The sequence below is a fragment of the Buteo buteo genome, chromosome 8, assembly GCF_964188355.1.
Source record: "Buteo buteo chromosome 8, bButBut1.hap1.1, whole genome shotgun sequence".
Taxonomy (NCBI): domain Eukaryota; kingdom Metazoa; phylum Chordata; class Aves; order Accipitriformes; family Accipitridae; genus Buteo; species Buteo buteo.
In genome coordinates, this window is record NC_134178.1 from 13,686,494 (window position 1) to 13,807,459 (window position 120,966).

At 38.6% G+C, this 120,966-nt stretch overlaps 5 protein-coding genes across 8 annotated transcripts; 4 read left to right on the forward strand and 1 right to left on the reverse strand.

Annotated features, from left to right (window-relative positions):
- Positions 1–5,405: 5,405 nt before the first annotated feature.
- On the forward strand, positions 5,406–15,929 carry LCA5L (lebercilin LCA5 like). The gene is given in 7 exon segments (XM_075034799.1): positions 5,406–5,867; positions 7,316–7,453; positions 9,403–9,496; positions 13,090–13,199; positions 13,500–13,632; positions 15,312–15,840; positions 15,842–15,929. Coding segments are annotated over 7 exon segments (1,539 nt in total). The 5' UTR covers positions 5,406–5,420.
- Positions 15,930–18,893: 2,964 nt separating this feature from the next.
- Positions 18,894–25,565, reverse strand: GET1 (guided entry of tail-anchored proteins factor 1). The gene is made up of 5 exons (XM_075033681.1): positions 25,333–25,565; positions 23,011–23,176; positions 21,574–21,641; positions 20,599–20,713; positions 18,894–19,047 (listed from the first exon to the last, which is right to left on the reverse strand). Exons 1-5 carry the CDS (start codon positions 25,420–25,422, stop codon positions 18,974–18,976), a joined length of 513 nt encoding a protein of 170 aa, XP_074889782.1. The 5' UTR covers positions 25,423–25,565; the 3' UTR covers positions 18,894–18,973.
- A 239-nt stretch (positions 25,566–25,804) lies between these two features.
- Positions 25,805–33,465, forward strand: HMGN1 (high mobility group nucleosome binding domain 1). Its single transcript, XM_075033682.1, has 6 exons — positions 25,805–26,054; positions 26,528–26,560; positions 26,702–26,731; positions 26,843–26,893; positions 29,923–30,054; positions 32,579–33,465. The coding sequence occupies exons 1-6, from the start codon at positions 26,040–26,042 to the stop codon at positions 32,624–32,626; spliced, it is 309 nt and encodes a 102-aa protein (XP_074889783.1). The 5' UTR covers positions 25,805–26,039; the 3' UTR covers positions 32,627–33,465.
- Positions 33,466–38,633: 5,168 nt separating this feature from the next.
- Positions 38,634–105,298, forward strand: BRWD1 (bromodomain and WD repeat domain containing 1). Of its 4 annotated transcripts, XM_075033683.1 has the most exons (41): positions 38,766–39,072; positions 39,250–39,308; positions 39,528–39,557; positions 39,743–39,802; positions 42,984–43,134; positions 44,420–44,518; positions 45,080–45,240; positions 45,636–45,857; positions 47,796–47,896; positions 49,436–49,506; positions 50,670–50,770; positions 52,628–52,668; positions 54,226–54,324; positions 55,789–55,939; positions 56,543–56,677; positions 58,072–58,200; positions 59,528–59,753; positions 60,192–60,377; positions 61,123–61,306; positions 62,143–62,233; positions 63,177–63,317; positions 66,364–66,449; positions 67,371–67,566; positions 68,562–68,678; positions 68,795–68,902; positions 69,269–69,393; positions 69,503–69,585; positions 70,040–70,151; positions 78,035–78,096; positions 81,955–82,110; positions 82,399–82,519; positions 84,756–84,881; positions 85,546–85,621; positions 86,847–86,891; positions 87,516–87,662; positions 88,794–88,946; positions 89,223–89,392; positions 91,017–91,252; positions 92,411–92,602; positions 93,091–94,068; positions 101,826–105,298. In XM_075033683.1, exons 1-41 carry the CDS (start codon positions 39,012–39,014, stop codon positions 102,971–102,973), a joined length of 6,936 nt encoding a protein of 2,311 aa, XP_074889784.1. In that variant the 5' UTR covers positions 38,766–39,011; the 3' UTR covers positions 102,974–105,298. The 4 variants fall into 4 exon arrangements, with proteins under 4 accessions (XP_074889788.1, XP_074889784.1, XP_074889785.1 ...); XM_075033684.1 differs by lacking the exons at positions 38,766–39,072; positions 39,250–39,308; positions 39,528–39,557; positions 42,984–43,134 and having other exon boundaries at positions 39,766–39,802; positions 101,826–105,297; XM_075033685.1 differs by lacking the exons at positions 38,766–39,072; positions 39,250–39,308; positions 39,528–39,557; ... (4 more) ...; positions 45,636–45,857; positions 47,796–47,896 and having other exon boundaries at positions 54,150–54,324; positions 101,826–105,296.
- A 343-nt stretch (positions 105,299–105,641) lies between these two features.
- Positions 105,642–115,271, forward strand: PSMG1 (proteasome assembly chaperone 1). The gene is made up of 7 exons (XM_075033688.1): positions 105,642–105,802; positions 105,924–106,033; positions 107,435–107,586; positions 107,976–108,038; positions 111,078–111,276; positions 112,174–112,310; positions 113,375–115,271. The coding sequence occupies exons 1-7, from the start codon at positions 105,672–105,674 to the stop codon at positions 113,447–113,449; spliced, it is 867 nt and encodes a 288-aa protein (XP_074889789.1). The 5' UTR covers positions 105,642–105,671; the 3' UTR covers positions 113,450–115,271.
- The last annotated feature ends 5,695 nt before the right edge of the window (positions 115,272–120,966 follow it).

The following is a 120,966-nucleotide window of genomic DNA, read 5'->3' on the forward strand; positions in this document are numbered from 1 at the left end:
TTGACAGTGCCAAATCAAATTTAAACAGAAAAACAAATATATGTACCAAGCTGGTCTTTGCCTCATCGTCATCTTAAAATAAGAGTTCTCATCTTTTAGGGGTTATTGCACTAGCTCAAATTTAGTAGGTCCCTGGGCATTCCTCAGTCTTCCACAAGGAAGGGTTGTTCATGGAAGGGATTGAAGAGTAATGAAACTGGTTGGATTCAACCTAGAACATTTTGTGCAATCCTAAATTACACTTTTTAATTTTCTTTGGGAGTTATGTAATTCCCCTCTCCCCTTTAAGAAATTTCATTTAATTTAAAATAAAATTCCAACAAAGGGGTTAGAATGTTCTAAAATTATCTTCTCGTGTTTTTAGTGAAGTCTACTTGTTAAAATCCATCTGAACTAAAACATCATTTTAACACCCCTCAAATTTCTTTTACATAATTGCTATGCCCCTTTCAGACCTCCTTCCCCCCCCCCCCCCCCAAATATACAACTTATTCTACTACTGGGTAGAATTCTGTATCTATAAAACTATGGTCTGAGTAGTCTTCATGTGCAATTAAGAAAATGAAACGGATTGAACCATATCCCAAGAAATAATTTTTACCAGAACCCCAGTGTTTAAATAATGCTGCCAGGAGTATGAAGTAATCTGTTCTTCTACTCTCCAGTAGCCTCAGCAGGGAAGAAAGTTGAGGTGTGACAGATATTCAGAAAGACATAGAAAATTAGTCAGCATTCTGTATTTTTATGCTAAATATATGTTTTTTAAAAAGTCAAACAATTAGGAGAGTTCATTTTGTTTAAAAATTGGGCTATTGAGAAAAGACAATTCCAGAGGAAGCAGCAATGTTACTTAGAACCTGATCAAACAAAATGAGATCATCATCTCATCAGAGAACCATATCTCTGACAACAGCAGTGCATTACAGATGATATTTTCTGAGCTATATGGGTGCGTAGACATGGAGATAAGTGTCTTGCAGCATTTTCAGAAGTAAACAAATGTGTCAAGTACAGTTAAGCTGTGAAGAAATTGTTTTCATTAAAAAAACACTGGAATTTTCCCTAATGTTTCTTCTGCAATTGTGCAGAGACATTTCTATTACATTGTGAGGTTTTATTTAGTAAGCTTTGTTGTTTTTACAAACAATTCTAATTTAAAAACAAATAAAATAAAAAACATCCAAGAAGTTTAAGAAAACCTTTATTCCAGTGTCTAAGTCAGATATTCTGTTGTGCAGCTTTAGGTGCTGCTATATCCTCTACCTATAATACTAATATGGCAGCTAAGATATTTTTTTTTCTATTTTTTATGCTTAAGTAAATTTTGTGATCTGCTTTGTGATCTAATTATTGAAAAATATGACTAAGTGATATTTTAATGACATAAATGGAAAGCTAAAAATACTATAAAAACACATAAATTTCCAGTTTCTAGAGATCTGAAAAAGTGTTTTTTTTAATACTGTGAAGCACTTTATAGTTATTAAGCTTAAATACAATTACACTTCTTTTAAATTACATTAATCATGGAGAAAATATATACCTTACAAGAAACAAACTATGGTTTCTATTTACATTTAAATGGTAGTACCTTGTAAATCTTTAGAAAATACATGCCAGTATCATAGTAAATTCTGTGATAAAAACTAGTATATTTCATATTGCAGTTCATTCTGGAAACAAACTTACCCACGTACTACAAACCACAAAATTATTTTAATGGGTTGAAGAGAAATAATTGGGGGTTTTTAAAGGTAACTTAGTATTTCTTGGCATCATTTAGTATAGTTGAAAACTCTTCAGTATTGTTTATGTTAACTGTAAACAACTCATTAGCATTCTGATAGGTTATGGAGGTCAACTTTTAAGCCTTCTACCATAACACAGTGGTGAACTCATATGATTGTTTCCTCCATATTTTAGTGACAGAAGATAATAAGTCAGAACATGGCACAAAAAGCAGGGATACTAGAGATTCACCAAAGCACAGAAGTATCAGAAGCAGCAGCTCTGGCAGAGGTAATGATTGTTGGTGACGCAGTAGAGAATACAGAAGTGAAAATTCTCATGCTAACTGTTCTGAGGGCTTTGCCAGTGACTTGCTCTGAAACAGCTAGAAGCAGCAAATGTTTAGAAATACAAGGAGCTGAAGAGAAGAAAACACAGGAAAAAGAAAAAAAGAAAAAAAGAAAAAGGAAAAGAAGAAAAAAGGACAGCGTATCTTCCCCCAAGATGATAACAAAGGTACTTTGTTTTCTGGTAGTAGTAAAATGAGACTCTCTTGAGAAATATAGCTGTTTCCTTTCTTTTGCATTTTTTCAGTAATTAGGACAGGAGAAACAGTTTTTCAGTGAAGAAAAATAATAAATCATGTTTCAAACACTAGGAAGGTTAGGGAAGAGAGCGAGAGATTCCCTGTTGTGTTATCCCACAATACTCGACGATCCAAGAGGCGGGATAATCACCTGAGATGTGGAAGTACCTTTGCAATCCCTATTCCTCAGTTTTAATCTGAGGACTTGAAAATGGCTCTCCCACATATACTGCAATTTCTGTTTTTGACCGTGTATCACATGATGTGTCTGAAAAAGCCTTTCCTGAGGAAAGTTACTCAAAAATTGTATGTCTGCACAAAAGTGTCAGTTTTGACAAAAAAGCCAAGTTTTGACCAGCTTAGTCATGGTGAATCATGTAAAATTCAGTTTGTCCTTCAATGGAGTGACCATATAGCACAAATATATTCCCTTTACATAAGTGTTAACAGTGAAGAATCTTTTCATGTCTGCATGTTTTCGTATCTAGACCCCTACTTTCTTAAGTCCCACCATGCCACACCAAAAAAATGAGTGTAAAACCAATAACTCTTTTCCTGCTAAGCGTCAAAATTTCATCTAGATCTACCAAGTCTACAAAGTGCAAATCAACCAAAAAAAGAGAGAGGAACCAGTGATTAGCTCTTCTATTATATAAGTTCTATGCTGCTGTCAAGAAGTCATACTGGCATGAAACTAGCAGACCAGAAAGAATGATGACATTTTAAAAATCTATTTAGCAGAAGAATCATTATTAGCTACTAGCTGTGTTGGATATTTTAAGTGGCTATTTTTGCTTGTTCATGGCTACTTGAAATGATCAATTTCCCAGGAACACAATTATACCCTGCATTTTCACCCTGTATAGATGTGTATAGATTTTGCAGTATTTTTGTCAGCTTTTGCAGGAAGGTATCTTCCCATTTCTTTTACATCCTCTCATTCCATTCTGGCAAAACAAAATAGTAATGTAATGGTTGTTCTCACTTTGCAAATATTTGTGTGACAACATTTGTGGTCATATTCCTTCCTGCAGTGGAATCATATTACAGAGAACATGCAGGTGTGATGCTTGTATACCTTCCATTTGCTTTGGGTTTTACCTCTGGTGAGTTTTCTTCACAGCATCTGTTAATTCTGCTTGTTGCAGAAGGTCTTGAACATGTCTGACCTCAACTGACTGCTGTAATTTCTTCTCAGTTTACTTGAACCTCCATGACAGTCCTTCTTAATACGTTTAAAACATAAATAAAAAAAATAACTGCCCTGCCCAAATCACAGTCTCTCCTCCTTTTGATTCCTTATCTCAGATTCTGTCTATCCTTTCCTTTTGTTATCACATCGAATTTGATAGTCTATTCCCGCCACATGGCTCTGGATGAGCGAGGTCCTACCAGCTCAGCCTCGCTCTCTCCTCTATCAGCAGGGCCATCAGAACAAAGGCCATTGCGTTTGTGTCCTGAAACAATTGAGTGAATCAGGTATTTCAGGAATAAGAGCAAAGGATAGACAGAATTGTATAACTGACGCCCTTCATACTTTCCTCTAACTTGCTGCCTCTAGGCCCTGCCGCGGGAAAGGGAGGTGCAGACCTGGGCTGAAGCTGTGGAGAACATGAGGGCTGGTGCGACTGCTGCCAGCAGGGAAGGAGAGAGCGAGCAATAGGTGCTGCTGCTGCAGGGAAGAGCCCTTTCCCTGCTGAAGCCACTACCCCACGCATCTCTGTCTTCCTAGATAACACTCTTTCCATAGCTTTCCACTATTCTGGCTTAGGTCATGGAAGCAGCGAGGTCACAGCATGGTGGTACCTTAGGCAGTGTCCTGATTTACTTTTCCTACCACTGATTTGATGTTTCTTCCCATCTGCAATGGGGTGTTCTGGTTGGGGCCTGCTCCTGTAAAGGGTTTGTGTGCAGAACACCCATTGGATTCAACAGAAGCGCTTGAAAAGATCTGTCCTTTTCCTCTGGTGCTTTTTTAGGTTAGGACCTTGCTTATGTTATCCATAAAATGTTATGTGATCTATGAATTATTCTAATAAACTTCTAGTAAAATACTGCCTGAAATGTCCTGAGAGTAATAGTGACATTGATTATATGCCTGAAAAAGGGGAGCACACTCAGATTTACAGTCTTGACTATTTTCAAATTCTAATTATGTTTCAGGAAAGGAAAATGAGAGTAATTCACTCAGAATGCTGGCCATAAAGGCAGGCAAATGGCAGTAATACACTTAGAAAGCTAGCCCATAAAGATTTTTTCAATTGCTGTATAGAAACAGTGTACACAACTGTATAACTGTTCTATACTAATAAGCAGGTAAGGTTTAAAAATGTAGTTCAATTCAAAGCTGACTTGAAGATTCTAAAAAGCTGGTTAGACAACCTAACTGCAGAGAAATTTAACCATGTGCTATTGTGATCACCTTGTTTTTTGAGTTGTTGCAGACCTGTAGATTACTATGTTGGGTTTTTTCTATCACACCCCTATTCAAGGTGTAGGTCCTTCCTCTTGGGAATCTTTCTAGGTGGGTTGAATTTAGTTCATCAGTCCCCAGATCATGCCTACATTAGTGAACTGCACAATTTACAATTCATTTATTTCCATTGATACTGGAGTAATGTGTTAACATAAACATACTTTACTAAATTATCCCCAGAGTATTATTGCTGTTTGCCTCAGAAGACACCACCTGTGTAGTTACCCTTATTAATGAAAAGTGAGCCTGATGGCTGTTTCTAATGAAAATGGCTTCAGAGAATGAAAGGAGGGAACCCTGACCTCCTATAGACCTAGTTAGCTGTGGCCCAGGTCAGCCACATAAATGCACACACAGAGATATAAATTTTTAATAGATTTATCTGTGAAATACTTGAACATTGGAGTCTTAGTATAGATCTTGGGCATTTTGTCAGATATACTAGTTAAGTACCTTGGATGAGCAGTATATGAGCTTATGTGAGCACTAAAGACATACAGTGATTTTGCTGTCTCAGATGATTGCTATATATCAATGCCAGTTTATTTTGCTCTGAATGCAGGAGGAAAAAAATTGCCAGCTGAGAAAATACCACATCAGAATTCTTCATTTTTGAGCCTGCAGAGTAGTATGATTTCCCAGAAAAAAAATGTAGTGGCTCAGCAAATGTCATCAGCAAGCCTTCACAAAATTAAAGAGCTGAAAAATGAAATATGTTATTTACAACACAAATTAGAAGCATCAAGCTTAGAAAACCACATTTTGAAACAGCTTCAGTGTCGACACTCGAAAGCAATAGGTAGATATGAAAATTCAGGAAGTAACTTGGTGGATCTTTTAGAGAGTCATTATGATGAGGTGAGAGCTTTAAGGAAACTCCTGAGGATGTCTCAGGAGAATGAGAGAAATACATCCAGGAAGCTCAGAAAAGTTGAAGCAGAGCTGCTAAAAGCTAAAAATGCTTTGCAGACCTTGCATATGCTTTCAGAAGACAAAGCTCTTGCAGAGAGAGAGGAACTTGATCACAGATTATCAGCCTTTACAGAAAAAATGGAAGAGAATGATAAGAGAATACAGGTAATATATGCATATCATTGTATTTGATGAACAATAATAGGAGAGGTTTCTGTGCAAGAATAGTGGAAAGTTTTTAGCTGCTTCTTGTCACATTAATTATTCTGTTACAGCCCTGTAACATTGAACATTCTTTTTAATCCAGTGCTGTCCTGAGTGTAAGGTACTAAAAATGGCAGTAGTACCCCCTTCCACTATTTTAAAATCTGGCAGAAATGTGTGAGTAGATTAAGTTCAGCAGTAAAGATCTTTTAGGAATTAAGTTGTATGCCTTAACCCTGTGTACCATATAGCTGGAGAGCACTCTTCAACAGCGTGTCTACTCTGCTCCCTGCCAGCAGCATGGGGTACCCAGGCTTGCTTGGGCCGTCTAGCCACAACAGCAGGATTAGTCATACATGGAGACCACCAAAGCTGGTTTATCTGGAACTAGCACTGTTATTTTCACGTGGTGCTGGTGAGCAGCATGGACATACCTGTGTCTCCTGTTCACTAGTTACTGTCACTCACTGTAGTCAGCTGTAGAGTGGCTGCTGAATTAAGCTGTAGTCAGGTGTCCTAGATTTTAGGGTTGGTTCTACTGTTGGTTTATTATGCAACTGTAGTAAAAACCTGGTGGGAGTTTAAAAGGAGATAATTCAGCTCCTCTTAATATCTCATGCTTCTTTACTTTTATTGAATCTTTCAAAAAAAAGACAGTAATACAGTTTTTAATACAAACCTGGAAGAGTGAAATTTCCATTGTCCTCCAGGAATTAATTTCTATTTTCTATGGGGTATATTATGCATAGAATTAAATAAAGAGCCAGGTAATCTTAGAGGCATTTCACCATCTGAACAGCTGGCTCTGAAGTACATTTATTACATGAAAGAAAATGAAAATATAAACAGCTGAATTCAGACTCTCTTTTGAAAACTTTCTATTTACAGAAGTCCTAGTGAGAAGCTATAAAAAGCATGCAGGGTTGGGTGTCCACCTTACAGTTTTAGTAACTATAATTTCAGTGCATGGCACTGGGTTCTGATGACAAAGTACTCAATAAAGTACTCAATAAATTACTTAACTTTTCATTGACACTAAGCCTCTTTATGCTGCCGCAGTTAACAGATCTCAGTGTGAACAGAAATGTTGTCTTAACATTTCTCAAAGATTATTGTGTTCATTAATCCATCAGAAAAGTAATGTACAGCCCTATGTTTTATGTTAAATGCCAGAAATACCTTTTCTTTGTTTAGTAAAATTAGGTTTTAAACCAGTTTTTGATCTTTTTTAAAGTAATTTTTCAGATACTTCATCATAATTTCATGCATTGTTTACAACAGAATATAATTGTTAGAAGCTTACTTTTCATTATATCAGCATGCTTATTTTTTGAATCTGGTAAGAACTGAAATTTTTCAACAGTCATACTGAGTACATGCATATGGTAAAATATCTGATTTTTTTTAAGAGCCTGGAAAAGCAGCTGAAGTTGAACAATAGCACCTTTAGTCGTCAGCTGGCAAATGAGAACAAAAAAGCTGTGGAAACTGGGATAATTACAAAGAACTTGCAAATGGAAATTAAATCTCTTCACCAAAAAATTAAGGTATTCAAGATTTTAAACAGGTTTCTGTTCCTACAAGAAAACTCAAGTGTTTAATGTTACCTATTCCTTTTTCTTCTTTTATATTATTTAGTAATGGAATTTTTGTTTCCTAGTTGAGTGTATCGTCTACCAAAAAAAAAGCCAAAATATCAAATGACGAAATTATTGTATGGTCTATTTGTCAAAAGGTCAAAGTAGTTCAATAACTAATCGAAACAGAGATTAATGCATTACAATTTGAACAAATAATCCATACCAACTTGTTACCATTTTGGTAGATCTACGTCAATATATTAATCTACTAACTTTAAATGAGCTCCTTTACAGAAACACTTTCAAATGAAAATGAGCCAAGTATTACAATCTGCAAAACTAGACTTTTACAAAAAGACTTACCTAAATGTTTCAATAGTTTGTTTAAATTCCAGCTTGGTTTTTAGACAAATATTTTTGGGACAAATATGCCTAGTTCAACACTTATGTAATGCTTGTAAACCAAACATACAGGAGAACCTAAAAGTGACAATAAATAGAAATAGAAATAAAACTGCCACAAATGGTATGTCATATGAGTTGTAAACAAAAAAACCAGTACATATTCCAGAAAACATGAAAACCCTTGTGGCTTTTTAATAATCTAAACTGTTTGTAACACAGTTAAAATATACTTTTTTTATTTCTATGTAAAGTGACTGATCCATCTGTGATCCCGCTAGGGAGCTTTCTCTTTCTAAATGGAATCAAATGTCTGTGAAATATGTTGTTATAGGGAGTTTTCCCAGACATTGTGAAGGACAAAACAGGCAACTCCTGAGGATTCACGGAGATTTGCATTTCTGTACAGGGGCATTGTTTGTCCCTCTTACCTATGTATCAAGTGCAGAAACTTTCGTCCTCATATTTGGCAGCAGCTAGGCTGCCCAGCTGCAAAACCCCAGTGAGCTGTTGGGAAAGGAAAAAAAGTACACCGCTCTTCCCAGGCCTCGTATCAAAGTCCCCCGAACAGCACTTGCAGGGCTATTTTTCTGCCAGAGTCTGATCTCCTCCTATGTGAGCAGATCTGGGAGGTGGGTATAATTGTAGTCCCAGGAACAAAAATGTGTTATTATTCTGAAGTACAGTTCTCACCTTAATGCTTCTCTAAAATATTTCTGTTTATTTCATGTGTTTTCCGTGTGCGCAGTTCTCTTAATCTTATATTTAGATTTACAAAACCTTCTATTGTTTTACCACAAAGATGACCAGACATGCTTATTAACCTTATTTCTGTGCCATAATAGAGTTTATTCTTACACATTCATAGTTTTGGGCACCTGGCTCATTCAGATCATTCAAGGTATTTAGACACACTTTCAGGACAACCTGTATCTCCAAAGTAAATGCAGCTCCTATTTTTCACACTAAAAACTGATACAGTGAGAGTATTACTGAAATCTCTCTTCTGTGTTTAAGACAGATTTCAGTGAGGAAAGAGGACTCTTGCTAAATAAATTTTAAAAGTGTGCCTCTGAAGATTATGTCTCCCAAGTTTATGTTTATATCTCCCAAGCAATAGGTTCTGAAACAGAACTGAGCTCATTGTAACCAAGGGCACTGAGTAAATAAATTTAAAAAAAGGCAAGTAGAGACAAAAGTTACTTAGTCCGAAAAAAAGCCCCTCAGAACAATGAATGAAAAAAATCATTAGATAAGACTTCATTTTCTAAACACTGTGTTATGAAAAAGTTTATGTAGGTATACAGATGTGTTCTTAGCCTTAAAAAGGGGGAATTTTGATTTGGCTTATGAAAGAAAATAACAGATTCCTGTTTATGTAAATGACAAAGTCACCACATTGCCTGGCACAAAGCAAAATCACTGTGAGTTTTCTCCCAATGTAGGAAAATTAAGTTGGTAAAAAGTAATTCTTAATGCATATTATAAGTTTAATAGTGTTTATTTCTTCTTAGGAAAAAGATCGGCAACTTTACATAAAAAATATCTGTGCAAATTGGATGCCTAAAATCCCCAAAGACAAAAGTGATTCAGTACCTCATGAAAAAAGTATGTGTATATTCATTTTCCTTTTTTGTCTAGTTATGTGCAACTTACATTGTTTTATAATTGGGACATATATGCCAAAATAAAAGCCAATATAGTACTTTGATATGGGCTAAAAATATTCTGTCACATGTAATTTAAAAAGAAGTGCTTGGTTTTTTGCTCATTTGTGTTATGAATACAAATACATGACCCATTTTTAATATTTAACCCAATTTTCATCATGAATAGAGTTTAGCATACATAGTTTTAGTATACTAACAGTGACAGTGAAGTAGTGCTGCTATTTTAAGTGTCCATTTGCATCAAGAGCTGTTTGCCTATTTGTTTTTTAATGTGGTGAAGCTATCAGTCCACAAAGCTTTTGCAGGCTAATTCTTGTTCAGGCTGTTCCCTTTGACTTTACCTGGAGAAGTGGCCACCCTAGACCTAGAATTCCCACAGCGTGACTCACTAACTCAAAGCACCTCACAAACAACCCTCCTGTAGCAAGTTCCTAGTTTTAGTACAGACCTTCAAAGTGCTTTTATACGAGCAAAAATAATGAATTTAATTGGGTGTTTAAAAACTGTTTTCTCATCTTTAATATCCTTAGACCCTGTAGCTTAACAAGTAGCAGAGATGCTTCAATGTCCATTATTGAAGCTCCTACAACTTGGATTTTGTTGGGGTGAAAGGAGAGGAGGAGTTTTCAGATACAAACAAGGTTTAGGAAGTTTAAAGGCCAGTCTGATGATCATACTGTCAGCTTATCTGAGAGAAGAGAATGTTTATCCTTACTAGTCCTTTGTTTTTTAGCGTAAGTAAATTTAAATGGGCAACCAGACATCATAATAATCCAGTTATTTTATATCATCTGAATTAGTTCTATCCACAGAATTGATGCTATTTAGAATAATATAGTAGAATGATAGAAAAGAACAATAGAAAGTTAATTCTATCAAGGAAAAAAGAGCTCTTTGGTGAAGAGTGTTTCTTTCACGTGGATGCTCAGACAGGTATTGGAGAGAAATATCAATTATGTGCAATTTTGTCTATCAAACATTCCAAGAGCAGCTACCTTGTGTGGGATTCAACTGCCTAATTATAGGCATCCAGTGCCATTTGAGATGTCCTAGCACATTCTGCCTGGCCCTGTAGTTGTTGTTCCAGAAGGACACGGGTGTCCCATTGGTCCTGTGTAATATCAGCCAGCCTTATGTGGATACCTTGAATACTCGAAGGCATCTCAAATAGCATGAGGCGCCTGTGTTCAGACAAGTGGATCCCACCCCTTGAACTGAGGGAGCAACATCTAAAAGCAATTACAAATCATACAAGCCAAGAACTGTTCTGTTGCCCATGTGCTCATTATATTCATCAGGGACAAAAATGTTGAAGAAGATAGTTTTCTTAAAGCACTTATAAATTTCTGATTGCCATATGCTTTAGATGTAGCATCTAGAATTTACTAATAAATGTGGTTTATACAGAAACTGATAAACATATTTCAGGTACTTTCCCCACATTGAAAGTAGTATTTTGCCTCCTACTCAGGATCATAAATATTCTGTCAATATCCTAAATGAGAGCTTTCTACATGACAAACTTATATCCTTAATTTTGGACAATGATCTGAACATTGACTTTCCTGTGTCAAGCACCTCTTTAAAATACTGGTCAGATATTCCTGCTCCTAAACTGAAGGAGGAATTGGAACTTTCTTCATATGGGTACAGAAGAGCACTTCAAATTTACATGGTAGCAAATATATCTGCTGGAAATATTGCACATGCCCACAGAATTCTTCAAATTATGGTATCAGTACAAAGTCTTATCATAATCAGTTGCTTATTTCTTTCCTCTTCATTGCCTTTGCAAGTCCATTACTCTGCCTTAACTACAAGTGAACTACAGGGAAAAGGTTGGTAATTCAAGTTGTAAAATTAAGAAACACAAATTCCTATTTCTCATTCCAAGTCAGACACAGTTTTTTATGAAACTCTGAATTCCAGTTTTAGTTATGTCACAGAACCAGCTGTGTTTTCTTTAATTTTACTCACATATGCGCTTGTACAATATAGTTATTTAAATTGCAGCACTTAAATCACTGTTTACTACATAAGTTCTTCTTTTCTTTAGGCAAGATAAGGGAGCTTAGTTGGAGTGAGACCTGATATTTTGTAATGAAAAGGTTCCAAGCAAAACTGTCAGATCTCTTGGTATTTTTGGCCAATAAAAGTTTCATTCTCTGCCAGTTAATGGAAAGAGATGATTTAGAAATCTAGAATTGGAATGACTGACAATTATTTTTCCTTTTCACTATTGACTTGAATTTTCCTATAACAGACCTAGAAAGAGCTACTTCTTCAAGTAGTTATTTTCTATTCTGTGTTTGCAAAAATTTTTACCCAGCAGGAAAGAAAAAAAGAACTGTGGGGCTGCATTTTTTAACACTCCTGATAAATAGCTGAAGGTAGGCTTGCTTAGGTTATCAGAAAGCTCTATGTACATAAATAAAATTGATCTATTGAATGAAGCCATTAAATTCATAAGCTCTTCAGGAGAGCAGTTTGCTCAGTTGTGGGAAGGTCACACCAGCTCATCTAGAGGTACAGCTCCCCCTAGTACTGAATCTGGGGAACGCTCCGCTGGTTTCTGCTGAAAAAAGCTGTTGAAATAACTAATCGCAGGTTGCCTTTCAAAAGGGAAAACTAATTCCCTCCACATCACCACAGCAATTCCTTCAAGAGTAATCCACAAATTGGTTATCAACATCCTTTTTACCACCAACCTGCAAACATTTGAAAATCACCATTTTTATGGAAAGCCTTTTTCCAATTTCAGAGATCAAATCTGGGAAAAAGGTGGAATGCTGATGTAGGTAAGATCACATTTTTGCTGCTGGGCTAGCAACTTTCTCAGCTACTGTACTCATGTCAAAATTATTCTAAAAATAGAATAAAAGAACATATACTGACCTTTCCCATCCCATCTCCATTCAGCTATTTCTTTAAATCTCATTCAATCACTCCCTTGCAATCTCTTGCCAAAGACTGTATTTCAAACAGTGTTAAGCATTTCCTCTGAAGAGCTTGGTTCCATAAAGACTTACATAAGCACTGAACTTTGAGAAAGGTGAGTAATCAAGTCAGAAGGCATAAAAGCAAGCATGTTTATTATACTCTGTAAGATCCAAATTTAGGAACTGGAAAGCTGAGGCCTCATGCCAGACCTCTTAAATTTACATTAGAAATGTTACCACACAAATTAAGCCCATATGGGCTCTAGGGTATAGACATATTTGTCTGACTTCACATGTTCCATCTGAACAGGATGGTATAGATCTAAAACTTAAGTATATTTATGATGTACTGATGTATGGATGAAAATGCTCAAAAGTCCAGGTAGCTATGTTTGTGTTCCAGTTTCAGCATTATATAGATCAGGCAGAACAAAGAATTTCTTTATTAAAGGGCATTAAGACATGCAGCAAAAAAATGTTTAAATCCTAGGCTGCATATCAGTATCATCAGTCATTAAATATATCTTTTGTTTATACCAACAATATGATTCCAGAAACTACTGTGTTACTAACGATTGTCCTTTTTCAATAGGTATTAGTATAAACAGATCAGTACAAGTAGATAAACAGAATTTTAGATCACTGCTGCTGTCACAGTACCAAACTCAGGAAACAGAAAAAAGCCCAGTTTGGCTAACAAAGGTATGAAAGATCTGGATCCAAGCCCTTGTTTAAACTCTCAGCTAAGCTGTATATTATTCCATAAGTTTCAGTAATATGCCTGAATAGCCTGATCCGTCATCTTAACTTTCTAGGATGTGGATTTTGTGTGAATGTAATTATGTTACAGAAAATATGTAGGACAAACGTTATGATACAAAATAAGTATGTAACAGTAATAAAAATTACTAATCTTTTTTAAGTATTGCACTGACTGTGTACTTTTAAAAGTCACTAAACAAGTATTCCCTCATTATTTTTACCTTTAATTGCCAATTATAGGAGAAAATGTCTTCAGAAGGTAAGAATCAAAAAGCTGAAGCAAACGAAGCATACACAGATGCCCAATGTAGAACAGAAAAGCATTCAACCAAGAAAATACCAAGGCCAGAAACTTTTAATAGAACATGTAGAGGTATATTTTAACATTTTTCTCAGAAATTAATTTGATCTTTTCAAAAGTGAATGAACTGATGGTATTGGTAGTTTACATGGGTCTGACAGCCATTAGCTGGCACCTGACTGACAGGAACTAGGTCAACAAAATGAAGTATTAAGAGTCACTGAAATCCAGCTGCTGGTGGTGCTAGACTGACTGCAGAGCCGCTCCACAGTATAAGGCATCTTCATGCTGCTGTACTTCTAAAAGCAGTTCCCGGTCATGTTGGTAAAAAGTCAATGCTTTATCTGTAAAAGTATACTTTTGTTAATAGTTGGCTAATTCCACACTAATCAAATACTGATCTTAAATTGTTGGTTGTGAACCTTCATCATAGCTGATGTCAACATACATTTCTGGCTCAGGATCTATTGCTGAGAAAGGAAAAGGGCTTCTTCAAGGGCTGGGAGTATCTCCATTACAATGATCACTGTAAATAGATTTTATGTAAATCTTAGCCATTGACTGTGTTCTCATTAAAAGTTATATGCAAGGGACTTACTTATCTATAAACACCTTTATTTTGAAGAAATTCTGTAGAACAGAAGAAAGAAGGAGCCAGTGCATCTATTCTTTTATCTGAGTTTTTTTTTTCTAAAAATATTCATGTTATTTTCATTATAGTAAGCCTTGTAGAAAGAACGAAGATCTGAATGCCATCATGCTAAATACTTCACAAATGGTAGGGGATATTATGTGACCTAAAGGTCATGCATTTACAGAGGTGAAACGGGTTGCTGAGGTCACTTACTAGATCAGTAACAGAGCTAGTAATCTGGAATGCGTTAACTCCTGTGTTTTGTACTCTGCCTTTTCAGCCTGCAGCCTTTCCAGACCCCAACAGATAACCAAAGTCACCATTTGTCTTTGAAATCCCCTTTTAAAACTGACAGAAAACACAGGTCTTCTGATTCTGCCTGTGAATCTCTCTCCTCACTGTTTGCCAGACTCTATTACGGCTTTCTCCCACTGTCGAGATTAGATTTACTTATTGAAGTCTTATTTAGCTGTTTTAGTAACTGCAACGTCATACTTCTCCTTTATGCTTGTACTCTGCCTCATTTTGAAGGTACTCTTTGTGTATCTCCAAAGCACAGAACCTCTTACAGTTTGTCCCCTGCAGCAGACAAATGTATTTACTGTAGGCATTCAGTATACACATACCTTTTTCTACTCATTTATAGGTTAGAGAGTTGCAGTGTATTCTGCTCCATGCAACAAGCAACTGTGTTGTCAATTAAGGGAAAGAAAATCATACATATACTTAAGTTCCATTTAAAAGCAAGAAAATTACAACTGGAGTTCAGATCTCATGTGGTTTCTCCATTGCATTGTACAGGACTTTTCTGGCCCTATATATTTATCCGTTACTGATTATATTTGCATGCTAGTTCATGTAATAAATTAAACATAATGAAAAAGGTAAAAATAAAGATATTTACCTGGATTCAATGGCACAATGATCTTGTTTAAATCTTGCCCCATCCTGTTATATTTATTAGTAAATAGCATTATTATAACCCTCAAGACTGAAATACCATCAACAGTAACAACTTAAGCAATGAAGTGAAACTTGCTGTCATTAATGCTTCATGACTCTTTATGTTCCTAGGCAATTTAAGAACATTCCTAAAACCCACAGTATTTCATTTTAGAGTATTTAAGGGAGGGCAGACTACTGATGGAAGAATACACTTGTCTGGAATTTATGGAAGAGTCAGATTTGCTTAAATGGGAGCTGAAAAAAATGATGAAAACTGAACAAACACCTGTAAGTGACAATGTAAAAGAGAAGAGTCAAGAGGAAGATGCAGTGGAAGAATATGAAAAAGAAGAAAAAAAGCCAGATGAACAGCTGAATAACAGCGAGAAGGCAGGGACTAAATGTGTTACTCCAGGTCCAAGAAACAAAACACCCATTAGGCTGAAAAAACCCCCCATATTCTCAGAAGCCACTGAGAATTTGCATCGTGGGCTTCTTACATCAGGTGCAAAATCAAAAAAAGGTAGTCTTTGCAACCATAGACATGCAGGTCAGGACTGCAGTGAACCAGCTGAATCAAAAATGAAAAATTCCTTTGGGCTATATGAACCATCTTTTGGTAAAGTTACCAAAACAAGGCAGAAGGACAGTTCCACTGAAGCAGAAGGCTGCGCTCACATGACATTCGCTGAAAGGAAAAAGTCTTATGAAAGAACTCTTTGGACCAGGCTGTGTTTGAAGAGACAACCATTCAAGTTCTAACATGAGAGGAATGAAGAAAGGGAAGTGAAAGGATGCAGGATTACACAAGCCAAATTTCAAACCACCACTACTAGTTTATAGTGTAAAGCACGTAACACTAATGAAATCATTACAAATAACCTTACGAGAATACACAAACTGATTATTTTATTTGGTTAGTTAAGTACATCAACTTATCTTTGTTCTAGAAATATGGGTAATTTTGAAACATTTTTTTAAAAAACAATGTTTTTACCTTCATTAAATGCATATTAAAGCTTACAAATACTGACAATTTCTTTCAATGATTTTTCCAAAATGATAGTCAAATCAGTTGTCACAGAACATTTTTCAGTTCTTGGTCTGTCCATGCATGTGCATACATATGCGTCTTACTAAGAGGGCCTTAACAATTACGACATTTTTACCTGCTATCAGGTGTCCAAGTTACATCCTTGTTTTGTAATTTCCTTTTTTTTGCATTCTCTCCACAGTTTGAATTTTGAAGCTGATTATTTGTTAGCTAGCTGAAGTGAGCAAACTGCTTTCATAGGGTTCATTATTGGGTTAGTACCAACAATGCAATAAAAGAAAATAATTTTTATTTTCTTCACTCCTCAAATAGCTTCCAGAATTCACGCATAATAAAAATAATTCGCTATTACATTGTTTTCACTAGCATTATAAAGCTCTAAAGCTTCATTCTTTTCCACCGTTAGAATTTATCAAAGCAGTTTGCCTGGTAACTTCCACAGCTGACATACAAAGATGAATGTGCAAGAGTAAACTATTGTTTTGGAGAAGTCAGGCATATCCAGTTCTCAAAAAGCCTTTAAAAATCCTGTGTTTAAGGTTATGTAAGTGAGGGTAGGAGGATTACATTTTGTTCCTCATAGTAATTAATGAAACACTTGCTAAAATGATGTGAAGTTAGGGAAAATTATGTGTATTCTATTGACTTTAAAAGGCAGTAGCACTTAAAAAAAAACTTAAAAAAAATTATACTGCAAAAACTTTTAAAATAATTAAGACATTTAGATCTGAACCTACTTGCAGTGTATTTCTTTTCAAAATTTCGAAGGTTTTTCTTGAAGTAGTGCTTAAGCTGTACAGTGGACAGATTTCAAAATGACTTTGTGCAGTCAGAAAAGTAGGTGTTTCTCCTCTATGAACTCTTAATACTTCTACAATGCCTTTACTGCTGTCCCAAAGCTAAGAGCAAACAAGCATACATAATCCAACACTCCTGTTTGTACTGACTGGGTGACCAAAAGCCTTTTTGCCCTTACTCACGCAAATGTTTGACTAGAGCAGCCAACAAACTGCGTATCCGATGACCCCATGCTCAGTGTGGATAAACAGCAAATGCCACTGTGAAGATTTTAAATGATGCTGCTTTTCTTGACTTCACTGTGTTAAAGTCTGTAACAAGCTAAGTAGAAATATCAATAGCCACATCTTTAGATTTGGAAATATGTCAAATGCATAGTTAAATAATCAAAAAAAAAAAAAAAAGAGTCCTGTTGATCCAGCAGTATCTCCTTATGCAAGAACATGGGAGGGGGGGAGGGGGGTGTTGGTTTGGGTTTTGGGTTGTTTTTTTTTTCTTGTTAGGAAAACTGGAGTTAACATTGATTGTTAATCAATGCAATGAATAATGGATTAGAAAACCCAAGATGGGTTGAAAAGCTTTATTTTGTTAATAAAAACACAAATATACATAACATTCAATCACAACATTTTTTTTCGTAATGATATTTAATGCATCTATTTTCATGTTGGCTAAATGTAATCCCTAATACAAACCCAATTTTTTTTAAATTAACATTTTAAAAAAACCAAACACATTTCATGCATACATACACACAATATACCATGACCTTTCGAACTGATTTCTAAATGCAGTGCTAATTATGGAGAGGTCCCAGTCCCTTCCTTCCTGCAGGAAGGCAAAGGACCTGAACTAACATAACAGATGCATTCCACTGTACAGAGTGGGAAGCTGAGCCAGAACCACCAAAGCCCAGCAAAAGAGGGAGAGGTGTCCCCTAGAGCTTTGTTCAGGCTCATATAAAAAAAAGTGGAAGATAATGCAACTTTGTCATTGCTCTACAGGCACAGTACTAGGAAGAATCCTGTCCTCCTTTAAATGCAAAATAGTGGCTGCTTCCTGTATCTAAATACAGCAAGAAGGATTTACTCCAAAACAGAAAATTGTTTTCCCTCCTCCTCCTGCTTCCTACCATTCTGTTACTACTTCAGACATTTAAATCACTAATTTGCTTTTTTACATTTACATAGCTGTTTTGGGCTATCCTGGATTGTCATTAATGTATGCTAACCCCCTTAGAAATGTAGTCCTCTGAAGGAACAGCACCGTCTTCTACTTTCTCTTTACTAACACAGAGCTTCAGAATGTTGGCCAGATCTTTCCTCCCAAAACATGCAAAGAAACAGTTTCAGTGATCCTCACTCAGTTTGGGAAGCAGAAAAAATGTCAAGGGAGGAAAGGTCAGTTATCAATAAAAGTAGGAAAAAATTCAAGTGTTCAATGAGTTTTAAAAGTCAGGGAGGAAAAAGTATCCAGCCATCCTGCACTAGGCAACTGAGTGAGTCTCAGGAGATAAAATCTTGATTCCGCGTATATACCAATAACGCATTTTCTAAGACAGCCCAAGAATACACCAATTCTATTGTAAAAAATAGCAAGGAGGAAACTAATTCTGTTCTACCCTAAGCCAACCAAACCACCTACCTCTATCCTCTAGTACCACTTGCACCAAATATAATCCCACCTTTGGGTGAAACTACCATAGTGTACAGCAAAGAAAGAGCAAAGCTCCCCAAGTAATTCCTTATGCCAGTGTATTTCAAACTTAAAACCACAAATCCAACATGTTCCAATTTTGGTGAATATATGCCATGACAAATTCTTACGGTTCTGCCATGAATCAGATGTAAATAAAGTAACAAAGATTATCTCAGACCTAGTCTCATGAAAGACAACTGTTCCTTCTTTTTGTTTTTTTTTATTCATTTAAAACAGCAATAATGAAAATGTAGTTGAGGACTCTGTGGATTACTGGGATTCCTTCAGCTGAAAGGGTGTAGCATGATAGCTACAACTTTATTACAAACCACAAGCCAACATGTAATTCCAACACCACCTGAAAGAGATATAAAACACTATTTAAGTCATTGCATCAACAACCCTGAAGCATACATGCATCTGAAAACAACTTTGGAAGTGTAAAAAATGAAACGTAAGAGTTATGAGGTGAACAGGAACAAAACAGCTTTCTTTTTATATACAAATGTCTCTCTTCAAGGGATGGCAGCTAACTCCATGCTGGTCCCGAGAAAAGCTGAAGATTGTGTGGGGAAAAAGAGTAACAAATAATGTGAATATAAGCCAAAGTAGATTTCCTGGGAAATTTAAATTGGTCTTTCAAAAAGTATGAAATCCATACTTCTCTCCTTTTTCCTTGCTCCCCATACAGCTATATAGAAAAAAGCTACTGAGACCTTCGCTACTGACCCAGATGCCCCACACTGCTGTTTTACAGGGTCCTGTCATTCCAACTAGTGGCACAGAAATTTGTACTGGTATGATGGAATAGAGGGTGTGCCCTGACTGTAATACACAGCACATCCATATTGCAGACTGCATAAAATCATGCTACATAGTATCACGTATTCATGGCACACATGTGAAGAAACTACCTTTTTGGTGATTTTTTAGACATTTTTGTGTTTATCACCTAGAATTCAAAAGCGATCTCTTTACTGTGATTATCAGCCAAGACAAAGCAGGAGATTTGAAGGCAGACACAGATGTGAACTTTTTAAAATCCCTTCAAATGCTATTTAAATAAATGTCCTCCAAGGATTATTCCTCCAGAAGCAGACTCTTCTCTTGTCCAGTAAGCATGCTGGATATCAATCATTCTCTAGAGAGCTATTAAAGATACAATGACATACAATTCCAACAACATATTTTGGAATACCTTCTATCACAGTTAGGACTTAGAAGCCTAACATGAAGATTCACCAGCAGCATTTTAGCTTGAAGGTAAATTTCCACACTACTTCGTCCTGTCATCCTGCCTGTCTACTTATCCCGTTAGCATAGAGCCAGTGCACTTTTCACTCACAAACAGGTGTCTACAACCTGTGATATCGTTCTGATCATTAATTCATTAAACTGCTCAAAAGAAAAGGATTTAAGTAGGTAAAAATGCAACAGAACTGTGATGGGAAAAAGGGTGGGAACAGACAAGACAAAATGCCAAGAGAGAGCATACCTAAACCACTCTGGAGTTACGCTACTATGAAGCCCCAGCAGTTTATGTAAGCAATACAGACCTATGAAGTATCTGTCCATTTTTAAACCCAATTCTACTATTTCAGTGGACTCCTTAATATAAAAATATTTCTGATTTGAAATCTTCTCCAGGGTCTATTCCATACAGATAAAGCTGCTCTGTTTGAGAAGAAATAAAAATGACAAATAGCCCATTTCACTGTCAGTTAAATAAACAAGAATTGAATACATAAGAAACAGCTGACCAAATGTTTGAAACTCCTCCTTGTGTTACGGGAGTTAGAAGAAATGTACAGAAGCAGTGCTTTTAATCTATGTATGCTCTTTGTCACTACATTGTTAGCATCCTCATGGGCTTGGGAAATGCATTTTTTTTCCAATGTGCAGTCCTTACCTGCCACCCCGGTAGGAAAGGCTACCAAGCGCTCCAGCGGAGCAAGCCATTTGCTTGGAAGCACCGTAACCGGCTCAGAATAGTACTTCCAAATCAGAGAGATCATCAAGGCAGCCTAGAATTGAAATTTTTATTAGCTTGGATAACAATACACATCAAAGTACGTTTTCGCTCCTATTCTGAACCAGTAAATAACAAATTCTAATTAAAAGGAATAGTTTCTTTGTTAATTTACATTGTTCTTAAGAAAGTTCAAAATATTTTTACACTCGGTATGACCTTAAATTTATACACAACATTAAGAGGTAGCAGTGAGACGTTGGCAAATACTGCTTTCTTTTGAGACCCTGGTTCCAACCTAGCGTAGACAAATATAGCAATAGTAATAGTTAAATTCTGATGACTGTTTTTAGCCATAATCCCTGCCTGCTAGGAATCCAACTCACTGTAACATTACCCTAAAGACATCTTCAGGTTGACCACTGTCATCCTTATTAGCAGACAATTCTTTGGCATCAAGTCTGAACTACAGGGACAATCTGATGAGGCACCATGGGGAAATGTGTGGCAGCTGTAAGTGGACATCTGCATCCTCAGCAAAAGCATATTTTGTTTTCAAAAACGTAAGTAAAATATATTTGTACGTATTGGAACTTTCCTGGGTCCAGTGCCATATATAAATTTAAAAAAACCCAGTGATTAAAGAGTTAAGACAAACTCCTACTTTGTCATGTCAAAACCAGAAACGCAAAGCTAAAGTGAGACTCAAAACTCCCTCCATCCCCAACAACCAGGCCTTATCAGCAACATCTCTCTCTTCTACTTCAAGAAGCTCTTTCAGTTTGGCATGCACTGTGCCACTGGTATGTCAAACACCTGTGTGACTAATCACCAGCCAATAAACGCAGGAGAGAATTGTAACAGTACTAAGGATTTGGTTTAGTAATTTGTATCCATAATAAAATATTTACTTACTTGTAAGATGTAGAATACAATATTTATAACCCACTTTATTTTGGCTAATTGGGCAGTTCGTGCTTTCACTGTTAAAAGAAAAAAAATTACTCTGCATTATTTATTATAGCGAATTATACTTACATAAAACTAGTAATTTATTAATATTTCACTCTTCCAATCAGGACATTACACTATTTAAAAATCTCTTTTCAAGTGACTCATAGCTATATTGAAAGTACCCTTCTGCAAGAAAGTGCTAGGTCTGTATCACACTGTAGTTTCTTATTAACGTTACTATGAAAATTGCAAAACACTGATATCCTAGACTGAGAAATGCTACATATAATCAAGAACGCTATTCCCAAATGAGAACAGTCACTGTCGTTACTAATTTAAGACCCTGCTTTAGACGAAGCATAAAGTAAATTTTTCCCTTTCCTAAAAGGGGAGAATGATGGCTTTAGCAGATGCACTTTTTGCCTTATTTCATTGAGGAACACAGTTAAGACTGTTCCTTCACTGAATGAATCTTGGTCATGCCTATTTTTCTTCTGTTACAGTACCTCAGACCAATATAAAGCAGCCCAGTGAAGACAGCACAACTTCTAACATAACAGTGGCCTAAAGTTTTCTAAAACATTGTTGATTGCTAAGTAAACTACCCAGATGTCATTTAATTGAAATTATTGGATTAAGAATTATACTACTGAAAGCAATCCAAAACTGCCGGTTGTAAATGTTGTCCTTTCTCCAAGCGAGGAGCCTATAAACATCCAACCATTCTGCGCAGAGGAGGCAGACAAAGCAAGTAGTCTCCTATCCTGTTAGGATCAGTTAGTGAGTTTGGGCAAAGAGAGCAAAAGCTCTGGTGCCAAAGGTTTATGTGTACTTTCTACCACAAGATGAGGGACTATAATACTATAAAATCCTAATCGAGGCAAAGCACTACAGCTTTATCACACAAGCTGCTGCATAAGACCTAACAGGATTTCAAAATGACATGAAAGATCTCATCTGGTTATCTTATGGATCAACAGTTTCTCTCTACTGTTTTGTAGTACACTAACCAAACAGCCCCAACCAAGCAATGCATCCTTTTGCAGTGAAGATACGCAGCAGAGGAGTTCCTCGACTTATTCAAAACATGATTCAGTGATGAGCGTCATGGAAAAAGAGTAAATAATTACACAGTGAAGCCCAGGAAACTCCTTGTAAGAAAAATTTTATATCTAAATCACTCCCTTATCAGTGTATGCAGAACTATGCGCAATTGAAAGACAAAAGCAAGCTCTCCAAAAACTGTAAAGAAAAAAAGAGAGAAAAAATGGAAGGGTACACTGGAAATGGGTAAGAGGGGGAGGAAGAAAGTTGAAGGAGAAATATACTTAAAATTGAAAACACTCTTGATAAAATGTTTTCCAGAAACTAGAAAAGGGAATAAACATTGCACTCTACCATGAGTTTTAAGCTTGTCAGTCATTTTGTTAATCTTTCTTTCCAGACGGGCATATCTAGCAAACTCATCCATCATACTAATGGTTGAGAGTTCTTGCTTCATGTTCTGAATTTCAGCTCTCATTTGGGATTCCTGCTCTGCATCCTTTTGTAACAATCTGGATATCTAAGAAATAAAGAAATAGTATCAGTTATTTATCCAGAATTCCACTGATTTTCTTTAATATGTATAAAGTACGATCTGCTGTTTACATACTCAAAAGCCTCCCATAAAAAAAGGCCCTTTCATGAAGACACAGGAAAACCTCGGCTTAACATCTGCAACATGTTCTAAAAGCCAAAGAATTTTTACTCTCTTGTTCTGACTGAAGCAAACCAGAAAGGGTTTTACTGTCCCCGTGGGGCAGTGATTTTCAACCTTTCTAACTACGATTAACTGCCTCTTCCTTCTATGTTTCTGCCTTCATCTCTTCATCTTCCCACTCTCAATGATGCTGTTGCCTTCCGAGATCTTTCAAACCTCCCAGGCCCTGCCTGCCACTGCATCCCGAGCTGAACTGCTGTCCTCCCTCCTTCCAGTCCTCACCATGCGCTGCTTGGATGACAAGCACCTGGTATGTGCAGGAGAAGAAGGACCCGGGAAGCACTCCTCTTCATGACTACTCCTTCCAGCTCCAGCAATGCCCCTTACTCATTCACCATTCCCATTTCCAGCTCCAGCAGCCTCAGCCAGGGTCTAAACTAATTAGTATGTAAACTTTATTCACTGAAACCCAATTTTAGACCTCACCAATAATGCATGGCTCACCAATTGGGAATCACTCCTCTAGATTACAGATTGCCTAGTCCGGGCTGTTAGAAACACACGGATTGCCATGCTGGCTGAGTTGTGATCCATCTAGTGCAGTACCTTACCACTGCCTCAAAACCAGAAACACAAATTTGCATTAGTTATTTTTCCTACATCTTACCCACATGTTTAAATGGGGTTTTCTTATAACACTTGGTGGTTATAACATTGGTTTCTTAGCTAAAATTATTTCCTACTGACAGAAACGTACAAAGGTAATCACACCTTGCGTAAGCAAACATTTTCTCCCCTTCTTTTACTTTCCTACTTTCTTTTCGTGAGACACCACCTGCTTATTGGTTCATGAACTCCTTTTACCATAGAAACGAAGATACAAAGAACACAAAATCTTTTTCTTGCTGTTCCTTAGCAAATCTTTCTAGCTTTCTCAACACACGTGTAATTTTTTCCCCACAAACGATGTTCCCAGTAGTGCAGTCAATGAGAACATTACACTACCTTCTGTCACGAAACACAGCAGAAAGTTGAGCAGAGATTTTCATTAGTCATCTGTGGTATCACTGTGTTCAACTTCCCAAATCGCTAGAAGTAATCTATGTTTTAACGGATTTTTATCCGTTATTGAATGGTGTGCACTGATCTGCATGACGGTGAAGTTATTCACATGAGAGAGCAAAACGACGGGTATTTTAGCATGCCTGCTCGCACGTAAGTTTATTTGGCAGTCACAGAGTTTACTGGTCCATAATTCTGTTACCCACGCTTCCACAGAAATGCTTAAGATCAGACCGGAGGGCATCCCGATTAGTGACTGCGACATTGGGTTTTGTCCTACCATACCCAACTCCTCAAGCCCTGCGTCCGCTCACCTCCCTTCCAGCGGCAGCGGTGTACAGGAGGCAGAGAGGGCCGCAGAACTCCCCTCCGCATCCCCCGCGACGCCCTAAGGGCCGGAGCCTCAGGGGCATCAGTTAAGACACCGGTAACTCGTTACCCGCAACTCCGCTTCAAAGACCGGCTCCATCGAGGCTGCTGGAGTCAGCCCCGTCGCGGTGCCGGTTCGGTTTCGCGATCCCCAGTTCCTCTCAGTATCAGCCCCCCCGAGCTTCCCCTCCCCCAAGGCGAGGAGCCGGACCAGGCCCCGCTACTCCCAGCCGGGGATGGTCACGGGTACGGCCGGGCACCGGGAGACCTCCCGAACCGGCCCCGCTCCCCCCGCCCCGCTTCACCCCATCGCTCAGCCCTCAGGCGGGGGTGACGACGCCCCCGGCAGGGGCCTGCGCAACGCCCTGCCTGCCCCCCGCCGCTCACCCCCTCCTCGGCCACCCGACGGCCCGGCGCCCGCCCCCCTCCCCGTTTTGCCTCAGCGGCGGAGCCCGGGCGGGCAGGGCGAGTCCCGCGACCCCCCTGCGGGGGGCAGAGGGGAGGAAAGGCGGCGGGAGCTCGGCCGCGGCCCCGGCTGAGGAAGGGCCGCCGCCCCCGGCCGGCGGGGGGGCGGTGACGCCACTTACGATGGAGGAGCAGGAGGGCAGGAGGATCTTGAGAGCGTTGCAGAGGAAGACGGAGCTCAGCACCAGCAGCCAGGCGCCGCTCTCCGCCATGCCGCCCGCCCCCGGCACTAACGAGCGTCCCGGGCGGGCGGCATCGCGGCGGGGGCGGGGCGGCCGCCCCGCGCTACGTGAGGTGGCGGGCGGCTGCCGTGCGTGAGGGGAAACGGGGACAGGTGCGGCCACGTGACGGGGGCCGGCCAATCAGGAGGCCCCGCCCCACTTCCCCCGGCTAGGGGAGGCGGTGGTTCGCCGAGAGATCCCGCCTGGCGCCAGACGGGGGAGGGGGAGAGGGCGGGGCGGGGCCGCTGGCAGCAGCCGGCCCCGCCCCGCTGAGGCGCCTCGGCCAGGGTGGTGGTGAGGGGGGGGGGGGCGGTGCCGGCGGCCGCCGGAGAGCGGGGAGCGTCCCCCCGCCGTCGCCCCCTCCCACCTTCCCCCGCCTCCCCACCCCCCCCCCCCTCCAATCCGGCTGGATCCTGTTGCGGTGCCGCTGGCGCTGCTGGGATGGATCGGGGAGGGGGGGGGGGGGGGGCGGTTTCCCTGCGCAGCGAGGCTGGCTCGCAGGCAGCCGCAGCGGCTCGCCGTGAGGCACCCAGCGCGCGCAGCAGCCGGGCGGGAGCCGCCGCAGCTCCGGGGGTCGCGGCCGGGAGCCGCCGCCGCGCAGCCTCGCCATGCCGAAGAGAAAGGTGAAGCGGGCGTGGAGCGAGCGGGGGCCACCGACGGGGGACCGGGCTGTCCGGAGCGGCCCCCTACCCCCCCGCGCTCCCGCCGCAGGGGCGGGCGCGGTGTGTGGGGGGGGGGGGGGGGGGGCGATCTGACGGCGCGGGGACGGGTGCTGGGCGGGAAGCGGCCGCTCCGCGGGCTGCGGCCGCCAGCGCTGTGGTGAGCGGGAGCCGGCGCTTTCCCCGTGCCGGCCGGCTCGGCGTAGCCCCTGGCGGGGGCCCCGCGGTATCTGGAAGGTTCGGCGGGGGGCTCGCCGGGCGCCTCAAACCCTCCGGGGCTCGAAATCCGAAAGCGGCGGCGGGCGGCGGGAAGGGGCGGGCGGGGGGGCGGGCGAGCGGCGGCGTCACGTGCCCGCCCCGCCGCCGCCGTTGCCGTCGTCGTCGTCGTGTCCGCTGAGGCGCCTGCGCCGCCTGACCCGCGCTGTTTGTGTCGGCAGGTGACGGTGGCGGACGGGGAGGCCCCCGAGGAGGTAGGTGCCCGGGGCGGGGCGGGGGGGGGGCGGCGGGGCGGGGGGGGGGCGGCCGGGCGGGGCCCGCCGCCGGCCCGCCCGCCTGATCGCTCGCTCTCTCACTCACTCACGCCGTTTCTCTCTCTTTTTCCCTGCCTGCAGCCGAAGAGGCGATCGGCGCGGCTGTCCGCTGTGAGTACGGGAGCGAGAAGGGGGGCTGGGGGAAGGGTGCGTGTCTTCCCGGACCGAAAAGGGGATTTTACCGAGGGCTGAATCTCTCCCTTGCTTGTTCTTCCCTCTCAGAAACCTGCTCCTGCCAAAGCGGAGCCGAAACCCAAGAAGTTAGCGGCAAAGGTGAGAGTCCGCGGGAGGAGGAAGGGGGTCGAGTGCGCTGTGCCCGTGCCTGGTGTCCTCCCGTCCCGTGTCGTCGGTGCGCGGTGTGTGAGTGGTCTCGCTCCTCCTCGCGTGTTCCCTGTGGGAACGCTCACCGAGCTGCTGTATCGTGTTCAGGTGCTCCTGCCGGTACCTGCAGGTGCTTTCTGCTGCTGTTTGAGTAGATCGGAGCATTGCCTAGAAAGGTGGGCACCGATTCACAGGTGTTGGATGGCGGTTTGGTACTAAGCAGAACTGCTTGGATGTTGAAGCAACTGTACCTAGGATTGTGTTTCATTGCTGTAACAAAAGGGGGTAAAATACACTCACAATTTAAAGCAGTGCATTAGGACAGGAAAAAAATATTTGGATTTCTTAGGTAGCCACCGAAAATGATCTGCGTTTCCACACATGTAGTCTAGCTTTCAGGTCTTTGTGTGCGTGTGTAAGTAAGCGTGGTTTGGTATGACCCTTCAGTTTTTCAGTGTAGCCTTCACAGTGCTAGTAACTGAGGTGTAAAATTCTTTGTTTCTTGGGAGAAATAAGAGGCTGTGTATCTGTTGGCTTGTTGGTATACGTATTTTCAAGTGTTCCTTTGTGATTATAAGATTTTTCTCTTTAATGTATGGATTGAAAGCATTTCAAATACACTAACATCAAACTCTGCTTTGCAGACTTATTGATGTTTTCATTTTATTAATCCTACTGAACGGTTTCTTATCAGTTATGCACCTTCATTCCAATGGTTTGAATATCAGTGCATTCCTATCCTCAAAGCTGAAGTCCTAAAGAAGTTGGGGAAGCTTTCCAATTTTACTTCAGTTCTCATTCTCTTTTTGACCAGTGTTTTTGTGTGGTGCATCTAATTCTTAGTGCTGCTAGTTGATGCTGACTGATACGCATGATACTGACTTGCTGCCTATAACTACTTCCAGAAAGAAACATTTCCACAGGTCATAGCTGGGAACATATTCATGTAAACCAAGTACATCGCAAACAATTGTCATCTTAGAATATTCAGTAGAACGCCTTGCACAAGGCCCCTGTGGAAAGCTGCTGTAATGTGAATACGTAAACAATCTTTTTTTCTTTTTCTTTTTTTAATTACCATTGGCAATTCAAATAAATCTAAAACTTGTTTTACATTTGATCCTCTTTGTTCTAAAACTCATGCTGTCACTAAAATCTTGTGACATTTGGAAACTTTCTCATTGTTAATGTAAAAATCTCATTTGTTTGCATTTTACTTTTCCAGCTTCAGTGCGTTCTCTCTCATTTTAGCTATTTCTGGACTTTGTTTAAATGGGTTGCAGAAATACTTCACTGTTACATACCAGTCAAATGTTAGATTTTTAAATTTTTTTTTTAATTATTATCTTTTTCTGTATTTGATACATTAAAAGATGCTTCTCTGCATCAACTTTGTAACTCTAAAACTTTCATGACAGTATTTTTTCTGGTTGGGAGAAGTTTGCTTATTATGGAGTTACTTGGTGGGGTTTTTTTAAATAAATATTGATGAAGAAAAACATATTTTGACAGTCAAAACACAGAAGTCTATGTGTTGTGAAATTGTCTGCTACCTGAATTTGTAATACTGAGTTTAGCCTTTATAACCTTTTAAAAAGAGTTTTTTTCCATTAGCGTGTTTCAACTGTTTTCTCCATGCTCTTGAGGATTTAAATTTTTTTTTCTAAAAATAGGAGCAAAGAATTTCTAAAGTCTTCTGACATCGACAATTTAGTTATGTGACATAAGATGCTTCAGCATTAGATTTTTCTACCTTGCATCTCTTGTGTATGTAATGTAACTTATGGCATGTTCGTATCCAGTGGTGTAAAACACTTAGCACTTTTGCTCAATAGTTGCAATTGGCTGACAAAACCATATTTTCATGGAGATAGTATTTTACATGAGCATTCATGTAAAATAGGAAATGTATTCAGGTAGCTATTAAAAAGTTGCATGTGTGACGTAAGGAAGTGGCATGGTTTTGGTAAGGAAGAATGCTTTGAGTGAAGATAGTATGGAATGCTTCTGACCAAATGGTTTCTAACAGTAATCTGAAATACACATTTCTACAGTACTTAAAATATGCAAAAATGATAACTTTATTTCTTGGAGTGAATTTTAGGTCAGAGACAACAAATTAGGACATAATTTGAAGAACATACTTATGAAATGCGTGCAACATTTTTAATGAGATTAGACACATTTTAGGGTGGATCAGTGTAGCGATCTTCTGCTTAGAGGTATAAATGCATTATGTTCTCTTGCCACTTACGTTGTACCTGCCCAGAAAAAGTGTTACAGTTTGTCATTTATTGAAAATTTTTGTTAGTGTTATTACATTTGACAGATGGTGTCAAAACCAGTGCATGTATGTAATTGTGAATTGATAGAAATATTTTCTAAGTAGGGGGATTAGCTGGAGGACAGGCAAGCTTTGTAGCATCTGGTTGCAGTAAGGAGCGTGTGGGAGGTTGTATTACATATTTATATGAAAGTAGCCCTTGAACAAATACCTTTTCCCTACCCATTTAACAACAGTCATGTAGGTACAGAGGATGTGACTGAGGTACTAACAGAGGAGCACTGAAAATGATACTCGGTTACGTTGCTGAAATTCCCACCTGTCAATGTAAGAGGAAAGATAGTGTTTGAAGTGTTTTGTATTTTTTAGAAAGCGGAAGGACTGCATTGCTATTTTTTTAATGCACCGCGAGGTTAAATCATATATTACAAATTGCTCTGTCTAGCCACTGGAGTCTAGTTATCTTCTCATCCTAGTTTGATTCTGTCATTTTACTGACTATCTGAAACTGTGATTGTTTGCCTATATATAGTTTGGAAAACTTTTTGGCAGTTGAACTATGTATTAGCTCATTGGTTGTTGGTAGCAGCTTTTACTGTTTAGCAAGTCCATCTTGGTTTTGTGTGATTTTTATTATTTTCGAGGTTTACCTAGTAGGTCATAGGAACTTACTTACTGGAAATTTATTTCATTGTAGGATAAATCTGAGGACAAGAAAGCTCCATCAAAGGGGAAAAAAGGGCCTAAAGGAAAACAGACAGAAGAGACAAACCAAGAACAGACAAAGGACAACGTGCCTGCAGAAAATGGGGAAGCTAAAAGTGAGGAGGTAAAGTTGTCTGTATTCTTCGGTGCAAAGCACCTGGATAACTTACTGTACTGGTTTATCCAAACATCTAGCAGAAACATATGCAGTTCTTACAATAGAATCTATTTCTGCTAAAAGAAAGACGTAGGATATTGAAATATTAGTACACATACCTGGAAAATTATAGTTGCCCCAAAAAGAGTTGCAGTGATGTGATAACAGTCCCTGAAATTAAGGAAAAAGGTGAGAATTTTACCAAAGTTCCTTCAGAGAGGGGCTGTTTTCCTGTGGGTAGGTCCTGGCAAAATAATACATACCAGGTGTACAGAGGGGATATTGCTCTGTGGGGAGCGGTGGGGTGGGGTGGGCGGGTATCTGTCTTTGGAGGGTTTGGTTTGGGTTTTAGTCTGCCTTTGCTGTTGCTGGAAGAGAGGTTCCTTCTTGCTACAAAAGTTTTTTGACAAATGCAATATTCATTCTCTTGGGACTGGAAACAGTTTTCACTGAAAATCCAAAGTTGAGGTAACATTTATAGGCGTCACAGATGCAGACACTGCTCATAGAAGGGACACAGATACAGACACTGCTGGTGCAGGGATGGAAGAGAAAGTGCAAGAACTACTTGTTGTGGCTGAAGAAATGAACGTGCCAAATCAGCCCTGGCTGTAATATTGTGCTAAAATGGCTGCGTTGCTGAAGTTTTTGGAGTCCCGATCATCTAACTTAAAACATCCTCCACACCGTATTCTTTTTCTGGAATGTGGACATAATTCAGTTTCAAATTTAGGACAAGATCTGTAGGGAGAAGCAGTGCCTCTTACTAGGGCAGCTGTTAACAACTGGACAAAGCACAAGTTTCATGTGGCAACAGGCCTAGAATTAGTGTCAGGTTTCTGCAATATTGAATGCCTCATTTTAATTAGTTCAGTGAAGTTTGCTGATCAGATAGTCAGATGATTTTTTTAATTTAATCTGTGATTCATGCTTACTGTCTGGTTGTTGCATTGAGAAGTAATTTTTTTAAGATAGAAAAAACGTCTCTCTGAATTGTATCACACTGATCTATCAGTGTGCAGATAGATCCTGAAGTAGAGGAAAAGAGTATTTGGTTTTTAGGTAGACGATGAGTTTTGGTGGGTGAGGAAGGTACAGGATGGTACTTGAGTGCACAAGACAACTTTACGGTAGCAATTTTTCATTTGCAAGCTTACAGTGTGATGTTTGTGAAAAAGTTGTGCTATAACTAGGAATTCTTTAGTTACCTTTCTGTGTAGCTCTGGCTCTGTATTACTAGTGCATAATTTGGTCTTTTAATTTGTGTGTGTAGTATTTCAGTAATACCATCAAAAGTTAAATTTGGCAATATTTCTCAACTGGTGTCTGTTTAGTACACTAGTGCAGAGATGATGTAAATTTACAATGGATGATGACTTCTGCGGCACATCTTCATGCTGGTCTCACGTTGGTCACACCAGCTAAAATTGCAGGTTTAATATAATACGTACGTCTGGAAGAGGCAGGGGTATAGTCTGTCCTGTTGGACGTTACTGTTTTCAATCAGAACAATAGTGTCAGCGATGCTATTGTTAATCCATGAAAGGCCAGTGATGACTTCTGGTGACACTCACAGTGAATGTCTGTAACGCCTGTGAATGGAAATGGCTTCTGTACTTCATCCTTCAAAAGCTTCCCCCAGGTGGCAGTAAAGACTGAACTGGTTCCTCTTTGGGTACTAATGTGGGTAAACAATCTATTCTGCTGGTGGTGCTGCAAAGCTTTGGAATAATTAAGTATAATTTTTATGTTAATACGTATGTTACATTCCTTTTTTTAACCTACATTGCAAATGCAGCGAGTTTTCCGATCTAAATGGAGTTGTAATTTTAATCAATTAAGTTTGTATGAACTTGTTCTGAAGTTGAGGTATAGCATATAGAAACTTGACTTGAAAACAGTATAGCTCTGCTGCTACAGTTCAGTTTCACTTTAATGTATTTTTACAAAATTATGTTTAATGCAGTACTGTGTTTCTAAGTCTTAGTTACTTTAAAACATGGTAAGATTTGAAAATATGTTAACAGTGCTGCACTGAAATTTAAATGCATGAAGTGTATCTGTCGTGTCTTTTCTAAACACCCTATATGCAGGGGTTTTAGCTTAGTAGGTTAAAAAGCTTCCTTTTCCTGTCATAAAGGCAGTAATTATTGAAATGGGCTTTGTTTTTTAAAAAAAAAAGAATAGAAATCCTTTGCAGCGTGTATTGAGTAGTAACAATAGCAACGTTCTGAAATTCATACATGATGCATCTGAGGAGATAGAAGCCTTTTCAAGACAGCTTGGTTTTAGTAGGTCATTATCCAAGAGAAATAAGCGGATCATGACACCAGTTTATTAAGACTGTAAAGCACGGTATGTAGAAACAAGTCATGGTTGTTCTGTATGTCAAGTTAGCTAACTTGTGTGTTAAAAATACTACGAACTAAGAGGCTGAGTCACTTAGAAACTTTCTGCATTGAAGTGTTCTGGTTTTCTTTCTTCTTTTCAGACCCCAGCATCTGATGCAGCAGTAGAGAAAGAAGCTAAGTCCGAGTAACATCTGGTACCAAGTCTTTAATTGGTGGTCCTTATACCTTTCTTCTTGTACAATTCAGAGGAATATTTTTATCAACTATTTTGTAAATGCAAGTTTTTTAGTAGTTCTAGAAAACACATTTTTAAAAAGGAGAGAATCCCAACTCAACCCATTTTTTTACATATTTAGATAAGTGTAAATGCTTTTTTTAAGTGGTAAAATCATGTACTGGTTGTCTGTTTTCTATGAAACCAGAAATTAATGGCATGTTACGTTAAGGAGAGGACTTTGAAGCCTTGATTAGGCTTCACGTTCCACAGACTGCGAGGGACAGTTTTTCTATCCTATTAAATGAAGCATAACACAGATCAGACTTTGGAATTCATAATGATATGTTGAGAATGTCTTAACATTTTAGTTATTTATCTTTATCTATGGTTGTACCATCAGTAGAATTGTTTATCTAATAAAACTGCTCCCTAGTGTTGGATTTCGCTGAGTGATGTATATCTGTGACAAAGTTATTTTTGGTAGTTGCAGCTTTATTTTTTCCAACAACTTTGTAGCTGTGATGCAAAAGCTTGGAAACTTTTGTTCTATCTTTAAATACTGACTAAGTAAAAGTTTCTGCTTGGCAGACATAACTTGTTAGGTCAGTATTTGAGATATTGGAACTTCATATCCAGTTTTAAAGGACAGCTTGTCTACAAAGATCAAACGGAAAATATTTGAAATAGTCTTAGAAAAAAAACAGAATTATAGTTTTTAGATTTAAAAAACTATGTGACTAAAACAATTGTAAAATTGTTCATAGTGTCTGTGATCACCAAGCAAAAGCCAAATAAATCTTGATTATGAAAGGATGTTTCTGTAGCTCCTGCATTGACTATGACAACTCACAACCTTAGTGGTGCAGCTTTTGATTCTTAACCATGTTCTTAATATTGTTAAAAATGTACTTTTCAAGAGATAGGTGGTAATGCAGGGAGTGAGTAGCAAGCAGAAAACTGTAGTTGCAGTCTTAATCTGGACTTGCAGTTTGAAAGCTGATAGCCTAGTGCTGCTTCTGTTGCCTTAAAAAAAAAAAAAAGTCAGTAAGCATCAGATGTTTTCATGTTTGGCATCTAAGAATTTGCATATGCACTCCTGTGTGAAGAACCGCTTTAAGGAACGTGCACAAAGCAATCCTCTTGAATGTTAACTGATCAGATGGTGTTGCTGTTGTGTTGGAACCATATTGGAATTTCCCCAAATCCTGCCTTAAAATCAGTAACGCTTCAGATATCTGGGGAAAAATGAACCTGGGCTGTGAACCTCCCCTGGTAGCTGAGTTTATGTAATGGAACCCATAGAGGATGAGCTGTGGAACAGCCTGGGCAGGAGCAGGGAGGGAAGCACTAGAAGATTTCCCATTGGGTGCTGATGAGCTGTTAGGTGAGCTTAACGTGCTGTGAGCAAGTGTACCTGCTACGTAAGGTTGCAGGTTGACAGAGTGTCATTTCAAGTAAAACATACATGTGTGGAGAGCTAATTCATTACATTGGGTTTGTGCGGCAGGATTTTGGTAGCAGAGGGGCTACGGGGGTGGCTTCTGTGAGAAGCTGCTAGAAGCTTCCCCGATGTCCGACAGAGCCAATGCCAGCCGGCTCCAAGACAGACCCACCAAGGCCGAGCCCATCAGCAACAGTGGTAGTGCCTCTGTGATAACATATTTAAGAAGGGAAAAAAAAGTTGCTGTGGAACACAAACTGCAGCTGGAGGAGAGAGGAGTGAGAACATGTGAGAGAAACAGCCCTGCAGACCCCCAGGTCAGTGAAGAAGGAGGGGGAGGAGATGCTCCAGGCGCTGGAGCAGAGGTTTCCCCTGCATCCCTTGGTGAAGACCATGGTGAGGCAGGCTGTCCCCCTGCAGCCCAGGGAGGTCCACGGTGGAGCAGATCTCCACCTGCAGCCTGGGGAGGACCCCACGCAGGAGCATGTAGATGCCTGAAGGAGGCTGTGACCCCGTAGGAAGCCCATGCTGGAGCAGGCTCCTGGCAGGACCTACGGATCTGTGGAGAGAGGAGCCCACGGTGGAGCAGGTTTTCTGGCAGGACTTGTGACCCTGCAAGGGACCCATGCTGGAGCAGTGTGTGCTTGAAGGACTGCAGCCTGTGGAAGGGACCCATGCTGGAGCAGTTCGTGAAGAACTGCAGCCCGTGGGAAGGACTCAGGTTGGAGAAGTTTGTGGAGAACTGTCCCCTGCGGGAGGGACCCCACACTGGAGCAGGGGAAGAGTGTGAAGAGGAAGAAGCAGCAGAGACAACGTGTGATGAACTGATGACAATCCCCATTCCCTGTCCCCCCTCCACCACTTGCGGGGAGGAGGTAGAGAATTCAGGAGTGAAGTTGAGCCCAGGAAGAAGGGAGGGGTGGGGGGAAGGTGTCTTAAGATTTGGTTTTATTTCTCATTACCCTACTCTGGTTTGATTGGCAATAAATTAAATTAATTTCCCCGAGTCGAGACTGTTTTGCCCGTGACAGTAATTGCTGAGTGATCTCCCTGCCCTTACCTCGACCCACGAGCCTTTTGTTGTATTTTCTCTCCCCTGTCCAGCTGAGGAGGGGCGTGATAGAGCGGCTTTGGTGGGCTCCTGGCATCCAGCCAGGGTCAACCTACCACACTGATGTAGTATAAAACTGTCCCAATTCTTCCTTGCTATATTTGTGAAAAACAAATCAATCTTGCTGAAGATTGAACAGCCTTTCATCAGAAGGGGGAATATGAAGTATATATTACTTAACCTTAAAATAAAACATTGCATCTAGTACAGCATTACTTCAGTTCTCCCACAGAGTGGAGGGTTGTTTTGGGTTTTTTTTCCCCCATTTCACATTTATTTTGCTGAATCGCAGCAGGTAGTAGCATGGTTTTATCTTACTGGTCTATTTGATGCCAGTCAGACAACTGTCAGCCTTGTCTTGGGAGGAGTCAAGATCAAAAAGTAACGTTCCTTCTTTGATTCTTTTTATTTCCCCTTGACCGAGAACTTGTTTATGCTCTGAAGTAACACCTGCAAGCACAGTATCTGCTTCCTGTACATTTTCAGTGCCTTTTTCAAATTGTCATAGTTATTTCTAAAAAACAATTTGGTTTCACCTCTAACTTTTCTTAAACAATGCTTTCATTTGAGAAAGCATTTTAGCATTTTTATCTCTTCAATATTTAAGCAATGTTTAGCTTTTCTTCAGCTTATATATAGGATGTCCTCTGACACTGGACCATGATATGCTTCTGATACCAGAGCTGTGTTCCTAGCAGAGCGCACCTGGCTTTGGCAGTGGCTTTGGCTTCAAGTTCTTGGGTACTCCAAAACTAAATTTATGCCACTTTTTTTAGCCCCCCTGCCTTCCCCCCCAAGCTCCCTTCCAGTTACCTCACTTGTTGGTTTAATTTAGTAGTAGCATGACGTAGCTACATGACATTCTTTTACTTTCTGTTTTGTAGCAAGTCAAAAACACCAGTTAAATGACTAATAAATGAAATAACCTCTCTTACCTCCTCCTACTCAATGCCTACTTCTCATGTGTTTTGAGTCTCTGATGCTGAGATCCTGTTGACTTTCATCATCTTCTATCATCTATTATCCAATAATTTATTGTAACTGCTCCCTGATACTTGCTACTGGGGACAAAAAGGTATTTCTGACTTTATTATGGATGTGAAAGGACTTGGCAGGGGTAAATCGGGTGACAGCTGCTGTCTCGCAGGGTAGAGGAATTTTCCTGCTGGAAGAAGGAAAGGACAGGTAGTTGCATCGGGAGCACAGGAGCTCTAGACCTGTTTTGGGCAGCACAGCCCACTTGATGCAGTAAAGAGTGACAGAGGCTTTCCTAATTACGTAAAGTATGCTTAGTAAATACATAGGTGAATCAACTATGGATTTTGATTGATTCTGCGGTAGACAGATACTGTTGCCTTTCTCCACCTAGCATGAATGCCAGCATGTAACCACCGTGACACCACCAGTTTGGCTACTGGGAAAATGAAGAATTGTATATGTTGGCACTAGATGTCAATTCTGCCAGTGGAGGATTGGAGTGGAAGGCATTTAAATTCATGTGACAAGAATTTCCATGGGCACGCTTCAGAAAAAGCATTCTTTCCTGTATGATACCAGATACATTTGCTCTGTGCAACTAAGGCATGGAGCGACAGCTAACGCAGGTTTGCATACAGCACTATGGAATACATACATAACGGAGAACCATCCATTTCAAAATACAATGAGAACAAAACTTGTTTCTTTGGAGTTACTCAATCGTATTTGTATGCTGCTACTAGTTTTTCTAGTCAAGAGGGTGCTGTTTCATACATGTTCACGTTGCACTGTTCTGGAACTCGTTTTCTAGTGTCAGCTAGATCACAGCTCTTTAAAACATGAACGCAGCCAGGACGCTGAAGCGCATCCAAGTTTAGCTAATGAAGACTGATTTGTTTAGCCGTGAAATCTAAAGGAATGCAGGTGTCCTTTAAGAATGATGTGGCTGTTTCCAGCAATACAGGAAGCAGAAAATCATGGATCTCATTCAAAGAGAGATTTTCAATGGACAGGACAGGATACCTTTTTTTTTTTCCTTGTACCTGAACTGCGATGCAGGAGCACTGCCCAGGCAGGGGGTGGTGAAGAGCAGGAAGCGGAGGCAGCAGTCTGCCTTGCAGGATGCGCCTGGGGAAACTGCCTGCTGCTGGGCCTGTGCCTCAGGTGCACAAAAGCTCTTTGTCAAAAGCTGAAAGCACATCTGAGGTAGCGAGATCAATGAAATACACAAGTATTTCTACAGGGATATGTAAAAATACTTTACTTCGAAGGTTCTAAAGACTCGTAATAAGCCACCACAGGTGGGGAACGGAAAAGGAAAGGAACAGCTCAGATTTAAAATACAGCATTAGTATAGCCATTGCTACATCTACATCAGAATTCCTGCTGGGCAGAGGTGAGAAACAACTGTAAGAAGGAAAAAAAATAAAAAAAAATCCCCCCTGACCAGGCTCCCAAAGCCGGGGTGGGGTGGCTGTGGCACGGCCCCCCTTTGCAGAGCGGCAGCGTGGGGGCAAAGCTGCCGGTCTTGGGAAGGTGACGCCCGTGAAGTGATGCCTTCCTGCGGGGGGTGTGTGTGGGGAAATACCGCCCCCCGAACCGAGGCTCGGGGCAGCCTGGGTGCCCCCGAGCATCTCCCCGCGGAGCCTGGGCGGCGCAGGAGGCGACCGATCGGTCCGAGGAGCCGGCAGAGCCGCCTCCAGCGGCCAACGGGAGCCAGAAGACGATCGATCCCGTGCAAAGCCTCCCCGTGTGGCGATGCGGCGGTCCCAAACCGGTCAGCACTCCTGCTGCTGACCGAGCCCTGCCAGCGCGGAGCCGCACCGCCGCACCCGGCCGGCGGCCCAGGGCCGGCCAGGCAACGTGCCGGGCGACCGCCTTCCAGGCCAAGGTCTGGGCCCCGCATCGCCCCGGGGAACCGCCGGACCGGAGCCGGCTCCCGGCGCTTTGCCGCGGGCCGCAGCTGGACCCCGCCGGTCGACCCCCGGGTGGGCTGGAGGGCCGGGCCGGGCCGGGCCGGGCCGGGTCGGGTCGGCCGGGCCGGGTCCGCTTCCCCGGCGCGACCGGCGGCAGCTGCGGGCCTCGCGCCTGCCCGCCGACGGGCCCGCGCGCTCCCGTCCCCCCCCCCCCCCCCCGCAACGGCAAACGCGCGCTCCCGAGCGCGCCCCGTGACGCCTCCCCCCCCCCCACCTCACGGAGCGGCCCCGCCCACCGGCGCGCCGTCACCGACCGGCTTCCTCGCGCAATCCTTCCGCGCCCGGGCCTCTCGTTCCCGCACCGGCCGCCTTCCCCCGCCACCTCCTCCTCCTCCTCTCCCCGCCGGCCTGCCCCGCCGCCCTCCCCGCACGTTTTCGGCGGCCGCAAGCGCGCCCGCCCTCCCCCGCGCCGGTCGCCGGGCGCTGCCGGACCGGGGACTACTTTTTCCCCCCGCCCTCCCCCGGGCGTGCCCGGCGCAGGTGGCGGCGGCGGCGCCGTGGCCGGTCGCGCGGCGGCGATGGCGGCGGCGCCGAGGCTGCGCTAGCGCCAGCGCAGGGGGGAGGGGAGCCGGAGCGCGAGCGCGGCGTCCGGCGGGGGGCGGGGGCGGCTCGCTCCCGCGCGCGGAGGAGAGGAGAGGGGAGGGGGGGGGAGCGGTTGGCGGTGGGGGAGGGGCGGCGCTGACAGGGCTATGCCGAGCCGGGCCCTGCCCGCGCCAGGCGCCGCCTGAGCCCTAATCCCTGCCCGAGCAGCAACGGCCGCCGCCGCCGCCAGCAGCGATTGTGCCGAGCGAGCGGGCGAGCCAGCGGGCGGGCGGGCGAGCGAGCGGCAAGCCGCCGGGCCGGGGCCGCCATGGCCGAGCCCCCGGCCTCTTCCAACTCCGGCGGCGTGTCCCTGCCGCTCATTGAATCAGGTAAAACCGCCGGGGCGCGGGCGGCCGCGGGCCAGGGCGAGAGCCGCTGCCGGTGCCGCCGCCGCTCCCTGCCGCCATCTTCCTGCCCGTGATGATGAATTACAGTCACCCCGGGGGCTCCCCCCCCCCCCCCCCCGCCCCGGCCTCATCCCCCGTCTCTCCCCGTGTCTCTTGCAGAGCTCTACTTCCTCATAGCCCGGTTCCTGACCACCGGGCCCTGCAGGAGAGCGCTGAAGGTGAGTAGAGGGGCTCCGCACACTCACCTGGGCGCACAGGCTCAGACCCCTCGGCCGTGGCTGCCGCAAGGAGGATTGAAGGGGAGGTGTGAGCAGCCGGTCCCCCCGGTCCCCCTCCCTCTCCCCAGCCCTTCCGCGGCAGCGGCCGCGGCCGCTTGAGAAGCCGGAGGCTTGCTCATCCCTAACTCGGTATTTTTTTTTTTTCCCTTTTCTCTGCAGGTGCTGGTGCAGGAGCTGGAGCAGCACCAGGTCTGTGTGGGCTCTGATGAAATCATCTCTCTTGATGTAGTCAAAAGTTTCCTTTACTTTACAAGTCATTCAGGTTTCTTCCACTCTACTGTCTCAACTTTTTCCCCTCGACACACATTGTTTTGGATGTGATCTATCCCTCCTTCCCCTTTAACCGCTCACTTTTTTTTTTTCCCTCCGTTTAGTTGCTTCCTAAAAGGTTGGATTGGCAAGGAAATGAGCATTATAGAAGTTATGAAGAATTGGTGAGACTTTTTTTTTTTCCTCCATAAAAAAAACTCTCAATTAGGATGATAACTTTGATGTTAGACCCTTTACCTTTAAAAGTAGGCCCAAAGCTTTACCTTCCAGTTTCATTCCGGCTCTATTAAGACATTGGAGTTATTTTGGAAAGGGCCTTTAATTTCTTTACATTAGACTAACAAAAACACAAGTGGTGTTTTAAATTGAGGATATTGTTTACATAGCAGAGGCGGAGCTTGGCGTTGTGCATTGGTACATGCCACTGCCTACATACAGGGAAGAACCAATCTGAAGCAAGGTTTCATTTCAGAGTTTCGTGAGCAAGTTTGTTAAGCATGTTTTGATTTGACGATATTTATTTTCTGGTTGGCTTCCTTCATCAGTCCCCTTCAACAGATTAGGAAATGAAATCGCTGTTCAGAAATCAAGGGTTGGCAGTTCTGGTGCCTACGAGTGTGCTCTTTATCTCTGGCTACTCACTGGTCATAGCTTTGTTTCCAAATATTAGAAAGATAGGAGTGATCTCTCCAACAGCATGTACTTATGCCTTCTGTGGCAGATGTTGTTTGCTCTAAATGTTTTAACTTACATCTGTTTCAGAATGGAAAGCTCCCTTTCTCTTGGTGTTTTATTTTACTGCTTCTTAAATGGCAAAGTGTACTTGGCAATTGAATCTTGTGAAATGATGGCCTGGTGGTGCCTGCCCAGGGTGGTTTTATCCTGCTTTATTGTAGCTGATCTTGTTTTCTTTAATCAGATGTTTATTCCCCCCCCCCCCCCCCCCCAAAGATTCAGGCATTCCAGGTTAATTGACTGATTTCTCCCTTACGGGTCAGTTTGTGTATTGTTATAGTTAAATCTCCTTGTCCCTCTTGTGTATTTGCATAGAGAAGGAATGAAATCTTGTTTAAAACATTTTCTTAATTATTTAAGTGCTGCTTAAAATGATAAATGGGATTCCATTTCTTCTACTTGTCAGTGTGGTCAGGTGAGCAAATGAGGTTTTAAATTAATGCTTTAAGTCACTAAAAAGCCTAGTCTTGCTAAACAGGAATACTTTCAAGCTCTGACTTGAATTTAGCAAATGTCGACATTTAAAAAGGATTGTTGGGGGTTTTTTTTGTTGGTTGGTTGGTTTCTTTTTTTTTTTGACCCCAGTTCTTATGGCAAAAAGTGGTGGTGTTGGGAGATGTCATGTGTGGATTCTTCTGACTTCAGGGTTTTTTTAACTGTGTTTATTATGCATGTAAGGTTGTCAGATTAATTCTTTAATATGTGCTACTTCTGTCTCTTTTTCCTACACAATTTAAAAGAAATCTCTACAGAGGATAATAGTATTTCAGAATATACAGATTAATCTTTTGAAGGTTTTAGATTCTGCTTTTGAGGGACTTTGGGAACCTCTTGTTGTCCCACTGGTCTCACTTTGAATTTGCAGAGACCACAGACAAACGCAATCATGTGGTGCAATTATTTCTTCTCCTCTTTGTTCGTGATGGAATTGGAGCAAGACTTTAAAATAACTGCTCCTTCCAAAATGTGAGTAAAACTACTTAAAAAGGAAAGAACTGCAAGGTTTCGTATGCATGCTTCTATCGGGGATTGCATTTGGAATCAGGAATATACTTGCTGATGATGGCATGCAAACAAAATGGTTTATAATGCTTGACGTAACGTATGCTGAGCTTTCTGTCCTGAATGTCGTGGCTGGTACTGCTCTATACCAATTCAAGAGGCAAAATTTATAAAGAAATGATGAAAAAGTACATTTTTGCAATCTTTGGACTACCAAATATATTTCTCATAATCAACCTTAGGCATCTGATGAGCCAATTTGCTTGGATGTTATTTGGCTGTGTGGTAATGTTAACTATTTGACTGATATTACTGCCTCCCCCCCGCCCCCCAGGAATACAACCTATACCCTCGCAAGCTTTATACATTACTTGGATTTTTATTATTAAAACAAGTATTAAGTTGTGGCTTAAATCATATGCTCTCAATACTCAGTATGCATTCGGGCAACTTTTTGTTGAACAGATCTTACATGACAGCATGTGGTATTTTTATTCCCACTGTTCTGATGATGAGATCAGCCTTGTCAGGACTTCACTCGTGTACGTTCAGTCGGTAGGCTAAGGGAATAGCATCATAAGTGTGAGCTGGTTCTGCCTGCGTTCTGAGCTACGTGGGCAAGAGGCCACATACCTGTGTTGGTGTGGCCCTCTGCCTCTCCTGGGTGTATTGGCTGGGAATAGTCTGGCTGCTGAAGTAGCAGTGTGGCTTCTGGGTCTAACTGGTTTTACGTGGCCAGATCAGAGAGTGGAGTAGGCATGGGGCTGTTTGTGCCTGCTGATTCAGACTTCCCCAATAGTTGAAATTTATGATTCTTATGGTCTGGTTTGCTCGAGTCTGTGTAAACTCTACTTTGCATCTTTAACTTCTACATTATTGTCATTGACTTTTATAGTTAGATAAGGATTTTTTTCACTGAACTGCCAGAAGGAAGAGAGGGAAAAAAATAATCAAAAACCACACACATCTGTTCTTGACTGAGACATCTGACTGTGTGTGTGGGTGTACTTTTTTAGACTGTTAGGTGTAGATAGTATGGGATCCTTCGTGAATGGACAGATGACTGTTTCGATCCTTTTGGTTTAGGGAAGAAGGGCAGTCTTATGCTGTGTAGTACTGGTTCTTCAAAGAAACTATTTCCAGAGAGATTATACTCAGACCTACTAGCTTGCAGTTTACTGAATAAGTGCTGTGCAACTGAAGTACTAGTTGCATAAATTTTTGTGCTTGATTACGAAAAAATTCTCCCTGATCTTGAGTTATGAAAGTTTGAATTTTATTTAAGAAAAATAATTGGGTGAATTGGGCAAAGACACTCATTGTAGGGTGCGGCACAAACGGGTGCCACACGTGTAGATATTGCAGGCTTTCAGTAGTAAAATACCGATGGGCAGTAAGTAGTTTTACTGCAGTCATTTTTACTACAGCTCTCCCGTTCTTGGAGACTACTCACTGAATTTATGAGATCAGAGCTTAACAGAACTGATTTTGTTTTTTAAGTTGAACTTAAAAAATATTTAAACAATGTTTAAATGTGGATACTGATGCTTTTAGATTCATCTGTTCTGGATGTACCGTATATATTTTTAAACCTTAAATTTCTGTCAGGTGCTGTCCAACAAACATGTGGCTCCAGACCATTTGTTACAAATTTGCAAGCGTATTGGTCCTATACTGGATAAGGAGATACCACCCAGCATTTCGAGAGTGAATTCCTTACTTGGTGCAGGGAGACAGTCATTGTTACGTACAGCAAAAGGTATGGTTTGTTCATTATTTGAAATGACTATGATACATTTTCATAAGTGTATGGTGAAGACTTTTGGAATACTTAAAAGTGGTGAGCTTTCACCAAAATTGGCCCCCGCTTCTTCTGTACTGTGTTTAATGAGCCAAAACACTAGCAATCTGTGTATTAATGGTATACATGTATATTGGTTGTTGTGAAGGGAAGGTTTTTAAGTTGCATCACAAGAATTATTGTTACTCTGAGTGCTGAGGCTGCTGAACATGGCCAGTTTTCGGTGTTAATGCAGTATAATGAATCATCAGGACACAGATGCTACTTCTCTAACATCTCCTGACACTCCCAGTAGTATATTCGCCCGTGTTGGTTTTGAATGCGATAGCTGTTGTACTCTGTTCAGTGCAAATGTGAGACAGTAACACCGGTTTTCTCAAAGTTTTCTTGGTTAATGCAAATGGCATCAAAATTGGTACTTGTGAATTCTCTACGTATGCAGGAAGAAAGTCCTTGCCCGTACCTTAAAGGCAATGGTTGGCAATTCATAATAAGCACATAGTTTATATGATAGAGTAGTTTTTAGCTTTAGACTTATCTCTTTGAATGTTTCTGGGAGGGGGGTGTTTATGTGTTTGTGTGAAGTTCTGTTGGGTAGCTAGATGCTATGAAGTGGGACTGGTTTATGGGATACTATTGTGTTTTCAGTTATCTGTCCTAACTGCTTTAAAGGATGCGCGCTGAATGACAGTGACTGTTCTGTCCTCAAAATCAGGATTGCAATTACTTCAGCATGAGTGTGTCATAATAACTGCCTATGTGGGATTTTTTTTTAAGAATTGCAGAATTGTCAGGTTGGAAGGGACCTCTTGAGATCATCTAGTTAAATAATTTCATACTAATAAATATTCAATAAATATTTATAATTTATGAATAAGTATTCATGAAATGTTAAAAATCTTAACTTTTACACTGTCAACTAGTAGGAAAATTCAGTTGAAAAGTTACTTTTGTGTTATATGAACTGCAGGGGCATCACCATTTAGGAGTAATTTCAAAGCTTGGTGGTTGGTTGTGTTGCGTTTTTTTCGTCCTTCTGTTACTATATTAGATAGATTTTTCTCTCCTCTGATGCTACACCGTTCATGAAAAGTTTTGGGGCATTTGGTGTTTCTAGTTTTTTAGTTTCAGTTCGGTGTTTGAGACCACCTATAGGTACGTTCTTTACCATGTTTTGGAACTGCAGTTCTCTTGGCATTTTTAATATGTACTTATGATGAACTTCAACCAATTGGTTTTAAAGATTGCAGGAGCACTGTTTGGAAGGGCTCTGCATTTGCTGCTCTTCATAGAGGAAGACCTCCTGAAATTCCTGTGAACTATGGCACACCCCCAAATCTTGGTAAGCGCTTTTCAACACTCATCCCTGCTGCTGTGAGCGTATGATGTGTATCTTGATTCTGGCCTTGCTACAATGCTGATAATTGCACCTCAGAACTGGATCTGGAGGCTTATGTGAAGAAATTCATATGACTTCACTGGAGTTAGGTATTGGGTACAAAGGTCTGCCTGCAGTGTGAGTGAGACAATAGCCTCTAGATGACATCTTTTTCTTTTATAAAGCCACTGTATTAGTTAGATAAACCTACAGAAAATATAAATCATTCTCCTTTGGATAGAAGGACTCTTGTATGATTTAAGGTATAGAAAGCCATGGGAAGATAAAGATAACATTTAGCACTTCTTATTTAGAGACTGAAGTTTTTATTAGAGCAAGTTTAATATACTGTCTTGGTTTTATACGTAGGAAAAAATAGCAAATACAAAAAAAGTGACTTTATGCAATCTGAAAGTCGCTTCTGTTAAGTCCTTAAGTAGTATATTAATGGAAGTTAAATCCTGGTTTAGAATAAACACGTTTTAAACATCAATATGTTCATTCTTTGATTTCTTTGTGTTCTAGTGGAAGTACATCGAGCAAAACAATTAACTGGATATGCAAAGTTCAGTACTTCATTTCCAGGAAGTATGTATCAGCATATCAAGATGCACAGACGGATTCTTGGCCATCTTTCTTCTGTATATTGTGTTGCATTCGATAGGACTGGACATAGAATATTTACTGTGAGTTGATGAAATGGATCTGAATCTGAATATAGTCCTAGATGGATGCAAGGAAAAGAACTTTGAAATGCATGTTATGCTAAAACTTCTGGAGGTGGTATCGGTAGTGTTAAAATGTAGCTGATTAGCTCCATCGCTGTGCTTAAGTAAAACAATTTGATGTAACTAAAGGTCGGAAGCATGTAAGAAATTGTTGTACTTAATATCTGGTCAGGTGTTGACATAGATGTAGGAGCTTTATTTCTTTCAGTCTAAGTAGTATACGTAGTTTTAAATTGAAGTGTAATTTACCAAGCTGTGGAAAAACATAGTTAGGTTCTTTAAAGGAAACCTAGAACTCTTATTCTGAATGTCTTTGAAAATCCTTGCTGAGCGTAATAAACATTTCTTTCTAGGGCTCAGATGACTGTTTGGTAAAGATTTGGTCAACTCATAACGGCAGGTTATTTGCCACATTACGAGGACATTCAGCGGAGATTTCCGATATGGCTGTCAATTATGAAAACACTATGATTGCAGCTGGAAGCTGTGATAAAATGATCAGAGTGTGGTGTCTGAGAACTTGTGCACCAGTTGCAGTCCTCCATGGACATACAGGGTCAATTACCTCATTACAGGTATGGTTTTTTTTAAGTGTTTCTACATATTGAAGCACAAATAATGTACATGGATTGTAAGAAGCAGCCAGTCCATGTGAAACTCAGAGATAAGTTTCACTTGACAGCATGGTATGGAAAGTTTGAAGGTATTTTAATCAAATAGAAAACAAGAAGTAATTTGGGCAAAAAAAAAAAAGATGCTCTTTCACCTAATTTGAAAAGTTAAGAGTCTGCTTTAGTAGTAGGATTTAGATTGTTGGGACACCCTAAGATTAGCTGGCTATCATATTGGTAAGAAATAACCCGTTTCCTTGGTTTCTTATTGAAGTTGAGAAACATAGTTACATGAATGCTCTACACCTTTAGAGCCTTCTATCTTTGTGTTAAAACTTCTTGAAAAGGAAGATTAATACCTCATTTTCAGTTTGTGGTGAAAAGTACTTTGTGGTTGCTGTTACTAGGTTACTTGTGAAGTGTACATCTTACTGCTTCATGTCCAAGTGCAAGGAACTGATGTTCCGCTTGCTACGAAGGCTGGCACGTGAACAGCAAATAACTTTCACTGTGCCTATCACTGTGGTTTTCACATGACTGAAATTATGTGTGACTGCCTGTGGGAATATTGAAATCTGAACATTTAAACACCGATGTCAAAAACTAGTCAAAACCACAGGACAAACCTGCTATTAAAAAAAAAAAAAAAAAAAGGGGGGGAAAAAAATAAAGTTCCTTACCTCCCTGAGATTCCTGAATATTTAACTGAAGATAATGACAGGAATCCTTCTTCACTTAAAAAAGATCACTACCTGTAATATTTGAGCTGTTGGAACCAAAGAGAATTTCTGGGAAATATCGTGTCCTCCTATTGGTGATATGCTGGTTTATGTGGGTGAGTGTTCTGATCCAGTATGTGGATTCTTACAACTTCTGTGATATGGTTATCTGTCTTAATCTCAAAAATATGAGTTACTTCAAAAGTGCAAAGATGTTCAGTGTAATATGTTGTGTATTTAAATTGAAGGCATTGTGATAACTTTGTGCTATTGGTAGTCCTTTGGATTCAGTCTTCTTGTGGCCTTTTTAATTGCTTATTTAACAGATAAACTAGTAGTTCATTATCCAGATTTGCTGTGTTTTCCAATGAGACAAACAGGCTTATGTTGAGGGGTGAAGAGTGGCTACCTGCCAGCTTGTGAAGTTCAGTACAAAAAATAATTTTGCCGTTTTCTCAGAAGTGCTGCCTCTGAGAGTAATCTTCATATTTGCAGAATTTCTGTGGCATTCATTGCTCGTGATGTTTCTTTTATTGTAGTATGGTGGATTTTTTTTGTTTAAGCATTCTTAATACTATAATTGCAATACATACAATTTATATGGCTGTTTCCAATGGTGGTAGTAGTAATTAATGAACAATTCAATCAACTTGTGTAACTTGTGTTCTGTAATGTGTTCTGAAGGGTAGCTCTGTGCATAGCAGTAAATCCATATCTTAAAGAAGTATGTGTGAGGACTTCCTATAAATTCGTATGTGTTGCTGGGTTACACATACTCAGATTATCTGATAACTGATGCTCTGCTTAATGATAGAATTTAAAAAGTAAGCCTGTCTAGTGAAACATCCTTTTTTTTTTTTTCAGTCTGCTCTGCTCATTACTTCATTCAGTGAAAAAAATTTTTTGTCAATGATTGTGGTTAGTTAAGACTTGAAAAACAAAGTAGTGAATAAATTGGTGTTATATAATGCAATAATTGAAACATAAACCACAAACTTATTTTAAAGTACAGGAGACATTATTTTGTAAACATTAAAAATGACAGTTATCGACAACTGCTTTACCAGTTTTAGTTGAAAAATCCAAAGTAAATCAAGGTTTTACATTAGTGTTCTTAGAAGTTTGTAAACAGTTTCTAAATATCTCTTTTTGTACGTGTCTGATTTTACTTTATTCTCTTTAGTTTAGTCCAATGGTGAAAGGCTCCATGCGATACATGGTCTCTACTGGTGCAGATGGAACTGTTTGCTTTTGGCAATGGGATACAGATTCCATGAAATTCAAGTATGTAAATGGGTTGCTGATTAACTCTATGCCATACCATGCTTGATTAAAATAAGTCGAGTACTTTTAACTAACTAAAAAGATTTGATTTTTTGTGATAATAAAAATGTTGTGGAAATAATCTGTTACATAATTATTTTAAAGCACCATCACTAACTATATCCTTTACAAACTTATGTTATTCCGTTGTCATGGGAGATTAGTTGGGAAATATATTAACTTCTTACTACACTAAAATTACAAATGTAGGACAACTAGAATTGCTGCAAATGTGAATATGGTGGAACAGTATAATAAAACTTTTTATTTATGTTGAGTTTTCAACAGTCCTGTAGTTTTGGGATGTCTCTTACAGAACTTGCATGCAGAGTATGTTCAGGATAGTTTTTAAATGTTCTATACGTGATTACTGTTTATTTAAACAAAAAAAAATTATTACTGGAAAGAAGAGATCTGAGATGAGCAGTCTGTATCTAGGATTGTGTCATATAATGGTAGTTGGTATAAAATGATCCATTTTACATTAGAGCAGCTATTTAAAAAAAACCCCACACAGTACTTCAGAAAGTGGAAGATTATTTTGGTTTTTAGTTCACACTTGTGATTTTAAGGTAGTAGAATTGCAGCAAAAACTTTCAAAGGCATAGTTTCATCTGAAGAATCTTTTAGGGCTGTAAGTTATAGAAGAGTGTTTAAACTGGATCATTAATTGTTCTCCTTCTAAAACTAGTTTAGAAGACTGTATGAGATCTAAACATCATTTAAAGTAGTTTAAGCATGGACTTAAATTGGTTTAAGCATTGGTAGGTCTCAGGAGCATTCTTGGGATTTGAATCTCTGTACTGTGTATCAAACAAACATGAGAAATATACTGAAGGTCTCAACATTTCCTTTGATAAACAGAAAAGCAGTACAATAATGAGTAGAAACCTACAATGCTTGTAAGTGGCACAGTTTGCTGGATTTCTCCTTGGTGTAGTTCTTAGTAGCTACTTGCTGTGAGATTATCGCATGTCAGCTGGAAGAGTGTGTACATGACTTGCAGAACAGGAAACCAGTCTTTTAAATCACCGTGTGCAAAACTTCTATTTACTTATGTAAAATTTTATGATTTTGCACAGCATTCTGCAGTAATGGTATTTGGCGGGCCTTACTTCACGTACCGTTGGTGGTTTGTAATGTGAGGGCAAGAGTTCAGTATTTTGTGAATATGTTATGGAGGGGGTAAATTGTACTTAGTGAAGGATAAGGAAGAATAAACATTCTTTGGCATGTCATGTTATCCTTGCTAGGTAATAGCATCTTGCAGAAAAAGCCATAAGCTCTGTGGGCTTCAAATATCATTTGCATATGTGTGTAATTTTGAAAAGTAAACCTTATTGCTCATCCTCCTGCACAAGATTTACAGATGTTACTGTATGTATTTAAGAAGTACCTGTTATGTAGATGTTTGAAGAAACATACCTTCATGTTTTGAAATGTTGATAAAAGCCAAGTTTTGTGTGGCATGTCCTATTTCAAGCATCTTTTCTTTTTAAGCAATCGGCCAGTGAAATTCACAGAGAAACCTAGACCAGGGGTTCAGATGCTTTGTTCTTCATTCAGTGTAGGTAAGTCATGTACAGATTGAGTTTAGCATTGTGCTATCTCTTCTTTCCTCGTAAGTAGTTATTATAATACTCTGGTTGTAACAGCTTTAAAATATACAAAACCAGCAGCTGTGTAGTAAGTAATTGTATGTTAGCCTATGACATGACATAATTAAATAATGTGACTTGCCTTAGCTAACAGTGAAAGGCAGTTGAACTAAGTGATACTATTTTCCATAAGTAAAAGTCACCTGATGCTTCTTTTTATCCATCTTTACTGGATTTTTATTTTTGTTTAATCCCTTAGTATAATGTCAGGGATTTGCAAAATTAGTTCTCCAAGATACCACAGTCAACAGCAGTGGAAGTGGTCACTGCCAGTAGTAGGAGGTCCTGATTCTGTGTCAGTTGTATGCAGGGATAGTCATAAAGATCCCTTCTTTCTTAAGAATCCACCAATGTATCTATAAATGTGCTTCACTCCTGGCTTGTAATCTTCTTTCATTCCAATCATGTGGGTGACTTGTGGGAAGGCTTACTGGTACCAGACAGCATGAACATTAGAAGAAACTTGAGAATTTCAGAAATAAAATACAAATCAAAGTGTAGCTTGTTAATGTTGTCAGGATATAGCCCTCGATTGGGTTTGGGTTTGGGGTTTTTTGAGGCTTTGTTTGTTCGGGATATTTTTGACAGCACTTACAGGTGCCCAGAGTCAGATCTTACTATTGCTACCACCACAGCTAAATACTGTTGTACTTATACTGGTTTACTTATGCTTCTACCCAGTTTTGAAGCAATTCGCATGCCACAAATGAGACATACGCTACAGTGAAAGTGTCATCTAGATAATTCTGATGATGACTAGCCATATTGCCCATAGTTGAAGGCTTCTGTGTGCAATCAGTAGTGTTAGATGTTCCAGCATTCCCCTAGTTATATGTTTTAAAACCTTTGTAATACTGAGTAAGACTATTTATTTTCACTATGGCTGAGAGAGCTTGCTGGGACAAGATGGTTATTTCCTTCCACATCTGTATGTCAGTGGAAGAGCATTAAAAATGACAGTCCTCAGGTTTTTTTTTTTGTGTTTTTTTTTTTATTTAAACAAGACATCTGAGAAATATTGGTGATCTGTTTTAATTTCTTAATATATTAGCTTAATTATTGCTTGATTTTTACAGGTGGTATGTTTTTAGCAACTGGCAGCACTGACCATGTCATCAGGATGTATTTTTTTGGCTCTGAAACACCTGAGAAAATAGCTGAATTGGAAAGTCATGCTGTAAGTAAGATTGTTAAATCTAATAATTAGTCACTTCAAGCAGTATTGAAGTTGCTAGTTAATGTTGTTAGTGGGTGTCATGGTTTAACCCCAGCCAGCAATTAAGCACCACACAGCCTCTCAGTCACTCCCCATTCAGTGAGATGGGGGAGAGAATCAGCAGAGTAAAAATGAGAAAACTTCTGAGTTGAGATAAAGACAGTTTAACAGGTAAACCAAAAGCTGTGCACGCAAGCAAAGCAAGGAATTCATTCACTACTTCCCATTGGCAGGCACGTGTTCAGCTATCTGCAGGAAAGCAGGGCTCCATCACATGTAACGGTTACTTGGGGAGACAAAACACCATCACTCTGAAAGTCACCCACCTTCCTTCTTCCTCTCCCAGCCTTATATGCTGAGTGTGACATCATATGGTCTGGAATATCCCTTGGGTCAGTTGGGGTCAGCTGTCCCAGCTGTGTCCCCTCCCAACTTTTTGGGCCCCCCCAGCCTGCTTGTTGGTGGGATGGTGTGAGGAGCAGAAAAGGCCTTGACTCTGTGTAAGCACTGCTCGGTGAAAGCATCCCTGTATTATCAACACTGTTTTCAGCACAAATCCAAAACATAGCCCCATGCTAGCTACTGTGAAGAAAATTAACTCTACCCCAGCCAAAACCAGCACAGTGGGTTTGTAGCAATGTTCTTTTATTGAATATTTTTAGAACTTAGGCAGAATTTCAGCCAGTCATCTCCATGTGACTTGACCATTTTAAAGGCTGGAATGTTTCAAGATGATATGTAGAATTTTATCTTTTCAAGTGGATGTCATAGATTTCTCTAATTTTAAAACATGTAGTTTGCTCAGTTGCTTCCCTCTGATGCAAGTGTGCTTAGCCACCCACATACTTTATGCTGTATACAGAAAGTAGATAGGCTGAGAATGTGGATTGTGTTACTCAAGTTGTTTAGCATTTGACACCTTCTGTGTTAAATCTTTAAGTGGGGTTTAGTTTCCAGAATTTTACTTCTGTTCATCTTGACCTTTATTCATGTCTTCAGTGGCTGTGCAAGCTACTTTATACTTCCTTAGTAATAAGCTTGCTGGTTTAGCATTGTTTCCCCATGTGCTTTATGTAACAGTGCTGTCTGTCTTTACTTGCTTTCTTGATATAACTGATGCCTGTTAGGAAAAGAACTTCATAGATAAAATAATCTCATTTTGATGCACAAAGAATCTGTATTTTTGCTGTAGAGAATTTAGATTTAGTTGAACCCTCAAAGCTCTTTCAAGAGTAGCTCTTAAAATACTTATCTCCATTATGTTTTAACATGTTTTCTCTAATACTGAATCTGACTTTAACCATTTATGTTATAGTGAAGGCTTGATCAATATGTATTTTGTATGTAGAGAGGACTTTCAGCTCTGAAGATAAACTGATCTGAGTGTGCTATCTACTTTTCCTGTAGTTTTTATTGTGATTAAAAATTAATAACTAATTGTATATTTCTTTAACGAATGTGTAAGTAGGAGTGGGAACAACAGATTCCTCTTGATTGTAGTTGGCTTAGGAAATTGGAAATATATATGCAAATATGAGTTAATTGGCTGCCAAGTTATTAATGGACAGTTATTTCATCTGTCAATCCTTCATATTTAATTGGGACATTTTTTTTAAAAACATAGTTTTTAAATGCATTAATGGTTAGTGAATTCTGGTAAGTATTTGTTGGACTTGGTTCACCTTGCGGTTAAAAATGTTGGAAATTATACAATATGCAGTTTTTTCATCATTTCAGTTTTTACTAAGCTCAGATTTGTCAAAACCATATTTCCTGTTTAAAAATATAATTTCTAATAAACTGTACTTTTTCTTACAGGACAAAGTTGACAGCATTCAGTTTTCTAACAGTGGTGATAGGTATGTTGAAAGATGCTCAAATGTGAAAAAACAATACATTATTTTGGAATTAAGAATGTATTATGGTTCTCACCTGGAGGTTTCCAGTAAGAAAACTAATCCAGGAGAGCATTAGTTAAGTTTCAGCTGTCTCAGCTTTCAATTAATCTTTGTTAGACAATGTCTTTAGAGTAGCTGGGTTTTTATTTACCTGGAGGAAGTGTTACCACTTTTAACATACCCTATGTATTCATGGCTTCATAAGTGTCCTCTTCCCCCTCCTTTCCTTTTGGTTTCAGGAATTATTGGATTAAAATAGGAAATAGGGAAATGCAATGAAAAGGGTCTAATATAAGTTTTAATAATTTTCTTTTTTTTCTAGCCTACTATTATTTTTGTAAGGAAACGGAGTTAACAGACTTTGACAGCTGATTGGGGGGTGGGTGGGCATTGTGTAAATTCCATTTGTAAAACTTCATGCATGCTTCCAGTACAGAATGGAGTCAAAATTGATGCCTGATTGGCCTGTCACTAAAGAAGATGTGGATTTCAGCCTTCAGGGTAGACTTACATCTGCAGCCATAAGTTGCAGCTTTATTTTTATTGGTTTTTTTCTCTTCTTGAAAGCCAGATAACTGTAACCAAGAATGATAATAATCTACATTCAGTTTGGAAGTTGTACTTGTTTTCCTTTTAAATGTGTTTTTCTGCAATTATATTTGTCTTTGGGGCCATCATGTTGCACTGGTCTGTCCATGTTGCCTGCATGGATTATTTTTCAAGGCAGTACCAAAAAAAAAAAAACCACCAAGACAAAACCTCTGCTCTTTTGCTTGGTGACACTTTCTGTAGAAGACATTTAAGATTTATAATTACTACTAAAATTAATCACAGCAAATTAGAGCACAGTCATGATATACCTAGCACGCAAACTTTTTCTGGGGGGAGGGGTATGGCAACTGTCTTTCTCAGTGTTGTGATTCTTGGACTAGGGAGACCATCTTTGGATGTCTTGCAATGTTTCAGTTCCTCTCTTCAGGAATATCCATTCTGCTGCATTGATAATTCAGCAGTTCATGAAATGGAAGCCTGAACTGCTGTGGTTTACACCTTGGTATCTTAAAGTAAACCACTGATGGTCTTCACTTTTATGCACAGCTGTGGGTGGGAACATCTCAGGTTTTGCTGTGCTGATCTGTTCTTGCCTCTACTTCAGTATTTGATACTCTGCAATTTCAGAATGGTTTACTTAAAATACTTCATTAAAGTATTGTAATTGAGAAGGAGTCGAGGATGAAGTTGTGAATTGAGTTTAACTTTGGAACTTGCTTCTCTGTTCTACGTGTTTTGACAACTTTATTCAGTTTTTCGGTTCAGAAAAACTCTCTTTCCTGGGCTTCTGGAAAGAAAGTTAATGGACAGGTAACTGTAAAGAATTCTCTTGCACGCAAATTGAAGATTTCACTTTTACCAGTCTTTCATTGCAATATTTTAAATTGCAGTGGTGTGTAACTCTGAACATACTTTACAGCAAGTTCTTCTGAGGATGAATTCATTATCTTTTAAAACTTCTTCAAGGTTCATAAGTGGCAGTAGAGATGGAACAGCTCGAATCTGGCATTTTGAGCAAGCAGAATGGAGGAGTATTTTGCTGGATATGTCCGATCGATTACCAGGGTAGGTGAAGTCTTGTCTTTTTTTTTTTTTTTTTTATCTGTTGTGTAAAGTCAAAAAGTTTTGAATAATTCCTCAAGCACACTTACAGTCAAAGTAGAGCAAGCCTTAGCAATGTTATGATCAAGTGGTGTGGTCTTTGGGGACATAAAATGAGTGTTCTGGTGATGTAATAACTTGCTAGATTTTAGTCTGTGCTTGAATAAATGCATGAGTATTTATATAGCTTTACAATGTACACTGTGCCAAATTAATTACATTTCCTTGTTAAGGAAAAATGTTAACAGAAAGTACAATAGATCTTCTCTATCAGGATTTCAGTCAAGACACCTGACATGTCACAGGAGAAACATTTTTAGATTAACAAAAATAAGGTAGATGATGACCTCTTTCCAGGAGAGGTCATGACAGGTAATAGGTGGCTTTCATCAAGAACTGATCTTGCTGACTATTTTCATTGATTCTTTTGTATTATTAAAAAGTGTATTAATGAAATATGCTGGTGGCACACAGTTGGAATAGTGTCATTACTAATGATGATCACGATACTACATGGCATTGCATAAACCTGAAGAGTGGATGATTTACAGTAGTACAGAATGCTCAGTCAACTTTTGTAGACATAAGCAGAAATTAATTTGTAGGTGATTAAATGGGGGGGGGGGGGAACAAACACAAACCCCAAAGCTTGGGTATACTAGTTGATTGGAGGGTGATTGCAAGTTCTTCTTGTGATGCAGCCATAAAAAAAAAAAAGTGGTTTTACTAAGGTGAATGTATTAATATTTGAGATTTGACCATTGCATCTTTCTTGGTTAATATATACACCTGTAGTTGTGTATAATTGAGAGAGAGCCTTTGTAAGAAAGGGTACTAGTTGACATGGAATATAGATAATACTGTGTGAAAGTATGTTTCAAAGAAAGCTTGTACATTCAGTTGACTAAGATGCTGAGAGGGGGTGTTACAGTATCCTATAAATGTATTTTGGGGAGAGTAAATGAGGAAATTGATTAAGGTTAATACAAAATACTATCTTTAATGTATTTATGTTGGGAATCGGAAAAAAAATGCTTAGTTAACATAGAGGTTAGCTTCTGAAACAGAGTTAGTTGGAAAGCTCTTGACTGTAAAAAGTCCAAATTTTTAAAGGAATTATGTTAGGACTCTTAATTGTAGAAGAGACAAGGCTCCATGAAAAAGGAAAGCCTTTTTGCCTTGCATCTCAAATGGGAAAGAGGTTGTCATGTCCGATGAAATAAGTATGCTAGAAATCCATATTTGCTTTATAGTTGATTTCTCCAAAAAGAGTGAAGTTTATGGACAAAAGTTTTGAAACAAATTTAATTCTTAACTTCCCTCCGCTTGTCTGATTATTAACATCGGAAAACAGGTTATTTTTCTGTATTTTGAGATTGAAATGGGCTAATGAAAAATTTCTCATGCCTGATCAACTCTTTAAAATAGTGACACATGTTCAGAAGAAGACAAATTTATGAAGCCTAAAGTAACCATGATAGCTTGGAACCAAAATGATAACTATGTTGTTACGGCTGTGAATAATCATCTTCTCAAAGTTTGGAATTCCTGTACAGGGCAACTGCTTCATGACTTGGTGGTATGTAATTTTACTTGCCTTTTTGAAGTAGATGGTATTCCTAGAATTGCAGTGACGTGTGCATGCTGAGTTCATAATTCAATCTGATTTGTCTTGAAAGCATTATATGAATGATAAAGCAAGTGTAGCACTTCTTCGATTTTTTTCTTTTTTTTTTTTTTTAACCAAAACTAGCTGCTCCTCCTGCATTTGAACAATCCTCTTCCTAGCTGCTGTGTTGAACTTGCCTGTCCTGTGGAATAAGTAAAAGCTTTTGTGCAGTAACATATTTGCCTATTGAATAGTTCACTGTCCTTTGGCAAAACCTCCATATTTCTAGAGTTCTTGCTTGAATCTAGAAAATTATTAAATTTAGAATGATAAAGCCTTTCTGGCTGCATGGGGGTTTACCCTACTTATGTGCCATAGGTAGCAGTCCAGATAGATACACTGTGGAATTTGTAAAAGTCCATATATTTTGGGGGGCAGCTTGTAGGGGTTTAATTTTCAAAAATCTGAGTGTGAAGAGAGGATAGTACAGTGCTTTAGGCTCTACTGTAGATATAATATCAATGTGGATTTATGTCCTCTTGTTCTCATGTGATGTGCAATTGTAAATTCTAGGGGCATGCAGATGAAGTATTTGTCTTGGAGACCCATCCTTTTGATTCCAGGATAATGTTGTCTGCGGGTCATGATGGCAACATCTTTATATGGGACATTACCAAAGGCACAAAAACAAAGCATTATTTTAATATGGTAAGACATTTTTTAAGCTCCACGTTTTCTCTACACACAGCAGTGTGTTCACATACTAGTTTAAGGAATTGTCACCAACACGCACACCCCCTGCGCGTTTTGGGGAAAAAAAAAACAAACAAACAAAAAAACCCCAAAACAAAACAGAAAACAAACAACCAAAACTCACCAAAAAAACCCAAACCAACAAAATTTATGAGTTAGGGTTTTTTTTCTCCAATTTCTTGGTTATTGTAACTATAGGTGCAAAGTGACCAGGAGCCAGTTTTAACAGTTTAATGTGGCAGAAAAGGAGGGCCAGGATTGCCTCCCTTGTCTGGTCCCAGCTGCCCACTTCCATTCTCTACCTTGAATCAGCTGCATCTCACTGGACCTTTTACTAAGCTGAGTCAGTTCACTGATCTTCTGCAAAAAGTATTCCCCACTTACTGCTACTTTCCTGTAGGGCTTCTGAGTTGAATTTGGTCACGGAGGTCTTGATAAGCTTCTGAGACAAGGAAAATGAATTGTGAGAATTTGCAGTTGGGTGTGAGGTATGTGAGGTATGAGGGAACAGAACAGGACTTTGCTTTCATCATAGTCTGTGGCTGAGCTCTTCAGACTTTACCTGTTGATCAGGAATTCTCGGTCTGTGAGGTGTTGTGAATAGTTGACAGCAGGGCTTTTCCACACTTTGTTAACAAAGTTCTTTTTGCATCTCATTCATATTAACCGTTTTCCTTAATTGAGATGACGTGCCATCTAAAAGACTGAAAGGTCCTGTTTTAGACCATCACTTCAAGACTCTTATGGACAAATATTTGTATTCTCAACTGTCTTCATGACAATAATATTACCATAAGCATTAGTGGATTGGTGCAGTTATTAAGAGCTCCCATGACATTTGCTCCATTTGACAACTCATGATTAATACTTCAAAATAGATTATTTTTTCTGACACTTAAGTTATGATCCAGTGTTCATATTAATTTTTTTGGTCTTGTTTTTCTCATTAGTCAATAGCGAAGTGATTTTTTTTTTTTCTTTAGCTTTAAGATTCCCTGTGCTTTTCTTGAAAGTGGTTTAACAAAATCAGTATATATTAGCTGCAGTTTACTTTTAAGCAGTATACTAACAGCTAAAAAGCCTCAAAGTTTGTTGGTTTTTTTTTTTGTTCTGAGCAGTAAGTTTCCATACCCTTTAGTGCATCTTTTAAAACTGTATGATTCAGGAATTAAATTCACATGTCAAGGGGAAAAGGAATAAACTGAAGTAATGAGATTATTTGTGCTTTAATGGAGGTATTTAAGAGGTGCATAACTGCTTTTGATAGAGTAATTAATTTTTGATGCTGCATTATTGTTTGCTCAAAAAATATTGGTCAAATAGTCTTGAATTTGTTTCTTTAAATCTAGATTGAAGGCCAAGGACACGGTGCTGTTTTTGACTGTAAATTTTCACCAGATGGGCAGCATTTTGCATGTACAGATTCTCATGGGCATCTATTGATATTTGGTTTTGGCTGTAGCAGGTCTTACGAAAAGGTAAGTTCAGCTTTTTTTTAGAACTGTTTATTCAAGCTTCTAACTGAAATTAGATGCTTTACATTTGTTCCTCTAAAACATCATATGTAAAATGAGTTTTGTATAGGTATGGGATCTAAATATAGTGGATTTCATGATGTCTTTGAGTGCTCTTGTTTATGTCGTCCTGGCATAGCAGAAATAACCAGTGTCTTAACATTCCCTTGGGAGTAGCTCCCAAGAACTTTTCTGGAATACATTTTCATCTTCCAGCCAGATAATGTGCATTAATGTTAATTGTTCAACCTCAAAATTACTTGTATTTCTAATTTCTGAAAATAGCTTAATGTTTAAAGATTGGAATGTGTCACAAAGTTTACTGCACTACTACCTAATTAACAAAAAAGCAAACTGTTTACATTAAGAATAACTTGCTGGTTTATTTCAATTATTAGAACTTGCAGTCCTTTAGGCCTTTTCTTATTCAACCCAAATTCACTGTAGTAGTTTGATTAGAATAAGCAAAAGTAAATATTCATCCAACACTGTGGTTTTTCAAATGTTAGAAAAAAGCGCATGGGATAAATGTGTTGCTTTTTTGACTCTATAAGGCTGTTTCCTTTTGGTTTTGATAAATACATGTGTTTCTGTTTTTTTGAAATAGGTCTCAAAAGTGCACTTCTGACCTATGCTTTTCTTCACTTCCCCCTCAGTTTTTTTAAAGTTGTAGTGGTAATTCCATGTTTGTCATTTTAAAGAAATTTTTTTTTTTCTTGCTCCGCATTCTTAGTTGAAATTTAAATTTACTCTTTTCATCTTGCTCATCATTGCTAGGAGCAAAGATTTTGAATGTGATGTAACACTTGAGTAACTGTTTTCCTTCAGCTGCATGTATTTAACAGACTGTTTCAGTTGCAGAAAAAATTTCTGGTGAACGTTGCATGATTAAGAAAGAATTTTACTTTGAGAACTTATGTTGAACTTCAGACAATGATTTCATTGCATGGAAACCAAGGAAACTTTTTTTTTAATTGTGTGGAAAAAAAAAGTAGAGTGAGATGTAAAATATTTTTAATTTTAAGTGTAAAGCAGTGCTTCTGCTTTAAGTTACCTCAGTTTATTGTTTTATAAAAGCATTTTGTTGCCTGCAAAAGCACTATCAAAAATGAGAGTACTGCAACACCCATACAGGTTAATTGTACCTATGCATAACTCTTCTTATTGGAAACTTACCCTTTATTTTATATTTAAGGAGATTTTAGATATTTTAGTGTCTCTTGTTCTTCTCTATTCTTTAGCATATTCTTTTTTTTCAAATTGCTAACATAAAAACTTCATTTCTTTCTAGATTCCTGATCAGATGTTCTTCCACACTGACTATCGGCCACTTATTCGAGACTCTAACAATTATGTCCTAGATGAGCAGACTCAACAGGCTCCTCATCTTATGCCCCCTCCCTTCTTAGTAGATGTGGATGGAAACCCTCATCCAACAAAATATCAAAGATTGGTGCCAGGAAGAGAGAATTGTGCAGATGAACATTTGATTCCTCAACTTGGATATGTAGCAACAAGTAAGAACAGCATCACTAAAGATCTACACCCAGAAGTTAGAGTTACTGTAGTAATTCTGAATGGGAACAGAGTAGATGTGACATAGGTGATTTAAAAATGCCTTAGTTTTCTCACAAGCAAACTATCATCTATTTATGTTCACTGAAGATGCTGAAAGGTCCCACAGTGAATATGATTTTAAACAAGGAAAGAAAAATTATCAGTTGTTCAAATGGATGTCTTAATTCTTTTCTGTGCGTCCTGACATGCACAAACGTTTGAGTTGTAGACTCCGTAAATGTCTCATTCGGAATAAGCAATTGGAGTAATTTCAAGAATGGTTTTCATTCTGTTTAGTGGTAGAACATGTCTCACTGTGATGTGAACAATGAGATTAAATCATTTTCCTATAGTCAGTTAACTGAACCCACTCATTTTATTTGTATTACACTTGCAAGGTGATGGAGAAGTGGTTGAACAAGTTATAGGCCAACAGACAGTTGATCAGGATGAACAAGGCTTAGAGCCCAGCATTCTCGATGGCATGATTAGACAATTACAACTACAACAAGATCAAAGAACTGGAGCCGATCAAGAATCTGCTTCAAGTGGTCCACAAAATGGGGAAGGAACACCTAGAAGAGGTTAGTACTTGCTGATAAATTCTTAGATAATTGTTCTGTCTCCATTTTTATTATGCTGTGTGAAATATTTCAAACAGGTTTTAACTTTAATGTTGTTTTGGGGACTAAGATTCTCTTAACATAGTGATATTTGGTTAAGATATTTTTATTCATTAAAACACTGCTACTCCTGTGATTAAATTACAAAACAAAGCCTTTTGCTTTTCCTTTTAAAGAGCATTAATTGTTTTTCTTGTAGAGTGCTACATACTTAGTAATATTTGTAGAGTACTCAAATAATATTTATAGGAGCTATGTTTATTCTGCACTAAAGTTTGCAAAATCAGTATTTTACCATTATTCAAACTGGGTTCCCCTCTCCCTTCTTTACAGATTTAAACCAGACGCTTTTCTGATCTGTGTCCTTGTAGCTTTAATTATGTAAGCTCAGCTCCAGGAAAAGTGTTTTTTTAGAACCCCACTAGCCTCAGAGCTGCCTGAAATAGTTCAGATAAACACCTATGTCACATCATATTTCCTTTCACTGTATTAAAAAAGTAGTAGAAATAACTATTTTAAAAGTATATGTGTAATCTCACTGTATTTTCTACGGGACAGATAATTTCCTGAAGGTGATAACTAGTCATATACTTATGATCGTGGAGCTAAAAATACGTAAATTGTTAATTTTTTATCTTATAGTAAGAAGAAACAAGGTTCCAATTCTGTGTCATCTGGAAAAAATGTTTTTGTTTCTATATTTTAGCTTTTAGAAGACCAAGTTTTGACATCCAGTCTCCTCCTAATATTGGTCTGCGACGTAGTGGGCAAGTTGAAGGTGTGCGTCAGATGCATCAGAATGCTCCACGAAGTCAGATGGCTACTGAGAGGGACCTTCAGGCTTGGAGACGAAGAGTTGTTGTACCAGAAATACCACCAAGCTTACTCAGGTATGTAGATAGCTTACTGGGCTGCAGATGTGACTGGAGAGAACAAATCATGTTGTTTTTTTCTGAATCTATTAGACCTAAGCTAAGATAGCTACGTGGTACAAATTGAAATAGTTTAGTGTTATGGTCAGCTATGCTTAAAAACTTTTAATTGTAAAGTCCATTCAACTAAAATAAATGGAATTTTCTGTAGTTTAATAGAGAATGATTCTCCCATATTTCAGTATTTTAAGTCACCTTAAAGGACAGCTAGATTACCTAGATTCTTGTTTTTTCCAAAATAAAGGGATGTAGGTTAAATTCATTTACATGAAAGAGTTTGGAGAGATTGTGCTTTTGTGAGACTTTGCGGGGATGATGTGTTATGACCAGAAGCAGCACTGAGCACTTGAAATGCTAAAACAGTTAGCTGCTTTCAAAAGTATTATCAATATGCATCTGTGAAAAGGAAAATGAATATCAGTAGTTCGGTATTCCTTTTTACTTGTACAGCCGTATGTACTGCCACATCTCTGAAGTTTTTAAAAAGCTTTCCTGGTGTTGTGAGGTGGAATGATAGCAAAGGGGAAAATGTGGATTAAAAATGAGGTTGAGAAAGTTTATTATATTCTGATATTTGCAAAGAAGACTTTCTTAATAACTGTCTTCCTTACGCTGTCTGGAAATGAGAGGACATCTGTTTTAGGTGTTTGAGCAATAATAACGTCTGAAATTAATAATGTAATGGAATTAGGTGTTAGGGTTTTTTAGATGGATCCTTTAAAGAGAAGGGATCATTTAACTTTTCAGCATTGTCAAAACAGATGCAGAATTAAATTGTCATTACTTTCTTGTAGGAAGCAGGAAGAATATCGAATTGCAAAAGGGGAAGAAGAGAGAGATCTTTATGCAACAGAGAAGAAAAAGTCATTTGAGTCATTGGAAAAGGTATGCAGTAGTTTCTATGAAAATGGGCATTCTGTGTCCAGGGACAAGTCATGGTTTAAAAAATGAAAGCAGTCATTTCTGAAGGTATGATCTTCAAAGATTCCTGCTGATTCAGCTTCCGCTTATCACAGGACAAGGTTTGGTTTATTTCTATGAATAACTAGAATTCTTTTTTCTTTCAGTCTTGCCTCCTTTTTTCTAAAGTATTTGGTAATAATTTTTAAAGGCAGACTTGATTTTAGGCCATTGTGGTTTTACTGCAGTTAAAAGTTTCAAAGATGGTTGTTGCAAGTCCATGCTAAAGCATCAAGGTGCAAGTGAGAATGTTCAAGGTCCTATATTTGAAGAATTGTAGACTGTATTGCTATTCCCTTGTCATTTTACTTTAGATGACAGTGTTTTGTGTATGGGGCAACTTTTTCAGACTTACCCTGTTTAGAATGATTTTTTCACTATCTATTTTTTGGAAGAGATCAATAAGAAGGAAGAATTGTTTATTGTACTGTTTTTATAAGATAGTGGTCTGTTTTACTTTGTCTTGCAGTACAAAACAATTTGACACAAGAATTCTACTGCATGATCCCCTTAACTGAGGGGACTTGAGGATTTCTGGTCCTCTCAGAATTGCACTTCGTAGGCAGTTAATGCCTTGATTCTGTAAATATATTTATCAGGGAATGTGAATGGAACTGTCACAGTAGTTTACAAAGAGAATTTCTTAGAACAACTATTAAATTGGGAACAGCAAATTTAAAACTGTTTGTGTACAGGAAAATTATTTCTTATGAAAAGGAGTTTTGAAGTGATCAGGCTGTGATGTGATAAGGCCATTTCAGTTTTTATGTTCAGCAGTGCTTTTAGCTACCCTTTCACCCCCATAAAAGCTTGCCACATACATGCTTTTATGTAACTTCTTTTTTTTCCCACTTCCTGTATAAATTAGAGTGACTCTGAGTCTTCATTAATACAATCTAAGCGTAGACTGCATAGACGGAAATATCCCAATTACCGAACACGGAATAACATTGAACAACTGGAGTCTTCTGATGAGGAAAGAGATAACTGCTTTGGCTTGATAGAGCAGGTAAGTTCTCTTCTGAGTTCTGTATTTTGAAGTTGAGTTCCTCAATAAGTGAATTTTCATGTAAATGTGCTTGTTCTCTCTTCAAACAAGCAAACAAACAAAAACCCTGCTCTTTTACCAAGGAAAGTATTTCTGTAAGCATAGTTGTTATTAGCACTTCTGTGGTGGGTTGACCTTGGCTGGACGCCAGGTGCCCACCAAAGCCGTTCTATCACTCCCCTCGTCAGCTGGACAGGGGAGAGAAAATACAACAAAAGGCTCGTGGGTTGAGATAAGGACAGGGAGATCAGTCAGCAGTTACTGTCATGGGCAAACCAGGCTCGACTTGGGGGAAAGTAACTTCATTTATTACCAATCAAACCAGAGTAGGGTAATGAGAAATAAAACCAAATCTTAAGACACCTTCCCCCTGCCTCTCAGCTTGCCACACGTTGTCTCTGCCACTCCTTCCTCCTCAGGGGGAGGACTCCTCACTCTTCCCCTGCTCCAGTGTGGGGTCCCTCCCACGGGAGACAGTCCTCCATGGACTTCTCCAGTCTGGGTCCTTCCCATGGGCTGCAGTTCTTCATGAACTGCTCCAGTGTGGGTCCCTTCCGTGAGGTGCAGTCCTTCAGGCACAGACTGCTCCAGCGTGGGTCCCCTGCGGAGCCATAGGTTCTGCTGGGAGCCTGCTCCAGCACGGGCTTCCTACGGGGTCACAGCCTCCTTTGGGCATCTACATGCTCCAGCGTGGGGTCCTTCCCAGGCTGCACGTGGAGATCTGCTCCGCTGTGGAACTTCCTGGGCTGCAGGGGGACAGCCTGCCTCACCATGGCCTTCCCCACGGGCTGCAGGGGAATCTCTGCTCCAGCGCCTGGAGCATCTCCTCCCCCTCCTTCTTCACTGACCTGGGGGTCTGCAGGGCTGTTTCTCTCACATGTTCTCACTCCTCTCTCCTCCAGCTGCAGTTTGTGTTCCGCAGCAACTTTTTTTTCCCTTCTTAAATATGTTATCACAGAGGCACTACCACTGTTGCTGATGGGCTCGGCCTTGGTGGGTCTGTCTTGGAGCCGGCTGGCATTGGCTCTGTTGGACATCGGGGAAGCTTCTAGCAGCTTCTCACAGAAGTCACCCCCGTAGCCCCTCCGCTACCAAAATCCTGTCACGCAAACCCAGTACAACTTCTCAAACCTAGTTATCTGTTGCTTTAATAATGGCAATCTTTCCTGTCATTTTATAAATGGCTGAACTATTTTTGCTGAGAATCTGCTAAACCACATCCACAGCCCAAGGCAAAAAACTTATGTACAATGCTGAGGTTGGCTTAAAGTGAAGGTTGGATTTTAGATGTGTTTTGCTATTTCTCTGCGAAAACCTTCCAAACTTGTGCACACACCTAAAGCTGGAAATTTTGAAGTTTCTTGTTAAAGTGTTTTTTCTGGCAGAGTCCCAGCTTGGGGTGAAACAGGACTTTGCTGTAGAAGGTAGCATGAGCTTTTGACTGTTGTGTTTATCAGATGCTGTAAATCAGTAGTAAGACTGCTTGGACTGTAGTTGTCTTGCCTTGCATACAAGGAAATAGTCTCAAACTGGGAAACGGGGAAGAAGAGGAAGGAGTAGAGAAGGTCGGACTTGTGCGACTTGTCACTTTGTTAAGGAAGAATGGTGAACAAAATGGGGGACATTCAGGAGATAAGATAATTTTGTAAGTAAGATGAATTGATATTCTTTGGAAATGGACTCTTCTCCTGGCCTCTTAACAAAGAATTCCTATGTGTTTAAAAACAATAAATCACTTAAATTTAATGAAAAGTTCAGGTTTTCCTTATTATGAGAATAGGGTGGAAGGGGAGTGACATGAGACTTCTGGCACCTGGCAAATTCAAAGTACACAAAGTGCAAATAGAGTCATGCACACTGTCCTTTAAATACTACATATACTTACATATTTTGAAGAAGCGGTGTTAGACCTAATAATACTATAAGAAGCCGAGCTTTAATGTAAATGTTTTTTGGTTTTTTTGTTTGTTTGTTTGTTTTAATCCTACAAATGGTAGGATAAAAGAGAAGAACTGATTTAGTGAGTATTGCCCATCCTATACACTGTATGAGCAGGTCTTAGGGGAAAGACTGTTAACTTTGTTAGTCTGAAAATGACAATCGGTTGGACTAATTCAAACAGTATCAAACTTGATGTTGCAAGTTAAATCTTGTTTTCCTACTTTTTTTGCTTAACAACATATAACTTGAGACATGAGCAATGCATTATACTTAGTCATTTCAGTTATGAAAAACACATTTAAAACATTAAGTTAATGCAAGTAAATTGTTGATCAGTAATCAGGAAATTACTTAAGTTGTAATATATTTTGATGTATCTTGACTATTTAGTTTTGCTTTTAAATATATGCATGAATACACCCAATTAGTCCTTGGTCAATTAGTTGCTACTAAAATCAGAAAAATCATCTGATTCTAACTTGCATAACTAGTGAAAAAAAAAATCATAGAAGTGCTACTGCTGTGACAGAATATACCCATGTTGTGTGTGGATGGGAGATGTGATAGTTTTCCTTGACTTGTTCCTTTTGCAATCTTTAAATTCTTCATTTGCATTCTAGTGAGCTAGATTTTATTGTGTACTTTACATGACCTAATTACAGTGTCATGAGTCTGGAATTTGAAGGAAACAAAATTGCCCACCACTTTGTTCTGATAAATGATGGGAACTTAGACTAGAAAAAAATACAACTGTCATATGGTAGGGAGATAGAAGAGTTGCTTTGTGAAGAGCGGCTACAGCAGGTGGATCCACACGTGGCTAGTAAAATGTGAGTGAATATAAAGTAGTTAATGATTAATAGTGCAGTCCTGAGGTTGGTAGGGTAAGTTGAAATCGGCTACAGGCAAGAACTACTTTCATTTCCATTTTAACAACTTTTTTTTACCAAATTTCTTCCTAACTTGATAATATGCAGACATGAATAGAGAATGTGGTTTATGTTTCAAACCCTGAAAATATGTGCTGTGAGAAAGTTTTGGATTGACTGCATATTTTTAAATTCAGGAAGCCGAAGAAAGTGAGGGCTCTGGCTCATCTGATGAAGAGGAAGAGTGGAGAAGTGACAAGAAAAGCAACAGTAATAGTTCTAGGTAAAAGCGAACAACTATATCCCGTCTTTTACTGTAATGAATTTTACTTGAATTTTGGCAAGTTAAGTTGTATGGCGGTTCTGTTGTGCTTCATATGTAACAATATTTTGTAGGGTAGTGTACTGACACATTGCATTGTTTTTCAGTGTCCCATTTCACCAAAACATTTCTGTGTTTTAATGTAGTTTCAAATCCTTCTGCTTTTTTTGCTAGGTGGCAAGGAGAAGGAAGATAGTCTGGAATGTTTTTTATAGTGTGTTCTTTCTGTTGGGTTTTTGAGGGGTGGGGGGGGTTGTTTCGTTTTGTTGACGGTTTTTTGTTTTTTTAACAATGCAGCAACAGTCAGTTGTTTGCTGTTACAAAAATGTCTGGTTGAAAAAAATTTAATTTTGATAAGGTTATACTTTTATTTAGAGCTGAAGATATAGATAACTTTTTAATCACTTTATTGTGGCTTTCTTAGATATTCTTTCTAGAACTCTATAGTAGTAGAACTAAAAAATACTGAGAGATATAAAAAAAGGAAATGTGTACCTGTGAGATTTGTATAACTGTCTTTAAAGAATTTAAGTAGTGTTTGGCTAGTGTGTTCGTTAGGGAGGGCTCTTAACTAGTCCAGGATTTCATTGCACAACTTTCTTGAATAAAATTACTTATTTTAGAATTCACCAGACTTGAGGGTTTGGTTTTTTTTTTAAAAAAAAACAAACATGCTTTGAATTGCTGTGTTCCCCAAAAATGATGTTAAAACATCAAGTGAGGTAATTGTTATGACAGGTCAAAGTCATTTTAGTTCTCTTGATAGTGCTTTCAAGAGCAATCTGTATCTGCAGATATTTCTCTGAGAGACTTCAGCATTCTGAAATATTGACAACTTGGTTCAATGTTTGTATTTTCCCTGACCCCATCTGCTATGGACAGTGATTCTTCAAGTAGATACTCTGACTGGATTGCTGATGCAGGGATTAACCTACAACCTCCTGTACGGACTTCTCGGCGGAAAGCTATCAGATATTGCAGTACTTCAGAAGATGAAGTATCAGCAGAGAAATCATCTCCTCCAAAGAGAAGAAGAAGAAAGAGGAGAAAAAAGCCCAAACCAAAAAAGCAGGAGGAGGTATGCAGTTAATTTCTTCTACTCACTCTTCAATAAATTTCTCTCTTAGGTTTTTAGACGTCTTCACTGGAAACTGTTAAAGTAATTGTTACTGCCATTGAACAAGGATATCTTGGTGGTATCACTACATACAGTGTACCCTGAATTAATTTGAGACCATTCCAAATGCAAGGTATCTGCTGATTTGTATGGAAGACTCTGCACTCCAAGTGAAGTGATTTTTTGCTTTTCAAATAAAAAGAGTTCTGAAGCTTGCTGGTATCAGAGGGAAAATGTGATTATTAAATAACTGTACAGAATATTAGACTAAAACCCCGTTAAACTGTCTGGGTTTAAGTAACATATCTTTTTGAAAACTTAGGGGGGTATAGTCACTGTATTTATGGTGGCCATTTACTCTTGGGTCGAATTTTTAATTTTTCATAAGTTACAGTAATTGCTCTTAAGTTACCAAAAATTTGAAGTTGATTTAAATAATTATCCTTTTTTAAGTTACAGTAGTTACTATTTGCTGTTTTCTACTGTAAAGGGGCAATCAGAATTTTTATTTTTTTTTTTAAATACTTGGGGTAATTTTGGTATGTTTTTCTCCCCATCCTTTCACTTTCTTCCAAGTATTCTCAAAATGGTATTTTTGGAACTGTTTTAATATAAGAAACTTTAATAAAACTTTCTTATAGCTTGATAATTTTTTTTTTTTTAATTGGGCACCGAGACTGCTATTATTCAGGTCTTAAGAGAAACAAAGTTTTGTAATTTAGATAGCAATCTTGCTTATTCAAATCTTCATATAGGAAAGGAATGCTTAGTATTAGTACCACAAATACAGTTACAACTCGAGCAAAGCCTTGGAGGAATTTTGCTAATACATTTTGGAAATGTACATTAGTCTTTTATAAGCTTTTGTCTGCCAAATGAAAATGGAATTAGTTGTGTTGATGTCATGTCAGCAATATGTCCATTAAGTCTAGTTTTGCTCTCTGTTAAATATGAAGGCTAATGCTCCAACGCAACCAGTAAACCTGGAATTGTCATATGATTGGCATCCTCCTGTTTGGATAACGGACACAGCTCTTCGAAGATCCCCTTTTGTTCCTCAGATGGGTGACGAGGTAGGAATATTGATTAAAATCTTTAAATGCTTATGTTAACTAACTTTCTTACAGTTACTAAATACAGGAAAACATTTATTGTTTGGGTTTTGGGTTTGTTTTTTTTTTTTTTTTAGGTAATATATTTCCGACAAGGACATGAAGCTTACATTGAAGCAGTTAGAAGAAATAACATTTATGAACTGAATCCACACAAGGAGCCATGGAGAAAAGTAGTCCTTAGGGTAGGTCTGCATAGAAGATAATGTGAGTTCAATACTAGTATGCTGTGAATGAAGAGTTGTATTACACTTTGCAAAACATTGATTTGTGAGGTTGTGCTGTTTCCATAATGTTTCCCTATGGAAACAATAGGGGAAAGTGTCTTCAATTACCAGAGTATCTTCAGAGTTAACTGTGGGACTATAAATAGCTGTGTTAAAATTACTAAGTCTAACAAACTGTCTTGCATTGAAATCTCAAATACAGTTTCAATATTTTTGGCTTTTTGGATGTGTGTACAATTCATGTGCTTGGTTAACTAATGTTAAATTAATAGTTCTGTGCATAGTCCAGAAGGTAATACTTGCTGAAACTGTTCTTACCTGTAGGATCAAGAATTGGTAAAAATTGTTGGAATTAGATACGAAGTTGGCCCTCCCACATTGTGTTGCCTCAAGCTTGCCTTTATAGATCATGCCACTGGAAAACACACAGACAAATCATTTTCCATCAGGTATACGCATCTTTATTTTTCTGAAAAGTATTTAAAAATATGTTTCTTTTTAAGCTTCTTCTAAAGCCCTAAGGCACACACATGAAAGGGATTATTTTTTTTTATCTAGATACCATGATATGCCAGATGTTATCGACTTCCTTATATTACGTCAGTTCTATGATGAAGCACGGCAAAGAAACTGGCAAGCTTGTAAGTGTGTTTTCTAAGTATTTGACTAAACAATTTTGAAATAAAAAACTTGTCCTTAGCTAATTCCTGAATGTGCTAGATGCTACTTGCTTTTAACTTCAGAGGGCTGTCTGGTGGGTAAGGTCCCTTTGCCCATTAGAAATTTGAGCCTACTAACTGCTGTATTAAGCATTTTGGAGGTATTACCATAGATCTAAGGTACAGTTTTCAAAACATATATTGAGACTCTAGTGTTCCCTTTTCTTATTTTACAGCCAAGTAGCAAACTTATTTAGATTGTAGCACTTGTGTATTTTTGGCATAATAAGTTGTCTCATATTTTATTGAATATCAGTGGGTTTAGAACTTTAAACTGAAATACACTGATCAAAATCTTTTCTAATTGCATGTAGAAGAACCATAGTTAAATAACTTTTTCTTAGTAGAATGTCTGAGCGGACTTTTTTTGCTCTAGCTGATAGGTTCCGATCCATTATTGATGATGCATGGTGGTTTGGAACAGTGTTGGGTCAAGAACCGTATCAGCCTCAATATCCAGATAGTCACTTCCAGTGTTACAGTGTTAAGTAAGTATAAAAAAAAAATTTACACTTCTAACGTTAGTAGTGTGGGTTGCCTCTTAGATAGCTGGCTTATTGGTATGAGAATGTATAAATTGTTCAAAACATTTTACTGGTTGTATTATCACTTCTTAATGGTTTCAAGTCGCTAATTTAGGGACAATGTGAATATGTAACTTGTGGCAACTTTTTAGTGAATAGTAGTACAGTAAAAGAAGTTATTGACCTCTTTCACATTTGTGAATCATTTTCTGTAATGACCAGTGCTGAATCTCTTCCATGAAGCAAGCAGTGCAATTTCCAGTGTATGTTAATGATTGTTCTTCATTGATAATTGGTTTTGGATGGGGCATGCTGAATTTCTTCTGTTGTTGCTGACATCATGATCGTTATACTTCAAGTTCTTACACTTCTGTCTTTCGTGTTATAGTCCACAAGAGCAAGTATATGTGTAAGAAGATCTCATGCTATCACTTCAGACTACTGTAGAGGATGTTTCCAAATGTTGCACTCTCTTCATGCTTGACATATTGTCATGGTTTAACCCCAGCCAGCAGCTAAGAACCATGCAGCTGTTCGCTCACTTCCCTGCCCTGCAGTGGGATGGGGGAGAGAATCGGAAAAAGAAAAAAAAGTAAAACTCATGGGTTGAGATAAGAACAGTTTAATAGAACAGAAAAGTAGAAACTAATAATGATGATGATAATAATAAAGTGACAATAGTAATAATAAAGGGATTGGAATATACAAGTGAAGTACAATGCAGTTGCTCACCACTTGCCAACCAACAGCCAGTTAGTTCCTGAGCAGCGATTTCCCCCAGCCCCACTCCCTCCAGTTTATATACTAGACATGACATCACGTGGTATGGAATACTCCTTTGGCCAGTTTGGGTCAGCTGCCCTGGCTGGGTGCCCTCCCAAATTGTCATGCCCCTCCAGCCTTCTTGCTGGCTGGGCATGAGAAACTGAAAAATCCTTGGCTTGTTGCAAAGTAGCGTTTAGACTAACTGAAAACATCAGTGTGTTATCAACATTCTTCTCATACTGAACCCAAAACATGACACTATACCAGCTACTAGGAGGAAAGTTAACTCTACCCCAGCTGAAACCAGGACAGTATCCACCCCTTACTCCATACCGTTTACCTCATGCTCAGTTCCCATACTTTCTGTTGCATCCTAGTCAATCATCATCACCTTTTCTGTCCTTTGAGCTATAGAGTGATAGATACATATGTATACACAGATATCATTCCTTTAGTTTATGGGCCATGTTTATAAAATGTTTGTTGAGTTCATTTAGTCCCCTTGGGCTCTATCTGTCATACCAGTCTTTCTGGGCAGGAGGGATGGTGCAAAGGCCTCTCAATCAGCAGAGCAGGATCGGGCTTCAGTGCGGTATGGCGAGCAGGTGACATTGGATGTAGCAGAAGGTGTGCAATGTTGGATTGTTGCATGCTGAGGTCGGTTCTGGTTCCATCCCTACTGCGCTTCACTCAGTTTTATCAAAGTTCATTCTTGCTTGATCTAAGTGATTCTTACTCTAATACTATGGATATAGCATAGAACAATTATAGTAATGATAACATACAGTAGCAGGTTTATATAGCAACTAACATCATACAGTTTAATTCTGGTTATTCTCACCTAAAATCAAATCCCCTTGAGTCACACTTCGGACTTCCCCATCTTTTCGCATCACCCACCAAGTGCACCCAGGTCCTTGAGGAAAAGCAATCCCACAAATGGGTTTACCTTTGCCCGAGGCAGGAGTAACCCAGACTGTCTTCCCTAACATATTTTTTATGTGCACTACAGGGACTTTATCCCCTTCTACAGTATGTAAAAGTTCTGATTGGGCAGGGCCATCCCGCTTGGCAGATCCTCTGGTGTTGACTAACCAGGTGGCTTTTGCTAAATGTGTATCCCAATGTTTGAAGATTCTCTCCCACGTTGCTCTCAATGTAGTCTTTACCAGTCCATTGTATAGTTCAATTTTCCCAGAGGCTGGTGTGTGATAGGGGAGGTGATATACCCACTCAATGCCATGCTCTTTGGCCCAGGTGTCTATAAGGTTGTTTCGGAAATGAGTCCTGTTGTCTGACTGCATTTTTTCTGGGGTGCCCGTATCACCACAAGACTTGCTTTTCGAGGCCCAGTATAGTGTTCAGGTGGTGGCATGGTGCACAGGATATGTTTCCAGCCATCTGGTTGTTGCTTCCACCATTGTAAGCACATGGCACTTTCCTTGGTGAGTTTGTGGGAGTGTGATATAGTAAATCTGCCAGGCTTCCCCGTATTTATATTTCAGCCATCGCCCTCCATACCACAGGGGTTTTAGCCACTTGGCTTGCTTACTTGCAGCATATGTTTCACATTCATGGATAACTTGTGCAATAGTATCCGTAGTCAAGTCCACCCCTTGATCATGAGCCCATCTATATGTTGCATCTCTTCCCTGATGGCATGAGGTGTTATGGGCCCACTGAACCATAAATAGCTCACCCTTATGTTGCCAGTCCAGATCCACCTGAATGTGAAGACGGAACTTGAGTCTCTTCGCTGCCTAGTGGTATTCTGCCATATTCCCTATTGTGTAGATCCCCCTTGGGATTTCACCTTTCGATTTCCTCTTTGGGTGATATTTAGCCAGATAACTTGCAGATAATGTAAACCTGTGTTACCTGTAACAGACAAATCCCATTGACCACTCTACTTGTCAGGAGATAACACTGCCTAGATGAAGGTATATAATATCAAGTGCGTTGTTCAAAACATGGCAAATTGAGCAAATCAAGGGTATTAGAGTAGAAAAAAATAACTACTTAAACAGGAAAGGCCAGGAACATCCAAGTCAAACTGGTAACAAGGTAGCTGGACCCATACCTTCTTTAAGTAGGCATGTTCTGAAAAATGACTTCCTGCTATCCCCCCATGATGGTTTGACATAAATGGTGTTCATCTGCACCTTCTTTCATATCGACAAAGAGGTCCTTTACACAAAGGAGAAGAAAGGTGAACAAAGAGAACTCTGGACCTCAGTGTTCAGAATCAGGATATTGTCCTTGTCCTTTCCTGTCCAAGTTGTCTGGAATGGTTCTGAGATCTTGCTTGCTTTGGATTCCCCCAGCAAGGGAGGACTGTAAGAATAATCAGTGAATACATAATATTCCTATTTCTGTCATGACCAGAGATTCTTCGCATGTCTTTTACAGTATATTTGATATTCAGAGTTTCATTGTTAGAGGGCTTTTTTTTTTTCCCCACTCAGAAGCTTTTGAACCTGTCGCTTGTCCCAAAGAAAGGAAGTACTTGTAGCTGATAGACAATTCTGTGAGACTGCCAAGATTGTGTTACGTATTTTGGTTCCTTGTCTCATCTATTTGATTTGTCATCTGTCCTGTTGATTTTCTGTAGTTGAAAGGTGTAAGTAACTTCCAGACTGAAGTTCTTGCCTGTATGCTTTTGACAAGTGAATTTTCACTTTTTCTTCTACAGCTGCAATTAGCACATTGGCACTTTTAATGTGCCATAAATAAAAGTGGCATCAATGTTAAGTCTCTACAACAGATCATCTGACCGTAAAGGACTTTTTCATGTTCCTGACAGTGATAAAGCTAAGACTGCTCCACATATAAAGGAGCTGTCAGTATGTGCGAATACTTGTTTTTTGTTTTCTGACAGTTGCTTAGTCAGCCACAATGAGAAAGTACATACAGATGAAAAACTGAAATACAGACTATCTGTACATTGATTTCTTGCCCTCATTTCATTCTCCTTTGGACTTTTCTTTTACGTAGAGAGAGGATCTTGACAAACTAAGAGTGCTGAATGCTTACTGACATCTTACTCGTCTTCCAGGCATGAGGGATAGTACACTTGGAGCATATCTCTGCAGGTGATTTAGGTAGGGGTAAAAATATTCAAGTTACTGGCTAGTATATTTTCCCTTCTTTTGTAAAATGATGTACAGAGTAAGAATCCACTGAGTCCAGATACCAGTATGAAAATACAACTAAGTCTTATTTCAGAGTACTGAATTTTATCTGTTAGATAGCTCAGACCCTTTGATATGCTACCATAGGGAATATATGTTACCTTTCATGTTATACCTTTCATATGTTTTGTTATGTTACCACAGTTGTTCCTTAAGAGTAAGTTTAGATGGATTTTTTGGTTTTCTTAGCCAGTTCAAAATCAAGTTTCCAGTTATGAAAAAGAGCCTTTAGCCCATTTCCTAGATGCCTTTCTTTCTTCTGTGAACGCTAAAGGATATTTCAGTATTTTAGTGCACCAGCCTTTAATAGAGGAAAGTCTAGAGCTGCTTTGAAGTTAGCTTAATAACTGAATAGGTAAGGAATGCAGTGTTCCCTAAAGACCACTTTCAAAAGGGAGCTCTTTAAAGATTTGTGCTGCTTTTGTAGAGAATGTGACTCTGTTCTACCTTGACTCACAAACAACTCTTCTAGAGAAGCTTCCGAAGATATGTATGTGAAAATGTCTGGAGTGTTTTGCAGGTATAGTTAGGTTTTGTGATTTGGCTGGGTCCTTAGCTCTTCGCGTAAATATGATTCATTGTTCAAGAATCTTAAGTCTTGTCTACCCAAGAATCTGCATGTGGTTCAGCAGCCGTAGCCTCCTAATCTGCATTCATATACTTTGTACAAATTTGCTTTTGGATGCAAAAAGATTTTTAAATACACTTCATGGGAAAAAAACAACCTAAACGGAAATGGTTGTGACTCTCTCTTGGAAAAACCGCAATATGCTGTCTCTATTCCTCACTCAGGATTTGGGTTATGGTGGTGTTTTAGATGGTAGAATTTTGCTAATCCAGCTGAGTTTGAGCATCTGCAATTGTCTCAGAAGTGGTGAAGAACAAAGAGCTTTATTGGAATAGAAGTGCTTTTTATTTTATACCAGAAACAACCTTTGAAAGTTGGCTTCAAAACACTCAATGACAGAGTGTGTGAGAAACCACATTTGAATGAGAGGAAGGGGAGTAATTGTCACATAACTTAGTCTTGTTGGTAACCAGGTTGTCACATACTTAGGAATCATCTCAAATTATCAGCATCACAGTTCTATTTATTTATTATCTATACAAGATGTATAAATTGGATGTTTTGTTATTTTATTGGCCAGACAGAAATAGGTATTTGTGTAGAAGCAGCTTTATATATTACTAAGTTGCATTACCTGGACGAACGGAGCTTTAGTGGAATTAAATGGGGCTTAAGCTGTATTAAACTGTATTAATAAAGACTTTCATGCAATATTATGAAGTAGTATATACGTTTATGAATACCAACAACTTCTCAAATATTGTACATTAATTGGGGAGGAGAACTGAATAGATGAACCTTTGGAACTCTGTTAGTTCATAAACATCAAACAGTCTGAGTGTGCATGGATCTAAGCCTTCCTAAGTCGATGGGTAATCCAAAATAATGGAGAGGTGCTCTTGCCTGAGCAGAGTTTTAGTTATAAAATATTATGAGGATGATCATCTCAATTTTCAGTTTATTTGAAAAAAATACACAGGAGGTATTAGACCAAATATCTAAGTTTATTAAGTCATAAGAAATAGATGGCATTCTCCCAGGCATTTGAAGAACTCTGATACAAAACCCCTGGCAAAGCTGCAAACTATCCTACAGTTGGACCCTGTACTAGAGGACTGGCAGATTGCTGTTTTAACTATTGCCAACAGAAAAGGCTCTGGAGGGAAATTGGTGAACTGTAGACAGATACATGTGACTTCAGTTTCTGGTACGTGCCAATAATAAAGAATAGTACTATTGAGCATAATGGTAAACCCAGCTGCAGGAAAGAGCCAGCACTGCATCTGTACAGGGAAGCTCTGCCCCTTTTGAAGTTCTATGACTTTGTTAGTAAGCGTATGAACGAAGTGGACAGTGGAGAGCATATATTTGGATTTTTTTCAAGAAGCCCTCGAAGGGATTTTTCTTCCAAGAAATGTTAAAGAAACTAAGATGACATAGGATTGGAGCAAATACTTCCATGTGTTGAAAATTGGTTAAAGGATAGGGTGCAGAAGAGTGGTTCTTAACAATCATATTTCAGGCTGGAATAGCGGGCTGCCCCAGGAACTGGTGCTGGGACCAGCTTTACTCAGTGTCCTTCTAAGCCTCTTGGAGGGCATGCACAATGAAATATCCAAGTTCTATAAATATGGCAAGTCATTTCAGGTAGTAGTCAAATACCATCCTAAAGGTGAGGACTTTCAGAAGGATGTCATAAAACTGACTGGGTAAAAAAGTGCCAGATAATTTTCAGTGCAAACGTATGTTAGGTAGGACATCTGAGAGAACAATGGTCTTATTTATGCTTATATGACATTGAGCCCATTAGTAGATTCAGCTGAAGACAGAAATCTTGAGGTAGTCATTGACAGTTCTTGAAACGTCAGTGGTGTGTGCAGTGGCAGCTACAAAAACCAATAAGGTGTTGGCCACCATCAGAAAGGATATCAAGGACAAAACAGTACTGCTCACTGCTTTCTAGCACTGTGGTGTGCTGATGACTTGATGCATTTTGGGTCTCAGCATCTAAAGGAAGACGTAATGACTTTGGGAAAGGTGCAAAGAAGGGCAACTAAAATGATTAAGAATAGGTACCAGATGCTTTGTGGGTTAAGACTAAAAAAAAAAGTGACTCTTCAGATGGAAGAGAAGGGTGAAAGGGTGTGTTCATAATTCACAAAATCATAAAGGTGATAGGCAAGATGAATAGAGAATTATTATTCACCAGACTCTGTGATGATAGAACTAGAGGTGTATGTTGAAATCTGTAGGGGGGGTTGTTTAAAAGAGTTTGGGTTTGATTTATTTTTTATTTTTTTTAACATTGGGGGTAGTGAACTGTGGAAGTACGTTTACACAGGAGGCTGTGGAAACAGTATTAGCAGGTTCAAAAAGGTATTAGACAAAAATAAACAGATACTAAAGGAAATAGCTTGGGATGTATTCACAAACATGCCTGGGGGAATACAATGATCATGAATGCTGGAAGTACGAGTAGAGTGGACTTGTACCAGGATCATATGGTCTCTGTAAATAGCATCTCCCAATAATAGTTTCAAAGACACAAATTACTGGTCTAGCTGGAGGAGTAGGGCGTTCAGCTGATCCAGTTGGGCATTTCTTATCTTTGAAATACCAAAATTCTTTGGTATTTTTTGTGTTGTTAAAAACATGTAAAAATCTGCCCAAATGTGATAGGATTTGGAGAGATCTGAAAATTATACTTATAACTAATAGTTAAGTATTAGAGTGAATAGACAGATACCCTATCAATATCAACTGTGTTTGCCTTCGCTTCCTCTTGGTCCTTACCTAACTTTAGTTTCTTCATTTTATACTTACCCTTTTCTTTGTCTTAATGTGGTATGCCTTATAAAATGAAATGTTAATATACCAAATACCTTACTTATTGTTCTTCCTTTCTCTGAGACATTCCACGGACTTGGACAACTACTGTTGTGGTTAGCAAAAAAATCCTCTCTCCTGCGTGTTTTTTCTTGTATCTTCCCCTTGATGTTGTTATCTCATTTCTCCAAGTGTATGGCTTATTTTTCTTGCAACTTCTTGATACAGGCTTTGTAAAATTGATTTTTATATTGGGTAAGTTGCATACAGCCAAAGTCAGGAGCACAATTTTAATTTGAAATTCATTATGAAGAGTGTTTCCTTTTTGCACTGTGACAGCTGATTGCTAGCTAATGCTTTTGTTTATATGCATGTTTATACAGTATATTTTATTAATACCTAAAAATAGCTGTGATTTAAATATGCTTGGAGGGAATACTTCTGAGCCAAGATAACTTTAAATTCTTAACTGTTTTTTTTTCAACTGGGTGAATCAGATGGGACAACGGTGAAATTGAAAAGCTTAGCCCGTGGGACATGGAACCAGTTCCTGATAATGGTAGGTGGAAACTCCCTTAATAAAACAGTTTTGATGTGCTTCTCCTTCTTTCCAGTTCCTTTGTTTCATGCAGGTAGTGGACCTTAGGTGATTCGTATCTTTCTTCTGACTCTTGCCACTAAGTCATCCGAGTACAGTATCCATTGTGCATGTCTACTTAACAGGTGGAACCGATATGGTAATAGTTACCCTTTAAATTACAGAGGATGTCAGCAGGGTGTCTCTGTGCATTTAGGCAAGGAAGTTCTTAAAGACAGTCTTGCTTCAGATTTGATGAAACACCTTGAATATACCTGTATTTTTTCCCTTTGCATCTTCCAGAGCAATTTTGAAGGAAATACTTTAAATGTGTACCTCTGGCTTATGCAATAAAACCTGCTACCTCCAAATGTCAAGTTTCAAAAACATCTCAAGTTTCAAAAAACTATTTTGTTGTAATACGTTATAGTAGAAGGGGATAGGGGAAGAATAAGTATAAAATAATTTCCAGTCAGCAAATCCTTACTGCATATGGTTTAAAACCAGCAATTTATAAAGTTTGCTGGTCAAATCCAAATTAGCTGTAAATGAAACAGTTGGATTCCTAGTTTGTCTTATTCAGTTCAGTTTTCCAGTGCATGTCAGTACCAGCTGGGTGGAGGGAGGAATGTTTGTGAAATAGTGAGAATGGTTACTGAACAAGCTGTTAAAAAGATACTGATTTTCTTAATAACCTTTGCTAGGAGTTAGCTTGTTTCCCAGACACCAGAAAGGCTTACGCTAGATCTTTTTCTTAATACTAGTATATTGTATACACATGGGTGTTCTCAGTAGCCACCTGACTGTCTAATCTTCAAAGCGTTAGCTGGCTGCTTCAGTCATCTTGTGATGACAAATTCTGCAAAACAGTCTGAAATCAAAATGTGAATTGAAATCTTCGTACGTTTTAGTTTCTAGAAAACAAGTAATCAGCAGGATTTTGGTTTTATATACACAGATTTAGTTGAAACATTCCATTTTCTCATCACCAACATCTGTCGTCTCCTAACATACGGAAGTTTTTCTTATTCATTGTGAACTGGTTAATGCTTCCCATATATGTCACTAAGAGACAGTCATGTTATTGTTAAAGGCTCACAAGCCTTACATGTGAACTTAAGTCAGGATTTATTTTGTTAACAGGACAAACTGTATCAATTTCTTCTGAATGCTGTATACTATGGTTTAAGTTGCTGTTTATATCAGTGTATTAGTTACCACTTCCTCCTATGGATTGATATAGAGTAGTGTTCTCAACCACTTAAGTTTGATAGTATAAAGGAACTAGAATTCTTGGAATTGCTACACTGGCAATGTAATGACAGACACATCTTATAGAAGCTAATTTAAATCTGGATAGTGTTACACGTGTAAGTCGTCATTTGCTCGTTATATCAGAGTTGTTACTTTGCCATGTCAAGAGCTAAAGGTTTGATTGATCTGTGGAGCTATGACTTTACCATAGGAAAACTGGGAAAGGACATACAAAAAAAAAAGCTATAAGCTAGTGTGTCTTTTGTGTTCAAGGTCAAAGAATTGAGAAGAACATCCTCTGAACAGGTCAAGGATAAGTACCACAGCAGCCACTAGGCGAGAGGAAGAACAAAAATTGTCTAAACACAGTCTGGAACTCCTTATTTTCTATGTTTCTTTCTACACTTCTACTTTCTACAGAGTGCCAGGCAGAAAATGGCACTCTGTAGGGAAGTAAAGCTCTTATAGAAAGGTTTTGTGCATTTATAGAAAACATTATTATGTTAACAATACAGTATAAAACAGGGGTTAAACCCCTTCTCCTTTGCTTTCTTTTCCTTTCCTCAGTTGAATGACAGATCAAATTGAAATTATACCTCGCATTTGCCACTCTTCTCTCAAAATATTTCTTCTTCATTCAGTTTGCTAAGATAGATGTATGGGAGAAGAACAGCACTGAAGTTGGACTAACTAGCAGGTCACAACTTTAATTTGTTACCTTTTGTATCCTGCAAGCATAAGTTTTGTGTCATGATTATCAAGATACAGTATCAGATGTCAAACTCTTTTCTTGTCAGGGACAATGCAGCCAAGACCAGGAAAAGCTGGTGCATATGGACCTGAACATTCAGTTTTGAACAGCCTGCTTACTAAACCACTATTGGTGTGGACTGGCTGTTGTATCTATTAACTGTCTATACCTGTACTGTAAGCACTGCAACCCTCCTTCTGGGGGTTCAGCTTTCTGTGACCCATTTACTCCTGAAGGTTAGACCATGTGGTCATACTATATATAAAAACATGCTAGGAGTTACGACAAGTCTTCTATGTCATATGTGCCAGGGTGCTGCAAAGAACAAAAAGCAAAGATCTTTACATGCTTGTTGAGAAGGACAGTTTTGTTTGTTTTAGTCTGTCATTCTGCTTTAGTTGTTACTCCTGCAGGAGAAAATCTCTCTTGAGTGCTTATGCGGTGGAGTACCAGATACCATGTTGAGTTCTTCTTGACACAACCCTATATAAGTGTAGAAGCACTACCTGCAGCTTTCTCTTAGTGTTGTCTTCAGGAAGTTTGGTTGCAGAATTTGTTTCAGGTCAAAGATGAGTTAGAAGGAGCATCTAGTGAGTTGCCTCTGCCCATTCAGCTTTTCCTAGCACCTTTTTGTATTTTATCCATTTTTTTCTTGAAGAACTGCTTCATCTTTAATACTATTTCAGTGGATAAAAAATACCATTAGGGCTCCATCAATGCAATAATGAACAGGGAACTAGAAATTACTTTGGGTTATTACGACTAACCCTGTTCAGCTGAAAGAAAAAATAGTTCTTTTTGTAAACCTAGAAGATCCCCCACTAAAGCTTGGTTTTTTTCCTCTATAGTAGTTGTAGCTGAAATGTATTTTAGAATTTGTATGCAACATATTCATGGATTACAGGCATTTTAACACTGCGAAGGACCCTATCCTCTTTCCTGCTTTCATTTTTAATGGACAGATTGTCAGATGCTAATTAAGCCTACATGCTTCATACTGTTGAATTTTTCTGCTAAAAAAAAAAAGTAATTTCTCTGCTAATTTTAGTTGTCCTAATCAGTACAAAGAAGCGATCTTGCCTACCCACGGTGCCTGATCAGGAACCTTCACATGCTTGTTCCTTTTCAAGTGCTCAAATAAGGAACTTAGCTTTTAAAAAACAACATAAGTGCAGAAACTGCAGATGTACTAAAAACAATCTGTGGACTTGAGGGGGAAAGATATCCAGGGATAATACATTATCTACTCAGTCATTCTGCATTGGCCAGATTGCATTAGTCTTTGGAAGCCTGACTCTTTCTACAGAACCATACATCACAGCTTTATATTTCTACTAGTTCTTATTGCTTTGAAACAATTAATCTGCCATGTTAAAAATAACTATTTTTTTAAAAATGGCCAAAAGATCACAGTTACTAATACCAGGAAGGATGTCACAAAGTATATTGCCTATCTTGCTCATGTTTAAAGGTTTGGGACACAAATTGACTCATTAAAATGATCCTGTGAAGTTTAGGGCATGCATTTAAAATAAAAGCATATAAACAACTCTTCTGAGTTTAAGTCCTCTTCTACGTCTAGTGCTTAGATGACGAGAGGAAAGAGTCTTCTGGAAATTCAGAACTGCAGAAAAGGCGATTAAAGGATATCTTTGCTGTTGTATGCATTTTGTGTACTACTTTTCCCAATAGTCTTAGCATCAAATTCCACTTTAAGGCAAGAATTTTTTTGTCAGTTATGAGCATATGAGTATTTAATAAGCATGAGTACTTAACAATCCATCTTCTTTTGTGTTCTCACTTCTTACGCTTTCCTATTTGCTATCACTCTTCAGTTGATCAGCCTGAAGAATTAGGAGCTAGTGTTTCTGTGACTTTTGAAGAGGTGGAGAAGCTCCTATACAAACCCCAAGAAGGGGAGTGGGGAATGAGATCTCGTGATGAAGCATGTGAACGGATTATCAGTGGTATTGATCAGCTTCTGACTCTTGGTGAGCATGTAACCTAAGCTTCAGGTAGTTTTCTCCTAACATTACATTTATAAACAGCTCCCTGGAATATCCATGGCATCATTTAAAAATTCCCTGTGATAAAGTACTGTAAATGTTCATACATTTTTATGTGCAGTTCTTTCTGTTTGTCTGTACTGAGACTTTTGTATTTTTATACATCATGGGTTTTATCAAGGATAATTATATTTAGCTATTGAACACCTGCCTCAATTGTCATAGGCATACAAGCGTTGAAATAGTTTGTTTAATCTTGCTGTTTCTTAACAGACATTTCAGCAGCTTTTGCTGGTCCAGTTGACCTGTGTACATATCCCAAGTACTGTACTGTGATTGCTTATCCAACAGACCTGAACACTATTCGGACAAGACTGGCTAACCGATTTTACAGGTTAGTACTAGCAGTAGAAACAAGGGAGAACATGGCCTTGACTTTGTACATTGTGAGAAGTTCTAAACTTTTTTTTAGTAAGAAGAGCAATTATTCTTTTTACAAGCATTCTGAAAACCAATAATCCAGTACCTGAATCAGCATTACTAGTGTTTTGTAGCAGGGCTCTGACGCTTGATAACTGCAACGTTATATTCATTTTCATTAAGTTTCTTAGTTCTTAAGGAAATTGATTTCAACCTATATTGGTACTGTGTTCAGAGTTACAATAAACACTGACATTCTTTCTTTGAGAAATCTGCTATTTGAAATCAGTGAATATTAAAAAAAATTGAAGTTACTTCAGTGCTGAAGACTTAATTCAGATTTTGAAGTGCTGTACTTCAGTTACTTTGAACTTGAAGAGGGTTGAGCTCTTAAGTGCTTATTACTTTCAGAAATGGGCTTAAACACAGCAGTGAAATGTTAAATATTACCACCAGCATTTTAAATTATAAAAACTTATGGCAGAGAAAGAGGGAAGAAATTAAAGTGTAGTGATGATACAGTTCTGATTTGCTGGATGTGTTGGGTATCCATAGCTCTAAAAGAAATTTAAGGGTCATCTTCTTCTGGACTTGCATTCAGCGTGTCTGTAAATAAAGTGAAGAGATGTTAATAGTTGTTTTCCTTCTACTTAAGACTGAGATAATGTCTTGGGAAATAGTTTGAAATTCTGTAGGTGACTGTCATGGTTTAACCCCAGCCAGCAACTAAGCAGCATGCAGCTGCTCACTCACTCACCCCCCACCCAGTGGGATGGGGGAGAGAATTGGGGGGCAGGGGGAGTAAAACTAGTAGGTTGAGTTAAGAACAGTTTAATAGAACAGAAAGGAAAAAGAAATAATGATAATAATAACAATAATAAAATGACAATAATAATAATAATAATAGAATTGGAATACACAAGTGATGGCACAATGCAATTGCTCACCACTCTCTGACCAACACCCAGTTAGTTCCCAAGCAGCGATCGCCCCCCCCAGGCCAACTCCCCCCAGTTTATATAATGGGCATGACGTCACATGGTATGGAATACTCCTTTGGCCAGTTTGGGTCAGCTGTCCTGGCTGTGTCCCTTCCCAGCTTCTTGTGCCCCTCCAGCCTTCTTGCTGGCAGGACATGAGAAGCTGAAAAATCCTTGACTTAGTCTAAACACTACTTAGCAACAACTGAAAATGCCAGTGTGTCATCAACATTCTTCTCAAACTGAATCCAAAACACAGCACTATACCAGCTACTAGAAAGAAAGTTAACTCTATCCCTGCTGAAACCAGGCCAGTGACGAGCTGCAAACTTGGGGTATATCTGCTTCACAATTATAAGGAATTGGAAAAATGCATGATAAAAATGAAATTATGTAGTTGTGCTAACTCGTTTCTATCAAGTCACAATTTTAATTTGTAGCAGTTTCTACAAATCTGTCGTCTTACAGAGGGCACTGCTTTGACTGGTCAGCTGGCCTCAAAGCAAAGTATTTGAGGGAAGACAGAAAAGAACATCAGAGCTGAGATGTCTTTAAAAATGTAATTAGATGGAAAGCTTCTTGTCACTCTCTTTTTTAATTCCTTATGCCTTGTGTTTATTAGTTAAGAATTAGTAAGATACTCCACAACTCGTGTTCCATTTGACAGGGCTTTGTGACAAGCAACTTCTGATGTTTCCAGAATAAATGTTATAATTTACAGTGGCGGTTAAATAGTACTTTTTTCCCCCTCCTTTTGAATAAGGTCAATTGTCAACTTTTTTTAAAAAATGCATGCATTTTTAAAGAATCCAGGGAATCCACAATCCTCAGTATTACTTTGGTGATATTTTATAATTTAGTGATAACAAATACTAGTACATACTTGGCTAGATGTATTAACTGAATTTTAAGAGTGAAACTAAAGTGTGCTGGAATTTCACAGACTTTCTAAAGATGGATTATCAATAATGAGTTGGAAAATGAGTGAGCAAAGTGTGCATTGTTGGTTTTGCTTCCTTGAGTGTGTGTCTGTCTGTGTGTGTATACATATACATACACGCATACTTTAGTTTTCTATGTGAATGAAAAGTTTGAGACTGAGACTAAGGAGACTTAAAAAAAAGGATATCTATCTTAATCTAATGTGGACAGAAAATTACTAAGATGTAATTCTTGCAGTTTTTAAGCTTTCAGCTTGGTATTAAAGATGCAATTTTTTTTAATTTTAAGGAGAATCTCTGCATTGGTTTGGGAAGTAAGATATATTGAAAGCAATGCTAGGACCTTCAATGAACCTGGGAGTGCTATTGCTAGAGCTGCAAAAAAGATCACTACCCAGCTCTTAAAGTTTATCAAGTAAGTGGTGTTTAATCTAAATAGTGCTTGAATACTCGTGCTCTTCAATGGTGGGAGAGTATAAGCATCTTAAAATCCCTTTGTTGTGAATCCTGCTTCTTTTGATTTCTTAGTATGTTTCAATACATTGCGGGACAGTTGTATAATTCTTTTTGAGTACTATCTTAACCGGAGAAGTAGTTAAATCTTCAGTGTAGAGACATTTTAACTTTTTCCCTTAGTAGCATTCACTGGTATTTATAGTTTCAAAATGCCACTTGACATGAAAGTAGCTCAACCTATAAAGTAAGTTCTGTGTTCTGTCTAGCACGTCTAGAAGTTCCTGTTGCAGCATACTGGACTTAGTTCAGTTGAGAGGTTTATTTTTGAAAGAAGTTAGTGTAGGCAGTCTTCCTGCAGGTAGATCAGGCATGAAGACCCCTTTCAAATCCCTAATGCTAATTTCACCCTCCTCCCCTCACTTCTGAAATGCACAGTATGGCAGTTTTTCAGACATAATGTTACTTTGTTAATATTATAATAGTCTTGTGGGTTTTATATTTAATTTAATTCTTAGTTACTGTCTTCCAGTTTGTGTGTAGCTTTTGGTTGTGGTTGGGTTTAATCTAGGAAATTATAGCTATGTTTTTGCTATTCCAGTAACAGAGATCTAATTGCATTACAGTGATCAGGACTGTACAAACATTTTTGAACTATGTAGCACAACAGATGATGAACAAGATTGTCTTGATGCTGATCTGGTAAGCTTTTTTTGTGGGTAATTCCAATAATGCGTGGTGGTAAGAAAATACCACCATCCTTCAAATACTTTTGGTAAAATTGCTCAATTATTTTTATAGAGATGTTTGTATATATTTATACGTTTACATAGCTAATATGAACATGGAATATATTATGAATGGGGGAATGATGTGAGGAGACGCTTTATAAAAATAATTCTGAGTTGTCAATATTTGTTAAGAAGTATAACAAATACACATTTTATACTATGACTGTGTGCCATCAACTAGAACAATTCTTCCGTGTTTTATGCATGGCACTATTTCTGAAGCATGTTAATAATAAGTATTTCAAGAGTACACAAATAGCTCTCTTTCATAATTATATGCATCTGGTTATTTCTAAGGTCAAAATTGTCATTCATATAGTCATAAATGCTAAAAGCTGACAAGTTGTATAACTATTGCAGTGATGCTTTGGCTCTCAGTTTCTCTGTATACCACAATATGAATCATGCATCAGATATGCATGCCTCACTGAGAATTTAATAAAGTGTGTTTATCTTATATCTGATAGAGGTAAATATGGACTGTTGTTATGCAGTGAATGCTATCTGCAGTGCTGTGTGTTTATTAATAGTGTACCTAAAACTGCCCAAACTGATGTGTCTTTCACATTTTGATTTCTAATTTGGCATTTATTAACAAGACTTCATAAAGTTGCAAAGCAGCTGCTCTCCCTTGCAGGTTAATATATAGGGAAGAAATTAGTCATTTTACTTCTTTATCTTGCTACTTCAGCATCACCTTAGTACTGCCACATTGTAAGGTTTTTCTTTTTACCCAAAGTAACTTGATCACGTCTTTTCCTAAACTCAGGACAAGCAAAAATCAAAAAGTTTTATGACATTTATTATCAGTGAATTGAATTACTGATAATCTTTAGTCATTTACGTTCAAAGCTGATGGGTATCTTCTCATTGCAATTTCTGGTGGTGGTTTTTCCTTTGTATTAAGGACAAGAGTTGGAGTTGGGAATCTTCAGTGGTGGTATCTACGATCTTGCCTTCCAGGTCTCTCAAGCGCTGTGTTAAATTTTTTTATATGCTCGTCTTCTGTCTTATTTAGAGAAATTAGAATAAAAATCTATTTTTACCACAGTATCAAATCTAATGACACTTTGAGCACCCATTACCTATTTTTTCATACATAATTTTTAAGATGGTTTTTTTTTTATTTTGTGCAGGCTGATGAAAAATGTCTTCCAAGAACATCATATAGAAGAAGAAAAGTGAGTTGGCTAATCTTTACCATATATACCCAAATCAGGTCTGGCAGGAAAATTGGTTAACAGACTGCATTGAAATTCTGTGGGAGTGGCACTTGGTTTTATAACAATCATAGAACAGAATTTTTCTAATGGTATTAAGGAATTAAAAGCTTTGCTTAAATAGGACTTTGCTCTTTTAATGCTTCTGCACTCGTTCTGTATAGTTATCTAGGAAAATCTTGCATGCAACTTTGATACCAGCGCTGTTCAGTGTAACAGTTTTCAGTTATCTGTATGATGCTGAAGTAAAAGCATTATTCAGCTGAGATGCTTGGAAAAAAGTATTTTGAGTCATGGGTATTATTCAAATCTTTTGAGAATAATTTGGTATCAGGAGGTATATTTTTGTGTGCCTTGGTTATTTAGTTTTAAAAAGACCCTTGAAAGCTAGTAAAAGAAAATTGTATAATTTGTCAGTTTATTAATAAAGATTATGAAAAAACCTGCTAGCAGTATAGTGCCCTTTTTGTTATAAAACAATATGTTTGGAAGTGCATTTTTCTACTACAAAAATAATTCCAGACAGATTATCAGGTTTACGTTTTTGCTATATTTCAGTAATGCTTTTTTCTAATTTTTTCCAAGGGACGGGGCTTAAAAAAAGGAAAAAGTGTGAAAAGTGGCTATGATGAAAACTGTTGGAAGAAGCAGTGTATGGAAGTGGTGAATTTAATTTTCCAGTGTGAAGATTCTGAACCTTTCAGGCAGCCGGTTGATTTGGATCAGTATCCTGTAAGTTGTTCTTTATTAACCTTATAAGATATAATTTTTTTTAAAATTTTTTTTTCTCTTAGCATTTGGTACCCTATTAAGATCTACACATTGCTCTTGGAGCTATTTATTCTCTTTATGGCTTTGGTCCCAAACCATTGAAAGAAATTTGCATTTCTCTGTGCTTAGAATGATGAGCTGCGTGCTCTACTGCATCAAGATAACATCCATCAAAATATTGACATGGAACACAAAACAACAGTAGAGCAGTGGTGGTGTCTACAGATATCCTCATACCTTAAATATGGTTTGAAACCACTCAGCAATCTTTTTTTGCTTGCTTTCTTACTGGCCCTTATAGGGAAATAATTTTAGATAAATCTGTATGCTCTTATTTAAAACAAGTTTCTTGAGGGACAATCTACAAAACCTGTTTACTGAGCCTCAGCTATGAACCTGATTTGTTCCTTCTCTTTCTCTTAGCTGTTCATAGTATTCTTGCTAACTCTTTGGTCTCTTTTTGTCTAAAAACCCAACAAATTTTCAAGGAAAAAAACTTCTTAAAAGAGCGTGCAGCTGTTTTCCTATGGGCTTCACATCTTGAGTTTGTGTCTCGCTTCAGGTTTTAAAAATATCTTGAGGTTCTCTAAAACTTATTAACAGGAGAGAAAGAGGTGTTTTGATTTTTTTTTTTTTTTTTTTTTTAAACAGATCAGTTTGTTTCTTATAGTAAAATGCATCAGGGAAAGGATTACATGACAATTTACAGCAGTCTCATTTCTCATTTTGATTAACAATAAAAACATTGACTTGCCTGTTACTGGGTAGTTTTTATTGAGGAAACTCAGGAGAATTGAAACTGGAAATCTGCATGTGCAAGCATGTGACATTGTATCAATTCATGATCCTTCAGAAATTCTGAAGACGACCTTGAAAATGAGCAAGAGTTTGTATGGGATAATTTAGTGGAGACTTTAAATCAGGAGTCTGAGCAAAAGCATTGCTGTCTGCTGTGGTAGGGGCTTCTGTTTTCAGCTGGCGGTTAGGGTAACCTGTGGTCACCTTAGCTACCCTTAAATTAAGAAATAAAACTTAAAAGTGTTGTTTTTCCTTTACACCTTCTTAAATCTTCTTTTCATATGTTTTATCTAGGATTACAGACATATTATAGACACTCCAATGGACTTTGGTACAGTGAAAGAAACTCTGGAAGCTGGAAATTATGACACTCCAATGGAACTGTGCAAAGATATAAGACTAATATTTAGTAATGCAAAATCTTATACTCCAAACAAAAAGTCAAAGGTAGCTGTTAACATTGGGGGGTTTATGCTTGTCTTAATGAAATGAGGTATTATTTTGGAATTGGTTTGTTTATCAATACTTTTGATAAAGCTTCTGGTTAGATAGTGGGGAAAAGTATGACAATAATATTTAATGTGTTCATTTCTTGTTTATCTAGTGTTACATAGGATTGTGTGCCATGCTTTTTCTATTTCTTTTCTGTACAGTTTTTAATTTTAGAAATGTTACTCTTGGATGAAAGGTTCTGTTCTTAATATATAAGCCACTTCCTTCCAGATTTATAGTATGACCTTGAGATTGTCAGCACTATTTGAAGAGAAAATAAGAAGAATTGTTTCAGATTTCAAAAACGGTCAGAAACAGAATGAAAAACTACGAAGAAACCAGAGATATACTAGGAGATTTCATAATCAAAGCTCAGTGCAGCATCCTACCAAAATGCTCAGGTAACCAAATTATGAAGATGTAGAGATATATCACAGCTGACTAATATTCATATTGACTGTCATATTTAGTCTGTGAAGAAGAGAACAATTAGTTTATTAAATGGTTGACTAACTCCAGTGAGACTTTTTGTAATTACTTCTCTTGCAGTAGGAAAGATATGAAGATATGCAAAAAAAAAAGCAGGTTTTTGTAATATTAAACTGGCTGTGAAGCAGCGAAGGGGCTGAAGAGTGGAAAAGGTTGGGGTTTTGGTTTTGTGGCCTTTTAAATATTTCAGAAACAAAGATTTATTTGCTGTATATATTACATAGATTACAAAGTTGCATATGTTACATGTTTTATCAGGTACAGAAGAAAGCTAGTCCTATGGAATTTAGTAATTTTCACTTACTGTAGCATTCCATTGGTAGCTAGATAAGCCTTCTCTCTTCTGAAGGAAAACAAGCTTTTGACACCACTGCTGGTTGATATGATTAACTCATGTAGTCTTAATTTGCATATGGGATGAAGTAAGACAAAATACAAAAGCTAAACATGGTGAATTGTTGAAACTGAGCTTATACCTTTCTGCTACTGTCCAGCCTTCCTTCTCTGGCAGTGAAAGGATAGGAATAAGAGTTTTAAGAAAAAAAAATAATCTAAGAATATACTTTTTTGCCACATTTGGCTTTCTTCTCTTAAAATTTCAGTGGATTACTTCTACATTTTCAAATTCTATTATGCATATGTGTTGGATTATGCTACAGGCACACCTGGCAATAAGCTTTAAGCTTTACTGGGAGTATTCCTTTGATTCTGATTTCTTCCCGGAGAAATAAAGAAACACGCATCAGGTTAGGCAGAAATTTTCCTTTGAAACAACACTTCCGCTCTTATTTGAAGAATTGTATGCAACTTGTTTACAAATCAGTGGTGCTCAGCAGGACTGAGGTTTGGGACTATTTGGGAGAGTGTTTGGATAGCCAAAAGAGCATATACATCTTGTGTACCTAGATGAATATTTGAAAACCTGTGACTCTAAGGAAGCAACTGACAAAATGTAGTTCTAAATGTGAAAATAAGTCACTTATCAGGACTGCATGTATAGTACGGAAGAATTGAATCAGTGAGTTTCTCTACAAGCATGCATTTTTAGACAGTAAGCTTTCTCTGAAGATACACCTTCTTTGTGTCTTTATTCCACAATAAACAGTTCCAATGGTAGTACGCATAGCACTTAGTTTGAGGCTTATGTGCAGTTAACAAGAGACTGGGAATTCAACAGAAATTGAGGCTGCTGTTGCAATTTCCTGGTAAACAATAAGAGGACATTGCTGTCTAGAAGGCATTTAGTATTAACTTCTTTGTTTCTCAGAGCAGAGAAGGAATGTCTCCTCTTGTTTCACTTCACTAGGAGTATGGACTGTTATTTTAATGAAAGTACTTACTACTTATCCTTGTCAAAGTTAAAGTTGTCCCACACCATGTTAGCTCACAAATCTAACTACCCTTCCGTAAATCTGAAATTGTGTGGCATACAGTTAGTTAAGCTTTCAGAGAGAAGTATTGTTAAAATACATAATTGCCATAATTTCTCATAGCTTTACAACTTCTGTTGCTTTTACTTCTTTCCCCTTTCATTAGAAATTTGAAGCAGAAACCATTGAAGTCTCAGGCAAAAATTGAATCTGAGCAGGAAGATTCTTTTACTCAACCTACCTCAAGCAGAGCCACCTGTATTGCAAGCCATAAAATGAATGCTAGCAATTACAACCGTAGTTCCTCTGGTGAATCCTCTGATTCTGCATGCCTGGCATCCTTTGAAAGGAACGGAAAAGCTAGATCCACAACACTAACAAATTGTTCTGCATTATCATCAGGTCAGAAATGGAATCTGTGTCAGATGAGGATTTTCATCTTGGTCTTATCTATGAATTGTGCACTAATGTTTCCTTTCCTTTATAATTTCCATAATTTGCAGTTGCATTCTAAATTGTTAAATGAGGTTTGCATCTTTAATGTGAAATTTTTTGAGACCTAGATTTCCGTGCAGTTTGGGTTTTGTGTAATACAGAATTTTGTGTATTTCAATGAATTTTGGACACTTACTACATTATTGAATGTTATAAAAAAAAATCTGTGTACTAAACATAGACATTTCTGCTTTAAAATCTTATAGAATGAAGTAAGTTTACTTAACTTTTGTTAATTAAAAAGCTTGCACCTAAGCAAAAATCTGTCAATAGGATAGTTTGCTTCTTACAGGGAGAGCTGTCTTAGTTGTATATCCATTTTGCAGTCAAGTGGATGGTATTTTTTTTGTAGGTTTTATATGGGGATTCACAACAAAGCTGATTTGAGTAAGATTGATGATAAGAAAAAGTTGACCTGCTAACTACATGGTTACTTGATGCTCTTAAGTCTTACCAAATAGAATAATAGAATTTCTTGATTTTAAGCAGCTGTTCTAGGAAAGTGGTAGTAGTGAATGGATGTGTCTTATTTGAGAGGAAAATGTAGTGTATTTGAGAAATGGTGCTATATGAAATACAGGTTATACACCCATATATGTTACAGAAAAGTTGTCATCCAAAATTAGCAAATGGCAGAAGTTCCCCAAGACATAAAAACCTTCCTGTCTTTTCCTTCTTCCCCTACACCTCACTTTGACAAAAATTCAGCTTGTTTCAAAGAATAAGAATGCAAGTCCTGGTAAAAGAGATCTGTCAGAATATGTTTTGTGTTGGTTTTTAACATCCTTTTCTCTTAATTCTGTTATTTGGAAACAGCTGTGTTATTTTACTTGAAACTTAAATACAGGTTAAAGAAGCTTTCTATCACTGAACACTGTGTAAATATGGAGTGGTATATTTTGTAGAGCTATGAATTTCATACATGTAAGACATAAAGGCATGATAGCATATTGTAAGAGAATGTCATGAGGGAGTTTTGAATATATCCTGGATCAGCAAAATGTAGCTCTTAACTGGAAGCTAACTATCTTTAGAATTCTGATTGACAATTATTTTTTTTAACAGAAAGTGAAATAGAGGGTTCTTTGGTTTCTTCATCTACTTCCTCTTCATCTTCATCCTCTACAAGTAGCTCAGAAGACAGCAAAGAAAGCTCTGTGACTCTTGTGTCACCTCTACTACACAATGGTGTCTGTAGACGCAAGAACAGCAATTGTAGGATAACTAGAAATCAAGCTGCTCAGAGAAAACAAATAGGTAAGATTTGAGTAGTTTTCTTGTGAACGGCAAATAACACAAGTGTGTGTATATATATATCTAAATAAAAGTAATTAGTATTTTTTTAAGTTGTTGTATATGTAAGATACTAACTTTTGATTGGTGATAGTTCTGAAGCTCTCAGAATACTACACTCAACTTTTAAGAAGATATTTTTGTTCAATACTTAGAGGAGGAGGGCAGAACCCAAGAGCCTAGTGAGAGGGACTGTCTTGCAACATTTTATATGTTAATGAAGGTAAAAGCAATAATTCATAAAGAAGTTCTAATTTTCACAAAACTAGAATGAATCCGAAATTTATGGCATAGCTAAATAATTTTTCTTGGTAGACGACAAAAGCACGTAACTATTACTAGGGAATGTATTTCACTTGTCATGTCTGTGGGTAGAACCTGTTCCAGAATGACAAGACTTAAGAAAATGCTATTTTTACATTTAAGATATTAATCTCTCCTTTCCTTTACAGGAACACTTATTCAGGAGAATGGGAATACAAGAAAAACTGTCAGGAAAAAGTTATATGGAAGTGACTCTGAAAATACTTCAGTGGTGATGTTGGAGTCGCTGAGTAATAGTACTGGTAGGCATAGAAAAACTCCACGCAGAAGTGCTGCTGTGGCTGCTAATAAGTTAAGGCTAATGAGTGATGTGGAGGAAGAGGTTTCAAGCTCAGAAAGTGTTGGCATTGGATGCAAGAATAGAAAACTGCCTCACCGAAATGCCTCAGCTGCAGCCAGGCGAATGTTACTGGAGGGGTCTGAGGATGATGTAGGCTTAAAGTCTGAAAGTGAAAAAGAAATAGAAGAGCAGCTTACCAAGAGGAAAATTCTTTCTCAATCTGGTTCATCTGCTGCACGAAGAAAATTTGTTAGTGAATCTGAAAATGGAACTTCAGATTCTGAGACAGACATGCAAATGAAGCAGAAAAACTGGCAAAGCAATGGTCATAAAGAGTTACGTGGGACAGTCCATTCTGTATCTCCCAAAATGAGAAGTCCCACCCTAGACTTTTCAGAGGAGGACTCTAAAAGCCATAATTCAGAGGATGGGAGCAGTCAAAAAGTTTCTGACCAGTCAACACCTGCACATAGTAAACCTGCAGTGAGCAACTCTGAGGATGAAGTGGATTCTGAATCTGATAGATGGAATGGCAGAAAAGCAACTGGTCTGCAGCTTGCTGCTCCTTTAAAAAAAGCTAAAGTCTTGAGTGATTTAGAGGACACAGCAGAATCTGAAACAGAAGACAAAGAGGATGGGAGAAGTTTTATCTCTGAGAGCTTGGTGCCAACTAAAATTGCAGGGAGTTCAAAATCTGGACCTGGTGCCAGCTTCAACCACTCTTCTGATACAGAACCTGAGACAGATTCCAATAACAGTAATTATTGTGAAACTTCAAAAACAAAAAAGAGGAAGAGAAAAGGAAAAACAAAAATCGTTAGAAAAGGTAAAAGTTTTAATGCATCTAACTTTTGATACTGACTAGATGAAGGTGACAACAAGATTAATGACTGGATAATGACTGGGAGGATTTGGACCCTACAAAGTCTAATAGTGTTCCTTGTTGTTCTAAAATAACTATAGATGAGGGAAGGAGAACTGTAAGGTATGATGATGATGACGACAGTGTCTAGAAGTCTAGATAGATTTGGAACTGGGAGGTTACCAAACACAGCACTGAGAGAAAACTATTAAAGTTTGGTGTAGTTCTACAGTATTTAGAATTCAGATTGAATGCTGCCCATGCTTGTGCAATTCAGGCAGTACGTTTCTCTATGAAAAACTTGTTATTAAATCATGATTGTTCTTTCCATATTTAACTTGCACTTGCTTATCTATGCAGCAGAGTAACTAATGCTAAAATACCTGTTCTGAAGTAATATTGCTGTGTGTGCATTTCATGACAGTTAAATTTTAGAAATGCTGGCTTACAGGTTTTTGGCACAAAACTAAGCAATATTCTAAAGGGTGTTGTGAGCGAATTCTATGGTATGCAGCTCAAGGTAGCAGAAAATCTCAAAAGGAGCAATACATTCTCTTTCTTTGGCCTGCTCCTTGTTTTAAGAATTTCAGTAATGAAAACCCTCTGGTTTCTAGTCCTGTTACCTTGAGTTTGTGGGTAAAGTAATAGTACTTAGTTCAGATTATCTTAATTTTCTGTTGCAATTTTCTGTACCAAAGCAGACAACCATTATTTTCAGTTGAAGTAACCTGATTTTTATTTATAGTCTTTTAAAATGAATTTGATCGAAAGGTGTTTTAATTATTCTTACTTCCATGGTGTACACTGGAACCTGTAACTTGATTTGACTTTTGGATTTTATTCTGTCAGGGATGCGTAGCATCCTTAAGACAGAGAGGCACTCTGATGCTACATTGGTAGTGTACTGATGCATGGTCTGGCTTTTCCCAGATTTAACATACAGGGGTTTGGGTGGTTTTGGGGGGGAGGTTCCTTGCTTGGTTTAGTTTCATAGATTCATGGGTGTCTAAGCAGTGTTGTATCTAACTGAAGCATCATGTCACTGCTCTAACTACATTATCATACTGATAAGACATTACATGAGAAGATGTCTGTAAAGCAGTTAGCAACAGTCAACTGAACGGCAGAAATTCCAGATAGTTGCAGGAGCAAGATTTACCATTCTACTTGTTTCAAAAAGTTTAGTTCTTTGCTTTTTGTTTTTTTTCTATAATTTTGTCCGTTGCTCAAATGCTTGTGTGTGCTGGCTGATATGTTATGATTTGGAGATTTGTTTGGGGGTTGGTTGTTTTTGGTTTTTTGTTGTTGTTGTTGTTGTTTTTTTGGTTTGTTTTTTTTTTTTTTTTAAGCTTATCAGAACGATGCTAAGATTTATTAAAACAGGTTCTGTCCATTATGTGTCTTCGTGTTGTTAGGGGACTGGTCCTGACTTAGAATTTGAAAGACTGTTCAAAGACTGGTGTTTGGTCTAATCCTTCCAAACCTGTCACTGAATCACAGAGACCAGATTATGAACCTCTAAAAACTCCTCTGGAATTTTAACTGTGGTTGGGGTTTTTGTGGTTTGTTTGGTTTTTTCCCCCCCCAAAATTTGTGAAAGATCTTAAACACTCTTAAAAGACTTGACTTGAGAGAATACCCATAAGTGGCAATAGATAAAGCTGGATCCTTAGCTTTTTCTGTATCTAACTTTCTTCAAGTGCAGGTTGTCAGTATGCTTTACAATGAGTAAAGCAAATTTTTCAGGCTTTGAGAGCTCTCATGACTTACAGTTATCATAAAGAGAAAAATGAGTATGTTCAATGTACAGGATTGTATTGTGTGAACTGTTGCACACATTTTTACATAGCATTTCTTTTTATTTTCAAGACTTCATTATATAGCTTTTGTTTTATTATTATGGTGCAAAGACTAATCTTTCCCAGCAGTCTTCCTCACCCACCTCCCTCAAAGCAAGCAGTCTGCATTGTTTAGCCTTAACACATGGGTTTACAGGAATTCGGTGCCCTGCAAATAGTTATCAAAAGGCTTTAAGGGAGTTAAAGAAAAAAAAGTACTCAAGCTCAAGGGGGTGGTTGGTTGTATTCCATACCAAGTGTACAAAACAGAGTTAAACTTTTCCGGTGCAAATAATATTTGATCAGATTTGAGGACTGCCATGTTTTGGAGCAAAAATTCCTATCAGTGTTTTCAGTTACTTCCTACATCACTTTATTTGGCAACTGAGAAAAGAGGCATCTTTGGTACTGCATTGTAAAAGAGTAAAATCCTTCCGTGTCCAAGCTGCTTCCTTTCTAGTGTTCAGTGTCAACTGAATGCTGCCTTGCCAAAAAATAAGGTGGTGGAAAGGATTATTTTTGACAGCATGTATTTTTTTTCTTCCAGACTGAGTAAATTTTTAACAGCCTTTTACGTTTGATTGTTTCACATTTTTGTGCCCTCTCAGGTAGTGGCTTTGATACACACTTGTAGTGCAGCAGTTAAAGATCTTGAGAAGAACATGATTGTCTCTTGAGATGCATCTGTCTTGACAGTTTTCCTCAAGGAATACTTATTTCTGTTGTACTAAAAAGATCTTAGTATTTATAGTTGCTAAAGATACTGAAAACCTTTCTTAATGTTTTAACATTAGCAATGTGCAAGGATGCCAGATGGACCTGAGGAGCAGCAGGGAAGAGCTGCTGAGTTCTGTAATTGGCTATTGAACTCTAGACTTGTCAGAACTATGTTGCCATAGTCACTTTCTAAAACTTAAGAGAATTGGGGGGAGGGGATCTTTTAATAGCTTTATAGAATTTAAAATCTTACTTGAACATGCTCCATATGTCAAAACTCCCAAGTCAAATATTAAAACTTTTGGGGGGGGGGGGGGTTGGAGACTTGTACCATTACTTTCAGAATATTTGAAGAGACTTTTAGTACAGCAAAAAGGGAAGGTATTTGTACAAATACTTCATCTTGTGGGAATTTGTAGCTTTTGGAGTAGCCAATTGGTAACGTTTCCCTTATCAAGCTTGTCTACACCTCATTTTTAAGGGGAAAACAAGACTGGTTAATTTTAAAAACTTCCCTTACACTTTTTGTGTAAACATTTCCCGTGAAATCTGTAGAAGCTGTCACACTGGGTAGCCAACGCTGAGCTTTGGGTCTCTTTAGTTTGTCCTTTGAATGTAACGTGGATGTTTTAAATGTTTATATTGTAGAGTTTTAAAGCTTGATGAAAATTTGGTTTTTCTTCTTGCCAATTCTTTAACACTCTGGTTAAACTGTAGCTTCTGCTGTATTGCACCTTTTATGCTCATGGGTGTGAAATGTTAATTTGTCTTCCAGCTCTTACTTGGAGCAAAACTCCTCTTACATACATATTCTCTCTTAAACTTTTTGGATTATTTCTTTTTTTTTTTGTTGTTAATTCTCATCATTTTACTTGGGCCATAGCTTCTTTAGTAATCAGTGTTCATCCACTAGGTAAAACTGCCAATCGTAAAAACAAATTCAGCATTGTTTTCCATGTGCAGTTGGTGCCAAGCATTGGCAAGTATCAATAACTATTATCAGTTAGTTGCCAAGGGCTGCAATTTTTGATGATAATAATAACATTACCAAAGATTTTAATGAGAATCGGTAAGAAAAAAAATAGTATATTTTTTACTTTAATACCCACCTTTCCGCTTTAAGGGGGGCTCATTTATTATGGAACAGTCTTACTTCATACAAAATGTTTAACGTACCCTGCCCTGTCTAAGCACCCAAATGTTGAGGTGCGTGCACAGTACAATGTCAGGTTTTTTGTGTTAGAAAAATTTTTAAGCTGCTGCCCTTTTGAAACTCTTAAATCAAATGTAGAGACCCTGTCTAAAGGAAATCCTTAAGGTGAGTACGGAGCAAGAGCAAGTATCACTAAATTTCTACAAGGCCATGAAGTATGCTTTTTAGAAGTTAGTAAGGATAAAATACAGTAATGAATACTTGCATCATTTGGGTCTCATTTCACAGTCATCTGCCAAAAGGGCTCAGTATACTGCTAACTTAGTAAAAAACTTCTTAATGTTATGTTTCCAGTGTGTGCAGAACCAGGGTGGTTAAAGATGTAGGGCCAAGTTTGAGTCTTCTTTCACGTGATGAAAGGGGAATGTATCGTTGTCCTATACGATGTTCTTTATAGGCAGTTAACTTTGGGGCATTTAGTTTTCTTTACATTGTGATTTATTCCCCCTGATGTTTTGTTGAAACATTAGTTGTCCTGTATATGAACTGATAGCTAGCTTTGGACAATGTTTACTGTAAAACACAATATTTTCCATTTCAGTTTATCTAATCTTTAATTTAATTTGGGATATTACTACAGGTAGTCACATAATTATTTTTAAATTAGCAGATGCCCTTTCTAGCTCATTTTTCTCCTCAACAGTCAATAGATGCAACAACAGATGTGCTATTAGCACAGCCTGGTTTACTGTGGTTTGCCAAACTGATGCATGCATTGCCCTGTTCTAAGGAGGCTGTTAACTGTAAATAGGAAGCTAAACTTGTTTGTACTTCTAAAAGTTATTGTTAGGTACTGCTGTAGTATATGCATGCTTTTATTTAAATACCTACATATAGGCACATATATATTTATATAATACCTATTTTCAAATAAATACATATTCTCTCTATAAACTATATATACACAATTAACCAGCTAAGCAAATTATGTGGAAACTTTGCTTTGGTTATTTTTTTAATATATGTAATATATATACACTACGTATATAGTATAATATATAAAATATATATAGTACTGTAATTTATATTATACTTTATCTAATGTAGTTTATATATTATATATTATAGATCTATAGTATATAGCATGTTTTTTGTATATATGAGGGGGAAAAAACCCAAACAACTAGAAGTTTTCACATAAATTGCATAGTTGGTCAATAAAGGTTGGGAAATACTTTGTGGACTGCAGTACACCCTGCAGATTAGCTGCCTGGAAGTGTGGCTGTGTATTCCTACCCAGTATTGCAGCCTGGACTTCAGGTTTAGAGTTTGATGGCATGAACTCCAAGACAACTTGTCACAATGGTAAACTTGATGGACAAGGCCTTTCTATCTTGGTGCCTTTCTTTTAAATGCTCTCCCAGTTTTTGTGGGTAGTGGAGTTTGTTTAATCCTCCCTCTTCCTGCCTGTGCAATCTGTTTGTACCTTTGCAGCATTTAATTCAGGATGTTCATTGTGTAGTTTCATTAAGCTTTAATTAAAGCTTTAATTAAAAAAATAAGATGAGCTTTATACAAATTTGGTCCCAATTTAAGATTTTTATATACAATGTATAGATTTAATATTCTGGTAGTGTGTTGCAGAAAGGCTGGACTCCTTTACACATTAGTCTTGCATTCCATCTTAGGAATTAGCTCTTGAAACTTTGAAAATACACATAATCTGTTTATGATGATAAAGGCTTTTTTTCTCAAAACATGCATCTATAAACACCTAGGCACCTGTTACTGTGAAAAACTGGCCAAAATCATTGTGTACATGCTTTTTCTTTTTTCTTTGTTTAGCTGCTTTTCTGGGAATAGTTCCAGGTAATATATTTAAGGTTTAAACATTTATTTCTTGAGATGTCCAAAGGGGATTAAGATAGCACTCAGTATTAAGGCTGGGCAGACTTTTCCACCTTTCCAAACTGCCCTTCTAGAACTCGAGTGTAGCTCAAAGCAGATGTAAGGTTGGGTTATACATTTCCATGCCTACTAACTGGTCAAAATGCCTCTTTGTACCAGTAACTTGTGTGTTGTTTGCCACCACTGGTATGTTATGATACATCACTATGTTTACTTAAAGTATTTTCCTGTTTCAAGTGTAATTTACCATGTTAAAGCTCTTTGGTCCTGCCTATTCAGGCTTACCTCCTAATAGCTATAGGGCAGCAGCTGTATGTTCTGTACATGTCTACTTGATAGTATTGGAGGACAGTATATAATTTAAGCTTTAGCTCTTAATTTTTTTTTAATCTGTAAATTAGTTCACCTTTTATACACCATTATGCAATATTCAGCAGAAATGTGTTGTGTTTTGGCCATAAAATCACACAGTACAAATAATAACAGTAGTAGTGTTCATGTATAATTTCTGGAAATTGTTAGAAAAGACAGTAAATTAATTATCCTTTGGAAATGTCAAAATAGGAATATATTTGAGTAGTACATAAAAGGATTTACATTGAAATAATGACCAGATTTGGTATCTGAAGAGATTTTTAATATTGGTATTCAAGCTGGACATTGGAATTTGTGTCCCATAATTTTTTTTTTATTTTTTTAAAACTTTCAATAGTACATCTTCATTGCATTTATTCCTGTCAGAATTTAGGGAGAATGTTGCCCTGTCCTTACCTCACAGGTGAGGAATTGGGGAACAAGAGAGTACAAATGACTTGCAGCCTTAACACTTCTGGTTAAGGAACTTCACCTTACTTGGTTTTAAGTCTCAGGCTAGTGTTCCTGTGTCTGGGTGGCTGTCATTCTCAGAAGGCATTTGGCCATTAGCAGTTCAGACAGTTGAAACAAAGTTAGCAACACGAGCTTGTTTCATCCCTCCATAAAGGAAGATGACAGAGCACGCCCTCTATAAACTCCTCTTGTTTCCCCAAACTTCTACTTGAAACAATTTTTAGTTTCCTAAATTTAGTTTCCTCTAGCGTTCTGCAAATATACAGCAGCTGCCATGATTGTTCCCTCTGTTTGCTGAGTACAGGTAGAGAATCATCAAAAGTAAGGAGTTTAAGGTAGAACAAAATTTACTATTATCAGGAGATAATAGGCTAATATAATGTAGAGGCTTTAATGGAGTACAAGTTCATCTATTTTGCTCATAAAGTCAGTAACAGCTACAAAGGAATACAAGAGGGACAACAGTCTGGGAAAACTAACTTTGCAAAACACATTTCTGCTAAAATAGCAAAATTTTATTGTTTTTTTTTTTTAATGAAGCCTATGCAAATAAATTTATTTCAAGAATTTCTGCTTTTAATTTTTACTGATACCTGTAAGTAATTCTGTATAATTTAGGAGGTAAAAGTTTAAACCATTGATCTTTGTAGCATTGTTCATATTATTTACAGATTGAATATTTGTTTTAAAACCCAACATAAGAAGCAAGTGCTATATTAAAAATACTGAATGGAAGATTGACTGTTAGAAGCAATCTTACTGTTTAAGTCGCTAAGGAACCAGACGGGTTAATTGTTCTCTGTGTATGTGAAATAATGCTAAAATTGTGAAATCTATCTGGGGCTTGTGTCTACATAAAATATTACAATCTCTTTTTTAGAATAAGAAAGTCTAAAATATGTAATAATTTTGATAGTTCATTCTAGTAAGAAAATGATAGCTTCTAATGATAGAAGTAAGAGTAATATGAAAGCATTTGTTTATTAAGTTAGGTGATTTGTAATTTCTAAGCTAGTTACTAGAGTGATGCCAAAGAATGTTACTTTCACACCTCTTCATTATCTCAAAGCAAAAGAGTAGTCCTGAGAGTAAAAGCATCCCTGGGACTGGCTGACTGTATTTTTAGTAAAAGCTTAAGGTAAATTGCAGGTCACAGTTGAAATTTAAAAAAAAAAAAGCTTTTGTGTATTTTATTAAAGGTGGTAGTGTTTGTGCTTAATAAAGTAATTTCAGGAATGTAAGTTATTAAAAAGAACTTTTAAATCTCTGTTTTGTAGAATCAACATCTGAGGAGACTGGACAAAGTGCAAAAGTGCTCAGGAGCAGGACATGTATCATTAACTACAAGAAACACATAAAGCTGTCAAATGTGACTGAGAAGAAAAATCCACGCAGGTGTGCCACTTTGGCAGCTAGTAAGATTAAGATAATGAGCGATACAAAGGAAGAATTATCAAGCTCGGAAAGTGTTTACACAGTAAAAAAGAACAGGAGGCAGCTTCATGGCAATGTGTCTGCAGCATCCAGGAAGAAACTGATCGGCAGCTTGGAGATAGATGCTTGCTTGAAGTCTGAAAATGAGAAAGAACAGCTTTCTGGCAGAAAAAAACTTTCCTGCCCTGAATCATCTGCTCCTAAGAGAAAATACATTAGTGAGTCTGAGAATGAAAAAACAGAATCTGAGGCAGAGATCAAAGTGACTCAAAAGCAGAATGATGATAACCACAATCAGGCACACAAAACAGTCTGTGCTGCAGCTCTTAAAAATCTCGAATATGACTCTTCAGAAGAGAATTCCACAAACCACAGGATGGCAAATGGGAGAAACTGGGGAAGTTCTAGTCAGTCAACTTCAGCCCACAACCATCATACGAGCAACTCTGAAGAGGAGGTAGATTCTGACTTAGCTAAACATGAAACTAAAAATATGAGAGAAGTATCAAATAAAAAATGTAGACCTGCTTTCAAAAGATCAAAATTATTGGATAACTTCAAAGAAACAGCAGAATCTGAAACAGGAGGGAAGAAAGATGAAAAAAGCTCAGTATCAGAGAACGTGGAAGCACCTGGGACTGCAGGAAGTTCAAAAGCGAGTTTCAATTGTTCTTCTGATTCAGACTCTGGAACTGATAACAGTATCTATAGTGATGCCACAGAAACAAGAAAGAGGAAAAGGAAATCGGAAATGGTTAGAAAAGAAATTACCAATTCCAGTTTACCTAAGCCTTCCAGAAGACCCCAGCGAAGGAAACGTTGGAAACCTAACCAAGAAAATGACTCTGAAGATTTGGAGTACACCAAATATAGAAGAGCTAATAGGCGTTCTAAGATAAGAACTCGGAATGGTGGTAGACGGACTGTGAGATACGACGATTGTGATGATGATGACGACAGAAGTTTAGATGATGTAGATTGTGAAACGTAACCTTAAAAGGAAAAGCCAGCCCACTCTTTTTTTTTTTTTTTTTTTTTATTATGGTAATAGCACTAGAACTCATGATGGATGCTGGCTTTTCTTTGTCCTACATTTCAGGGAATATATTTATATTTTTCTATGAAAAAGTTATGAATGTGATTAGATTATGACTTTCTCCTTTTCATATTTTGACTTGCACTTGCCTGCCCATGTAGCAGCATTTAGCACAGATGCCAAAATGTGCCTCATTATAGGGGCAATTTTTTGTCTTTACTGGTATTTTATTACATATAACAAGAGTTTAAAAAATGTTAAAACACTGCGCAACAGGTTAATAGCAGTATGTTGAGTATTATTGTTATGGGTGCTGCAATGGAATACTACCTAGGTCATACAACATTCAAGAACAGATTTCAAACATCTCTAATGCTGTATGAAATCATATACAATAATAACAGGCTTATAAATAATACTATACACTATAAAAATCTGGCGGATGCTAGCAATGCATCAAAAGAGTAATGAATGATCACTAGGCTAATAACTTTACAACTTGTGTTAGTACAGATGTTAAATGTTCTGTACTTCCATTATTGATAACATGCAACTAGAACCAGTTACCAGTGGAAAAAGCATATTTGTCAATTAAAAAGGCATATTGGTGCTGGTGAAGAGAGGGTTTATGCTGACAGGTAGTACTATCATCATTAATGTGACTTCTATACTGTAAAATTAAGAATATGAAATGCAGGTGAACTCTTGGGCCTAAGGGTTTTTGTGTGTTTTCTTTATAAAATAGAAAAACAAACAAAACACTTGTTCTGTTTTCTTTATGCGTGAAAAGCTTGAGGTGCAGGATTCTTACATTCCAAACCTTTTTGCTACATTTCTATTGTTCTTCCATATTTAAATTTTTTAAGTGCTTTAATGTTAGACTTCTCATTGATTAAACCTTATCAGTTTCTGATTATTGCAGTACATCTCCTATTTTTGAAATGTTCGAGGTGGCTGTTGTTGACGAGAAATAATTCTTGCGTAGAAGATTGGAGAAAATTTGTCCAGGAAAAATGTGTGAATTCTTGGTTGGCCAGATACGTGGTTACGAGAACGCACAGCACCTTTAAACTCTTACTTTGCTTTTCCTTGGAGCTGTGCTGGTGGAAGCCCCACGATTGCTGCCTTCAGTCCAACACCAGGCACTTGGTGATCTCTGCTCCTTTCCCAGTCACCACTGTAGGTTTCTTCCCTCTGCTCTGCTGGTTCCCTTCCTCACACTTAGTAAGACTTGGAGATTCCTGATCTTGTTGTTCAATAGGAGATATGTCAGAATATTAGATTTATGCTAACCCAGCCCATTTTAACTGAAATAGCAAGTTTGTGAATCAATTTTCCAGCAGATTGGATGTGTAGTAGCATCTGGAAGGGGTTTGGGAAAAAAAACAACAACAGGCAGTACAGCTGCACAATCACAGTCGTTAATGCCAGAACTGCTTGTACAAATGGAAGTGAAGTAGTGGAAGAGGGTGTCCCACACACTGCTTACCAGCGGTTAGTGAGAACCACTTCTCCAACAACGTTGCTGGCATCGTGTGCCAAAAGGTGTGTGTATTTACCATCATGTCACTCTGGTGTCTAGAATGTTATCTCGGTGTAGAGAAATTTTTTTTTTTTCCTTAAAACTTCTGTGTGAAGTATGAAAATAACCTGGTTTATATCATTCTTGCCCCAGGAATTTTATTTAGAGCAGAGTCCTTAATATAATGCAGTGGAATTTTGTAAATTCAGGTTACATGTTTATCTGAATTCTTTAAGTTGGTTTCTAAAAAATGAACACAGTTGTGTTTAGTGATGGAACTTGGAGGTGGCTTTGTGTTTCTTATCTTTTAAGGGCAACATTGTTAAAAGAGAGTAAGTCAACTGGTATTTTTATATTATCCATAAACTGAATGCATTGTTCAGCAGCTGCTTATGATCAATGTTCTATGGACTATAACTTCCAGTATGGGAATAAATACTGGTACAAGAGCTCTTAAGTGAACGTCAAGAGTTTTTATTAAGTTTAACAGCTAAAATTGGGCTGGTAGGTTTGTATTTCTAATTCAGGCTTAGATTTAAAATGACAGTTTTCTTTCTTGCCCTTCTTCAGATGCTGTATTCTGTCATATGGTGCTTATGTGCTACATGTTCGTCGTGATCCCTGAAAGCTGGGAGAAGGTTCTGGCCTCTGTATTTATATATCTGAGAGGGAATTACTGGCCTAGGGACCGTAACACTTTATTTTCTAAGCAGAGCAAACGCTGTTTTGTATTTCCTGATTTTATACATACTGGCTCCTTGGAACCTGTCTGTAGGAGAAGAAATTATTAAACTGGAAAGGGACTTGTACTCTTTCACCCTCCAGGAGTTTGAAATTATTATTTTTTTTAGTTTATTTAAATGAGCATGCTGACTCTTATCAAAACTGGCCCTTTTTAAGCCTTGCAGAAAGCAGTTCTTTCATCTTCCAGGTAATTTTAATCGGTCAGCACTCCGCTGCCCCGGCGGGCCGAGGCCTGCTCGCAGGGCGGGCGGGGCCGCGCAGCGGGCGGAGGCCCGCTCTATGGTCTGCGGGGCCAGAGCGCCGCCGGGCGGAGCGGAACTCGGTGGTTGGCGGCGAAGCAGAGTGGCGGCGCGGCGCGCAGGCGCGGTGGGCGGCGGGCCGGCGGCGATGGCGACCTTCTTCGGGGAGGTGGTGGTGGCGCCGTCCCGCGCCGGCGTGGACGATGAGGAGTGGGCGGAGGAGGCCCGCGAGGAGACGCCCGAGGACCGGGAGATCCGCAGGGAGCTGGAGAAGAAAAGGTAGCGGCCCCGCGGGGCGCCACGGCCGCCCTCCGCGCCGCCGCGGACCTCCGGGGGGGCCGGGCCGGGCCGGGCCGTGTGTGGGGAGCGCTGCCCCACTTCCCTCCGCCTCTTTTGCCAGGGAGATCGACGTCCTCTGGACCGTGAAGTCGGGCGCGTCTACGGAAAGCACTGCCGGCGAGCCGTTTGCGTGCTCTAAATTTATAGTAGCGATAGGACATAACGCTGCAGGTGGGTGGTTCAGACTGCGCGGACAGACCGTCTCGGGCTCTAAAACGCGGCTGTTCTTTTGCTGTGGGCTAAACTTGAGAAAGCAGGAGGTTGGAAGAAACCGTAAGTGTGCCAGGACGCTCCCTTTGCCGTAGTCTCTTTTAACGTTGGTCTTTGCTGTAAGAATGGTCCTAAGGGTGTCCAGCCCTTCGTTTAGGGAGCAGAGTTTTAACCCGGAGGCAGCTGAGCCGTCCGGAGAAAGCCAAAGTTAGTCTGTACGTGTAAAACACAGTTTCTGTTACAGCTGCTTATTCTTCCTGTCAGATCACAGTAAACTGATAATGGTCAATTGAAGGGCAGAAGCAAATTTTGTTTTGGGGTTGGATTTTAGTTGGGACAACCCCCCTTTTCCTTTATCTGACTTTTCTTTGGTAGACTCTCCTGGATTGTTGGTTAATTGGCAAAGTTTCCTTCTGGTACTAGTACGTTGCTCAGTGCAGTCTAGTGTTTTGAAATAGGGATCTGTCAAAGACGTAAAATTATGGGTCAATACGATGCAACTTCTTTACTTTCTAATGAACAGTGATTTTTTTTTTTTTACTTTTTTTTCTTGATCAGTCAGCCCCTTTTTCATATTCTAATTCCCGACTTGTTCAGAATTCCCTCTTTTGAGGTGGTTACTTACTCATTAGGCCTAGAGTATTGAAACACCCTCTCCCCTTCCCACACACACTTACCAAAGTCTTGAGTTTTTTAATACCTGTTTCCCTGTGGATATGAAGAAGTTTTAAGTTTTCCTTACATTGAAGTTGCATGTAGATGACATTTAGATGATATCTAAGTTCACTTTGCTAGCTTGTTTTTTCTTTGTTCAAGTTTTCCCTTGAAAAATAGTTATAGATATTTTAGATCTGTCTTCTGTTTAACAGTAACTTTTGACAGGAATTTGATTTAGGAACAGCTGATTTAGGATCTCTTTTTGCCACTAAGTCATGCATACTCACGTCTCTGCTTTGTAGAGCCACTGTAATAGTTCTGCCTTTCTCGTTCAGTGATTTTTTTTTTTTTTTTTTTGAGAAATCTGTTCTATCTGGTATGTCAAGAAGTATTAGAGACTTAATATTTGCCTCCTTAGTGTATACTAAAGGAATCAGAGTTGAACGTAGTGATGTGATTCCTAAGAATACGTGTTTTTGATGTAGGGATCTCTATATGTAGAACTACTCTTTAAGTTTTGATACGGTGAGATTACTCACATTCCTGATCTCTGCTGGATTTGGTCAATAAACATATGTCGAAAAAATGCAATATCTTATTTTTAAGCTTGAGATTGCAAAGAAATAATCGAATTCAGTTCTGGTATTTATCTGTAGAACAGAGATTTTATTCTTCATAAATTAACAGTTTTATTGTTTTTTGCAGCTTTCCTGTCATCTTTTATTCTGGATTCTGTATGTTGGGAAGTAGTTGGAGTTGTGAAGCTGTGGAATGAGTGGTGTCGAACATCCAACACAACAACTGTCCTCCCGACAGATTCTTTCTGTTTATTTTACCGATTAATATCAGATCCGACGGTAAGTGACTTATGCATTAATTCGTCTGTATTTTAGCTTTCTGAAAAAGAGAGCAACCTTCATCCAACCCCTACCCTGCTCAGGGCAAACAAAGTATTAAGGCTGCAGTATTCTGGATTAAGCTCATCAGAAATCTGAAGGGTCATTATGCTCACTAAAACTATTTGAAGTTCTGGTCTGTGAAGTTCAGTACAAAGAATATGTATGACAGCCTGATTGCTTCGCATCAGTTGCGAATGGAAAATTGTTGTTGAAATAAGAGTTGAAGAAGCCCAAGAAAACTGAACAAGTTGTTGGCTGCAGTCACATCATCTTTACGTGTGATTATGAGCTATTGTTGTGCTCTTTAAACCACTTGCTTGTGCAACTTATTTTTTTTTCTTTTTAAGGTTTTGTTGTGCCAGTGTAGTTGCTACGTAGCTGAGGATCAACAGTTCCAGTGGCTTGAAAAGGTAAAACTGGCAAGACAACAAATTGAGCAATGAAATCTTAGGGGTGGGGATCTTCAACTTAGTGTAAGTGCCTCTTCCTCTCTGATATTCTAAACATGACAGCGTTGTAAATAACTGTTTTCCGTATGGCTTTCTTTTCTTAAATATTCAGCAGATAAACAAATTTACTATTCGCAGTTTCTGTGAAATTCCTTTCTACACGCTGCCAGTTGTATCTGCTGTAACTTACTAATTTTGTGCAGTTACTTCTTGTTCTGGCTTCGGCTGGGGTAGTTAATTTTCTTTCTAGTAGCTGGTATAGTGCTGTGTTTTGGATTCAGTTTGAGAAGAATGTTGATAACACACTGGCATTTTCAGTTGTTGCTAAGTAGTGTTTAGACTAAGTCAAGGATTTTTCAGCTTCTCATGTCCAGCCAGCAAGAAGGCTGGAGGTGCACAAGAAGTTGGGAGGGGACACAGCCAGGACAGCTGACCCAAACTGGCCAAAGGGGTATTCCGTACCGTGTGACCTCATGCCCATTATATAAACTGGGGGGAGTTGGTCTGGGGGGGGCAGATCACTGCTCGAGAACTAGCTGGGTGTTGGTTGGCAAGTGGTGAGCAGTTGCATTTTGCTATCACTTGTGCATTCCAATTCTTTTATCGTTATTTTTATTATTGTTATTTTTTTCCTTTCTGTTGTATTAAACTGTTCTTATCTCAACCCATGAGTTTTACTTTTTTCCAATTCTCTCCCCCATCCCACTGAGTTGGGGGCAGTGAGCGAGCGGCTGCGTGATGCTTAGTTGCTGGCTGGGGTTAAAGTACGACGCTTCTTTTGGACAGTTACAATTTTGTTGCCCTTAACTACTTTCCAAACCTTTTTGCTGTTTGGCTTAAATTTTCTATGGCTTATTTCAGCTCTGGGAGAGTCCTTCCTTAAAAAATAACATAACTGTGTTTGTACAGTTGCCAAAAGATCACCAGACAAACCTGTTGGGAAACTCGTGATGGATGGTATCTTTACTAATGGGTGTGTTCTGTTCCTTTTACAAGGAGGAACTCTAAAGGAAGGTGCCTCCAAAGCAGTATCTGTCCCATTTGTTCATAGACTTAGTACACTAAGTGCCTTACCCCAGCATCATTCATGTGCACAAATGCTGCTCAGTCATTCAGGTCCCTCCAAATATCATCATGTTGATTTTAACAAGGGAAAGCCGAGGGGGAATGTTCTGGCTGTTGATTGTCTTTATGGATTTGGGTCATTGCTTGGCCTCAAGGAAGTATGATTTATTTTGTCTTGCTGTCTGTCTGCTAACCCACCTTCCTTTAAATCTCTGCTGATCTCATGAAGAAGCAGAGATTCTAAAGCTATTATGTTACACTGAAGTTATCTAAGACTGGCTAGAGATACAAAGAGTGAGATAAAAAGCGGTGTGTCCCCTGAGAACAAGTCCTCAGCTGAGCTGAGTGATACCTGCTCAGTCTAGCCTGCCAGCTGGCCCAGCCAGCACATGAGAAGGATTACTTGATTGCAGGGGAGAACTATATGAGCATCTCAGTGTGACGGAGCCAGAGAGATTATGGGAAGGCAAAGAGGATGGAAAGCTAGGGTAACTTTGCTGAACAATACAGGGTTTTCAGACCCAAGTTTGTGGAAAACCAGCCTTTTGTGGTTCCCTGGCTTGCTGAAGAGTTTAATTCACTTTGGTGGGGGGTTATGGTTCAATTTGAAGTTTAAAAACCCTAACACCTAAAACATTTTGGGTTTGCTGTATTCCATGCATTCTTGCTCTTCATTTAAACTGGGATTACAAAAGAAAGATGGTTGTGGTTTTGCTGTCTTCCCAATTTGTGTTTTCCCAGCTGTTTGCACGTATGTGTTATTTCAAATGTGGGTGTTTATGAACAGTAGGAGTGTACAGTTTTACTAGGTCAATGTTCTTGAGTATTTTTAGACTTCGTGGTTATTGGTAATTTTAAATGTACAGCAGAAATGTTGTGCAGGCAGTCTTTTGCTTTTAGTGTGAGTTACAGGCCTGTTCTGTGTGTTTCATCAATTCTGATTCACTGAGCATCTCCACAGTCTCCATGAGTCAGATTTTTACTTCTGTATATATTTCCTCAGTAAGTGATCACTGACAAAATGAGAACATACAGACTAAAGTTTTGCGGTAATGCATACCAGCCTTTCAGAAAAGTAAATTGAAAATACGTGTGCTTCAGAAAAGTTGTATCAGTTTTATATTACAGTGGTAAGACACTGATGTGAGGGAACAGTCAGCTTCCCTTCTGTGATTGGTACCATATACAGAAACAGGCATGTTTCTGTAATGTTTACCAAATTCCCTATTCCCTTATTGATCATAAATCTGAAGAGGACAGTGTAAAGGGAAGGTGCAGGTTTATCATGCTTCTGCTTATTTTGGCATAGGTTCTTTAAAAACGGGGGAACACTGTGCAACACATTGGTGTTTTGTGATGGCATGCAATGGATCCAAAAGTATGTTTTGTACAATGTTTTTGAAACTTCTTTGAGGAAGACTGGGAAAATTAAGGTTCTCTTTCTCAATTCAAATTGAATATAATTAAATAAAATCTGAGTATTTAAAATGAAGACTCTTTTGAAGTACTGTAGAACATCTGGAGAGCATGATTTAAATTGCAAATGTCTTGCAGCTTAGCAAGCTGGCTTCCTGTTATAAGCAGCCCAGTTTTATTTGGAGTCCTTTTTCTTTCTACAATCACCATTAGTAAAAATAGTAAGTCTTAATATATTTGCAGGTGAATAGAAAGTGCTGAAAACCTAAAGCCTCTCAAGAAAATCAATAGACTTGGTAAATATGTTAGCTGTTCTTTTTTTTTTTTGTCTTCATCCTAAGAGCAATGCATGTGAAATTTCTACCTGAAAGTTGCGATTCAAATTTTAGTTAGTCCTGCAAACTCAAACTGCCTAAACTGCCATTTGCCATCTGCACTGAAATTGAAATGAATCTTTGTGGTTTTATGCTGTATTGTGAGAAGATAAATTTTGCTTATGTGTTAACATTTTTATTTCAGGTTTTTGGCTGTATGCAAAAGGAGGGCTTGCAAGTAACCATACTTTCAACGTGTCCTGTAGCTGATTATAAAACTCAGGAATCCACTTTAACACTTCCATCTCCATTTCTGAAAGCCTTGAAGACAAAAGGATTCAAAGAGCCAGTCTGCTGCCCACTACTGGAACAACCTAACATTGTGCGAGATCTTCCTGCTGCTGGTATTTTACAATTCCAATTATTTACAAGGCTGCTGGCAGCAACACAAAATTCACTTTGAAGAGCATCTCATTGCAGTTAGAATTTTTACTTAATTATGTGAACAGGCTAACCAGTTAGCTTTTTGAAAATGAATTCTTAACAGTTTGACATCTTACATGTTGCCTTCTAAAACAGGGACAAATTTCAAAACTACCCACAAATCCTTTTATTCCTTATGTGTGGGATGTAAATACTAGCAAATTCTTCAGTATAGCCTCACAAAGCATACTGTATATTGGTTTTTTGGGGCATTTTACTTATGAACTAAGTATGTTTTATTAAGAGTTACTTTCATCTGAGCATCCAAACTAAGGCTTATAAAGTCCTTTCTGCATATTACAGGTAAAGTAGGTTTCACAATGCTACTGATTGACCTCAGTTAGATTCAGTTTTATTATGTGATGTAATAAAACCCCCAGGCTTTTCATTATACAGTACCAAATTAGTGGTAGCATCATGAGGAAAAACTTGTCTGGCAGGAGCTGAAAGTGGATGATTTTTCTAGAAAAAGTTTTATCTTGTTCACACTTTGTTTTGAGTTCTTATGTTTGTTTGGTGGTTGTTGTTGTTGTTTTACAGAAGCTCATATTATTTTTGTTTACCAATCGTATGCAGTTTCCAGTTAAGGTATTTGCCAGGAAGAAATACCAACTGCATTTTACTAATTTTTGGTAGTTTATTTTCTTGTATATCTGGGGAATGAGGGATGGCTGGTCTAGTAGTCAGGCTCCTGAGTAGTTAATTTATAAACTTTCATGCTTTTGAAGTTCTGGCCAGAAGAAATGTGGGTTTATATACATAACTGAGATTCCTGCTCTGCTGAATGTAACATATGTTTTCTTTTGACTTGTATTTAGTTTTGAGTTATTGTCAGGTATGGCAGATCCCTGCAGTGTTGTACCAGTGTTACACTGATGTCATCAAACTGGACACGGTTACAATTGAAGCGTTCAAGCCTCTGCTTTCTACTAAAATTCTGAAGAGTTTAGTCAAGGTAAAATTTCGTATTAATAAATTAATGGGAGGTTTGGTCTATTTTTGTCTGTCTTTCATCTCTTGCATTCTGCTGTTGATGTGCCCCTATGAGGATTCCACCTGAGAAGGCAGAAAAATACAGACTTTAATGACAAAGGGCAATGATTTCTGGTATAGTACCTGCTGTAACATCTGTTTGTAAGTTGCTTAGAAATAATGGATCTGCAGCTTCCCTCAAAACTTCATTTTAACTTTTCAGGCTCTTGTAGTGGTACTAGTATATTGGGGAGTGATTTCTTGTGATTGTTTAAGCTGCAGTTTCCTTTGGATGTGTCTTGTGTTAAAATCTTTTAAATATTTTTATTTATTTATTTTTATATTTACATCCATATGCAAGATGGCTCTGTTCTAGCTCTGTATCTACCTGTCTTGTGCCATACGTGAAAGCTTCTTAAGAAATTTATTTTGACCTATAACTTCTTTCTGGAATTAAAAGACTAAATTTCTAAAGATGATTCTTAACAGGTTTGCTCTAATCAAGCAGCTATGAAGTCATGGCATTATGCTACTAAAGTGAATGTTTTGCTCCTTCCTGAAATGTTTTTAACTGAAGTATAGTTGGTTCAAAACACTCTCCTCAGTTTTGCCGATTGAACTTAGATTTAAATGACAGAAGAGGTTTGTGTGTACTGAAGTATTTATTTCAGCTTTAAATATGGTAATTGCAGGTTAGTTTTCATTACAGCTTATACTGGTCTATTAAATAAGTCTAACAGACTAGTACAGAAATGTTTAAACTCTGAAGGAAAACAACAGCAAATACACAGGCTCTTCCTCATATACAAGTGAGGAGGAATGCAAATTAGCAAATCCGGTTCTAGGGTTGAACTGCAAATTCCTTTGGAGCCTTTAGCAGGTCTCTGGATATCTTCATTCAGAGCACCTGAGTTTTGCTCAGAGTTAACATTTTAATAAAACTGGTATTCAGAGTAATAAAAATTGGAGTAGAGGACCATGAGGCTTTTTTGTTTTGTTTCATTACCAGCAATGTAGCTAATGCTCATCATCTCTTCCTTTTCCTAGGATGCATCTGAAAGCACAAAGATTTTGAAGAAGTTGCTGACAACCAATGAAACTCACAGTAATATCTATATCTAAAGAGGACATTTATGACACAGACTGCACTTTTGTGAACTCCACTTTCTTCTGCAGCGTACATTTTGGAGTTTTATTTGCTTCCTTAAAAGTGGAATAAATTCCAGTAGATTTTTACTTCTGCACTCATTATTGTTACTTATTGTTAACTTTTCATCGCTACAAACACATACATTTCTTCTGCATGGCTTGGGAGACTTTCTTCTGGAGCGATTTTAGGAAAGATACCTTGAATATGGAAAACAACTTCTTTTTCTCCTCCTGACGGGATTGTCTTACCTAAATGTATACCTTTTAAATGTAAAAGAGGAAATGCAGTTAAGGAATTCTGTCTATATCTAATGAGAACACTATTTTTTACTTTTATTTTGAGGCACAAAAGTTTTCTTAATATTCAATCCTGTTTAAAGATTTGTCTGTGATGAAGAAAATATGCCCTGCATCTTTTTGCATACATAAATATTATAATTTTGTGTGTGTGTGTATGTATGAATGATACATACATATGTATGTATGCACATACATTTTTTATATATGTGTTGATACAAAATACAGTAACTAAAGCGTGGTAAATACCTTTAAAAGACTTAGTAGTGGAAAATAATCTTAAACTTGCTTTACAAATTAGTAAGAGGCAGGAACGTGGAGCTGTTTTGAATTGCATGGAAGGGCTGTGACTTGGATTCACTGAGTAGATGGTCACAGGTGTTTAGGATGCTGCTGCCTGCAGATCTGGCAGGAAGAGACATGTGCCCACATTCAGATGCTGCAGCTTTCACTTGGAGTGCCTTGCTGAGAGCTCGCCTTTTTTGGCAGTTTCAGCTTCAGACCTTGAGCAGGAGCCGTAGAGATGCAGGAACATTCCCTGCTGTCAGAGCTCTCATAGTGATGGGAACCTCTCCTGGTGAAGTGGGGTGATAGGCTTGCAAGCTGCTTCAGCTGGATTTGCCAGGGCAAACCGATTTAATCTATCCCCTTTAAAACTCCAAGTTGCTGGCAACAGTAGGAATAGTACAAGATCTCATATGCAGAGTGTGTGATTTTTAGAGGAAAGTAAAAGTTCCAAGTTCTGAAGTGTCTCAAAAAATTCCCTGAAAGTTGGTAACAATTTCAGCAGTGTATTTAAAATAATTACTAGGATTGGCATGCAGTTCTGACTTGTATTTAACCTCTGTTTAATTTAACATTTTGTTTAAGATAATGGTGTTAAAGATAATATTTCTTTTGCTACCAGGTAATTCACTGGTGGTGTCACTGCACAGAGATCTTTAAGTTGCATGTAGCTTAAAGTTCTCTACTAAGTTTAACTTTGACTTACGCTGAATGCCCGGTGGACTCTTCTGAACAGTGTATTACTTTAACAGAACTGTCATACCTTCACATTTGAAAGTGGTTGGCTTAGTCAACATCCACTGAAGCAAGTAACTCCTGGCTTTAGCAGGCCCTCTACAACTTCTGGTTTTGGAAATTTTTAACTGCACCCTGCATCGCAGTTTCAGTGGTTCTTGATGTGGATAACAAGTTGCATATCACTTAAGACATTGATTTAAATTTCTGTTAATACAACTACAGATAAGCAATCAATTGTTGCTTTAAGTGGTACTGTACTTTGGAACAAACTCTGAAGTATGAAGTGCAAGACATGGTTCCTTCTGGGTTGTTTTTTTTTCCATTTCTGTGCAGCATTTTAATTAAAACCTGTTTGTATGCGTGATCTGACCTAAGAATTCTGTTATTCTGAAAGAGTTACATGTTGGCTGCATCGTTTTCTTACTTGTGTACTGAATGTGTTTGATTCATAGTAAATAAAGTACATAATGAGAAATATCTTTAATAATAAATATGCAAGATCTTACAGGAACTGTAAGTACACTTCTAGTATTGGTTTTGTCACCCATGCAGTTTGCAATGTTTCAAAACAATTATCCATTGAAATATAATTACGTTTTTACTACCTGGGTTTATGCTGAGGTGTGAGAATACTCTTAAACACCTTGAATAAAAGCGGCAAACACAAGACCCCAGCAACTTGGAAGATGAAATTAGAAAGTCTGAAAACTGGTGTATTGGCAGAGTGCTACGAAGGCTGATTATTCTTGCTTCAAAGGGTGTGATAGCTCTCCATAGCTGGAAGTGTTTACATAGGATATTGTGCTTTTTCTGTTGTATACTACCAAGCTAGTGGTTTTACCCTGCGTATCCAGGTATATTCTTGTGATCCAAGTTACAGATCAGGTCAAGCTTTGTGCAGTAGTAGTTCTCTCTGGTGTGAAACTATATAGGTCAGGGCATGTGCATGCCATATAAACTTAAAACTTTTGTCAAATGTGGCACATGGCTTCAAAAGACTTTGGGGGAAGAAGTGCATTCTTGCCTGCGTGTCTGAAATGTGATTATGTAAGATTTGTTTCCTTAAGGTATTAGGCTAAATGCAAGTAATGAAACCAGATAAACTGTTAGACTGGAAGAGTTTTCTTTTTCCAGTTTTCTAATCTTCTAAGCCACTTGCTACCCTTTTTTTTTTTTTTTTTTTCAGATGACACTGAGCTGTCTTCTGCTGAAGAATGTTGTCTTCCAAACCAAGGACACAGCTTCTTCTCAAGTCTAATCTGCTTTATCATGCTGCAGAATATATTTGGTAGGCAGATGTCTTCTCTCTTTCTTCGAAGGCTCTGACTGAAAGGTGATGTGCCTGACCTAATTCTTAAGTCCTAGAATCATGGTGCTCTTTAATGAGGCTCCTTAGCTTTTGGCTTGTAACATGTTGGTGTCTGTGCAGTTCAGGTCATAGGTGTACGAATACAGGATTGCATGGACATATTTAGAAAGTAATGTCCAAGCCAGGAAATTGGGGGTTTATTTGAATTTGTTACAAAACCTCCATGTCTGAATGCCCAAAACAGCAATATTGCTGCTATTCTGCTTTCATTTTCCCTGTGGTTGTTGTGGTCACATACAGTGCAATGACTCTCGTAATAAAATTCTTGCAGTCTTTTGAAAATCCAGCTTGAAAATGTCATGCCCTGCTCTGCTTCCTGAGCACTTCTTTATCCCATTATGTACCTTTTGGATTTGACATGATGTACCAGTTCTCCTTGCTGTACAATTTCTCCTTCCTGTGTGCCATCAGCAGAAACACCAGTACTATGCACAAAATCGTGAGCCCAAACGTTCTTGTTGGAGCCCAAGCCTTTTGTGGCACTAAAGCAGGGGATGTTGGAGCTCATGTCCTGAAGGTTGCTTTCAGTGACTGCTTGCCTCCTACCCAGTAACATGCTCCCTGAACCTTGTTCACATACCTCTGTATTCCCACTGCATAACAAGAGATGAGGTAAAGAGCTTTATTCTTTTGTCAATCCCTCCTTGATGCCAGTGCATGGTGCATGGCTCTCCCCTGTTCCTATGTGAAGGTCTCCTCATCTTACTGCATGGTTCTAGCAAACAATTTAAGTCTTACTAGACTCCAGCCTTCTCATACTGGCAACAAATATCTTAGGCTCCACCCTTCAAACTGCTTTGTTGCCAAAGCCTCAGGAAGAACCTCACTTAAGAGATGTAATTTTACAATTTCTATGCCAAAAACTACTAAAACATTTGGGAAGTCAAGTAGGCAAAATTTAGGAGAATCCTGGAAGTTTGCTCTGTGCACTTTAATTCAGTCCCCACTCAATGCCTGAAGACATTTGCATTTTTATTACAATGTTAGGCACTTTTTGCTGGATAAAGCTACCCTGCTAAAGGGCAGTCACAATTACAACCACATGGAGAGGAGGAAGCTCAGGATGAGGTTGCTGGTTTCATTTCTCCTCTGTGTTGGAGTGTGTGATAACTGAGCCGAGGGAGGACTCTAATGGCCCATAAAGGAGGAATTTGTTTCTGCCTCAACTTGAGGCAAGAGTTTCTTTAGTAATGCTAGACAAGCTCTGTAAATGACAATTTGACATGCAGCTGGTATCTGTATATTTTGTGGGTGAACAAGCTGAGGTACCTGGAACCTGACTTGCCGGTGTGTTGAGTGCTCGCAAGATGAGTTGTAAGAACAAAGCTGGATCAGGATGCTGAAAGTAGAAATGGGATTATTGTAGTGAAACTTGAAAATGTTTGAAATGTTGCAGGTAATGAAAAAGATTTTTTTAAAAAGGCAAGCATTTTGTTTAACCTCAGGTGTTCTTTCTGATTTTTTTAAATGTTCCGTGTCTAAAACATTGAAAAATCTGAATGAGCCAATAATGAAATGAAAGTAGGAGAGATCAATGTTTTTTTCAGTGCAATCAGATCTGCATTTTTTCACTTTAAATATTTTAGAATAAAAGTTTTGACAGCTGCTGCATATAACAGCAACCAACATTTATGTGCTCCTCTAACTGAGTGAGGTCAGAGCTTTGAGGTAAGACTTTAGGGTAAACTTTTGAGGTACGACATCTTACTTTATAGGAAACACTGAGATGCTGTTGACAGATACCCTAGAACAGTTTATGAGGAAAAGTACTTGAGAATTCTGTACGATACTGTGGGAAACTATTAACTTGCAGGGATAAAAATGCAAAGCACTTGTTTCGCTTTGATAGCAAGGTATCCTGAGATGTCTTCAGTGAGGGAAGAACACCACAGACCCCCAACAGTATGCATGTGGAAGAAAGTTAAAGGTTGAATGGCAGGCTATAGTCTCAAGTTTTTCACTTTCAAATAGTTGTATAACCCAATGTTTAAATGTTCTTTGTATGGGATGTTAGGTACTTGCCTGGGTAATTGCTTTAAAGTAGAAAATGTTTTGTAAGGATGGTGATGTACGTTCAAAGGGCAGTTTCTTAACATAAGCATTTACTGAAAAGGCCATGGATTCTTCCTCTGTGTTTTAATCAGAGGATTACAGCATCCTTTCATGCGCTAAACCTACTATATTGCTTATGTTCAGGATTGATATTTGAATTCTTCTGTTAGGTCCAATGTGGGCTTGGATCCCTTTTCATGAAGGGAAACAAAAGACACCTTTTTTCCATCAGCTCTGTAGACTTTAAAGCTAATCTGCTGCTTCATAGGGAGTTAACAAAAGGGGGAATGAACATAATAGAGTCATGATCACTAAAGGCAGCAGTTTGATTGCTGAACAGATGAATGGTGAATGTACAGCCTTGCTTAAAAAAGAGCAAACCTGTGGGTAGAAAGGTTGTAGCTGGAAGGTTGTATGAGAACAGAGGCAGGCAGTATGGAAGGGGAGAGCACAGTAGAGAAAACTTTAGCACTGACTATCCTATAAAATTAGGGTTTCAGACAGTTGTTGTGAAATAAAAGTAGGGTGTAAGGTGGGTTCGCTATTCCCTGCTGCCATGAGTAACGTTCTCGCAGGTCACAAAGAATGCCTTTGTGCTGCTCTGCTTAACTCGCTTCCAAATTGGATTGGAAAAGATACTTTTTTTGTGCAGAATAAGTATAGTGAACAAGTACAAAATACTGTATCTCCTGAGCTAGGACGCCTCTCGGGGTAGATTTCACAAGGATTGGAAATCATCTGTTGATGATTTCACAAGGATTTAAAAGGCCCAATTTCGCGAGGTTCACTGACCATCTGTTTGTGAATGCTGGCACATAGGAGTGGGTAACTCGTGAAACTCGCAAAAGGGAAATTTTAATCATAGGTTAACTTCTGTCTGGGGGGGGTAAAATTTGGTTCAGAACTGTTTTATCTGTGCGTGTGCATTTGCAGTTTGGTTCAGAACTATTTTGTCTGTGTCTGTTGTTCAGAACTGTTTTATTTGTCTGTGTGTGTGTGTGTGACTTGATTTAACGTCCATCTGTGTGCAACCCCACTCTAAGTTTTGGGTGATCCTTGCCATTTCTGAATCTTTAACTGTCACAAATTTGATTGTAACAAATTCCATCGAATCACTCTGTTAAATTGGCTGATGATAAAGTACTGTTAAAATTTTACAACCTAATCTTGTGGCCTATCTCAAAAATATTAATAAATCCTAAATTGCTGCTAAACCAAAACCATGTAACAAAATCTCATTCATGACAAGTGCCCAACGTAGCTCCATCGGGTTGTTGAGGTTTTTTTCCCGAGTGGCAGGAACCAAGCACGTTTGAGAGAACCTTGTAGTGCCATGTGTGAGGAGGTGCTCTGCAAGAGTGGATTCAACAGAAAAGGCAATTCAGCACCTGCCCTTACACTTTTTACTTTTTTATGTTCTACTTCTCTGAGCTGTATGAGAGTGTATGTGAGGAATATTTACTTTTAACAACAATTGAAATTTAGTAGGTTTTTTTTTTAACAAAAAATAATTAAATCTGTGGGGTTTTTGTAAATAGACTTACATCCAGGTATTATGGTGAGAACATTTTCTGTCTTTATGAATGTGAACTTAGTCTCCTACAAGGCTTGTTGCAGAGATCTTATGAGTAAAAACCAAGTATGAATCCCCATGTTCCCAGCTGACACCCTGTCTGGCAAGTAAAGATAATTCTGGATGGTGCAGGTTTGTCTAGCATAATTTTCAGTGAAGATTTTGTTGGCTCTAACTGAATGCTGTTTTGTGTCCTACTGGACAATGATCCTATTATTTGCTTTTCTTAATCAAAACTGCAGGCTGGTTTGTTCTGTGGTGCTCATTTGTGGCAATGCTGCTTTCTAAGGCTAGTGTAAATTTTAGTGTTTCACTAACTTTTTCAATTAATTTAATAATTGTCCTCCCCAAGTCAATGCTGGAGATCAAACTTTGTATTGGCTCAGTTCTGAGATGGTTTTTGACTCTTCTGATTCAGGCTCAGCTGTGTCTGACGTTATTCTACTTAAAGCAGTAAGAGTCCCGTACTTGATGTGGTTACCCTGAATGTGCTCAAAATTACGTGTGTTGGAAAATAAAACATTTATCAATGGGATGGCTCACAGCAGCATGAGGCTTCCCCTGCACTGAGTGTCATGCCAGCTCCCCTTCACATGTGTGCTGTTCCCTTTCCCAATTGTGGATTGTGCCTTCGCAGGGATCGCCTGGAAGCACAAAGACATATGCTGGCTCTTAGGAAGTAAAGCAGCAGATGTGCTAGCTGAGATCTCAGACCCAAAGAGCTCAGGGGGTTCTGTGGGGTTGCTTCTTGTGGTAACGGCATCCACTAACAACACTATGGGACAGAGGGAACAGAGGATGGCTGCCCTTCTCCCTTGCAGCAGTGTAGCTAGTGTGTCCCCCAAAGAAGGTGCAAAAGTTCCTGTGCTAAAAAACACTTTCTGTGGTCTTCAGAGCAGCCCAGTAAAACCACAGGCTGCAGAAGTGGGTTTTCATGTTGCGCATGCTGGTGTGAATCATATACTTCCTTCCAGCCGGGACCCAAACTTCCCAGCTGCATCCCCAGAGCTCTGCACCACGTCAGCGTGTCAGGCAGGAGGTTCCTGTTCATTCATTAAGAAGCAACGTGCTCAAAATAGGAATAAATAGTGAGTCTTACTCAGTAAGGGTAAGTAGGGCTCTTTAATACCACATCCATTTAGCTTTCCTGGTACTTTATGAACAAAGAAACAGGAT

Coding starts and splice junctions, on each gene's coding strand:
- GET1 (XM_075033681.1), bottom strand. CDS start 25,422: ATGGCGGAGAGCGGCGCCTGGCTGCTGGTGCTGAGCTCCGTCTTCCTC. Junction 23,177..25,332: donor TGCCCTCCTGCTCCTCCATC/GTAAGTGGCGTC, acceptor TTTATTTCTTAG/ATATCCAGATTGTTACAAAA. Junction 21,642..23,010: donor TGACAAGCTTAAAACTCATG/GTAGAGTGCAAT, acceptor TTCTTTTAACAG/TGAAAGCACGAACTGCCCAA.
- HMGN1 (XM_075033682.1), top strand. Junction 26,732..26,842: donor GATCGGCGCGGCTGTCCGCT/GTGAGTACGGGA, acceptor CTTCCCTCTCAG/AAACCTGCTCCTGCCAAAGC. Junction 26,894..29,922: donor CCAAGAAGTTAGCGGCAAAG/GTGAGAGTCCGC, acceptor ATTTCATTGTAG/GATAAATCTGAGGACAAGAA.
- BRWD1 (XM_075033683.1), top strand. CDS start 39,012: ATGGCCGAGCCCCCGGCCTCTTCCAACTCCGGCGGCGTGTCCCTGCCG. Junction 60,378..61,122: donor GGAAGGAACACCTAGAAGAG/GTTAGTACTTGC, acceptor TCTATATTTTAG/CTTTTAGAAGACCAAGTTTT. Junction 70,152..78,034: donor TTCCAGTGTTACAGTGTTAA/GTAAGTATAAAA, acceptor TGGGTGAATCAG/ATGGGACAACGGTGAAATTG.
- PSMG1 (XM_075033688.1), top strand. CDS start 105,672: ATGGCGACCTTCTTCGGGGAGGTGGTGGTGGCGCCGTCCCGCGCCGGC. Junction 105,803..105,923: donor AGGGAGCTGGAGAAGAAAAG/GTAGCGGCCCCG, acceptor CTCTTTTGCCAG/GGAGATCGACGTCCTCTGGA. Junction 107,587..107,975: donor GATTAATATCAGATCCGACG/GTAAGTGACTTA, acceptor TTTCTTTTTAAG/GTTTTGTTGTGCCAGTGTAG.